This window comes from Magnolia sinica, chromosome 8 (genome assembly GCF_029962835.1).
Source record: "Magnolia sinica isolate HGM2019 chromosome 8, MsV1, whole genome shotgun sequence".
In the NCBI taxonomy this organism is placed as follows: Eukaryota; Viridiplantae; Streptophyta; class Magnoliopsida; order Magnoliales; family Magnoliaceae; genus Magnolia; species Magnolia sinica.
Genome location: NC_080580.1, coordinates 67,692,002 through 67,836,180, shown reverse-complemented (window position 1 = coordinate 67,836,180; position 144,179 = coordinate 67,692,002). Strand labels below are relative to the sequence as shown.

The following is a 144,179-nucleotide window of genomic DNA, read 5'->3' as shown; positions in this document are numbered from 1 at the left end:
AGTAGATAACTGAATCTTTGGTTGTGTCAAGTTTAGACTTCAATATACACTCAAAGAACTCAATGTTTAGAATTATTCTTATTATAGGATTAATGCTTAGAACGTGATTGAGATATTTACAAAGTGCTATGGTTTAGGATAAGATAGTACTCAAGATTAATGTATTTTATATTTTTATAATTTGGATTGTGTTTAGAACCGCTTGAACTTATGCAAATCATTCTTTTGTTTTCGAAATATCTTTTACATGTTTTGCTCGAGACTAGAAAAATGTTGGTTGTGGTATGTGTTAAGACTTAAATATTATATATCTAACCTTTCAATTACATTAGTTTTCTTGGCATTTAAGTGTTGATTCGATTTAATTATATATGTTTTTGTCATGTGAGGAGATTCAGAAGTCTAAGATGAATATGCACTTAAAATGATGAATTTAGAGCTTAAAAGAAGATAATAAATAATTAGAGATTTGGAAGTCATTAATAAAAAATTCACATGCCAAAGATCCAAGGAAACAAAGTAAGGAATGAAATGAATCGAAGATTTGAAGTGAAGAAACAAAGGAAATGGAATGATGAAAATTCAGGGCTAGAACAATAATATTTTAAAATTTAAAGGCCAGAAAAACATAGTCTTGAAAAATTACAGAAACAAACTTCGATGCCATCGAGGACAATTTTGATGCCATCGAAGCCACTTCGATCCCATTATAAAAATCAATGAAAATTCAATTTTCTTACTAGCATATTCATGCACCCTTCGATTCCATCAGAGGATTGTTTGATGTCATCGAGTGTGCCATCGAAGACGTGGTAACACCGTAAATTCAAAGTCAGTTTGTAAACTTTTCTGAGGCAGTGCAAAAGATTGAGTTTAAAACTATTTAAAGGAATCTCTAAACTATTCCAAATCATCTTTTAGGGTTTGAAAAGGAAAAGAAGGCATAGGTGGAGTGCTAATAACGTTCTTCCACTTCGATTTCTTCATGGATTCCGTAGATCTTATAATTTTTTCTTAGTTTTTGAGTTAACTATGACTAGCTAATCTCTTAACTAAGCCTAAGGGATGAAGCTTGTAATTGTTCTTAATATTTATTTTACTTTGATTCAAGTTACTCGATTTGAATGTTGAACAATTCGTCGATGTTTGGTTTGAATGAAGATTTATTCCTAGTTTATTTTGATCAATTGTCGACTCCGGGAACATTAGATGCTTAGGAAAGCTAAGAATAGTTTCTTATCTCTCTTACAATGGATTGATCTGTAAAATCCATTGATCTATCATTGACTCCGGGCATGGTAGATACTTTGAATTCACCACGATCAATATGTTGATGATTTATGTGGGAACCAATTCAATGAAGTTCAAATCCGTTTTGACACATGAATGATGGTTTAACCGAATTATCTTTCAATTTGATAGGATAGGACTTCGATTCCAATTGAGATATACATTGAATCAATAAATTAAATATTGAGATTGATATGAGTGGATTCCTAGATCCTTAATATTTTATTTGTTTGTTTTAAAATTCTTTCCTAAATCACTAGATTAAAAACCTAAACCAACACATTAGACTTATATTAGCTCTAAACTGTGTTCCCCGTTCCCTTTGGATTCGACCTCGATCTCATCGAGTTATTACTACATCACAACCCTGCACTTGGGGTTAATGAACAAAAATCCATCAGTGGTAATCCAATTATAGGTAATCAGATTACATAAGATGTTTGGATGGGTGTATTTGCTTCTAATCAAATTGCACGTTATAATTCGATTACAACTTTTAGTTGTAATTTGTAATTTGAAACATGATAAAATGTCATGTTTCATATTACAGGTAAAGGGATTTTAGTAATGGTTCTATTTTTTGTAAAATTCCAATGAGAGGAGAGTTGTTGATCATCTTACAATAGCTATGCAAGGATCCAAAACGAAAAAAAAAAATGAAGAAAAAGAACAGCCACAAGTGGGCCACACTATAGGAGATAGTGGAGATTGAACACCCACAAGTGATGGATGGGGTGCTTTTTATCACGAACAATGTAGTGAGCCCCACAGGGCTTTGTGTTGCAGGAACTCAACTTAGGACAATATAGCCTCATAGAGGTTTGCTAATTCCCCAGTGTGTGGAGACTTATATACTACCCATCTCAATGTTAGAGCATGTGCTAATATGGAACACATGAGCAAGATATGAACCTTCCATCCAGTTTAAAACAAATGCTTAAATCTTATGTTTGAACAACTGCCACAACCACACGCGTTAGATTTAAACAAATTAGTCCAATTGTCATGTGGGTCACATTTACTAAACAATTTTTTACTCGACCAACTCTTTCTGACATTATGGCCCACCTACTAAATGGGCTATATTTTGTTTTGGGGTGAGAAGATATACATGATCAGGCCCACCTGGGGAACAACTTTGATATCACACGTGTCAGCAGGTTGGCAGATGAGATGAAGTCCTTATGGTATTCCTTATAGGCATTTGTGGGCTTAGTAAAGTTAGGTAGACAAGGAAGGGGAATAAAAAAAGGCCCAAAGCTCCGTCCCTGTTTATTTCTACATGCTTGTAACAGTAAATTTGAGTTAATACATGCCACGTGTACATTTCTGAACATCTATAGACCATGTGTCATAACTTACCGATATTTAATCATATTCGACCGAGTTCTATTTTCAGCCAATCAGAGTTGATTACATGTGATCTGTCATTGTACAATGGTTGCAGGATCTTCTGCAGATATGTACGGTTGTATCTCGAGAAATGGAGCCACGGCGTATTAATTGCATTGAAATGATCGAGATGTATGCGACCGAGTTCAGATGACCAAGTAACGGATGATAAATGATCAAATTCGCATGACTGTCAAATAAGTGGTTGAAGAATGATTCAAAGAAGCAGAACGTGAGAAGTGTCTAAAAGCAGAGTAATGTATAAACTGTCACGTGGCTCACGCCCCAAACTCGAAAATTGAGTCACAAAATTCTCGATCACCGAATCTGGCGCCGACAGCCTCCGTAGTACCCCATTCTCAGCCCCCAACACCCATATACCAGGCTCCGATCCTAAGATCCAACAAGGAGAATTTTTTTTAGCATGAGTTTATTCTGTAACTAGCATAACCATAAGCATAACCCACGAACAATAACCAAGGCACCATCACAAAATCCACTATGATAAAAAACTTTAAGGTACAATGCGTATAAAGGGAAATACAATGATAATAATAACGAAAACTCCTGAAACTCGATTGTACGCTCCTGCTCCTGCTAAGCTACGGCTGCATCCTGATGTCACCTGCACGCATCATGTAAATGCTATATTGTAAATCTAGCACCCAGAGTTGTCAAATTTTATTGTGCCAAATTATTTAGAATTTGTATCATGTGTTGATGAGATGAATAGATCAACTTCGTGCATTTTAAAGTTGTCCACTTCTACGTATTCAAGTTGAAGAGCATTGTCGAAGTTCAAAACTCAAGCTTAAGTACAAGTACAAGTTCAAGGCTTAAGTTCAAGTTTAATCTTCAAGTTCAGTACCTTAAAAAACTCAAGAACTCAAGCCCTTGTTCAAGCTCAAGTTTAAGAATTTGAAGACAAGCTTCAAGTATTTCAAGTGAATGAGTTAGCAGAGCGAACGATGTTTCAATTGTTCAAACTCACAAACAAGGTACAGATGACCCTAGATTGACCATGGGATGAGTCATATTTATTGCATATTTTATGTGGGTCATTTCATAAGTTTATACGTCATTTTCTCGACTAGTCCTAGTCTTTGTTCGACTAGTCCAAGCTCTGGCTCGATCAGTCCATGAGTTTTCTTGACCAGTCCAAGATTAGTTGTAAATTTTTGAAATTTTCTATCGGACTATCGACCAGTACTGGAGACTGCTCGACCAGTCGAGTGAACAATGCTCAACCAGTCGTGCAGGCTCGACTCAAAGTCCAGCAAGGTTTTTTTGTCCCACTTGACCAGTCGAGTGCATTGCTCGACCAATTGAGCAAGCTACTCGACTAGTCGAGTAAAGATCTTATCTTATCGTGACAAAAATTTTGAAAATTGGTTGGTCCTTCGACCAGTCGAACTGACCCTTAGACCAGTTGAGTGAATAGTATTTTTACCTATAAATAGAGGACGAATTTCAGATTTTTCATTCATTCCAAGTTAAATCAAGCCATCACTCTGAGAGATAAGTTCCTGCATTTGTTAAGCTATATTATGCTCATTTTAGATTCATTTTAATAACTTTTGTTATTTGATTTTGTGATCTCTATTCAACTCTATTTCATTAAAGTAGGGAATTGTGATTTACCCTCTTTTGAGATCAAAATCAAATCAAGCTAACCCAGATTGATTTAATTTAAAATTAATTTAGACCTAAAACCCTTTCACTTGTGAGACTGGACATTGAACATCTTCGCCTACATCGAATTGGTTCTACCGGACTTCATCAAAAGAAGAATCTTCAGATAAGTACAATTTAATTTTCTACAGTTTGTGGTTTATGAGATTCAGCCAGGAAAAACTCATTGTGGAGTTTTTGGAATTGTATAAGCTCATTTGAAAGACACAATTGTGAAGGTGTTAAGGTGAACCTTGAAAAACCTTATTTCATAGTGAAAGCCAATATCCCGTGGGTGTGGATAATGGGAGTGAAGTAGTTGTGTGGATGTTTGCTAATAGTTGGTGTACACATAAATGAACCATTATAATTCCTGGAGTTGTGGTGGATGATAGTATTTGTTTATGTGTGTGAATATTGTAATTTACTTTATGCACTTGTAGTGAATAGGGTAATTTCCTTTTATGCACTTGTGGTAAATGTTGTAATAACTTAATTTATGTCCTTTGCCTCTTTCTAAGTTTGAGTTTTTGATACTTAAAAACATTCTAGTAAGGTTGTCCTACCATAAGCCTTTGGTTTTTGGTGTAAGCTTGTCCTAAGAACTCAGTTTGTATCAACCTCTCAATACTTGTGCATTTGAGGTTACTCTTTACTTGTGCTATCAATTCTTGTATATCTTTGTAATTCCACATTTATTTTTTAATTTGGCATAGTCCTATTCACCCCCCTCCCTCCTCTCCCTCCTCTAGGATTTTAAGCTCGACCTTTTCACATCAATCATGCATAAGCTTATAGAAAGCTTAGAGGATGGTGAAAGTATATGCGCAAGGTAGTAAAATAAGAATATAGTATCAGAGTAATACGGAAACATGTTGATAAGTCCATGAATGCAGTTAGCTGTACCAAGGCTATGTGATGCAAGGCATGAATGTTATCGGCCATTCTAGTGCTATGCGTTGTAAGGCCTACATAGCCAGGGTCATATGCGAGATGCAACTCAAGCATACTAGTCCTCCTTGGGGACCACATATCAGTACAACTCATCCCTGGAATATGTATATCACCAAGGTCTAGTACACTCCACACTGACTACCGCCTCCCTAGCCGCACAACCAAGTACGTGAAAGAGACCTCACTACCCACCTATCAATATCTGCCCGGCTCGTCAGTAGCGGACTTACTTGCGAGCTGGTCAAACTTAGCCTAGCTTAATGCCCCCTCACTCAGGCGGATAAAGCCACACCATCTTCCCGACAATGATACAGTGGGAGACGCGACCTACTGGTATACCGCATTCGTACGCTTATATATCTACTCGGTCTCGATGTTGGAGCATCTTTTGGTACCATCAGGTTTAGGGACTTTCACCCAGGGACATCCTTCACGCCCCATGTAAAGAGAAGATTTTTGGTGTCCAAACCTGCCATCCACGATATGCCTATGGAGGCTATGGCCTTGACGTCGCTAGGGCGTACAACAATCACAACATACAATACAAGATGCATGAGTCATACAATCCAATCATGCATCAATCTTACGCATACCGGGCGCTTATGTGGGACAACTCCGCCTATCAGGGGGTCCCATAAATAACCTACCCAATGGCATATGTAGTGGTCAACCACATCTCATATCAAGCATGTAGATGATGCATATGAGCATGTATCATGATGCTATGCTGTCACATACTCGTAATCGGCATCGATAACCGGCCTAAATACAAGGCGAGGTCCATAGATGAACAGCCGATCTAAACCATAATATAAAGATCGGCCCTCGGTTGTGGATATACCAAATCCGATAGCATAGATCCATCCGTCGACGGCGAGGATGAACTTTCCTCTTATCAAGGTTCAGCCTAGGTGCCCTACCTACAATCCTGAGGATCCGAAACTGGCTTCCTTCACCATACTATCATGTGGCCTGCTAGATGCCCTAGGGGGCCCAAATGAGTCCTAGACGGACTCCAAGATCAAAACAATCCTACTGGCAATCAATGTAGGCCCAGCATTTTGAGTTAACCCAAGAAGAATAGATGGATCATGCAATATTAATGGGGCCCAATGATTAGGATTAAGCCATTTAGAGAATGATGAGAATGCGCTGAACAAGGCCTACGGGAAGGTCACAATGTGGACATTTAACCATCATTGCCCATCAATGTGGACATTTTACCAATATTTCTCCCAAGGAGTGGCCCACATAGAGCCCAAAACATATGGTGGGGCCCATGGCCTCACACAAAGGCCTGATATACTTCACAATGGGCCTCACATAAGGAATTGATATACTTTGACAATGGGCCTCACACATGGGCCTAATATACATCACAATGGGCCTCACAAAATGGGTCACTAATACATCACAATGGGCCACATCTCAAGGGCTTCAATTTCATCACAATGGGCCTCATACCTAGGCCTCAAATACATCTTAATGGGCCTCATCCAATGGGCCTTAAATACATTATATTAGGCCTCACATAAGGGCTTCACATACATCTCATTGGGCCTCAAACAAGGGCCATACATGCATCACATTGGGCCTCACCACATGGGCCACATATACATCAAATTAGGCCTCAAAGCCACATATATATCAAGGTAGGCCCCATGATCTGGACGGTTTGGATATAACACATACATTGTATGGGTCTCACCGTCCATATCTGGATGGTGGATAACATGGATGAACACATGCACCATGATAGGGCCCACCGTCCAGATCATGGTGGGCCACGTCTAAAAAAAATGGATGGATGGCTTTGAATAAAACACATATATTATGGTTGGCCTCAACGTGCAGCCCCTGGACGGACGGTTTGGATAAAGAATACATACAATCAAGGTGGCCTCACACGGTACCGTCCAAAGGTGGACGGTGTAGATATACAATACATACATTAAGGTGGGTCCCACTTCAGAAAACAGATGAACGGCGTGCTATACGACACATCAGTAAGGCAGGGGCCCACACAGTCCAAAACGGACGGGCAGTGTGGATGTAAGCCACATACATCACAATTGGCTCCAAACAGTACCATCCAATGGATGGTGTGGATACAAAATAAATACATCAAGGTGGGTCCCACCCCACACGTACCACATGTGTGGGGTGAGCCCCTCGTCCAAACAGATGGACAGAGTGTATAAAACACATACATCAAAATGGGGTCCATCTGGATGGGCCGTACACATCCAAAACAAACAGATATTCATGGCCTTTCCCTTGGATTTGAATTTATGTAAAACAAAACAACAAGACGGACTAGCCTATGCCCAGAAAATGGACAGCAAGACTATCCCACGTGCTGACAGTCTGGATGTGTTGAGCACATCAGATGGGCCACACACACGATCATCATCATCATCCAAAAGGAGAGAGAGAGAGAGAGAGAGAGAGAGAGAGAGAGAGAGAGAGAGAGACGACAAAGATGGGAGGAGCTCCGCCACTATGAGCTCCTGTATACACATGCATACATTAAGATGGGCCATTAGCTACATCCAAAGGTTCAAGTAAGATCTCCACCATTGATTGGTGGGTCTTACATGATCCTAAGCAAGAAAATCAAGGAAACAATGGAAGATCTATCCTAAACATGGCACCCACCTTCAAATCTTCTTGTCCTTCCACCAATGGCTTCCAATACATTAAGGGAGTAAGGTTCAATGGTTGAGATGAAGTCTTGATGGTTGGATTGAGAGGGTTAGGGAGAGGAAATTGCTGGATTTTTTTAGGAATCCATGGCTCTTGCTAGAGAGAAATGAAGAAGAAAGAGGGAGGAAGAGAGAGATAAGAGGGAGAGAGAGAGAGAGGGGTAATGATGGTGGCTAGCCTCTCTCTGCTAGCTAGGCATGATTTGTTGTTAGATGGCATGGCTCATAGGGAAGAAAAATAATCATTTCTTATAAGATGTAAGAGGTTATGGAGTAGGGTGGTAGAGTGGCTAGGTGTAGGGGTGATGTCATCCTCATAATGACCTAGGGAAATGTGCCATGAGTTAGGTGGGTCCCACAACATGCGGTTCATAGCCACGATCATGTGCGACCCACATCTCATGATCTGGACGTTGGATTGGCGCACGAGATGCGACGTTAGAACCGTGGCGATGGCGCGATCGTAATGGCGCAGGTCTTGGGCTGAGTCGACTCGGGTTTACAGGATATAACTTAGGGTTGCGTGCAAATAAAATTTACAAGTCGCGGGTTGCCGGAATGCGACTGGTGGGACCGCAAGATCCGATGGAACGGAATGGACACTAGGACATGGGCCTAACAGAAATGGTTATCACAACCGTCAGGACATCGGAAGAATCCAGAATGGTTGGATTAAGGCTTATAACTAGAAAAACAAATCAAGCAAAAAATGTTGTGTAATCCCAAACCAATCAAACCAAATCTATCTTTCAATTATCCTTGTCGATTTACACTCCTTAGTATAATCATTTACATTTTTCATCCAGTAAATTACTTTTCTAACGTAACAATTTATCTTCAGCACTTGTCATTTACATTCCATAGTGTAATTCGTAATAATTATTCAGTAGTTGATAATCGTAGTTGTAATTGGAGTTTAAGTTCGTGCGTTGAACCTTATTCGATCATCGAAGGAGCATCCTTTAGAAACTAATAGCAGTCGACTGTAAGGTATTCTCTCTCATTTCACTTTATCTGAACTGAAAAGTCTTTTTTTTAGAGAAGGCAAAAGAGTGACCCATCATTAGAGGACAAACATCACCCTCTGACTATCGCCTAATCTATTTACACGTTGAGTGAGTGGCTAAATAGACGACCGATCTTCTCAGACTCGGTCATACCTTGTGTCTGCCTACTTTGGTGCTCGGGGTCATTGTTGTTCGGTTTAAATTGGAGCCGTAATCCCAATTCTGGCATGCCATTCTAGGAGAGACTCATATCCTAGACCTGCCCTTCCCATTTTTTCTTATACCTCGACTACCTTGGCGGTGTCTTGGTGTTCGTTTCGATAGTTTAGGAGTTGGCACTCGGAGGGAGTGAAAATGTGATTAGATTTGAGAGGGGAGACGCATGCACATGATTTACTGCCTGGAATCATAAACTTTGACACAAGCTATCTCTCTCTGGGCCCCAAGCATCAATGATTGGGCCATTGGGCTCTCCTGGATAGGCTGATTCCATGGGCAAATTTTGTTTAGGGTCCGTTAGAATGGAAAGTACCTTATACCTAAGGATGTACTTGATTCTCTGGTGGAGGGTCGATAGGATGGCACCAACTTTATCTATCCAAAGTCATCAGAGGATGAGGTTGAATGATGAAGGGATGTTTAGGTTCTGGAAGGATATGGTGGAGGTATAAGAGTTGATCTGAAGTTCGATGTCTATTTTAATAAAAAAATAGTTTTGGAATATTTACATTCTAAGAATAGACAAACTTGAGTAGAAGAACATTCATTGGCACTTTACCAATTTGAGTTCTTATTACATTTCTTACATTGTCATTGATTCTAAAATAAGGATTAAATAATGATTGAAAAGAATAATTTTGGCAGCATTTCGTTCCATGTTGAAGATCCATTGAAATGATAGTGTTGACCAAGTTTTAAGCTCTTTCTATATACTCGCAAAAGATATTGTCTGCAACTTAGGAATATGCTCAAAAAATCTTTTTTTTTTCTATCTTCCAAAGTAGTTGTGCAGCTGTGCTAGACTGATAAGTTGTGTGGTCATGTAACTTATCTACGAATCCTCTGTTCGATAAGATCTTTTGATTACTCCAAGTTCTTTAGAAGTAAGTGTCAAATGAGAAGACATGAGGGATATTTATAAGCATTCACAATACGAAGTCCAACTTCCACGCAATCTACTCAATTTGTGCAAGGTTGATTTTGATGCTTTCTTGGTCAAATTGCGTGGTCACACAACTTATTTAAGTTATGCGGTCACGCAACAACAATTACTCCCATATGCTCAACTTCCTCTATTTATTCAAATTGTACGTGCATGCTTTCTTGAATGCTTCCCTTTCATGTGCTTGCGCAACTTACGTGTATTAATGAATTTTTGACTCCAACAAATGCCCCCTTGATCTCCTTTGGTTTCTTTCTGGTGGATGGAACTGAAGGTTGATCAATCTTTCTTTAACTAAAATTCTCAAAGAGTATGAGTGGCACGACTTCGAAATATTGCGTGATGTGAGTTGTACAACCTCTCAACTTATTCCTGCCTACACCTATAAAAGCTAGACTTTTACTTTCTTTTCTCACTTTACTCTCTCTCGGATCACTCTCACTCCGCTCTCACTCACTCAGTTGTGTGATCACGTAACTTTTTGACTTTGCGCAACTTATTTTACTCCGCAACTTATATTTGCTTCGGTAAAAAAATACTTTCAAGTACTTGAACTATGCAATTTTTCTCATTTTCTCCTTTAACAGAAATACATACAAAAAATAACTCCATCAACTCCTGAAGGATCTCTAACTCCATCTCATTAGACAAGGAGTCAAACTCAACATCCTAGTGGGGCCTCTCACCCTACTCAATCTCCTTCGTCTGTGGAATGTCATTCTAAAAAAAAATGAAGACTAGCAACCACCCATCTCTTTTCAAAATAGTAGCATCACCAGAGATAGATTTTTCTAATCGTATCTTAAGACTAATAAGTCCTATTAATATGGCTATTATCATTGGCAAAATTAAAAGACTTCTCAAAAGAGGTCCCGAATCTGTCTGGGAGGAATGGTTAACAAGTACTGCGAATATTCGCACCAACAGTACTAGATTACCAAATGGAGAGACTTCCCTCCACCTACTCTTCCACAAAAGAGAAGCAACAGAGTGAAAGTGATCAACTCTAAGAGAAAATCAAAGAGTTTAACAAGCAACACTTACAGAATTCTTACTGATAGTGTCAAGGTGTCTCAAAGTTTAATTAAGTTCAGCTGTCCCTATAGGGATGAGATGGTTGCGATCTCGCTAACTCTCTGTCACCACCATTCCATCCTTTAGAGTGAACCCATGAATACAATAGTTCATAACAGAATTATTTTCCAAGCTCATTGGATTATGAAAAAGTATGGCATTCTAGAAGGTTCTTTAGTTGAATGTGGATGTAGGCAGCGAGCCAGAAAATTTTCTCCAAAGTGCTTCCTGATGCTGAGCTATAACCTCACGAACTCTTCCCGACTCATTACTTTGAGACTCTTCAGTTGAGGTTCCATTTGCATGACACCCCCACGCTTTGAGAAAATGATGAGTTTTGTACTCATGGCTTCCTTATGCCACGTGCATATTATAGCGCTTTGGCAAGACCATCAGCAAGAGACACTTAGACACATTAATCAAGATTGGTCTGCTAGATGCTATTGAAGTCACTTCCAACATTTTTTTTCAAAGACGTCAATGTCTTCAAAGAATTTCTGAACTACTAGTACCCCACTACCAACTCTTTCCATCTCCCAATCGGTGAAGTCGGTATCACCCATTGGGACTTATATAGAATGACTAGTCTCTTAATCACCGGTCATTTCTTTGATGAATATATGCCTACTAATGAAGAGTTTGCCTACTTCTCTTCTGTCAACCAAATTCCTCAAATATTAAAGACTATCATAGAACTTTTCCAAGAAATGGCTAAATTTCCAGATGTTAAGAAGATAACTAATCCGACTTAGCTTGCTCATTTTACCCATTATCTTCTCAACCCTTATACATTTTATTCTTTTTTTCACAATATCTCCGGCAGTACCAACAAATATTTGGAGAGTGTTATGTAGAAGATTAAACATTCATGTAACTTTTCCAAATCATTTGAGTTGGCAACGTTCTTGATCTACTGGTTAAGCTTTGTAATTCTTCTGAGTTCTAAATGGGCAGGCGCCATGAGACCGACTCTCTTTGTAGTCGCTTGAGCCATGGCGAATGGAGGAAGTATTCTTTGGCTCCTCTAGTACTTTGCTCTCTTTACGAAGCTACTGGGGATACCACAACTCATTGTAAACGTCCCACTATCGAAGCTTCCTCTGTGTACACAACATGGCATTACTTTGCCGGTTCACTCAAGGTATATTTTCCTTGGATTTACATAGAATCAAAAAAATCCTATATTAACCCTGACCACCTTCCTTTATGACACTATCAACAAAGGAAAATGATAAAGAAGACATATGATTGGATTTTGGACAAGATAAGGGGTTTGGAATCTATCTCATTCCATCAATTCTCGATTATGGACTATATGGAGGACAAAGAAGTAGTGGATGAAAATTATCTAACACCAGTCGAACTTCATTTCTTCATCTTTATCCGACCGTGTAGTCTACCTTTAAGAGAGAGCAACAAATTTGGAGTGAACCCTACTATATGAGCAGATTCGCACGCCAATTCGGATTCGATCAAGCGATACCAGAGACTTGTGAAGAAGTAACTAGAATCAAACAGAGTTACAGGATCGGCCCTTATAAGTGGGCCTTTATATGGAAGCAATTTCTTACAATACGCATAGGGCCCACTTCATATTACTGGGTTACGATCATTCTGTTAAAGTTTCATATGATTGGATGCGATAGTGGGTTCATCAATACTATTTGGTGCGTCATGGTTACTCAGTGAATCACTCCATTTGGATCCCTCCACCCAGGTTTAGGAATTATAGACTTGATCAAGGCATTGGCTATACATTAGAGAGGGACCATGCCCCCACCCAAGATCATACTTGTATCAAAAAATCTGTGGAAGAGCCCATCCATTAGCTTAAATCTATTAATACATTAGAAGGCCAGATAGCCTATGGGGTTCCCTTAGACAGATGAATGCTTGAAGATCGACCTCCAACCGAAGTGACGCTCAGTCTGCAAGGGGGAGGTAATGAACCAGCTTCGCATGCATCGACTGCCAAGTTCAATACACCTAGTAGAGAAATACCATCTGAATAGGCAAAAATCAGACCTGAGTCTCTGTAACGTCTCGGAAAAATCCGTACAAAGACCAGAGTATCACCTCAGGCAGAAATCACTCAAGACCAAATCCTTTAGAAATTAGACGAGAATTAGCTAGTGCTACGCTAGAGTACCTGTAAAATTAGCACTACCCACTTTATATATGATCTGTAAGACTCAAGACGTGTAGAATCATTGGCGCTGCATTATCCTGAAATCTATGATCAATCTCTAAACCCGGTTGCTCTTGGGAGCACCTTGAGACTCCGTATCGGACCTGGACCGCACGTTGAAAGTCTGATTACTGCGAAACCATATGGTTAGGACCGCATTCCTGGACTTGACAACCACCTCAGAAATTAAGTCCTAACGGTACCCAGAAACGCACAACTTGAGCCCGGAGCGAAGTGTGTGAGAAACACGAATACCTTTAGAAAGTGAATTGAAACTTAAGTGAATTGAGTCGTTCGCTTGCAGGCCAAATCTAAGGATTCAGACTATCAGAATCTAACATGTCAGTACACTTGTGGCCCTGATCGAGTATCGGTGACCGTTGAACTAAAACTGGTCCGCCACGATCGATCTGTAAATCCGATCGGACCAAAAATTTAACTCAACTTAGATCCAATATCAGGGAGCTTAAGTCTAACAGCATGCAGAAAAGGAGCCTCTAGAAGTGCTCCGTTGGTTCGGAATAGATGAGTTTTGGCTATAACCTAAGTATATCATGGCCATGGGGCCATTGAGCTCATGTTTGAGCCTATATAAGGGTCTTAAACCCTCTCTCTCATTCCATACGAATTTGAAAAACCCTAAGAGAGAGAAGAGAGAAAAGAGAAGGAAAGAGAGAGAAAGTGAGAGAGAGAGTCGGCGTTTTTTCCTGGGATTCAATCCCACCGCTCCACGTGCTTAACCACCATTCCTGTATCGCTATTCTGGTGATTCTGATTCCGTTCTTAGGTAAGTAAACCTAACCCTAATCTATTTTAGGGTTTCCAATAGTGTAAGTGATGAAATAGCTAACCTATTTCATGTTATAGGTTGTTGTGGTGCCGTAGACAAAGACTTAGCTTTTAAACTGAGTTCGTTACGAGTCTACCGGCGAAAGGTGCGGACTATAAATGTTTAGGTTATGGTTTTCAAGGCTTTCAATGTCAGTTAATGATTTATGACTGACTTGAATGCTGTCATATGCTTAGATACGATGTTTCCCACACTTTACACATATATATGAACTATGTTGAATATAGTGAAATCCATGTGTTTGTTGATATGTTCGAATGAATATGGAATTATGATTCGTGCTTGCCATGATTATTGATTGTAAATGCATGATCGTTGTATACGGGGCATCTCCTTTGTGAAAGGATTTGCTATAATATGTGTTTTAACTAAGTTATTACATGTATGTAATATGTGTAGTCTAAGTGTTTGATAAAATGCCTCAATGAGGAAATACTTGTTGAAATGCATGTAATGAGGGTGTTGAGATAGGATTCTCAATTCCCTTAACTATGGCTATAGTTTCCTTTATGTGACCTATATCGCTACTACGTGCTTTATGGTTGAAATGCCTATGTATGCTAACATGTACCCTATGTGTTTGTTGAAATGCCCATGTGAGATCTGTATTTGATTTCAGTTGCCACATGCTGTTTTGGCTTACTATATGTGAATGCTATTGTTTGGAATGTGATTGGGGCTACGAGGTAGTCCAGGCAATCGGTAATGGTTTACGATAGGTGGTCGTACTACTTAGCCACGACAGACACGCCCGATGAATCCGAGTCGTACGCTGCTAGTCGACAGTGGTTAGGCCACGCGGAGTGCTTACGCGCTCCATGTCGATCGGCTCAACGTATGCTCGTACTAGTCGAGCTTGTCAAGTAACCCGATTGACCTGATGTATGTTCACCATGTATGGACGCTATTGCTTGAACCTAAGATACCAAACTCGCCAGTGAAAACTCCGTCAACCTTAGTACCTCGATTCGCTAAGACTCATGAGCCGGACATGGTGGTATGAGGCACCGTGGTCGTGCTATCGGTTTACGCTGGGGTGACGAGCCTCCCCGCAGTGACCAATGAGCAACACCTCCTCATGAGCTGAATAAGGTGGTATGGGACACTATATTCGAGTAGTCGGCCTACACTGATTAGGTGACGAGCCCTTTATAATGACCTCGAGTATACTCTGAGACTGCGTTGAGGCAATGAGCCTTTCTGTAGTAACCAGAGCATAAACTATGCCTACACCGATCAGGTGACGAGCCCTTTATAGTGACCTAAAATCACAATATCGTATGAGATTTACTAGGACTGACGACTCTAGAATGGATATTATTCGAGAAATGATACAAGAGAGGTACCTTAGCTTCTCAATCCTACTATATGAAAAGGTCTAATAAGAACTCGATAATCATGTTCATGCACCGCATTGCATGTGCCTTTGGCGTTAGAATTGAGCACTGTAGAAGGGATGTATGCCGCGCCTGTGAAATGAAGTTCGCAGAGGGAGTGTAGGCGAGGGCATACATCATTAATACATATCATTCTTACATTAATCAGAGTACTTGGGAATGCTTGTTGTATTGCTTTATCATTACTGCTTGACTGAATTGATAACATGTTAACATTTGCTTTATAGCTTCACTGAGTTGATCACTCACTCCCACGTTCTGGGACGGTGTTGTATACACCAATCAGATTTTGTCTTAGCTGTAGGTGGTGGCAATGCCTACGAGGCGAAACCAGACTTCGAGGATGACGAGGAGGCATTCTCTTGCATGCAGTTATCGGGCAAGTTCATGTGAGCCGTGTCCTGATCGCCGGGGGCTACAGGGACATTGGCTAGATGCCCTTACATTGTTATTCTGTATTTTGGAGCACACATGTATATTCATTCTGTACATTTTAGGAGTATACATGTATATATTTGACCTGGTAATATAATCACACTTCGGAGACCTACTACAGTTCATATATCTTATACATGTATTACAATCTTTTGCTTACAAAACTCACTTGTCTCTGGAGTATGATATTCTGTTTTGGTATAATCCCATTCATACTTAATACACTAATAGGGACAACATCTAATCATCATTATCTATGTTGCATAAGTGATGTATTGGAACTCGGGAGTTGGGCCTATGCTGGACCCCGAATTTTCAAGGCATTATAAGTTGGTATCGGAGCATGAGTTGGATTAAACTGGACTCGAGTTATGGTCACACGATGCACACTGACGTAGTCTGACTTAGGAGGGTGCGATATAACATAGAAATGATCGTAGGATTTCCAGTTTCGCCGACGATGAAATTGACCCTTAGAATTGGGGCCTGTACGCACCCGTGATCACTTAAGGCGATCCCAGACCACTTCTAAACTGTCAATCAATGGGTTTAGACGAAGATCTAACCCATTCCAACCTCAAACGACCCAAGAAACGCAAATATACACGAGTGGGAACCCGAAATGGAGTCGGGGGCTAAACGGGGCAATCGGGGGGATCCAAAGTGGACCCTGCATGTATTTGGCACCCGGGGGGGGGGGATGGCATCACCCAGGGGGCGAGCCATCGCCGGTTAGTCCAGGGACCGGTGATGGCATCGCTGGATCAGCGAGCCCTCGCCGCCCGGACGGACCGGCACAGGCCGGGTGGGCCGACGCGTGTGGGCTACTGTGTGGCCCACCAAATTGAGTAGAAATGAGTTTTTCCATTTCATTTGCTCCCCTCCCTCATTTGACACACCTCCAAGCTCTCCTTTCTCCCCAAAACCTCCATTTCCCTTCTCAAATCTCCCCTTCATTCTCCCATTTCTTTATTTTCCTTCCAGACTTACACCCCTCCACCATTTTTATCAACACCCACCTCCTATCTCTCTCATTTTCTTCGATTTGACTGCACAAACCTTCCATTTAGGAGTCATATATCTTCAAGTCCTACAACCCATCTTATTCCCCATTGTTATCTCACTCAAATGGCCCTTTTTGAGCTTGTGGTGGCCATGTTTTCACTTTCCACACTTCTTTCCCTCATGGGGAAGAAGAGGGCTCACATAGATGAAGCCGGGCCTAGTTGCCCCACTCGTTCAAGGAGACCGAGAGGCGCTACCGCAAGTACAAGCATCGATTGAGAGATAAGGACCAAGCGGGATCTCGATCCCGAGGCTCCCATTGACAGGGCTCTACTGGCATAGCTATCTCATGGAAGATTTCATGGCCGTAGGGTCTTTTTTGAAGCACACGCAGATGAGAAGCTCTTTGGGGAATATCTGTTGATGGACCGCCTGGTCGAGGCCGGGTGGGGTCCCGTATTTGAGGGTAAGACAAAGGTCAATGTAAACACTGTCCGAGCCTTCTACGCGCACATTCGGGAGCCAACGTTAGAGCCTTTGCAGTTCAAATTTCTTGTGGGAAGGCGACATCTCACAGTCAATGCTGGCTTGATAGCCCGACTTATGGGAGTGCCACTTGGTGAGGTCCATGCTAGCGAGAAGAATATTCAGAGTGCACGTGAAAGATATCGCCACACGCGATTCCTTTGTGGCCAACTGGCCCACTGGAATTCAAACAATAGTCTCTTAGCATCCAATATGACCGACGACTTCCTCCTGCTCCACCACATTTTCACATACGTGTATCCCAGGTGGAACAATCACAGCGACTGCACACGCCTGATGATAGACTTTCTATACAGCTAGGCAGGGAGAGAAGTTGTGCGTGCCTACGTATGTGCTACTACAGATAGTGCAGACTGTGCGCTCTTCCAGGACGTCCATTTCGCTCCCCTTCGGTCGACTTATATGCAAGCTTGCGCGTGAATTTGCCTATAGACTTGGCGCAGAACTCCCTGTGCCAATCCATTTCATCAACGACACCACTCTCAACAACATAGGATTGGGCCACGTCAGCGTCAAGCCCGACTCGACGAGAGTGAGGATGAGATGGAGAGCAAAGAGGAAGAGAGTGATGAGGAAGACAGAGATGAGGTAGAAGAAGTGCAGGCCGAGGAAGAAGAGGAAGCCCAGGACACTGATGAGGGATCTCCTCCTACTGCTACGCGAGAGCGTGACAGTGATTGGGCTGCCAGGGAGGCCCTCTTGGCTCAACTGGAAGAGGGCCAAGTTGCCCTGCGATAGGAGATCACGCAGATCCGATCCAAGGTTGAAGAGATCGAGGCCTTCATGAAATAGAAATTCAAGAAGGTGTCTCGCATCTTGAGGTCCATCCTGTGCTATGTACAGGACAAGAGTGCACCTCCACCATCGCCAGATTCTGACAACTAGTCCTGCACGTAGTCGTCCTTTTAGTTGCTTTGTGTGTTTCTTTCTTTATTTCTATGTATAACCTTGTTAGGCTTAGTACTATGGTCAAATAGTTAGCATGTTTTAAGTGTTTGGAGCCTTTTATATTAGCTCACATGCATCTTCCGTCATGATCCATGTAATACTGCATCTCATGTATTGTGACAATTTTGGTAAATAAAATACATGAGGTTTCCTTAAGTTGTGCGTGAATGCTGTGTTCGAGTTTGTGACTATGCTGAATCTGACTTGGGTTGCACCTTATGTTGTATATAGGGAATGCCACCTAAGGCCGCACAGACTGCGGCACGTCACACTCCTGCCGACTCGATTGATGGGGCTCCTCCCCTAAGCAATAGTCAGACGGACCCTAGTTTGGGCCCTACTCATGACACTATGCCGGATTCTCAGCCGGCCACTGGCCCCACTAATGGGCCGACGCCTGCGGGAGCAGAACCGTGCGTCCACCTCGGTGCCCAACATGCCTCAGGCGCTCCTATTGATAGGTTGGAGCAGATGATGTTATTGATGCAGCAGCAGCAGCTCTTGGCCACCCTGGGGGGTTTCTTTGCTTAGAGCATGAGTGCAGCTCCGCCTGCTCCATTTGTGCCCATTGCTGGGAATGCAGGTGCAGCGGCCAGTTTGAGCGATTCCAATGCTTGCGCCCTCCTACTTTTGCACGTATTCACCGGCCCGAGGAGGCCGAGTATTGACTTGACCGCATCTCTAAGATGCTAAAGCCGCTGCACTGCACTGAGGTAGAGCAGGTTAAGCTAGTCACCTTCATGTTTGAGAAGGAGGCCAGCTTATGGTGAGATAATATTCTCCGTACTATTGTGGTCGGATATGTATGGACGTGGGTAGCCTTTGAGACCCGCTTCCACGAGAAGTACTATCCCCTCACTTATCGCCACGAGAAGGAGAGTGAGTTCCTTCACCTTCGACAGGGAGGGATGACAGTGGCGGAGTATGAGAACAGATTCACGGAGCTGGGCAGGTACGCTTCGTTGATATTGGCCGATGAGCCGATGCGCATGCGGTGATTTTCTGAGGGTCTGCGACCCGAGATCTGCTCGAAGATGTGCTGTGCTAGCATACCCAGCTATGCTAAGCTAGTGAGCATGTCTATTCGAGCGGAGCAGGACGGGGACAGACAGTCCTGTATGCGAGCACCTATGGCTCCTAGGCCGCGACCGGATCTTTCGAGCAGACCGTTTCTCGGTAAGAGGCCGCGTGCAGATTCACCACCCAGGCTTATGGCTCCTCTAGCCCCGACGAGGTAATCAGACGTGTGGTGTACCTACTGTAAGAGGTCAGGCCATACAGAGACAAATTGCTTCTCCAGGATGAGGGACAACAAATTCTCACTGCCTCAGAGGATCAACTGCCCGATGCCTCAGGCTATCTCCGCTCCACCTCTACGGACAGCACCTACACGCCCCTCCTTCTGACTGTCGACACCTCATTTTAGTCTACCTCAATGGCCTATGATGCCATAGCCGAACCGTTCACGGCAGGCTCGAGTGCACTCACTTATAGCTGAGGCCTCCTAGGCATCATATGTAGCACCTGTGGCTTTCGAAGTCACGGCACAAATTCAAGGTACGCCTGTCTTTTTATTGGTGGACACCGGGTCCACTGTTTCGATCATATCATGCACCGCAGTCAAGCGGCTGAGATTGGTTACTACTCTTACGAGGGGAGTGAGGATCCTCACCGCTACTGGGACCTCATCGGATGTTACCAAGATGTGTGAGGCATGTTCATTAGATTTGGGTAGCAGGACAATGCATGTCAACCTAATCGTCGCCCCGCTATGGCACTACGATGTTATCCTCGTTATGGATTGGCTCACTGAGATGAGGGCAGAGATAGATTGCGAGACCAGGGTCGTGACAGCCTACGGACCTGAGGGCACGGTCTTTACTTTTCCAGTGCAGGTCAGTTGGCCCTGTCGTGTTGGTTGTTACGCTACCTTACTAGAGCATGTTGATGGGCCAATGTTAGGGAACATGCCAATAGTCCTGGAGTTTGAGGACGTGTTCAGGACGATACCTAGACTACCTCCTCTGCGCGAGATTGACTTTACTATCGACCTGGCGCCCGGTGCGACACCCATTTTGCTACCCACGTATCGCATGCCTCTGTGTGAGATGGAGGAGTTGAGAAAATAGATTGATGATCTATTAGATGCGGGCTTCATACGACCCAGTGTGTCTCCTTGGGGAGCACCTGTGTTGTTTGTAAAGAAGAAGGACAGTTCACTGCGACTATGTATTGACTATCGCATGTTGAACCAGGTAACGGTGAAGAACAAGTATCCTTTACCCAGGATAGATGATATATTTGATCAGTTGAAGGGGGCATGATACTTCTCGAAGATCGATCTGTAGTCAGGGTATCATCAGTTGCACGTTAAGGATGAGGACGTGCAGAAGACGGCTTTCAGAACCAGTTTTGGGCACTATGAGTTTCTCGTAATGTCGTTCGGTCTTACGAACACACCGGCCGTGTTCATGGATTTGATGAACAGGGTGTTTCAGCCGTTTCTGTTCCGATTCGTCATTGTGTTTATTGATGACATTCCGATATACTCTAAGAGTCGGGAGGAGCACGAGGAACACCTGTGAGCAGTCTTGGGTACTCTGAAGAAGAACCAGTTGTTCGCACAGTACAATAAGTGCGACTTCTTAAAAGAAGAAGTCAAGTTCCGGGGACATGTGGTGCCCAAGGAAGGGATATCAGTTGACCTCGCTAAGGTAGCCGCGGTCCAGGACTGGGAGCAGCCTGGTTCGGTTACTGAGGTGAGGAGCTTTCTTGGTCTGGCAGGGTACTATCATCGATTTATTAGGGACTTCTCCAAGATTGCTAGACCGCTATCTTAGTTGACACGGAAGGATCTGAAGTTTGCCTGGAATGAGAAGGCGGAAGCAGCTTTTCAGGAGCTGAAGGATAAGCTAACGTCCGCCCCTGTGCTAGTATTGCTAGAGTAAGGGATTAAGTATACTATATACACCGACGCGTCTCGCGTTGGTCTATGCTGTGTTCTTATGCAGAAGGACAGGGTGATTACTTACACCTCGAGATAGTTGAGAAAATATGAGGAGAACTACCCTACACATGACCTAGAGTTAGCGGTCATCATCTTTGCACTGAAGCTCTGGAGACATTACCTCTACGGAGAGGAGTTTGAGCTCTTTTGTGACCACAAGAGCCTTAGGTACATATTCACTTAGAGGGACTTGAATATGAGGCAGCGACGGTGGATGGAAACCTTGAAGGACTTTAAGTTCGAGGTCTCCTACCATCCTGGCAAGGCCAACCTTATGGCAGATGCGTTGAGCCGCAAGAAGACCATAGAGTTTGCGGCTCTGCTGATGGTGGTAGAATAGGGTATGGTAGAGTTCGTGCAAGACTTCGAGCAGAAGCTCACTCTGGAGGAGCCATTTGAGAGCATCGCGTATGTTCGTGTGCGATCACTTATTGATGATAGGATCATTGAGGCCCAGAAGGACGATGGGTGATTGTTGAACTTCAAGAGCAGGCTAGCGATGATGAGGACGTCGAGTGGAGCGTTAGTACGGATGGAGGCTTACATTATCGTGGCCGCCTATGCGTCCCAAATCTTCCTAACTTGAGGAAGGAAGTCCTCGAGGCTGCTCACGATTCAAGGATGACAATGTATCCTGGCAGTACGAAGATGTACCATGACATGAAGAGGTCGTACTGGTGGGACAACATGAAGGCCCACATAACAGAGTACGTGTCCTGTTGTCTCACCTGCCAGCAGGTCAAGGCTGAACACTGTCGACCTCCTGGACTGCTTCAGCCCATGCCCATAGCTGAATGGAAGTGGGATTTCATCTTTATAGATTTTATATCAGGGCTACCGAAGACGAAGAAGGGGCATGACTTCATATGGGTAATCGTGGACCGGTTAATGAAATCGGCTCATTTCCTCCCTATCAGAGTTTTGAACTCAACAGACGAGTTAGCCAGGTTGTACATCAAGAAGATTGTACGTCTGCATGGAGTTCCTCTGGAGATCATGTCGGACTGAGACACGCGATTTACATCTATCTTCTGGAATCGTATCCAAGAAGTGATGGGTGTAAAACTGAAGTTCAGTACCGCGTTCCACCCACAGACTGACGGACAGACAGAACGGGTAAATCAGGTGTTGAAAGATATGTTGCAAGCTTGTGTACTTGATTTTAAGGACAGTTGGGACGATTGTCTTCCTTATGCAGAGTTCGAGTATAACAACAATTTCCAGGCGAGTATTGGCATGGCTCCCTATGAGGCCTTGTATGGGCGTCCCTGTCAGGCGCCGTATTGCTGGGCAGAGGTTGGTGAGAAGAGCCTGATTGGCCCAGAGTTAGTTCAGGCGACCTCAGAGAAGATCGACAGTATCAAGCATCGACTCCTGGTAGCACGGAGCAGACAGAAGAGCTACGCCGATACGAGGCGGCGACAGTTAGAGTTTGAGGTCGGGGATCATGTATTTCTGAAAGTTTCCCCCATGAAGGGAGTTCTTCGGTTTGGGAAGAAGGGGAAGCTCACGCCACGATTTATTAGCCCATTCCAGGTACTAGATCGAGTGGGGGTGGTAACATACCGCCTTGCTTTGCCCACACCACTCGTAGGCGTGCACAATGTATTTCATGTGTCCATGCTGAAGAAATACGTTCCTGATCCTTCCCACATTATCAAGTGGGAGCAAGTACAGTTGAGTGAGGATGCTACATATGTACTGCGATCAACGCGTATCTTAGACAGGAAGGAGCAGGTGTTGCGCAGTAAGGTTATTCCGCTGGTGAAGGTATTATGGACGCATCACACTGAGGAAGAGGCTACTTGGGAAACTGAAGCTGATGTCCGCAAGAACTACTCTCAGATTCTCGAGGAGTACGAGAATGTACTAATTTCGAGGATAAAATTTTTCTTTAAGGAGGGTAGATTATAACGTCTTGAAAAAATCCGTACAAAGACCCGAGTATCCCCTCAGGTAGAAATCACTTAGGACCAAATCCTTTAGAAATTAGATGAGAATTAGCTAGTGCTACACTAGAGTACCTGTAAAATTAGCACTACCCACTTTATATATGATCTGCAAGACTCAAGACGTGCAGAATCATTGGCGCTGCATTACCCTGAAATCTAGGATCAATCTCTAAACCCGGTTGCTCTCGGGAGCACCTTGAGACTCCATATCGGACCTGGACCGCGCGTCGAAAGTCCGATTACTGCGAAACCATACGGGTAGGACCGCATTCATGGACTTGACAATCACCTCAGAAATTAAGTCCTAACGGTACCTAGAAATGCACATCTTGAGCCGGAGTGAAGTGTGTGAGAAACATGAATACTTTTAGAAAGTGAACTGAAACTTAAGTGAATTGAGTCGTTCACTTGCAAGCCAAATCTAAGGATTCAGACCGTCAGAATCTGATCTAATTACACCCTCGGATCAGGAAAAGTTTTCAACACATGTCAGTACACTTGTGGCCCTGATCGAGTATCGGTGACCGTTGAACTGAAACTGGTCCGCCACGGTCGATCTGTAAACCCGATCGGACTAAAAACTTAACTCAACCTAGATCCAATATCAAGGAACTTAAGTCCGACCGCACGCAGAAAAGGGGCTTCCAGAAGTGCTCCGTTGAGCCGAAACAGATGGGTTTTGGCTATAACCTAAGTATACATGGCCCTGGGGCCATTGAGCTCACGTTTGAACCTATATAAGGGTCTTAAACCCTCTCTCTCTCTCATTCCTTATGAATTTGGAAAACCCTAAGAGAGAGAAGAGAGAAAAGAGAAGGAAAGAGAGAGAAAGTAAGAGAGTCAGCGTTTCTTCCGGAGATTCTTTCCTTGGATTTACGAAGAATCAGAAAAATCCTATATTAACCCTGACCACCTTCCTTTATGACACTATCAACAAAGGAAAATGTATAAGTGATGAAATAGTTAACCTATTTCATGTTATAGGTTGTTGTGGTGCCGTAGACAAAGACTTAGCTTTTAAACTGAGTTCGTTAGGAGTCTACCGGTGAAAGGTGCAGACTATAAATGTTTAGGTTATGGTTTTCAAGGCTTTCAATGTCAGTTAATGATTTATGACTGATTGAATGCTGTCATATGCTTAGATACGATGTTTCCCACACTTTACACGTATATATGAACTATGTTGAATATAGTGAAATCCATGTGTTTGTTGATATGTTCGAATGAATATGGAATTATGATTCGTGCTTGTCATGATTATTGATTGTAAATGGATGATCGTTGTATACGGGGTATCTCCTCTGTGAAAGTATTTGCTATAATATGTGTTTTAACTAAGTTATTACATGTATGTAATATGTGTAGTCTAAGTGTTTGATAAAATGCCTCAATGAGGAAATACTTGTTGAAATGCATGTAATGAGGGTGTTGAGATAGCATTCTCAATTCCCTTAACTACGGCTATAGTTTCCTTTATGTGACTTATATCGCTACTACGTGTTTTATGGTTGAAATGCCTATGTATGCTAACATGTACCCTATGTGTTTGTTGAAATGCCCATGTGAGATCTGTATTTGATTTCAGTTGCCACATGTTATTTTGGCTTACTATATGTGAATGTTATTGTTTGGAGTGTGATTGGGGCTACGAGGTACTTCAGGCAATGGGTAATGGCTTACGATAGGTGGTCGTACCACTTAGCCACGACAAACACGTCCGATGAATCTGAGTCATACGCTGCTAGTCGACAGTGGTTAGGCCACGCAGAGTGTTTACGCGCTCCATGTCGATCGGCTCGATGTATGCTCGTACAAGTCGAGCTTGTCAAGCAACCCGATTGACTCGATGTATGTTCACCATGTATGGACGCTACTGCTTGAACCTAAGGTACCAAACTCACCAGTGGAAACCCCGTTGACCTTGGTACCTCGATCCGCTAAGACTTATGAGCCGAACATGGTGGTATGGGACACCGTGGTTGAGCTGTCGGCCTACGTTAGGGCGACGAGCCTCCTCATAGTGACCAGTGAGCAACACCACCTCATGAGCCGAATACGGTAGTATGGGACACTGTATTCGAGTTGTCGGCCTAAACTGATCAGGTGACGAGCCCTTTGTAGTGACCTCAAGCATAATTTGAGACTGCGTTGAGGCGACGAGCCTTTCCATAGCAACTAGAGTATAAACTAGGCCTACACTGATCAGGTGATGAGCCCTTTGTAGTGACCGAGAACCGCAACTTCGTATGAGATTTATTAGGACTGACGACCCTAGAATGGATCATTGTTTGGGAATTGATATAAGGGAGGTACCTTAGCTTCTCAATCCTACTATATGAAAAGGTCTAATAAGAACTCGGTAATCATGTTCATGCACCGCATTGCATGTGCCTTTAGCATTGGAGTTGAGCATTGTGGAAGGGATGCATGCCGCGACCGTGAGATGAAGTTCGTAGAGGGAGTGCAGGGGAGGGCATACATCATTAATACATAACATCCTTGCATTAATCAGAGTACTTAGGAATGCTTGTTGTATTGTCTTATCATTACTGCTTGACTAAATTGATAACATGTTAACCTTTGCTTTATAGCTCCATTGAGTTGATCACTCACTCCCACGTTCTGGGACGATGTTGTGCACACCAACCAGACTCTATCTTAGCTGTAGGTGGTGGCGATGCCTATGAGGCGGAGCCAGACTTCGAGGATGATGAGGAGGCATTCTCCTACATGTAATTATCGGGCGGGTTCATGTGAGCTGTGTCCTGATCGCCAGGCTACAGGGACACTGACTAGATGCCCTTACACTGTTATTCTGTATTTTGGAGCACACATGTATATTCATTTTGTACATTTTGGGAGTATACATGTATATATTTAACCTGGTAACATGATCACACTTCGGAGACCTACTACAGTTCATGTGTCTTATACATGTATTACAGTCTTCCGCTTGCAAAACTCACTTGTCTTTTGGTATAATCTCATTCATATTTAATGCACTAATACGGACAACATTTAATCATCATTATATATGTTGCATAATTGATGTGTTGGAACTCGGGAGTTGGGCCTATGCTCGACCCCCGATTTTCAGGGCGTTACAGTCTCTGACTATGTCTCCTGCTATGAGATCCATTAGGAAGAGCTTTTCATCGCCTACTATTCGCTCTCGAATGCCGACTCCTCCACTTAAGCAAGGCGGAGAAAGTGTTCTTCCAAGCCTTTCAAAATTAGGAGCACATGTGGTTTGTGCTAGTTCATCAAGCAATGGTAAACAAGTCATAGTAGAGGAACTCGTTTCAAAAGATAATTTTGATGGAAATGAGGATGCTGAGTCAACATACAATAGTAACTCTACTGAAGGGAACAACTCCTTAGAGGATGGTGACACGAACGAGGACATGGAGGTCAATATTGATGATTTTGACAATGAAGACATTGGAGTAGCCATTGAAAATCTTTAAGACGCAGCGGCTCCAATTAGCAAGACGAACACTCCTATGGAAGAAGAACTATTGGACTATGGGGAATTTAGCTACTCACTAGTAGCCATTATTACCATGTCTTTTAGTGTTAATTACGCCCCATTGCCCCATGAAAAATCATCAATACTTCCCTATGTCTATTCCTTCTGTTAATCCTTAAACGCCTCCAACAATCATGAATGTTTCTTCATTGTGGGAGGCAGAACTTTCTGTGCCGGTGCAGAACATGGCAGAGGCTTTAATCTCTTTAAATAAACCTCTTTCAACTCCACACAATGTGGAGGTTGATCAAGACATACCAATCTTTCCCATGGCTACGAATGTGGACAAAGCTAATGTAGAGCATGCCTTAGTTGATGATACTATTACTATGTGATCCAATGTTCCACTTACAACTACATGGCAAGCTATCATTACACCGAAGCCTGTTGCCATAACAACTCCAACTACTTTAGATTCGAGTACTATGGTGAGAGAACCATCTTTTATTGTCACTCCTTCAATGGTAGTCCCTAAGTCACTGATTGCCCTTGTCATTGCTACTTCCTATGCTCATTTCGTCATTCTAGCAACATGTATGATTTTGGACTCTCAATATTCCATTCTCTTCTTCTCTTTTTAGAGAATTATCTTACTTTCACTTATCTCATGTTGCATTCTCTACTTTTTCTCATAGTTACACCAGTTTTGAACTTTTCTGCCGGCTCAAATTCAACAACGACAGTATTAAACATTCTTTCTCTGGAGAAGATTCTTCCATACAAGCTCATCTTGATCAAGAATGCCTTCTCAACCATTTCTTGTATATTTCAAGACCCCGAGCAGTGGCCCCTTCTCTGCGATGTGTTGACAATCTTGGATAATTCTGTAAAGCTTGCCAAAATCAACATTTCAGGGCTTCATAATTCTTTGGTTCAGTTATGTGCTTCTCTCCAGTAGCTAGAGTTTGCTCGTAATTATAGTCATTGCATTGGAAATATTGCATCACTAGAAAGAACTATTGCTTCTCTATAAAGAGATATTTAAGAATTTTACTGTTATCTCCGAGTATAAAAGAGAGTGCAATTTCCTTCAAGGTCAAGCAAAGGCTTCTAAACAGACTTTGACTACTATCAATGAGTAGATTACCAATCTTTATAGCTGTACACGAACTGAGTTAGTACGGTTAACTCGCTCGACTCAACTCGAAAAGGCTCGTTTTGACTTAGTTCGAAACTGAGTTCGAGCCAAGTCGAGCATATTTTTGGAGCTCGAAAAAATTTCGAGCCGAGTTAGAGCTTGGATGAGCTCAAATCAACTCAAATCAAACCATAACTCGAATCGAACTCAGATCGAACTAGTTTGGTGACTCAGTTATTTTGATATTGATGTTGCTCACCAAGTGTTTGATAAAATGACTCAACGAAGTGTTGCTTCGGGTGGATACATTCTTCGTGGGATCAGCCGGTGGCGAGGAAGGTATGGATATGAAACAAATCACTACAAAAAAAAAAACATTACATGATAAAACTACCCTTGGATCTTGATTTTAATGTTGCCTACTGAGTGTTTGATGAAATACCTGTAAACTACTGCCGTTGTTTTGCAAACCGTGAGAAATGGAAGGTGCATTTCATGTGTTTGAGAAAATGTCGCACATGCTTAAACTTAACTCAAACTAGCCCGAGTTATTGATCAAATCAAGCCGAGTTCAAGCTAGGGTCAACTAGTGGTCGAGCCGAGTCAAGCTATACCAAGCTTGACTCGGTTTGACTCGTGTACAACTCTACAAGTCTTGAAGCCTAGAAGCAGGCAAAAGAATTAAAGCTAAGTAAGATCAGGGCAAATAGTGCTAAGAATGTTAGCATAGTTGAGCTTGGGGAATTAAAGCTTTTAAAGAAAAAGACCATCATTGTTTCTTTAGAGCAGGAGTCACGAGCACTTCAGATCAAGCCAGACTTATCATTAAGGCCGAGCTTCATATTGCTGCAACTCAAGTCCAATTTAATTAAGATTTGCATAATTACATGTCAGCTCTGGGCATTTCAGAGTGATTGTAATACAATGATAATTTCATCATATCCACTATATAATCTTTGAGTACAATGCTAGAAAGGGAAATACAAAATATAACCAAGAACTCAAAAGATCGGGCTTATAATTTGGGCTCAATGTTGTTGATATGCCCTAACATCACCTGCATCGTAAATAAATGCACGTAAGTCTCTTACGAAGCTCAGTAGAGTGTGTGTGTGCATGCATGCACAATACATATGACAAGAATGCAGATATCAGAGTACGTGGAAAATGATGGAGGGCTAAGCTACCAAGTCCATGAATGTTGTTAGCCATACCATGGCTATGTAATGCAAGACCTATGTGGCCAGTGTCATATGCTAGAGATGTAACACAAACATGTCAATCCTCAACCAGTCCACGTATCAGAACAGTTCATAATCGAAAACATCACCGGGGTTTAGTACACTCCAATACTGGTTGCTTCTCATCACGCGCATGATCAAGTGAGTGGAAAAGAACTCAAAATCCTCTTTGTCAGTGGTATGCCAATGCCCACCCAACTCGTCGATAGTGGACCCATTTCACGGGCTACTCAGATCCACATTGAGCACACGGGTCGGTTCGGTCCGGTTCTGGGGTGAAATCGGAACCGAACCGTTCCTAACGGTTGTAAGATATTTAGAACCGGAACCGGACCGTTAGAACCCTAGAACCAAACCGGAACCGGACCGTTAAAACTGGTTCGGTTCTAGATTGGTTCCACAGTTTTGGGCTTTTTATAATCCAGCCCAATTGCATGTTTTATTTTATAATTTAGCCCAAGTCCATTCATGTTGTGATCCATTTGATGAATAGTTTAGATATTATATAAGGTATGCAAAAATACATTTATGAAAACAATCAAACGGTGTATTGTAAACCATAAATCATGAGTCAAATATGGAAACAATCAAAGGGTTCCTGGTTCGGTTCCTAGTTCGGTTCTACGGTTCGGTTCCTCGATTTGGATCCACGGTTCAGTTCTACGGATCGGTTCACAGTTCGGTTCGGTTCTACATACCCCCGAACCAAGAACCAAACCGATGTAATCGGTTCTTTGATTTTTGGAACTGGAACCAGAACCGGTGCACTCTAGAACCGGACCAAATCGGACCGCTTGGTTGGTTCCGGTCCAGTTCCACGGTTCTACTGGTTCGATGTGTTCCCCTACTTATAACCCCCTACACCTGGGTAGATAAGGTTACAGCTCTTTCCAACCAACCTCGACATAGTGTGAGATAAGGCCTACTGGTATTTGGCACTCGAGCGCTTATGTTATCCACTTGGTCTTGATGTTGGAGCATCCTACTTGTACCACAGGGTTTACGAACTTTCACTTAAGGATATTCATAACGCCCTAGTGCTAAAACATATTTCCACTATCAACTCATGCACCAAACCTGTGCATACTGTGCGGTCCTGTGACGCAATCATATATCGTATGGGCCCCCCTAAGTATATTAAGCTAAAAGATATATGATATGAACAATCGTCATTCACAACAGGCATACAAATGATGCATATGAGCATATAAATAGACATAATATTCATTATACTAAGCATGTTATGAGTGTGTCCTATCAGGCTAAGTATATTATCATGTTACCGGGCATATTATCTGATAATCAGCCTTAGTCGGCATCGCATATACAAAGAGTGCGACCCGAACGACAAGCCCCACTAGAAATATAGACGTCTATGTAGTGTCGTCAATATTAAACTGGTCCCGTACACACCCGTACATAAAAATGATCCCAACATAGTGATGTAAGGCATGGATAAAATACGTACATCAAGGTGGGTCCCACTTGGGACGGGCTGGTTAAAACATATACACTACCACCGCTGGCCCCACCTCTAGGTTGAATAATAGAAATGTTTTTACGTAAGCCTTGAGAAGGTTTTAATGGTAGGCACTAAATGGAGATAATTTGGTTCACCCAAAATATGGCCCACGCCCCCTGCCAAGAAGGATGGTAGGGTATCCAACACATCCATCAAGGCGAGACCCAAATGTGGGTTCCACAGATAGTTACAGTAGGCCTGAGGAAAGTTTAATGGTGGACGTCCTTCGTCTCAACAGGCAATACGCCCCACCTGAAGCTCAAATCAGCTTCACTATTTCGGCTCAGGTGCTAATATAATATGAAAAAGAAAAGGATGAACGGTGTAGATTATCATACACATCAAGGTGGGTCCCACGAAGTGGCCCCCTGCTGGTCAGCGTGCCTTGGCACGCTGCCATGCAACGAGTTCCCAAGTGGTGGCCTTTGGAAGGTTTCCAAAATGGAGATCAGTGTCGTCCGGCGCGGACTACTGAAGTGACGTCACCAAGCTCTGTGGACCCCACCATGATGCATGTGTTGTATCCATACCGTCCAACCATTTGTAGAGATGCATTACAAAGAGAATGAGATAGATCTAAATTTCAAGTGGACCCACCACAGAAAACTGTGGGAGCCGTCACACCCACCGTTGAAACATTTATAGGGCCCACAGTGATGTATTTTTAAGATCCATCCTATTCATAAGTTAACATAGAGATAGATGAAGTGAAAACAAATATCAGCTTCATCGAAAACTACTGTGGCCCCTAAGAAGTTTTGAACGGTATGTCACTGTCCCTACTATTTTCTATAGGGGTCCAATTGAACTTTAGATCTATCTTATTCTCTTTGTAATGTCATAAAAATATCTCTAAAAATGGTTGGACGGTATGGATACAACACATGCATCATAGTGGGGTCCACAGAGCTTGGTGGCGTTACTTCAGTGGCGATTTCGCTAATGACCTTGTCAGTATCCAATCCGCGCCCATTGTCGTCACTGTTTCCTGCGGCCACCTGCGACCTGGATGAGCCTCATGCTTAAAATGGTCCGAAAAATCGGATGGGCGGTGTGGATGGCACATAAATATCAAGGTGGGTCCCACGAGTGGCCCCCATCCAACACCCAAGAAGGGCTTCCGCCCTCTCTGGACGTCGGGCAACAACGTCCAGAGACATCACGGTGGGCTTTAAAATGTTTCGACAGTAGGCGTTGTTTCCTGCAGTACGGCCCACCTAAGATTTGGATCTACTTCATCTTTCCATCCATGGCCTAAAATACTCTGTAGAAACATATGGACGGTTTGGATTACACACATGCATCATGGTGGCCCCATGAGTGGAGACCCCACTCCCACGACCATGCATGGACGCTGACGCTGGGAGGGGTCTCCAGTTCCACTGCTCCTTGCAGTGTGTTCCACTTGAAATCCAGATTATTTTCATTTTTGGGCTCAACGCCTAAAATGATCTGATGAATCAGATGGAAGGCGTGGATGAGACATAAATCATTGTAGGACGTACAAGTGGGGACCAAGTCCTTGGCCATCAAGGGCAGCACCCACTGGACGTGGGCTTCATAATTTTTTTTTTTCATATTTTTAGTATATTTCCAGTGAGTGAGGCCCACATGAGGACGATCTACTCCGTCTATCAGATTCCCCAGATCATTTCAGGCCTAATAAGTGCTATATTGGACACGTTTGGACGTTTAGAATCATCACAGTGGGTCTTAGAAGGTTTCCCCAGTAGGCATCATGGTCGCTACTGTTTTCTACAGTGTGGCCCACCAGAGATCTGGATCGGCTTCATTTTTGGGCCATGGCCGAAAATAAGTTGGAAAAATAGAGATAGCATGGATGAAACATATTCAACCTGGTGGGACCCACGAGTGGAGGCCCCACTCTTCCTCTATCTTGGTGGCGTCTGGACGACAGCGTCTCTAACGCCAAGAACGTCCAGCGTCTGGACCGGTCTACGTATATTATTTTTTGTTTGTTTTTTTTTTCTCCCGCCTTGTGGGGTTCATATAGAGCTGGGCATATCTAACCTGATCCAGTGGATCCGACCAGATCTGACCCGATCCGAATCGAACCGACGGCCTGGATCGGTGCGGTTCGAGTAGGGCCAAGCTGATTCGACCGTTCATCGGATCGAGTTCGGATTAATGCCAATTCGGACCGATCTGATCCAGAATCCGATCCGATTAGATCCGATCCAATCCGGTCATATAGTATGAAGTTAAAATAGAGCCATTGATTATTTGCATCTTTAACTGTTGAGAAATAAAGGGCTGAGGTTAAAATAGAGCCATTGGATGTTTGCATCATTGGTACTACTTTTTCTGATGGTATGGTCCACTTGAGCTTTGGATATGTATAAATTTTGGGTTCAACCCCTAAAATGATTTGGAAAAATGAATGGACGGTGTGGATCAACCACATGCATTCATGGTGGGCCTGCGTGCATTCAAGCTCTATCACACGCCAACTATACTGGCGTGTGTAGCTGGAAAAACTTCAAATTGATAGCTTGTATCACATGCAAGATATTTTTGTCGACGAGTGATAGGTTGAGTAGCCAGCAAGACTACCTATTGAAGTGACGTCACCAGGTTCTGTGGGACCCACCATGATGTATGTGTTGTATCTACACCGTCCATCAATTTGTAGAGATAATTTTAGGCCATGAGACAAAGAATGAGTTAGATTTAGATTTGGAGTAGACCCCACCACAGAAAATAGTGGGAAGAGTGACTCGTACAGTTGAAACCTTCCTAAGGTCCACTATGATGTTTATCTGAGATCCAACATGTTCACAAGTTAAGACAAACATGAAAGAAGGGAAAACACAAATTTCAGTTTGATTGAAAGCTTTTGTGGGCCTTAGAAAATTTTAATGGTGGGTGTCACTCTCTCCACTGTTTTCTGTGGTGGGGGTCCATTTGAGCTTTGGATCTGACTCATTCTTTGGCTCCTGCCCTAAATTGACATTTCCAAAAGAATGGACGGTGCAGATACAACACATATATCATAGCGGGTCCCAAGAAGTTGGTCACGTTACTTTAGTAAGGAGCCTAGCTACTCAACCTGTCAGCAGCTAATTCGTGTCCCACGCAAGCTACACATCCATGACAAGCTGTTGTATATGTGTGTCGCTCGAAGACGAGCGCGTACGCGCCTCAAGCTCTGAGTTGTACGAGCGGCTTAAATGAGATCAAAGTTACATCGCCCACCATAACGTTTATTTTCCATCTAATCTGTTACTAATGTTAAAAGTAGATGGATGAAGTGGAAAAACAAATTTCATGTTGATCTGAAACTTCTGTGATCTGAAAAAAGGTTTCAATGGTAAATGATCAATCCCCCACTATTTTTTGCAGTGTGGTCCAACTGATCTTTAGATCTGACTTATTTTTCGGCTCAAGTCTTAAGACAAGCTCTCCAAATGGATGGACGGTTTGGATATAACACATACCTCATAGTTTGACCTAAAGAACTTGCTGACGTCGATACACCACTAGCCCATCCGCTTCAATCATCCTCTTCTCTCTTTCGATCTGAACGATTCCCAACCCAGTCCGATTTGATTTTCCTGGCCGAGTCGGATTCAGTTCGGGTCAGGCTATCCATGCATCGGATCGGATCGGGTCAAATGACCTGAACTCGATCCCAGATCGGATCGAGTTCGAATTAGGCAATGTAGAATCCGGTTTGGGTCGAGTTGGACCCAATGCGACCCGACTTGGTCCGATGCCCAGCTCTAGGTCCATACATGGACGATTCACTCCATCTATCAATTTGGCCATATACTAGTGGGCCCCAGGACTCTTGATTGAAGCCGATATGTTGTTTTTCCTTCATTTAGATCCATGTGGTCTCATGAACAAGTTGCGTGGCAATTAAATGACACGGTGGACCGTCATACTAACTGTGACAGCGTGGCCCACTTGTGACCCTACTGCAGTCCAACAAAAAAAGGAAAGAAGTGAATAAGAAAGGGAGAGAAGAAATGGAGATGGGATCTAGGTGGGCCCGCCACTATGGGGTCCACCATATGAATTTAACCACATCAACTATATAACAGGTGGATCTCACCGTTGTGGGCCGACAAAAGAAAGAAAACCAATTAAAATGGGAGGCTTCATCCTCCATTGCACTCACGGTGACGATGGAAGGTTGGATCAGTGATTGGACGGCCCACCAACCTTCCCTACTTCTCCCTAAGCTTCATCTCTCCAATTCCCTCTCAATCTCTCTTTCTTCACTAAACTTCCTTCCTTTCTCTCTCTCTCTCTTTATCTTTTTCTAATCTCTCCCTCTAATCTCTATAATCTCACTTACTCTTTCTCCAATCTCTCTTTTCTTCTTACTCCCTCTCGTTAGGAAAGGTGGTGGAAATGAGAGAGGTTTGGGAATTTGTGGTAGAATTTTTTGGATAGGGAGATAAATAGGAAAAGATGGAGAGGTAGAATGGGGAGAGGGAAAGAGAGATGTGAGAGGCTTAGCATAGACAAGGGTATGGGCTTCTTTTACTAATGAGGAGAGAGAGGTGATGGGTTGATTGATTGATTGGACAACCTAGGAGCCCGCGCCACGTGTATGTTGTGTAGCTTACCTCGAGTTGCATCAAAAACTGCAACTTCTAATCTGAGTATTGCAATGGAGCGTGCCGCGGGGCGTTGGAATCGCAACGCTCACGCAGTCGCTAGGATACAACTCTCAGGGTGTTATGGTACTAAAATAGGGTAGCGATCAAAACTCATCAATCTGGCCCACCAAAAATATGTCGGTGCCGAAATCGAAATGTACAGAAGGTCTCACGGGGTTATAGGTCTTACACGTTTGCTACCAGATAGTAAGGCGCCGAGAATGAATGTTGAATTTCAAATTTTTGGCACCACTTTTCCATATTCATAATATTGAAAGGAGTACCATTATTAGTAATAATTTTATTCGGGATTCCATGTCGGTATATGATTGCATGACAAATAAAATTTATGGTATCTTTTTCTTTGACGTTTTGCAAAGCAACAACTTCTGTCTATTTGAAAAAGCAATCTGTTGCTGCTAAGATATACTGCTTTCTTGCGAAGATGGCAGGTTAATTGGGTCGATGACATCAAATACCTAAGTTGCAAAGGGCCATGAAGCCACCGACTGATGTAAGTCTTCAGGTGGTACATGTCATGTATTTGGCACTCATGACATCATTTAGCAAAAGCTATTACATCTTTAAACATAGAGGGTTAATAATTTACCATGTGATGTATATGGTGAAACGAATTTCAACTGGCCCGATAGGCTCTGCATTCTCCCGAATAGTCTTCTTGTAGCATATAATTAGCCTCTTTTGTATCCTAATGTTGAGTGTCAAATATTGCATATTTTCCTTTATTTATATCTTGGTTTTATGAACATGATACTACTTAAAGGTATATTTTATATATGTTTGTATTATAAGGTGAATCTGAGAGCTTAGATTGAAAAGAATGCTAAAAGCGTGGATTTAATGCTCAAGAATCATTAGGTCAAAGTTTGGATCTTAGAAGACTAAGAATGAAGAATTCACATGCCAAAGATCCAAAGAAACCAAATACGAAAGCTGAAGAAAGGACTCGAAAGATTGTAGAATCTATAGCAAAAAACAGATAGGTTCAGTCCGATCGAACCCATGTTCGGTCCAAACATGCACAAAACAGTTCAACAAGAAACGAAGGATTTCAGAAGCTAAGTCGGTTCAACTGATGGATAATTCGGTCAGACCGAATGGAGGATTCAGTGTGACCGAAAGTGCACAAAAAGCTCCAGTGTTGAGAGGAGTTAATTCGGTTCAACCGACGACTTAAGTTTGGTTCGACCGAAATCGGGCAACCGCTGAAACAAAATCCTTTCCAAATTTAGACTCAACTTCATATTCGACTTCGGTCCGACCGAAGAGTAATGCGGAAAAGTTGCAGACTGCGTAATTCAAGTTGGTTTGCGGAAAAGTTGCAGACTGCGTAATTCAAGTTGGTGTGCGGAAAAGTTGCAGACTGCGTAATTCAAGTCGATTTGTGGAAATTCCAACTCGGTGTGTAAGGTGGAACTTCACAATTATAAATAGTAGTCCCTAGGACATTCCTAAGGATCATCTAAGGTTTAAGAAGTGGAGTACAAGGATGGAGAGCCGCCGCTAAGAGTTTTTCTTCTTCTTCCTTAGTTGTTTTTATGTTTTATTTAAGAGTTCTTAGTTCAATCATGTCTGTGGTTGGCTAAATCTCTTAGATAGGGCTAAGAGGTAAAGCTTGTACCATGATTGTGATGCTTATTTTGCTTTGATTCATGTTTATGTTGAACTTCATTGATTTCTAATTGATTTTAAGGAATATTTTCAGTTTTCAATAGTTTATTGTGACTCAAGTTACAGTAGAGCCTGCGATAGCTTTGAGTATCTTCTTTTCTTATTTGAGATTGTGGGATTGGTAAATCTTGTTGTTCACCATCATCTCCAGGGCATGGTTGGGTGATGGAGTCCCTTCCATTCTCCACAATCCTCTTCCATTGAGGCTAGATTAATGAGAAGTTCAGATATTTGATCATCCCTCTTTCCAATTGGATAAGATAGAACTCTGATTCCACTTGGATTTCTTGAATCAAGTAAGGTAGCATCCCAATAGCTACAAGTGGATCCTTGGCACCCTAGTTCCCACCTTTAAATTTATAAGTTTTAATTACCTTATTCAAAATCACTCTCTCAAATATTTCAAATTTAGTTTTATATCTTCTTCTAGTTCTATTTCTAGTTACTTAAAAAAAAACGTATGAGTTTAGTCCCTGTGGATTCGACCTCGATCTTACCGAGATTATTACTACATCGCGACCCTACACTTGGGGTTGTGAACACCTAACATCATAACAATATCTCATTATAAGATCTTTTATATAACATCTCATTGTGCACCATAAACCTTTTTCATATATGCTTAATTTACATCTTCAACGATGATTCTTCTGGTAATACTCCATATTTCAAATAATTTATGAACGGTTATTACTAGTCGTCATTTATGATTTACAGGCATAATACCGCTATTCTATAATAGTCTTCACTGGTGAGTTCGGGCGGCAGAAGAAATCTCCATTCTTCTATTACTACTTGAAGATGACTTTGAAAAGGGCAAGAGATCACCACAACTAAACTAGTTAATGCATCAAATTTTATATTTTCTTACCCGGGTATATGTTTAACGTTAATGTTACGAAAACTTTCCAACAACTGTCTAACACGCCAACAATAATGTAACAGTTCCAACTTTCGTATCTCAAACTCAGCACTTAATTGGTTTATTACCAACTTTGAATATCTGAAGACGTGTATAACCTATATTTTCATTTCTTGGGCGATTTCTAGTCCAATGATAAGGGCATTATATTCGGCTTCATTATTTTGTATATGTGGTACCCAACCTGAAAGAATAGGGCAACAAATAGCTATAAGGAGTAATAAAAATTATGCCAGCATTTACACATGCTATTGGAGTGGCACCATCAAAATGCATTTACCATGGCTTAGTCGATTCGACTATTAATACTTGCTCGTTAGGTAGTTCGTCCAATATTTCTTCATAATCAAGGGTTGGATGTGCAGCTAAGAAAACTACAACCACTTGTCCTTTTACTATTTTTGAATACACATACGTTATCGTGAACTCTGAGAGGAGTAACATCCATTTAGCCAATCTTCCTGATAGCATCGTCCGTGTCATCAAATATTTTATTGGATCGGCTCGTGATATTAGGGTTATATCATGAGATAAAAAATAACTTCGTAACTTTTACATTACAAATATTAAGGCTAAGCATATTTTCTCAATGCATGAATAATTATGTTCTGTCTCCACTAATATTTGATTTAGGTAATAAAGAGTAATATCTCTTCCCTGCTCATTCTGCTAGGCCAAAAGAGCTCCCAGTGAACTTTCACAGGCTGCAATATACAAAATCAAGGATCTACCCTTCACATGCGTTGTCAGTACCAGGGGTTGTCTCAATAAGCTTCTATTAAAGTCGAATGCCTTTTAACATGCTTCATCTCATTCAAACTTCACCACTTTTTTCATGAGGCGGACAAACGGCTGACATCTCCCTGCTAAGTTTGATAAGAAGCGCCATATATAGGCTAATTTTCTTTGTAAGCTTTTCAGTTCTTATATTGTTTTTTTATAGTGGCATCTTCTGGATTGCTTTAATTTTTCCTAGGTCGACTTATATTCCCCGATGTATGAGTATATAATTATATTCAGAATACCCATCCATAAAAGACATTATTGCATATTTCGTCATATTATCAATCAATGATTCCATGAAAGTAATAGAAAATCATCTTTCGAGCACACCTCATTGAGATCTCTGAAGTCGATGCATACTCTAATCTGCCTATTTTTCTTCTTAATCGAGACTATGTTAGATATCCATTTAGGATATTTCATCTCTCTGATGAAACCTACCTTGATCAACTTATTTATTTCATCCTCGATTCTTGGAACCAACTTAGGATGGAAGTAGCATTGGGCTTACTTGACTGGCCTTTTCTCCTTAGAGATATTACGACAATGCATTGTCACAACCAGTTCTAAACTGGACATTTCTAAATAAGTCCACATGAATCCGCCTTTGTTTTCTTTCAACAATTTGACATATAGAATCAGATAAACTAGTACTCACATAAGCATTTCAAGACTCTTCATGTGTTCCCAAATTTACTTCCTTTAATTCATCGATGGTATGCTACCACCCATCTTCTATTTGTGCAGGTGCTATCCTAAGATGATTTATTTCCTCCTCTTTGTCCTTGTCTTGGCTTGCTTCTCAGAGTTAACTGCTTGAAACATGCCAATCACATTTACCTGTGCCATCATAGAAGATGCTTCCATCCCATAATATTTATTATGTCATTTTTCGTGAACAGCCAGTAGGACTAATATACCCTTACCATTATTCAACCTTATCAGCTTATCATAATAAAACCCCATTGCTTGCATAATTTTCTGAGTTTTTGAACTATACAATTAATAATATATATAATATTAGATAGAGTCATATGGGTACTTTGTTATTGGTGTTGAGAGAGAGATAGAGAGGAGCTTAGGCGCGACGGGTTGAGTAAGAAAGTGAAAGGGTAAGAAAGGGACAGACGGGTAAGATAGGGTTTAACTTTTAATATATATATATATATATATATATATATATATATATATAAAAGTCGAGTTGAGTTGAGATCCATTATAATCGAACTCGGCCTATTTTCAAAATGAGTCATGTCATACGAAGCTTTGCTGGCCTTGAGTCGCTGTTCAAGTCAAGTCGAGCCAAGCTGAGTGAGCTTTTCGAACTAGCTTGGCTCGTATAAAACCCAAATTATAAGGCCACTTCAGTTATTTTCAAATTAAAGGCACGTGACTGATCCCCCTTCTCTCTCCCATCTCTCTCTTCCTCTCTTGATGCCTCACATCATGTGCCATGGGTGCAGATTAAGTGAGGTAGGGGTACGCGCGAGCTCAGTGGGTGAGGCCCTTGCTGTGGCCCCACCTCTTTATATGTATTTTATACCCTCGCCATTCGTCTGTTTTTCCAACTCATTTTAGGACATGGTCAAAAAAAAAAAGAAAAAAAAAAAAGCACCTCCAAATCTCAAGTAGACTACAGTGTAAGTTTGAATTCCCACCGTTAAAAACTTCCATCCACAAAACTTTTGCATCTAAGCTGTCATTTGTGTTTTCCTTTCATCCAGGTCCATGTGACATTATCAACGGTTAGATGGAAAATAAACATTACATTGGGTCCTAGGAAGTTTTTAACGGCGGCTGTTCAATCACCACTTTCTAGTGGTGTGGTCCACATAAGATTCAGAAATGAGTTAGAAAAACGGATGGATGGAGTTGATATATGACACATTGTCAAGGTGGGCCACGGTAAGGGTAACACCCACTAAAGTATTACCCGGGTAACACCTAATCCGGCCCCCCGTCTCCCTCCCATAACTCTCCCTTCCTCCGTCCACGTGCGTTGTACCCCTTGTTTCCGTCCACGCGCGTTGTACCCCTTGTTTCTTATATAGGCAGCTAAAATGGTTAGGTTGTCCTGATCAACGGATCTCTCGTAATCATGCCATGCTTAGAAAATTGACAGTTAGAAGAAAATCAACGGGCACTCATGTTCAATGCACGCGTGTGGCCCACCTTACAAGTAGACTTGCAGGACGCGGTTTGGTTGGTGACCCCAACACCAGGCAGCTGGTGTCAAAGCTCAACCGGCCCCACCATCATATATTTGTTTTATCCAAGCCGTCTATCCATTTTGTGAGTTCATTTTAGGACATGACGCTCTTTGGATCTGCCTCATTTTAAGGCCCGTGCCCTAAAATGAGCTGGAAAAATGGATTGACGGAGTGGATAATACACATGTATCATGGTGGGGCCCACTAAGATTTGACATCAGCTAGCTGGCTGATGTTAGGGTCACCAGCCAAACCGCGTCCAGACCAGCGTATTTCCTGCAATGCACAAAAATGTGGAGGATCTTAATGCTCGGGCCCAGGGATTGTCTTGTATGGACTTCCAGCTCGAGTAAGTAGGCCCGTTTGCTTAATGATCCAAGACGTTAACATTATAGACCTCTCCCTAAGTGGTCCATATACCAAAAATCTCCCAGATAGAGCAATCTACACCTTCCAATCAGTGTCCAAGAAAGAAAATACAGGGATGGATCTCATTCAATTAATAAAAGGTCAAACATTCTACTAAGATCTTCCACTCTGGTGGAATTTTGGTGCATGGGCTCATAAAGTGAGTTCCATCACGTCAACGTCTTGGATCGCGAAACAATGGCCCCCACATGTTCAAATAGGGGTTTGGGACAAGGTAAATGGGTAGAGAGTCAGGCTCAAGTTGGAAAATGTGACTTCTTTAAATAAATGGGTCAGGCTTGGGTTGAACCTAGGGCTGTCGACAGGCCAGGCCGGCCCCTGGGTAGGCCTCAGTCTGGATTTTGAACTATTTCGGGCTGGCCGTTGGGCCGGATCTATTCAAAATTCTGATTTTTTTTAAGGCCTGAGCCCGGCCTTTTGACACCCCTAGTTGAACCTTACCAAACCCAAAACATGCTGCCTATTTAGCTTATCAATAGGTTGACCAGATGATCCACCCTGGCCCAGCCCAAACTCAAAAAGAAAAGGAAATTTTAAGGAAATTTTCTCTAAATTCCAAATTTACCAAAAGATTCATTCATGAATCAAAATACCTAGATAGTAATTATTGAGAAGGGAAATTACCAAAGTACTTTCATATATTGTTTATTCTTTTGAAAGTAATAAAGTTATAAAAATTAAAAAATTTTAAAAAAATGGGGCCCACATGGTATGTGTATGACATTCAGCTTGTTAATCATATGTGCCCAACCATAACCATCACACAAACAAAAATAAAAATCTTTCTGATTGAATCACCGGATGGGTTGCACGTGCATTTTGATGTTGTTAAGTGGTTTATATTATTTTTCTTATAGTGTGGCTCATCTTTTATTTAGATTGATCAAATTTTTTGTTCTTCCAAAAATGCATAGCAGATTATATTTATTGGATGAGTTGGATATCATAAAAATATCACATGGGCTCTATAATTCTCTAATTTATGACTTTCTAGTAGACAAAAGAGTGCATATGGGGTATTATGATAATTTCAACACTTAAAAATCATTTCACTGCTTCTATTTTTTCGGTTAGCTTGTTAGTAGACCCAATGTCAGTTCACACTTCACTGTTAGCTACCCCTACTAGGGAATCGATACCAAGACCTTAGTGTTGAAACGAGGTATCTTTCACTTGGCCTACCACTTGAGCTATGGATCAGGGTGTATTTCACTGGCATTTCAATTTGTAGAGGCATTATTTGGTAAAATTATAATTTGTAAGAATTTTTTTCATAAAAATTTCTAACACAAGATGACTCTACATTTCATTATGGAGTATCCATAGGTGCGTCCTATATACCCGTGTTGGTCATAATTTAAACAGGGTACTAAGATTCATGGTCCACAACTTTTCCTAATCAATGGTTCGTAGTGTCTAATTTCAAGTTATCAAATGACTCACTCCTCAACTAAACGATATCTATATAAGTTTAAGGTAACACAAACTCTAAAGTGTAGTAGGATGTTCAGATGGGACCCATGGTCATCATGATCTATAACTAAGATCAGTATTGTCTCATCCACTTGCCCAATGGATTAGGGTTCATATTGATTTTTTTAAGATACATATTCCAACTTTGGGCATCACTTGGAGAGAGGAAAAGAAACAATATTTCTCCATCTTCTTATGTCTTCTCCTTGACATGTGTGGTATGTTGGCTCACCTTGTGGATAATGTTCGTCTTTCTTGGCCCCTACCAAAGGTATATACGACCTCATTTATTAACTCTTTTCATTTGCAATAGATTGGATAAAGACTTCTGTTAAATGATCCGCGTCAACAACAATGACGTGGAGAAATCATCATAGTAAGTGTGATTGTGTTGAGGTAAAATCTGAACCATCCTTTAGGTTTATAATTTTAGAAGTCTAGGCTTATTGTAATGGGCTCCTAAAATTAAGATTAACTAATACTGATTCTTTTAAGCATTTTCTTTTCGTTGTGTTTTCGATGTTAAAATTCAACCGTTTGCGTATTGTAAGAATAATTACCTATAAGCAACGAATTGATTCCAATTCAATTGTTGTGTGAATATTTTAATCCCATAGGTGACTCATGTTTCCTTATTACTCTATGTCATTTGCCAAGGTTGCTATGAGATGACACCAACATTATTTTGGTGTGCATTTATGGATTCGATTAAGTCAGAAGCACGTTGGGAAAGTGGTTGAATTAAGATTGGGCCATTTAGATGAATTAGAGGAAGATCGTAGATCACATGATGGTGATGATGTGTATGAGACTTATATATTGTGTCAAATTGAATAAACGGTCAGATATTATTGCAAGCAATTTTTAAAAATATTTATATATTATGATATTATTTTTAATGAGCTTTAATTAATCAAATGTGCAAAGATAAAATCCATTCGACCTGAAAAGTAGATAAGTGTGCATTACAATCAAAGCATTAAGATTTATGCGAGTGCACGTGGATTGAGTTTGATTATATCGAAGGTCTTGGATAAGCGATTGGATATTAGAACGAGTTATTTATAGCTCACTTGTGGATTTTATGTTATGTCATTCCTTTGGGAAGATTATAATATTAAAGGTCTTATATTAGATCTACTTGATTGAAGGGTATAGATTGGGTTTCCTTATTAGGAGTGAGCATGATAATTTAGTACCATTCATTACCACTTTAATATAAGAAATATTAGAGTTTATCTTTAATTAGGATTTCTCTAAGATAGAGTTATATAAAAAGAGTAATAAGACTTTATTGGTGTTGTGTGTCTTGAAAAGCCAATGTGTTGATTTTAACCATAAAATTAATGATCTTGAATGGAGTTTTATAAAAAGGGTAATGAGGCTTCATGCATTATGATACAATTAAGATCCATATAATCTAAATAGAGGACTCACTAGTCACCTGTGAACATTCTTATGGCTAAGATTTGGTAGATTGAACCATCCATTAAATTCTTTTTAATTGAGCTTGATAGTCAGAAGGTTGAAACAATTTTATGAATGTTTTCAATCGTTGATATTATGTTTCAAGTATTCAAATGTTTTAATCACGTTTGATGATATTCCAGCGATTGAGATCTTACAGTCCATCACTTGATTTGCATGGGAATTGGATCAATGGTGGCTAACCATGATAAGTGGAAGGATTGAGTCAATTTAGGTCATATGATTTAATAAGATTATAGACTTTAAATGTATTAGGGTATACTAAAATATAGGGTAGCGGTGCACCATATGACTATAGTTTTATACTATTGGATAACTGTTTCTGTCTGAAATAGTACAAAAGTAACTGTCATAGGACAAAGAGTTATTAACATCTCTTCATGAAGAACTCCATGACCCTTCAATTGCTATAAATCTTGGATATTATTATTTAGAAGATATATTCTTCATTCTTAAAATAATATTATCTTCTGTGCAAGTACTTTCGATTTTACCTCTTACTAAGTTTTTTTCTCAACGTCTTAAAGGCATATCGATGTCTAATCTAGAGATTCTTTTAACACTTAAATGTATAAATTTTTATATTGAAATTCGGATTGAGAGTTTATTGTATTCTGAAGATAATTTGCAGATTTTCTACGTTTGTACTTGCTGAAACTACTAGAAAAAGGATAGCAAATCTGTCTTGAGATATTGACTATTCAAGTCAAGCCTTGAACTCGATAGATCTGATCGTCTTATTATCTTTTTCCTCTATTCTCCATTGTGTACAAGATTCTTTATTTCTAACATGTCATTATGGAATCCTAATTTTCTTATTTTGATTTTTATATTAAAAAAAATTCATAATATCTATCCAATGATCTTTATAGCTAACACATTAAATTTGGACCATTGAAAAGTTATAATTTTTTATTTTGTTTCGAAAACGTTAATAGGATTAGGTTAGATTAACTTCTCTTTCTACTCTTAAGCTCTACTCCTAAAGAAATACCTCCTTCCATAATTTTTAGTCCACTAAATTTAGAAATTTCTAGTATGTAAAGTGTTATCTTCCCAACCATAGTTAACAATTAATATTTTTGATGGGCTTTCTTTCATCCTATGCACTAAATAAGATAATCATGGTTACACATTTGGCATAATTTCATTCTTCAAACTTTTAAATTAGAGTATTTTTTTTATGCCTTCGCTTTTCATTTTATACCATGGTTCCCCGATAGTAGTCTGTTTAGCACATAAAATTTTCTTGATTACAATTTTTGTATAATCTAAAACTAACATCTAGATTAAATAAAATAAAATAAAATAAAAAGAGTTGTTCTATTTTCAATGTTTTATAAGTTGTAACCTACCTTAAATCTAAATTATTCTATTTTCAATGTTTTATTACTTGTTTAGCCAACTTACCTTAAATCTCAATTTCTTAAATTTTCAGCACAGTACATGTTTGGTATGTTTAACTAAAAATTATAATTTAGTAATTCTAATTTATTGTTGAGAATCATGGCAACCATGGATGGCAGCACATTCAACCCAAGGATTCTAATATACCAAAAAAAAAAAGAAAAAAAGAAGAAGATCGTCCATCCCTCTTAGGTCAATTGATTATCCCGATGAACTAATAATTCCCATCACGGCAATGAAAATGAATGGTCCATGTTTATTTCCATCCATCATGTGGTACCCACCTTCGAATCATGATCCTAACCCTTCAATCAATGGATATGAAGCGGTGAAATCACATAATAGAGAAAGCCTGATTACTGATCTAAACGATCCGTCAGTTGGGCCCACCTTTGATTAAAAAATTCCTCTTAATAGGTCACAAGGATAGATGATCTAACCATCCAATCAATGAATAGGAAATAAATTATCCATATTTATTATACTATAAAGGTCCAATAAATGATCTAGACTGTCCATCACATGGGGCCCACCTTTAATTGTCAATACCGCTAAAACCCTTTTTGACCAAATTACCCTAACAATCCAATCAATGGCTAGAAAAATGGACAGTCCATATTAAATAATATAGAGGTTTGATCATTGATCTAGAACGTCCAACTTGTGGGTCTACCCTTTGGTTGCCTGTCCTTTGCAATCGCTTTATGATGATCCAAATCATCTTATTAATGGCTAGGAAATTGGACGGTCCAAATTGAAGATCCAAACATTGATCTGAACCATCTATCAGGTGGACCCAACCTATTATTTCCATCCCCGTTAGAATTCACTGGATGATGATAACCATCCGATCCATGTAGATGAAAAATGTACAATCCATATTAATTATAAAAGAAAGGAATAATGACTAAACACCCCCTTTACTTTGCCTGGGATCCATCCGCACCCTCGTTTTTTTTATATTTCTTCCTTAGTGCCCCTCCGTCCAATAAGGCGTTAAGACCATAAATTTCTATGTAATTTCCATGATGTGGATGCAATTACACGATGATAGCCGTTCAATTTTGCAATTGGAATTTGCCTCACTCATTATTTAATTTTGACCATCTATCTGATAGCCATCAAACGATTGGTTAGGATTGCTTGATCACCGTGGTTTTTTAGATATATGCCCCATCCACAATGTGTCCCACAATCTGGAGGGTCTGGATAACCTTACATCAGTGCCACGTATGAAAAGGATAAGCCACAACTACTACTAAATGATGGCTAAACATTATAGGAATGTTGCCCTTATTTTCATGTGACTAGATGCGGACAATGCTAGGTGGGACCCACCATGATGTTCATGAGAAATCGACACCATCCATCTGTTGTGAGAGCTCATTTTAGGACATGATACAAAAAATGAGGTGGATCAAAAACTCAAGTGGGCCACACGAGAGAGAAAACTGAGGAAAAAATTTCCTACCATTGAAACCAACCTTAGATGTTTATATGCCATCCAAACCTTTTATAAGGACATTCCCAGATAAAGTAAAAACACCAAAAGCTTAGCCTGATATATGTTGTACTATAATTTTTACCATTTTTTGAAAAATTCAATTGGAAATGACACATGTTATAGCAAGATATAGCATGTTAAAGATATTCAAGGATGCTTGGAATGTTTTTTACCAAATTACAGCTGATATTATGACAAGACAACAACCAATTAAAAAGAATTCAAAAACAAACCAACCAGCCAAGATTCATTCGGAAGGTTGACAGAGCGACCAAATGGAATGCAGTCGAGTTAGTAAGGAGGCCTAAGGCAGTTACTAGTACAGGTAGCATGGTAGTTTCTAGAAAGTTTTGTAGTGCTAAAACGATTACATTAACCATCAAAATGTGGAAAACATCCAGAAGGTCAATAGTGCTGAAACAGTTATAACAATCGTAAGAACATAAAAAATATCCACATGGCCAAGTTAAGAATATAAATGGTAAAGGAAGTTAGTAAAAACAAATCGTCTCAAACCAACCCAATCAAACCAAATTTATCTTTCAATTATCCTGTTAGTTATCTGTTATTTACATTCATTAGTGTAATCATTTACGTTTTGTCAATCATTTTCATGTCGTGGGTTAATCCTTTACTTTTAAGTGCTATTTACATTCTTTAGTGTAATCCGTAGTGGTAATCAAGTAACTATTAACTTTACTTGTAATTCGAGTTTATGCTCATATACTGGATTCAGTTTAAGTATCAATCATAGTTCTCCATTTAGGAAGGTTTTTTACAACTATTCTACATGATTGTAAGAATTCATTTATTGTTGTTCTTTTATCTATATCAAAGAGTCCTTTCATGCAGAAGGTAATAGTGACTTACTCGTCTTAGAATACTGTATGATTGGTTAAATAGGCGACCGATCTTATTCAATATTGGTAACATACTTTGCATCTGCCTATCTTGGCGCTTGGGGTCGTAATTGTTTAGTTTGAATTGAGTCGCACGTTCAATTCTAACACGCATTTATCATGTGACCGAAACTATAAATTGAACCACAACAATATGAAACTTTGTGGCCATACAAATGTTTCAAATAGTGATCACTGAATCCCAATTGTGCCCACTTAAGTTTTGGATCCACCTCATTTTTGGATGCATGTCCTAAAATGAGCTCTCAAATTAGATGGACTGTGTGGATTTCTCACAAACATCACAGTGGGCCCTACCTAGAGTCCAAAAGATGCCTTGGAGTAGGAGTCATGTTTCAATGATTCAAGCCATTGATAGGACGAGATCAACAACTAGCAGTGGTTGCCTCAAAATTCTTCATGATCATAAGATCCTAAATCGGCATACAAAGCAATGGTAATGGAGATGGTCCTTATTCAATGGATAAGATCAAAGATGCTGAAATATTTCAACCCAAAAGTTTTTTTTTTTTTTCCTCAGCATCCGCACTAAACTTGAGGCCCATCCTTTGATCGGTTTCGATCATTGATGCATCACCTTGAGTCTAGAAGATATAGCCAGGTCCTGTAACAATGCAATCACGTATTGTATTAAACCTCTTACAACGAAAAACGCAGGTCTTCCGACCTTTTTTTAAATAGAAATCATGTAAAGAGGCCCACCTAATTCAAGACTTAGGTGGGCCATAACAGAAGAAAAGGTGTAAAATAATGCCTAAAACCTCTAAATTCATGCGGTGTGGCCCGCACGAGTCTTGGAATGTCCTGATTTTAAGGTCGTCCCTTCATCCTCGCAGGGAGCATCAAATGCATAGATTGGATCGCATGTACACACACACAGGGCAGGGTGGAACCCACACAATTTGGACAATCATAATGGTGAGTGTCCATATCTCAACAATTCCCATGGTATAGCCCACCTGAGTTTTAAATCCACCTGATTTTCAGACCATAGCTCAACCGCACAGTGGCAAACCTGATGAACAGGTGGATGTCATCCACATGAAGTCTTTCATCCATGTCAAGCAAAAGTCATGGTCTTTACCTATGCAAGTTTTCACAAACACTTTGGAAATGCAACTGTGCATCGAGAAAGATGTCTTCAAACTAACAAAAATGGGAGAGAGAATAGTAGAGACCTAAATTACATTAGATGTATTAGGAGCGATAACCAAAAGGTAATAATAAAGGACAATAAGATTAGTGAAAGGTAGATACATTAGATGTATTAAGAGCGATAACCAAAGGGTAATAATAAAGGACAATAAGATTAGTAAAAGATAGAGAAGCTATTTTTGTAACTAGTTAAATAACTACAGCTCTGAGAACATAGGGATAGAAGGGACCATAAATCATGTCACATCGGAGACGATAGATAATTTTATAAGACTATAATATCTAAAGCGAAAGAAGCTTTGAGAAAGATGAAAACAACAAAGGCCCTTTGACAAGATATTATCAGTAGCAATTTGTAAATGTATGGGAGACACTAGGTTATTTTGGTTGACAAATACGTTCAACAATATCGTAAGACGGAAGAAAATACCAGAAGAATGAAAGAAGAATATCATTGTTCCTATTTATAAAAATAAAAGACCACGGCATGAGACAAGTGTATTAGAAAAAAATTGGTTTCATACTTGGAAAGTCAACCACTAAAGCTATTTTCCTACTTAGAAAATTCATGGAGAAACATAGCAAGAGGAATGATCTCCACATGGTCTTTATATACATAAAAGAAGGCAAATAATAGGGTCCCTAGGGAGTTATCTGGTGGAGTTTCAAGAGGATATGTGGACATGATTAAGGATATGTATAGGGGAGTAGTAACAAATGTATGGACCATTGGTGGAGAGAAGTGAGTTTCCAATTATTGTAGGCTTGCACCAGGGGTTAGCATTGAGCCTATACATTTTCACATTAATATGGATGAGTTAACAAGGCATTCACATGAAGAGATCCCATGGTGTATGTTTTTTGCAGATGACATAGTTTTGATTGACACGATGGAGGGCGTAAAGTAGTAAATTAGATTTATGGATGGGTGGTTTAGATTTTAAAGGATTTAAAAATAGTCCGACTAAAATAGAGTATACTGAGTGCAATTTTAGTAACAATAGGAGTAAAAATGAGGAATTAGTTAAGATTGCTAACTAAGAAGTTTCCCAAAATGACCATTTTCGATATATTGGGGTCAAAAATTCATGAGAGGAGAAAGAATGCGAAGGATGTTTCCTGTAGAATTCAACTTGGGTGGAAGAAATTGAGATATGCCTCCAGGGTTTTGATGTGATCATTGTGTACCGCTTAAACTGAAAGGGAAATTTTATAGGATAGCTATAAGACCAGCTATGTTTTGTGGGATAGAATGTTGGGCAATTAAGGAACAACATGTTCATAGGATGAGTGTAGCTGCAATGAGAATGTTGAGATGGTTGATGGAAGGATTGGAATTAGACATGAATGCATTCTAGGGAACTTCGAAGTAGCACCAATAGGTAATGCAAGGGTAGACTTAGATGGTTTGGTCATGTGCAACGTAGGACAAGAACTGAGTTGGTTCTGAGTGAGTTGGTACCAGTTGAAGGCTTTGAAAGGACAAGGGAAGGCACAAGAGGACAGGGATGGAGGTAGTAAAAAAAGACTTGACGCCCTATGGTTTAACTGAAGGTATGGCCCAAGACAGAGTGGACTGATAGAGAAGGATTTATGTAGGCAGCTCCAATTAACTGGGATAAGGCTTCGATGATGATGATGCATGTGATGCAAGCCAAAATAAATCAACAAGCATCAGAATAACGAAAAAAAAAATAATGTACAACCTTAGTTATCAGGCATTCAAATACTGTACATTCTGTAGACCCGTGTGAGATCAGGCCCTTCATTTAATAGTCTCTAGCATGAATGGGTCCTATCTGGAAAATCACACAGGTCTGGTGATCCTACCTGCTGATTAGACAACTCGTGATAATTCAGAATTGGCAACTAGGGAAACATCCAACCAACATTCAGACATTCAACAGCCAGAAACCCTCCAACGAATTGATAGGATCATCAGAAGGTGTGACTTTTTGGCTTATGCCCCATCAAAAGTAGGGTATAATAGGGGAACATTCATCTGATAACTTACACCAGCGATCAACATCAGATACTTTCTCATGAAGAGGACTTCACTGCAACAACCCCACTAATCACATGCGAGCATTTACATAAAAGATGCACACACACACACATGCATGCTCATTGAACAAAGTGGGGGGAACCCAATTGATGGTCAGACCCAATGCCTACATGTACCAATCAAAATGGGTTCATTTCACACCTTCATCTCACACACACATGTGAGGTTGGCATTCCTTACTGTAGAAAACCTCTCACTAATAAGCATTGGTCAGGTGTCCCAGTCTTTCTCTAATACCAGAAGAAGGCGACGTTAGGTGAGACATCCTCACATCTACTGTTTTGCAAGGAATAAACCAAATAGGGGTTCCTTTAATAAAGTTATTATCTCATAGTAAAAAAAATAAAATAGGGGTGCAACTCGGGTGGTTTGGACTCGGGTTGAAGAGGGTCAACTTGAGCCCAACCCAACCTCAAGAGGACCCAACACAAATTCCAACCTGAGTTGCTCGACCCAAAGCCCTTGACACCCAACTTGATATGAACCGACCCAAATACATGTGATTGTTCCCAACTCGACCTAACATGACCCAAATTTGCTCAATCCGAATCCAATCTAAGGATCTTGACAACTTGATCCAACCTGACCCAAACTCAAATTTGGTCAATTGAGCTTTGGATTTGACCCAAACCCAAGTTGCAGACCTAAAACCAAAGATAGAAGTGCCTAAAGATGGATCATTATTACTCAATAGAGTTCCCTCTTTCTGGTATCCAAGTCATTCAGGAGCAATGTTTTAAATAGCTTATGTTGTGTAGTGTAGCTTAGCCTTAATGCCACGTAGCTCATGAAAATAATTTAAGTGTCATGTAGCCTACGCTATATATTAATTCACATATGCTACAAGCTACATAGCCTATGCTCCACGGTACATAGCTTACACTACAAGTCATTTTCACTTTAAAAAAAAATCAATTAATGTTTTCAATGATTTGCTACATTCTTTTTTCAATAAAAATTAGACAATCATTTTAGCGATTCTATTAAAATAATAGAAGTACTAGTATTAAACCAATTATGTTGCTCTTCTTTATCTTTATAGTTAATCTTTGCCATATTTTCCTATTATTCTAGGTTGTGTTTGGTTTCACCAGATATCATGAAATTTCATGATATTTGGTGCAACCAAGTGCAACCTTAATTCAAAATGTAGAAGTAGCATGTGGCTTACATTACACGCTATATAGCTTACACCTCGTGCTTTAGAGAAGTGAACGCAATGCTACACACTATTCGCTATTTAAAACACTACTCCAGAGTACTACAAAAGGGTTCTTGGCTACGGTGTTCAGTTTGGTCTACAGATATCATTCTCACTAATGATTCTAGATGCTGCAGATATCTATGATAAACTCACAGGATAAAAACATCCCCGAGATGGTCAACTTGTCACATTAGCAAATGCAAATATCAACATGATGGGGTAAAGAAAATTAATTATGCTCTCTAGACCAATAGCCACCCAAGCATCGTTGCTCTAGTCATTCGGATTCAAAGAAAAGGCAACAAAACAAATAAACAAAACAAAAAAAAAAAAAAGAAGGATAACAAATAACAAATAACAAATAACAAAAAGAAAAAGGAAAAAAATCCCAAAGATATAGCAGTACAGATCCCGGGGGGAAAAAAAAAGGGCTCAACACAACCTGAGATTAGAGGTTACCCGCCCATTGCTGCTCCCACTTGGAGTCAAACAACATGGTAGTTTTCAGTGATCAGCTGTGTTCTTTGAGCAAACTTGGGAGGTGGGCCACCTCTTAGTGGCAAGACCCCAAGAACCTGCACAGAGATACATCCATCAGACCTTGACTGAGCCTAATGATAAGCAAATTGTATAATGCCAGAAGATCATAGGAGAGACTCATCATAAAATTGGATTATAATTAAGGTTTTATAATTTGTAAGATCAAATCAAACCTATCCCAACATTCCACAATCAAATTTTAGTCAATTTACAGCGTTCGACGGCATTTCCCAGTCAAACTCCACCTTTGATAGGATTGATTGGCAAAATAGGATTCATAAAGTTAACCCCCAGATAGTTGGGACAAGGCTATGATGATGATATGATGATTGGTGCCTGTGTGCAAGTGTGTATATCGCCCTAAACTCCACCAGGTGTGATGTGTCAGCCACCAATGCATTGTGTGTGACATCTGAACCATACAAAAGATGGATCACCAGCTGTGAAAATCAGATTGATCCATTCATTGGTGGACCACACCTGTATGTTGACTCGGAGCACCAATCGCTTGTCCATTTATCTGTTTGTGTGACACCCTAAACTCCACCTAGTTAAATGTGCCAACCAGTCCCTGGCCCGGATAACATAGGGTTGATCTCAGGCAGGCAGCCAGTCATAGAACTGCTCAGAAATCATGAGAACTGTCCCATTCTGTGAAACATGATCCAGAAAGCCAATTGCCAACCCCAAAGAGTTGGGGTAAAGGCTATACTTATAAGGATATATAACCTTGAATAAAGTAGAGTTACATATATCTCAGGCTCTCACCCTTAATATGTGGGGGTGGGGGCATTACTACGGCAGCACTAATACTACAGTGTTGCCTTTTTGTGAGGCCTTTGGGTTTTGTTTGATTGTAATTGGGAGGTAAATTCAGTGTGGTTGGTAATGGTGATTTTTCACATTCAGTCCGTTTGTAATTGTTTCTTTCATCTTTTGAGGCCTTTACCTTTCTTAATAAATTAAATTTATCTTTTCAAAACACACGCGTGCGCGCGTGCGCGCACACACAGAGAGTACCATACGAGGTACAGCAGTGCACACTTTAGCATTATTGTAGGGTGTTACAATAGTACAACCCTTCTATAGGGGAAAAAAAATCCTAGATTTATTTAGAAAAAAGCCCTTGGTGACTAACAAGAACTATCTAAAACAATATTGTAAGTAGAGTTGTACATGAACAGAGTTAGCTCGGTTAACTTGCTCAACTCGACTCGAAAAAGCTCGATTTGACTCAGTTCGAAACTGAGTTCGAGCTGAGTCGAGCTGATTTTTGGAGCTTGAAAAAATTTCAAGCCGAGTTCAAGCTCGGCTGAGCTCTAATCGACTCGGATCGAACCGGTTCGTTGACTCAGTTATTTTGATATTGATGTTGCTCACTAGGTGTTTGATGAAATAACTCAACCAAGTGTTGTTTTGGGTGCATACATTCTACGTGGGATTGGCTGGTGGCGAGAAAGGTATGGATATGAAACAAATCACTACCAAAAGAAAAACATTACATGATAAAACTACCTTTGGATCTTGATTTTGATGCTGCCTATTAAGTGTTTGATGAAATACCTGTAAACTGTTGTTGCTGTTTTGCATACTGTGAGAAATTGAAGGTGCACTCCATGTGTTTGAGAAAATGCTGCACTGGCTCGAACTCAGCTCGAACTGGCCTGAGCTGCTGACCGAACTAAGCCGAGATGGTCAGTCGGCTCGAGGACCAAGCCGAGTTGAGTTCAAGCTGGGGTCAGCTCGTGGCCGAGCCGAGTTGAGTTGTGCCAATCTCGACTCGGTTCAACTCATGTACAGCTCTAATTGTAAGCACAAAAGTGAATGAAAATAAATCCTTTTTAAAGATTTAAGGGCATGTGTAGGACACATGGAGCTCACTGAGTGGGTGGCCAAACCTACAACTAGGGTCTTTGGGACCCATATCTTCATTGTGTGCTTCTTTTGATCATCTCAGCTTGCATTAATGGTGGATACACAATTCATAACAATAAACAAACAATCATTTATAAAAACCATTATCCGGTGTGTACTAGACATTTCACTTTTGGAATTTAACTAAACAGTATATGTCATATGTGCATTTCCAAAGTAAAATGATCATCAACCACTTAAAGAAATCAAACCCCAAGCAGCCAAAACTTGAAAGATGACAACTTTATTTAAACAGAAAATTTTAGAAAGCAGGGAAGCCCCAAAACGAGTGACTCTCTTGTCACACCATCTCTAGCAAGGTTAATGGCTATCTCATCAGCCTCCATTGGAACACAAGGAGAGCTCAGCCACCAAGCAAGTGATCAAAGCATTAATTTATAGAGAACTGCTCCAGTGCTCTCAAAGAACCATAAGTTATAGTGCTCCTAGTTGCATTGGTTTACTTGGACAGTGCAATCGATTGATTTGTAGCATATATCAAGTCTAGAACACATTTCATGGACTGCCACACAAAAATGACACTGGTCAGATGATCTAACCCATCCTCGATTTCACCTTATTTTCTAGAACCATCCCTTTTCCAAGCCATTTATGGAAGGAGTATGATTGGCTTTAGGATCAAAAGAACTCCATTATGGGCCCTAACAACCAGATGGATCAAATTGTTCATTAGACCTTTTTTTTTGTGTAAACAATCAAGACCATCCATATTAAAGTCCATTGATCGAATGGTTATTTTTTGCAATATAATCCATGAAATGTGTGTTGGAACTAATGAACAGTCTGGATCAATGGATTAGACTAAGTACCCCAATGTAGCATGGTAACTTATAGTGATCTGCGAGCACTGGAGCATTTCTCTAATTTATAAATATTGCGGAAAGTAAAAATATTTTACCAATTTCATAGAAGAAGAAAAAGTTACCAAGACAAACTTACCACAGCCATGAGACTTCTAAAATATCCATGTCAAGAAATGCTAAAAACAGAAACAAAGAGAATAAAACTGCCAAATGCTGTGACTTGAAGCCCAGGCACAAACCTTTATGTCGCTGAATGTGTTTGCAGCAGTAAATCCAACATTGATGGGGAAAAAGACAGAAGAATCTGCTGGAGGAACAACAAACTCCATCGATCCACTGCAAAGGGTTCAACCACAGAATTTCAAGGTTTCCATGTGCTTTAACTTAGCTAGATTTAAATATATATTTTTTTTTAAATAATAATAATAATAATAACAATAATAATAAAAAGAAAGAAAGAAAGAAAGAAAAGAGGAACCAAAAAAAAAAAAAAAGCTGCAAAAGATCATATACATTTTAAATTAACCATTCTCTGACCTGCGATTCGAGTTTTCAATGAGAAGAATGGACCACTCCAAGACAGAACCCCTCGGGTCATACCTGCAAGAAGCACGTGCATGAATGTTGATTGAATAACCAGTGCATAACAGCAAAGAACAAGTTAAGCAGCATTTGGTACACAGGTGAATTGCATGGTCAAAACCCAAGATATTGCAAATTGAAGGAATTGAACTTGAATTAGAAGGATAAAAAAATGTACCACCTTTAGCAATCATATCCTCCAATTATATGCCACAAAATTGATACATGTTAATGGACTATGGGGTAATCCCAATAGCCTTCTTGTCTAAAACTAGAATTCACTTGAGATCGTGTGTGTGTGTGTGTGTGTGTGTGTGTGTGTGTGTGTGTGTGAGAGAGAGAGAGAGAGAGACCATTGTTGTTCATAAGAAAAATTAAAACTTCCATTCAATCACCAAAATCCTTGCGTAGCTCCATACACATGGTCAGTGTAGTTATAGGCACCAGGCACACCTACCCCTGTAGCACCCTATCCATGCCTATGCACACACTTGGAGATTCCAAGCACAGTTTTTAAATAATTTATATAATAATATTAATATTTAATTATTTATAGATGTAAGTAGTTTTTCTAAATAATCAAAGTTTTAATATCATTCAATTCCTCTTATCGCCCAAAGCTCCATATTCTCGATTTTCCCAAATCCTAACCCTCAAGTGATGTGGAGATCTGATGGAGCTATGTGCTTCATTACACGTACTAAGTGTCCTCTCTAAGATCAAGGCATTGTGTTGCCTCAAGACAAGGTTGCTTTGTATGACCTCCTTAATTTACTTTTCCAGATACCCTATCGCGAACAGCAACTCAACCTGGTGTGGGGAATTTGATTTCCACATCTTTTCTGGCAATCTCCTTAATTTTCAAATCGATGATCTTTCATTTACTGACTTGGACTAGGGAAGCCATTCGGGGTTTGACGACCAGCTTAGATGGAAGTGATGTGATGGATGATGATGGTGTAAACGATGGAGAAGCAAGATAGATGAACAGGTTCCTGCATCAATCACATTGGGTGTGACTCTGCTTCGATACTAATTGATGCAGCCTGTTCGGGTTGTTGTGGTGACATGTATAGATGGTCAGAAAGATATGGATATGCAAGAAAAATTGGTGTGATAAATGGTCCTTGAACATCCTTCCATTTGATAGATACATAAGGACCTCATGCTGGCCCGCTCTAATTGATCAATCTCGATAGTTGATCTATTGCGCTGATTGGCTTTCTTTTCTGCAGCATGATCCATGCTGTCCAAAAGGGTGACAACATCCTCAATATTGACCAGAGTTACCTTTCGTGCTATTTTGCACTGCAACAGTTGCCCCGTTATCCAATTATCCATTCAACTTGTCATAGAATCCATCTTGTCCATTATTTTCTATAGCATCTTCACCACCATATTGTTCTGATTTTTGCCCGCCATCTTAGGACTGAAAGAAGTCCTGCTATTTGTTGGCTTAAAAAATAATACCAGATCAGTGTGAAGAATAGGCTGGGGTTGAGACAGATCTTTTAGGGTTGTCTGGGTTCAAGAGAGATGGGATGAGTCTGCAGGGTTTCTAGTTGAATAGGGACCAATTTGACAGTTGTTGGACAGTTTCATGGTCAGGATCAATGGTTGGAGGTGAAGCAATTTTGGGACAGTTTCTGGTCAGTTTACGGGCTCAGTTAAGAGCTGAATGCAGACAGACTTTGGGTCAGTTTTCTGGACAGGGACTGGTCTGAGTTAAGGACTGGAAGTGGACAGATTCAGGATAGTTTTCTGGACAGGCTTGAGAACTTTTTCTTGACATGATAAGGACAAATTTGGTGCAGTTTGAATGGGTTGGGTTATGGCTAGAAGTAAACAGACTGGTTAATTTGGGACAGATTACTGTTTGGGAAACTGATTAGAAGCTCGTTCAGGGTGATAGTTGGCTAAATTTTGGTTAGGGTTTAGGAAAAGGTATGATGTTTGAGTTGTGGGGTGGAATTAGGGATGAGATATAACCTGTGGTAACGAGTTTAATAGGTTTAGGGGCTACAGTGGTGTCTATATGATGTGAAAGGTTGTTATGGAAGAAAGGGCCAAAGTTTGTGCTTAGACACACTCCTAATGGTGTCCTCTTATAGGTATTGGGATGTGTTTTTAGGGTTTAGGGATGGATGCAAGGATTAAATATGAAGTTGTGCAGTCTACGATGCAACTGCTTTAACGATTCAGGTTTTGAGTTTCTGGCTGTGCAAGGCTTACAAGTTATAAGGTAATGTTGGGGGTTGGTGATGGTATACAGTTGATATTTGCATTGAAACTAGGGGCTGTAATTGAAAAGTTAGGGTAGAATTGGAGTACAGTTGGGCAAGGAAAGGAGCTATCAGAGCTTTTTACAGCATTCAATATCAGGAAGAAGGCAATGAAGGAAATTGAAGATAGTCTAGTCCAAAACCCAACGTTAAAGCAATTGACAAAGGTCTCGCTATTATAAGATTAGGACATGGGCTGTGGTGCATGTAAAGGGTGATTTATGGCTAGGGTTTTCAGTCTTAGGTTGTATATCGGGTCTAGGGCTTGGATTTGGGTGTTGTAATTGGGGATTGGATGAAGATTTTGATTATGGTTGACGTTTATATGGGTTTGCAAATGCTTGGTCGGGAAATTTGCATATATTGGGTTGAAGCTGCGTAAAGGAAGTGGAACAGGGTTTAGACTTAGGTTTAGGATTTAGGTTTTGTTAGAAATTGGGTGTAAATTTACGGTATGGTTGGGGAATTTGAGATTAGGTTTAGGTTAGGGTTAACTGGGTGAATTTGGGATAAATGGGTTATGGATTGAGTAAATATTGGAAAAATTGGAATTGGGGCTTAGGGTTAGGGTTTAGGGATAATTGGGAATAAAGTTGAGGAATAAAGGGAAAAACGGATGAAGAAATAAAAATAAAAAATAAAAACTAGCGGTTGTAACTTGCTCCAATACCAAAATTGATGTAGAAAATTGAACGAATTGAACTTCAATGAAAGTGAGTACACACCACCTTTAGGAATCAGATCCACAAATTGCATGCCATAGGATTGATATCTAGAGAAATTAATGGACAGTGGGATAATCCCAACCGCCTTCTAGTCTAAAACTAGAATTTAACCTATAGAGAGACATTCATAAGGAAAACAAACGTATAGCCTAGTCGAGACTCTCATTCATAATCTTTCATTCAATCATCAAAATCATTGCATAGTTCTGTATGTATGGCCTAATTGTGGCCTCCAATACAATTTCAAAGAAGCTTCTTTAATAAACCCAATATCATTTCCTACTGATCCACCAATTTTGCTAAATTTTATATGAATTAACATAATGAGTGAAAGAGAAGAGTACTAAACATAGGAAACTAGAGTCTGCTAAAAATACCAATATAAACAACTATATGGGGGCTCTTAGGCTTGTACAGTTGTAAAAAGCCTTTTCCCTCTTATACATATACGATCTGTGACTGGTTGGAACTGAGGCCCCCATAGTGCAATCAATTGTCAATATCTGATAGGATATATGGGTTCCACAGTCTGATCAATTGTCAATATCTGAGATGTTCCTGAACTTCCATCAGCTCAATCTGGACCCTTGATGTGAACCAGATTTTCAATCTGGAAAATTGAACGAGCCTCATCCCAGTGAGCCAATCTAGACCCTTATTAGACAATCAGATGGTTTGGATGCACAAATCTAATTTAATCAGGGGGAAATGAGAGAATTAATGAGATTGCCTTAGCTAGTAGACATAACAAATAGCCCACAAGAGCCAAATCACAGTTACAATTCTTTCAAGCTTTACATGAAACTAGCCTAATTGCAATTTAAAGCCTAAATCCTATATACGAATGGCAAGGAAACAATAATTTTGTCACTACAGCCATAGACTAAATTATAGCAATTCATCTCATCAGCGCATCCAAAACACCCTTACAATCCAAAACTTTGAATTAGTAGACCATCCTGTCATGGCATCTTGATTGGTTTGTTTTTCTTTATCTTTACTTCAATTTTGGTAAGAGAAATTCGCTCAAGCAAATCAAGACCATTTCATAGAAAGGTAAAAAAGGTCATAACAATGAAAAAAAAAAAGTGCCCCCAAAGCCATTTCACAGACCATCCTGCCATGGCATATTGACTGGTTCATGTTTCTTTAATTTTCTTCAACAGTAAGTATGCTCAAGCAAATCAAGACCATTTCACAGAAAAATCTTTAAGGTCGTAACACTGCAAAAAGGGCACCCATGGATTGTAACTTAACCTGCGTAAATAAAGCTATATTTCCTCTTGATAAGACGATTCTTTACCTTTTATATTTGGGTTTATAACAATGGCTGAGGCTATCAACAAGCACTTGAATCCATAGGTACCCAAGGTACCGGACTCAATTTAAACAGATCAGGATTCATAAATTAGATCTATTTAATAATAAGGTTTGGTTCAAGTCCATTGGTTTAGGCCCGACTAATAATCAGGCTCGTTCGTGTGTCTAATGGGGTACCCACCAGCTAACTCAAATCTAAATAGATCTGGATCTCGCTTGTCCTCCTTTGAGCTCCACCTCCTCCGAAACCCCCAGGCACCACATGCCCTCGTCATCTCCATCGACATTGCTCCTCCCCTCATTGTTAAACCCAACCTTCACCTGAACCCCCCTCCTTCCAAGCTTTTGAAATCAAACCCTAAGACATGATTATATACCCAACGTGTAACCGAATCTAATTGTATTCAGGTCCAGTACCTCATATATGGTACTAGAACCCCAACCTAACAAGGACCCAGACCCAACAAGCTTAGTCCATTATGGGTATGGATACACCAGTGCCAGACCTGTTGACAACCGTAACAATAACAGGCATAATGACTGCTTAACAAGAATACAAATTACAGTATATAGCTGTTATCTTTGTTGCTTTCAAACTAAAAAATCTTTTAGCTGAAAAGTAGCATAACTTGTATTTTGAAACAAGATAAATGAGAGTGACTTATAACCATATGGCTCAAAGTTCAATGTATTAAATCAGTTCATCAAAGTCCAAGAACTTAATTCTAAGCAATAATCCTGATAATTTCCTATAAATAAAAGAAAACCCAATGATGCATTGAAAATTACGGATTACAGAATCAAAGCCAGACAGCCTACGTTCATGATCTTAGTATTCAGCACATAAAGAAATACCAGTAATACATGCCCAAGCTAGACAGTCATCAGATAACCGAAAGATAAAACCATTAGGCTTCATTTGGACAATGCAACTTTTAGAATCTTTAGAAACCGTCATCTGGACAATGCATCTTTAGAATCCTGTGGACAATGCATCTTTAGACACCATTTTGTTGCATCATCTTTCACTTGTAGTTCTCACAGAATATCCCACAAATTCAAGCCAGCTGAGATATACCAAAGAGCAGAAAGGTTGTTCTTCTCAAGATTTTCTGTGGAAACCAACAAGATAAAGCTGATTCGGTTCCACAAGACAAGCACGAATCTTATTATCTGTCAGGATTTCTATAAATATATTGTCAAATGATCATCATTTGGAACCCTATTCCCTTGTTGAAATTTTCCCTGGCTTTAGTATAATTTACTATTATTAAGAAAGAAAGATGCAATGCCAAATAAAGCCTTGAAATAATTTTGGCTTGTTACCCAAACCACATAAATCACCACTCCAGTTTGCAGCAGACTTTAACAGCAGAAGCCATGCAGGTCTAATCATATACAAGAAGGATGAGAGAGAGAGAGAGAGAGAGAGAGAGAGAGATTGCATTGGAAGCACACACCTCCATTCCCCATCAACCTGACGGACATTCGGTGCCTCTCTAAGTGCGGGCAATGGTACTGTGATCACAACATTTTGTAGGTCAAACATCGATGAAGCTTCATATTCCATGCTGACATAAGTTTCACCTCCAGAAACCGAGGGCCAGCAGTTGACTGCAAATGCATACAATATTGTTAAACAGCGAATATAAAGGAATGTTATTTCCACCTCCATAGGGGTATTTTGGGTGCTTCTAAGTTCTAACCATCTCGAGGTGACCAAGTTACCCTTGTGGTTGAAACTACCAACCTTGGGGGTGAAATATCATTTCTCAATATAGATAAGGACAGAATATTTGTGAAGGAAAACTGTATCAAGAAATCAAACCCACTGGTCAGCGGCACAAGAGATTCATCCATGCTCTGCATTCTCCACTTCAGAAGACCAACTCCTGCTGCATCACCAGTTTGGCCAGTGGGAAAAGGCCTGTTAGGATCCTTCAGCCCAAGAATATTTTCATTTGAAAATAACTCTTTGTTGATGTTGGGGTGAGTTTTGAAGAGGACACCAGAATTCGAAACAGTTTCAATCTGAGAAGAAGGCACAATGACAGTGATAATACAGTAAGAGAAATGCTAGTAAATCTGCATGTTTTTCAGCAGCAAGGTTATAAAACATGTTATAGAATGTGGATGTGAGCTGTTATATGGCCCATTGTTAGGCCCATCTAGATTTAGGTGGGCATTTTTGCTTTTGTTATTGATAGCATTCTTGTAAATATTGAAAACTATGTTAAAAAGACTCGAGAGAGGTGCGGACGTCTGAACCCTAATCCACATTCAGCTTCTCTCATTCTCTCTACTTTCTTCTCTTTCCTCCTTTCTCAATCCATCCACATGGTATCAGAGCTAAATTGAATCGGGCATCGATCTCTTCTTTCTTTTTTAACATTTCTTCTCTTTTCTTTTTTTTCCTTATATTGTTTGAGGTGAAAATCTAAGTTTGTCGGGGGCTGATCTACTCAAATCTCTCCCAACCACCATGTGGTGAGCCATTAATTGTCCTGTGAATGTCTATGTGACCCAATTTCATATAGATCCATCCAGTGTTTTAAATATCAACAATACCAGCCGATACATCCCACGATATATCTTGTATCCCACCTGTGAGATACGAAACACACAAGTAGTGCCGATATATTTCACATGTTCGATCCGGTGAGCATTTTCAATTTTTGATCCTTTTTTTGTTGAAATTATGTTAAATCAGTGTCAAATTGTTACAAATCCATTGGTTCTTCATGTTTTGCATGAAAAATCATGGAGTTAGAGCTTTGATTTTGATATCCATTGGTTCTTCATGTTCACCACGTTTTTTTCAAAATTTTCCTTCAACTAGCTGTCAATTGAGACTAATTTCGAAGTATTCAATGAAATGATCAATACATACACTCTAATTTCGAAATTTGAGTGTAAGTGATCCAATTTGGGAAATTTTGAAAAAAAAAAAAAATCGAAAATTTCCCAATTTTTCTGAAATTGCTTGCAATGTTGCACTCTAAACATGAAATCAAGCATGTATGAGGGCTGATCTACTGATTTGTTAAGTCTTTGTCAATTTTTGAAAAATAAATATCATTTTTAATTAAAAAGATTTTTTTTAAAAAAATTCAAAATTTCCCTTTAACCAGCTATCAATTGAGACTAATTTCGAAATATTTGGGAGTGTTTGATGAAATGATCATCAGATATACTCTAAATGTTATGCATTCAATTTGAATATAGTTGCATTAGTTCAATCAAACAACGCATACCTTAGGACCCTCTACAAAGGAAACCTATCATATGCACTTCTTTTTTGAGATGCTATGATTTAAAAGTGTGTATTGAGGTCATGTTTAACAATCCCTGAAGTTTCATTGAAAAATTCAACCATTTCCCCAATGTTTCACCATGTTTCCCAAAAAGTGCGATAAATTCCTCTATACAAACAATATATCCTGCACAATAACCGATACATATCTATATCCCAAGGGTGCGATACATAACGCAATACCGATATTTCGAACATTTCATCCATCGTGATGGACAAAAATGGGCATTGTGTGTTTATGGCCATATTTGCAATCAGATTTGAGTTCAAAAATATGTGTCGAAGTTGAGCATTGCAAGAGCTAAAGAATCAATGTACATGTGAAGGTATTGAAACAAGAAGTTCCATCAAGTGATCGTGTTCTCTCTCTCTCTCTCTCTCTCTCTCTCTCTCTCTCTCTCTCTCTCTCTCTCTCTCTCTCTCTCTCTCTCTATATATATATATATATATATATATATATATATATATATCGTAACGAGAGATTGGGAGGGGAGTTAAAGGCCCAACTTTAATTTTCCTTTTTCTGTACATGTGAAAAAGAAGTCTCTCTCTAATCATGAGGTCGAGCGCATAGTACCTTTTCCCATATATATATATATATATATATATGCCTAAAAGATGATTCATTTTATCAATTATAAGCATGTTCAAAAAAGTTATTAGTTATCATTTATCAAAAGCCAATCCACATATATAAGCCAAATCAAATAATTATCACAACTTTCAAAGCAAACCACTTTAATTAATAATGTCTAATTGAAACCATAAGTCACAATTATGAAAAGAAATAAAAATCCCATAGGTTAAAAGTATCAAGTACAATACAAGTGTCACATTCCTCAACATTAGAAACAAAGAAAACGTGAAAAAAATAATAATAATAAAATAAAATAGTAAAAGAATACATTGTAGCTTACACTACGAACGCTACACGCTACGTAGCTGTAGCGAACGCTCTATTTGGGATGCTACGTAGTGCTACAGCCACGCTACCGCTACGCTACGGCCGCTATTTGAAACACTGATATATATATATATATATATATATATATATATATATATATATATATATATATATATATAAAAACTTTCTAAATGCTTTTTAAAGTTATTCGTTCCTCTTTGGGCATTTGATTTCTCCTTAATCAATGGATGTCAAGAATGAGGGGAACCAAAAATTGTCACCGATGTCTGGACGTTGACTGTCTAGCAGCGACCAAAGGCGGGAAGCCTTTTTGGGCGTGACAAGGGCCCATCATGATGTATATGTTTCATCCATTCCGCCATCTACTTTGCCATATCATTTTAGGCATTGGGCCCAAAAACGAAGCCTATTCACATCTCAAGTGGGCCACACCTTAAGGTGCAAGGGGCTAGGAAGCCCCAGCATCACAGAAGTTTCTTGCATTGGCAGTTAGGGGATGGGTTCCCACTCGTGGGACCCACCCTGATGTATTTATTAGATCCACACCTCCCATATATTTTCCCAAGTCATTTTGACCGTCGAGCCCAAAACGCAGGCTGATCCAACCATCAGATGGACCACACCAGAGGCGACGGTGGGGTTGGGAGCACCCCCTCACGTCAACCATGCAAACGTGGGGTGGGGGAGTCCCAATCGTGAACCCCCACTTTGATGTTATGTTTAATCCACATTGTCCACCTGTTTCTCCAAATCATTTTAGGCCATAGGCCGAAATATGAGGTAGAACATATTTCTAAGTGGGCCGCATGGAGGGAAACAATTCCTGACTGTTGAAGCCTTCGAAGGCCCACCTTGGGGTCCCTGTTCGTCCAAATCAACCCAACTCAGGACCTATTATTTAGACCCCGTTTGAGTTGGTCAAGACAGTGGACGAAGTAAATCATATATATGGGGCCCTCTTTGATGGTGGAAACAAATAATAATGATAATAATAATAATAATAATAATAATAAAGGAGCCAAGCACGTTGATGCCATGCTGGGCGGAAACCATGCTAACCAAATATGGGTCTCACACCTGGGACCCATCCTAATGTCTTTGTGCAATCTGCGTCGTTCATCTGTTTCTCCAGGTCATTTTAGACCATGGGCCGGAAAATAAGATAGACCTGACTTTTGAGTGGGCCGTTCTGAGGGGAACAAATGCCCAGCTGTTGAAACCTTCCAAGGGTCATCGTGAGCTCCATGTTCGTCCAAACCAGTCCCAGTCAGAGCCCATTGGACTCCTCTCGAGCTGGCCCATCCGGTGGACGGATCGAATCGTCCAAATGGGGCCCACCGCAATGGTGGAATTCAAAAAATATATATAATTAAATAAAAAACCAAACGGCCAACAACAGTTGGCACTGTTGCCAGCGTCCAGAGGGTGGGCAGACGCCCACCAAGGAGTGGAGTGGGGGCTCACTTGTGGGACCCACCATAGTGCATGTATTTGATCTATCTATTTTTGCCAAATCATTTTATGCTAGGAGCCCAAAAATCTAGCCAATCCAGAACTCAGGTGGGTCATGCCACAGGAAACGAGGGAAATGATGTCTCTGATGTTTATTTCCCAACCCACCAAGAGCTGTGGGGCCCATTTTAGGGTCCCGCCTGGAGGGATGTGTTGGCTACCCTACCGTCCATCTTGGTAGGGGTGTGGGGCTTGGATTTGAGTGGGCCACATCGTGAAAATAGAGGTGATTGAGTGGCTGCCATTGGAAATCTTCCTAGGCTCACTATAATGTTTAATTGTTATCCAACCTGATTGAGGGGCCGCCATGATTCCACCTTGATATATATGTTTTATCCAAACCGTACATCTGTTTTGTTGCCTCCTTTACGTGTGCAGGCCCAAGTATGGGGCCGATTCTAGTCTCAAGTGCGCCATGCCACAGACCTTTACATTTCTAGTGGGGCCTATCGTTCGGGTTCCACTCTCTGTATATGACGTGCCACTTAAGGCCGATTATCACATGATGTTTGATAACATGTTAGTGTACTTGGCTTGATAGGACACACTGATAAGATGCTTAGTGTAATGATATCATGCCCAGTTACATGCCCATACGCATCATTTGTATGCATGTTGTGGATGATGATTGTTCAATACATATGCCCTTCGGCTTAAGACACTTAGGGGACCTTATATGAGATAGGGTCGCCTCGCGTGATCGCGCAGTATGCGCAAGTTTGGTGCATGACTTGGATGGTATAACTCATGCATTTCGCATCTCGTATGTCACGATCACTTTATACCCTAGCAACATCAAGGTTGTGGCCTCCACAAGCATATCATGGATGGTCGGATTGGATACCGAAAATATATGTTCTAGGATTAGGGTGATATGGATGTCTTTAGGTGAAAGTCCCTAAACCCTTGTGGTACCAGTAGGATGCTTCAACGTCGAGACCAAGTGACTAACATGAGCGCCCGAGTGCTAAATACCAGTAGGCCGCCTCTCCTACTATGTCGTGGTCGGTTGAAAAAGGGGTGTGACCTTATCTGCCAGAGGGTTAGGAATTGTAAGCTAGGTTGAGTTCGACCAGCTCGTAAAAGGGTACGCTATCAGCGAGCCGGGTGGGCATTGGCATACAACTGACGAGGCGGATAGTGAGATCTATTCCACTCACTTGGTCCTACACGCGATGGGGCGGCAGCTAGTGTTGGAGTGTACTAGACGCCAGTGATGTTTCCAGATAAGAACTGTACTGATATGCGGACTAGTTGAGGATTGGCATGTTTTGCGTTGCATCCGTAGCATATGACATTCGGCCACGTAGGCCGTGCATTGCCTAGCCTTGGTATGGCTAACAACATTCATGGACTATGTATCGCACCCTTGAGATACAGATACGTATCGGTTATCGCACAGGATATATCGTTTGTATCACATAGTTTATCGCACTTTTTGGGAAACATGGGGAAACATTGGGAAAATGGTTGAATTTTTTAATGGAACTTTGGGGATTGTTAAAAAGGCCCTTAATACACACTTTTAAATCATAACATCTCAAAAAAAAGATGCACATAATAAATTTCCTTTGTATAGGGTCCTAAGTTATGCGGTGTTTAACTGAACTAATGCAACTATATTTAAATTGGATGCATGATATTTATAAATATATCATAGTCATGTATGAAAACACAACCAATTCATTAAAAAGCAAAATAAGAACTTACGAAGTAAAATTTGATAAATATACATATCAATGATGGGGACTAGTTGTGGTCTAGATCCACATAGAGTTGCGTGGTGGCTCGTAATCATCATCTCCATCTCGACGGGGCTGGGCATAGTACTATTGCTCCACAATTCGACAATATTGTGCCCAAGTCATAGTAGAGTGGTACCAGTTAAGATACTCCCTTACATAACGCTGGTACTCATCCTCTCCGAACTGAATCAATACGCCCATTCGTGGGTCCTGCGTAATCGTCACAGTCTGTAACTAATATGGATCTGGGAAGGGCACATATGAAGATCCTTGGTATCCATACTGCTGCTCATATCCTTGCCCATATGCAGATGTGAACTCCTGACCAGGGTTGAAAAATGATGTGCCGTAACTGCTAGAGTCACTTGTCACATGTCCACTAGGTCCATATCTGTGCCCATACTGTGGCACAGAACTTGAGCTACTCTCCTGTGTTTGTGATCCAGATTCATGTTGTGGCATGTAACTCAAGCTCCCCTCCCTCGTCCGTGATCCAAATCTAGAGCCACCTCGCCTGCCACAAATGCTTGTGTCCCTCATGCATTTTGCCAGCAGCTCCTCAAAATCTGAAGGTTTATGAGTCTTCTTTTTCTGCAGTAGCTTTTGACGCGTATGTCTGATTGTAAACAAGACAGGTCATGGTTCCCCTGGACGAGAACTATGGTCAGGGTCCTGTGTGGAACGATCGAAATTCTCCTCCCCGGTGAAAGGGCTAAGAGGCCTCTTATCCTGATTCCCACCCCCGTCGCCACCATCCCCGTCGCCATCATCATTCTCATCATCATCATCCTTACTATCATTAGAGTCATCGTCACCCTTATCGCCGCCATCATCATCACCGGACTCATTCCCCACATCACTCTCTGACTCAGTCTCGGTGTCAGATAATGTTTCCCCGCCACGTGTCCCGCGTGATAGTGACTGCCGCGGGCTGCCCTCCGGACTCCTCGTTAATGGGTCGAATGCTTCATCAGGAGACCTCTGCTGCTCCACATGTTTGTCAACATTAATCCCTTGTGTCTCTGCTTCTGCCGCAATATGTGGCTCTGGTCGCCCATCCGAGGTATCTAAGTCATCCGACCTAACCCACTGGTAAACTACGTCATCCTCCGCATCCTCAGCATATGCATGCTGTCCTTCCGTCATCAGGTCCAGTGGGTCTTCCTGTGCTTTTCTTCTTCTTTCCGAGCGGAGCAACCTCTCTCGTAACTTCATATTGTAGTGACAATACACTAGCTTCTGAAGCCTCTCATACCCTATTCTATTACGTTTATTTGTATGTATGAGAGAGAATGTACTCCAATTCCTTTCACAGGGTGACGAGGACACCGTCTGTGCAAGCACACGGACAGCCAGTCGTTGTAAAACCTCACAGTCAGTCCCATACATGGACCACCATTCGCCTGCATATCATAAGATTCTTTCATTATCCTAGATTTTTCAAAATAATATAAAAGTTAAGTTTACTACAGTGACTCACATGGCATCATGGTGTTCCTTGACTTCACTGCAGGGTGACACCCAAACATCCCAACTGCGTCGCGGAATTTAACAATCTGTTGATGGTGTATAGCAACTAGAATAAGTGTTTAATGATTGAGATGAAGATAAGGATAATGTAAGTGCGGAACATATTTACCTCACTACCAAAGGTGCCTTTCCCTGGACAGTCGGGGAATAAGTGATCGTACACCTCATGCACAGCCCTTTTTAATGAATTATCATCGAAGAGGTTCCGGCTATAGTGGTATTTGGGATTTAGGAAATATGCTGAAAACCAATATATACACATCAATACAACTCTCATTTATTATTGCATATGGGAAAAAAAATCCATATAGGTACTTACCGGCCTGATGTAGTGGGTGAGAAAGTGTCCTTTCCCAACGATCGTCTATTATTGCATGCACCCACTTATATGCATTGGGAGCTTTAACCATGATAGCCTCTTTCATCAGCTGTATAGACGGATACAACGACCCCATCGACGGATTTGTCTCATTATCCACCATCCTCAACACCACATAAATAGGCTCTATAATACCCACAACACCACGCACTTTATCCCAAAATGAATTTCCCAGCACCAACTCTTCAATTCTATAGGTTACTTTTGTTAACCTCTTTTTCCATTCTACATAATCATGAGAGGCGAAAAGCTCTCGTAACCCCTGTTTGTGTTTAAGAAGGCTACTTAAGGCAATATAATTTGTGGCAAACCGCGTCGCCTCGGGGCGCACTATATCCCCACCACACCTTTCGCGCATTGCGGCTAATAACCAGGTGTGGTTGTATACGAAGTTTGTGATAAGCCGTGCATCAGTAATTACAGTTTTCACCGATGGCCTATCCCCGATCGCCTCCAGCATGAGATCGATGCAATGGGCTGCGCAGGGGGTCCAATACATATGATACTTGCTCTGAATATCCTTCCCCGCCTTAACAAATGCACTCCCATTATCCGTAACAAACTGCACAATATTTCTCCTCCCAACATCTTGCATGACGTTGTGCATTAGTTTGTAAATGTAGTTAAAATCCTTGATCTTACTACTCGCATCTATACTCTTTAGGAACACCGCCCGTCCCCTGGAATAGACCATAAAATTTATAATCGACATCTTCGTCGGTCCGGTCCAACCGTCACACATGACGGTGCAGCCATACATCTCCCATGACTGCCGATACGAATCAACGTATGTTTTCATTTCTGCATGTTCATCATCCAAGTATTTTCCCATGATCTGGGCGGGTGTGGGAGGCTGCACACCCTCACCCCCACGCTGCACTTCACTTATCATATTTTTAAAGTGCGGGCTTGCTGCGGCATTTGCGGGGATTTGATCGTATATAAAAAATTTTGCTATAAATTTTCCAACTTTTTTCCTCACATCCCCTCCACTAAACATCTCTTTTATTTTCTTTTGTGTCCCTCCTGCCTCTTTGTACATCATCGGATCTGAAGGTAGATCCGGTACCCGCATGCTGCTACTCCTGCCCATGCCCCATATTCCTCCCCGCCTACTACCCTCCCCTGATCCACCCTTAACACTCTCCCTTGCTCCACTCCCCCCTGCTCCACTCCCTCCTGCTCCACTCCCCCCACCACGCTCATGGATAGACCCCTCAAATCTAGGCCTACTTGTGTCCCATCTCCTATCCTGATCCCTCTCCCACTGATCCCGTATGGACTCTTGAATTGCATGTCTGTATTCGGGATCATCATCATTATCGAGATCCACTACATCATCCTCACCTGCATATGGTGGCCGCCCCAATTCCTCCCTAATCTCCCTCTCCCGTGCATGTCGTTCATCTTTTGTCTTCACATTTTTTTTCAATATGGTCCTCATCTGTTCTCGCACATCCTGTGGGCACTTCGGGCAATCCACAACATTGCGATACCCTCCCGCTAAATGCTCCTTTAAGCGGGTTACCCCACCACTCCTCGATACATGACCACACAAATTACATATACTCCCGAATCGATTATCGGGAATGGGCCGACCGTACGTCCACCCTATATCAGGTTGCCTACCTCCTCTTCCTCCCGACATATTTTATCTGTAAAATAGTATTATATTAGTACTTGTTAGGGCCCACCTTGGGGCATGTGCTGGATATCCATGACACTCATCCATTTTGTTAGATTATTTTAAGGAATAGTCCATAGAGCACCATCCACATGTACATGGCATTGGACGCTTAGATTTGCCCGATTGGTGTGATTTTTACATGGTTCTCCATGACATGTATTGTGCATCTAATGGACGGTACAGATCAATAGATTGGACTATTCAAGTATCATGGTGCAACTAGAAGTACTTGGTGCGTCACTTGAGCAATCTAGCTACACGACCCGTCAGTGCGCGAGGAGACGGATTGGCTATGAAATCAAAGCATGATATAGACGCCGGTTCCATGATTCTCTCTTTTCTTGTGAACCTTTTCAAACGTAAATATTAAAAAAATACGAACAATCACATACAGCAGCTGTATTAGAAGTTCAGGTACTGCTACTCTTTTCCTGCCAACATATCACGTGTGTAGAATATTCATTCTTTTCATGAATTGGCCACGACATGATGACCACGTGATATGAAAATCAGACCAATCATCTCATTGAGTGGGCCACACCAGTACATGATTCATATTGCAACTGCAATTCATTTTTCCAACGTGTCCTACTCGAGGAGTGGATCGTACTGATTTTGCATAAAATGAGTTCAACGTTGTGTGATCTACGTTGTAGACAGATTAGATAATCTATAGATAAGATCTGTTTGTGAATATAAATGGATGTATCAATATTTCTGGTACAGTCGCTGTATCTGATTATTTCTCATTTAAATAGGCAGAAAAATAGGGGATGGCGAATAGGGTTTCCGACGCTTTGCAGAATGAAGATTTGTTTTGAAGAGAAAATCTTTCATACTCTGGCAGAGTGTTGTTAATGATACTCACGCGCTTATCAATCACTTACAAATTGTATACGTGGCAGACTAGTAAGTCAAAATAAACTGTCCAGATCACGGGACCCTCTTTTAGATGTGTTCTGGACCAAAATTTCTGATTTTTTTTTTTCATCTGACAATCGGACGGTTTAAATGAAAATCCAAACCGGTCATATTTAAAAACACAAGGATCGATTTAAGTTGGACTGGTGAAACCAATCTGATTTCGGTGTTGTAAGTCAGGAACAGCGAGTTCCACAATTTAGGGGCTTAATTTGATCTGATGCATGTAATGTGTATAATTATAAAGTTTCTGTGTATCAAGCCTAGTTCTCTGCCAGAGTATCCAATAACTCCCCTCGTTTGAATGAGTTTTGTGGTCAGCAGGAGCACTCGAAAATTTGGATGAAGGAAAACATAAATATTACCTTGATCCAAAACTTCTGTGGCCCTCAAGAGGTTTGCAGCTCAAGTGGACCATTAAACATGAATGAAGAGAAACCACAAACATCAGCTTGATCCAAAACTTCTTTGGCCTCCAAAAAAGTTTCAATTGTAGATGTTCAATCAAACTGTTTCCTGTGGTGTGGTCCACTTGAGATTTTAATTTGCTTCGTTTTTGGTATCAAGCACTAAAATTATCTGTTAACATGGATTAACGGAGTGGATAAAATAAATAAATAACAGTGGACCCCACACAGTTTACTCAGTACGCAAACCATCTCCATTGGCTACTCCCCCTGACACCGGCCTCATGGCTGGTGGACGGTGCTTTGTGGGCCCCACCATAATGTATTTGTTTCATCCATTCCGTTCATCCATTTCTATGGATCATTTTAGGGATTGATACAATAAATCATAAGATGTAAATTGAAGGTGGACCACACAAAAGGAAAACAATAATGATTGGATATCCACCATTAAAATCCTCCTAAGGCCCACTGTACTGTTTATTTGACATCCAATCTGTTGATTGGGTCCTAAAGACCCAGATGAAGGGAAAAAATAAATATCAGGTTGTTCCAAAGCTTTTATGGCTCCCACAATGTTTTTAATGGTCAACGTTCATTCAACACTGTTTCCTGTAATGTGGCCCACTTGAGTCGTGGATATGGTTTAATTTAGGGCTCAACGCCTAAAATGATCAGTAAAAACGGATGGACGGCGTGGATAAAACACGTGTAATCACGGTGGGCCCAACAGAGTTTACTCAGTAAGATAATAGCGTACTGAGTACGCAACCCAGGAATGCCCGTCAGTGACGGGGGCATGATAGCCAAGTTACGTGGGTCCCACCATGATGTATTTTTTAGATCTGCACCGTCTATACATTTGAAGAGATCATTTTATAGCATGAGCTAAAAAATGGCTCAGATCCAGAGCTCGAGTGGACCCCACCATAGAAATCAGTGGAGAAATGTTTCAACGGTGGAAAGCATTTACCCCATCTGACGGGGAAGCGGATTGCGTACTGAGTAACTCAGTATGCTAAGCGTACGGAGTAAACTCTGTGGGATCCACTGTGATTTATCTATTTGATCCACACCGTTCATCCATTTTAAAAGTTAATTTCAGTTCATATACCAAAAAAAAAAAAATTATATCTAAATATCAATAGACCACACCACAGGAAAGAGTGTGAAATGAGTGTCTACCATTGAAAATTTCTAGGGGCCACCGAAGTTTTGGATCAAGCTGATATTTTTTATTTCACTTCATCCAAGTCTTTTTTATCTTATGAACATGGTGGATGAGAAATAAATATCACTTTGGGCACTAGAAATATTTCAACGGTCGAAATCACTATTCCCACTGTTTCCAGTGGTATGGTTCACATAAGCTTTGTATATGCCTCAATTTTAGGCTCAACGGATAAAATTAAGTGAAAAAACGTATGGACGGATTGGATAAACTGCACACATTCAAGGTGGACCACAACTGAGTTTACTCAGTACAATAAAAGCGTACTGAGTAACTAGTATGCAATCCTATTTCCATCCGCTGAAGCGGATTGGGCACTGTGTACGGAGTAAACTCTGTGGGGTCCACTGTCATTCATACATTTTATCAAATCCGTCCATCCATTTTATCATATAATTTCATGTCTTTTGAAAGAAAAATTAATCATATCCAAAGCTCAAGTGGACCACACCACCTGAAACAGTTTGAATTGGAGTCTACCGTTGAAAAGTTCTTGGGGGCCCACAGAAGTTTTAGATCAAGATGATATTTGTTTTTTCCATTCATCCATGTCTTTGTGATATTATGAACGGTTTGGATGACAAATAAACATCATTGGGGGCCTTATAAATATTTCAACGGTGGAAATCAATACTTCCACTGTTTCCTTTGGTATGGTCTACTTGAGATTTTGATATATTTTATTTTTGGGCCCCACCCATAAAATGATCTGGAAAAACGGATGGACGGCATGGATGAACTAAATGCTTAACAACGGGGCCTACAGAGTGTAGTCAGTACGATAAGAGCGTACGTTACTCAGTACACAACCCGATTTCCCCATCCGCCCTCTTTTCATCTTCCCTCTTCATTTTCACCTCCATGCCGCCATCAACGCAGTCCGATTCGTCCCCTCAAATCTCGGCCCGAAACGGTGAGTCGATCCGGCCTGATTCCTCGCCGGAATCTCCGAGAAAAAGGGAAGATGAAGAAAATGGGAAGAAAAGGCACTTACCTGTCGAATGGCTCACCTCCGATCACCGCTACAACAGGTACCCTTCGATTTCTTTCTCTTTTTTTTCTAATTCAATTTTTTTTTTTGATTTTCCATTGCGCGGATCCGACTTTTATGGTGTGTGTGGGTGGTTAGCTACAGTGGGACTCGTGAGTCCCCTGCAATCTACCTGTGACTGTCCGTGCGTTGATGTCCGACAATAATGGAGAGGAAATGGCGCGATATTGTCGATATATCGTGCGATATCGCCGATAATATCGGCCGATATCTGGATTTGGGATTTTTTGGTATCTTCCGGAGGTTATCGCGAGTATATCGTCTCGCAGTGGTGCGATACCGATAATATCGGCCGATATATCGGCCGATAGTATCGATATTTCGAACACTGGTCTTAACCACAAAAAGACTACGAGGAATTATTTGGTACTTCAGCAGAATGTGATGGCTGATACGATGCTCTGAAATTGCTAATGTGGACGTGGCATACATGAGGACATCACGTCACGTACGCCCTTACGTACGTATCAGAGGAGGAAGCGGGCCCTGCCGATTTCCCTGTAGCTAGGCGAGTACCTGTGATCGTGCTGAAGACCCCATGTGCATGTGCGAGCATTTGGAAGACCCCACAATGGGAAGATGCACATGGGCTACTTTATGGAGTGATCCAGACCGTTGGATCGAAGGGACGCGACAATCTGGCCATTGATTGTTGATCGTCCACATCAGTTTTAGACTTTATCATATTTTAGAATTTAGTTTTTGATTATTTTATATTTGGACACATTAGAGTGTTTTAGTTGATTTTATTTAGATTAGGGGGTCGTTTGGCACCATGGATTTGGGGGGATTTGAGGGGATTTCAAATCCCCTGGGTTGTTTGGCACCATAAAGTAACTGGGGGTTTCAAATCCCCTCAGTCAGAGGATTTGAAATCCAAGGTGAGACCTTGGATTACATCTAAAATCATTCTCATAGTTGCATGTGAAACATGCGTATCACTAGACTATTAATCTATTGGACACGTGGCCCACTAATGATATCCTAAAATAATTAGATTATCAATTGCATCACTATAATTACTTTAATATGATGATCAGCACCGTCCAAACATTATCCATATAAATCAACGGTTAAAAATCATTGGTTAGTCACTCAGACATGATCTTGTGCTTGTAGCCCATTCGAGACTTGGAATTACATCATTTTTGGTAAAGTATATATTTTAGCGGGCTTATTACAACCATTGTGTCTAATGTTACGTAAGTTCACTAATTAAAGATATTAAAGTTGATTTAGTAATCAAATTCAAACCCCTGCAAATATACTATGACTAGCTACTTTTGGATTAAATTTTTTTGTCATTTTTTAAACTTCTTGGATCTATAAAAGAGGAGGGTGTGTGACCTCTCCCTCATTGAATTTCGTGATTTTTTTTTTCTTTCAAAGGAGAAAAGCTCTTACTTTCTTCTCTCATCTTCATGCGATTTGAAGATACTTCCATGCGATTTGGAAGGAAGATTGGTGCGAGGCTAATCTTCATCTACAGAGATGCAAGGTCTCCATCTATCCCCACACCGTCTTCTCTTTTCTTCTCCATCCAGGTATTTTCTTCAGATTCTTAATTCTCCCATCTCAAATCTTCGTCTTCTCCCAAACCCAACTTTTCCATACCCATCCACAATCGAAACCCTATCCCTAAACCTAAAATTCTCAATTTTCCTACTTTCCCAAATTACCCAAACCCTAATTTTCACCCTATGTTATATTAAGTTTCTTATTTTGAAATAGACTATATCCCATGCTAATTGAATATCCCTACATTCATTAGATCCTAGTTTCTTTTTATTTAATGATCTTGAGTTACGATGTTGGTAGCTTAGGCTAGGATTATGCATCGTTTTCTTTTGATTTTCATGATATTTGTGATTATTATAGCGATGTTTGTGTTTTTTTTGTTAAATATCTTAATTCAGCTATTTGATCTCACATGTTATTTACTTCATACATCGGTCCTGCATCACACACGCAATCTACTAAGCTTCGTAGGAAGCTTATGCGTGTTTGTTTACGTTGCAGGTGATGCTAGGGCATATCAACAGCATTGAGCCCGGAGCATGAGCCTGTTCTTTTGAGTTTTGATTACATCTCGTATTTCTTTTCCAGCATTGTACTCAATGATTATATTAGGGATATGTGGTGATGATGTTTTGTGACTTGGGTACACTTGTGGTTATACTCCTTTACAAAAAAAAAAAAAAAATCACCCTGAAAATCCTCCTTGTAGGATGTCAGGATCAGAACCTAGCGTATGGGAGCTGGGAGCTGAGAATGGGGTACTACGGAGGCTGTAGGCATCGGATTTGGCGATTAGGAATTTTGTGAACCTGCTTCCTGAGTTTGGGGAGTGACAGTAGACATATACTCTCACCCATTATCAGAGTGGAGGATTTTGATAGAGCATTAAAACTGAGTAAGCACTTCATTATAAAATACCATAAACATATCAAACACTTCACTTGTATATTTCAATAAGTAAACCCAAGTCATCCGAAAATAGTCATCAATAAAGGTAACAAGAGAACGGGGGCAAGGCTCCAAACATCTAAATGGACAAGTTCAAAAGGTTGAGATTTCTTCCTAGATGAACTAGGAGGAAAAGTGGCACGATGGTGCTTAGACAGTTCGCAAATGTCACAACACAGAGTTTTAAAACAAGACATAGATGGGAACAAAAGGCTCAATATAGCTAAAGATGGATGCCCTAAACGGCAATGCCATCATGATGCGGACTCGCAATCAGGGGAAAGATTACTGGAAGCTACAACAAGTGTATCATTAAGGAGGTAAATGCCTCCTCGCTCATGGCCCCCACAAATCACCATCTTTGTCTAAAGGTCCTAAAAAACACAATGAGAGGGAAAGAAAATCACAAAACAATTCAAGGTTTTAGTGAGAGAAACGACGGACAATAAATTAAGTGGAAAACAAGGTACATGTAAAACTGAGGACAAGGATAAGGTGGGAGGGAGAGAAATTGATGTAGGATACATGTGTGGATGTCATGTTTCACAGGAATTATTCAAAGGACGATTCAAAGCATACATGTTATGGGCGAAGCCCACTAAACAATAATTTCAGCAGAATAGTTCACCAAACAGTAATTTCAGCAAGCAAAAATGCAGGTCATTTCATTAGAAATCATCCCCACATGCACGCATTCATATAAAGTTTAAATCGCAGGATGTCAAGGTTGTTAGAACAACCCCTTAGCACAGAATATCAACAAAATACTCATGGGCAGATTCATACACACATAGAATTTACCATACTCATTCACCACATAAACTATGTTTAGAGGAGATGAAGATCACGTGGGATATGGGGTGGGATAAATCTGTAATTTGGGAATTGAGGGTTGTGGGAGAAAATTGGGAGAGGGTCTAGGGTAGGTTTTATATGGGAGGTAGGAACATAGGGTGTCGAGGTTTTAGGCGTAATGGATTGAAGGATTTAGGCTAGATAGGATCAAAGAAGTGTTTTTAAAGGAGAAAAAGGAAAAGGAAAGATCATACTTTGCAGAAGATAAACACGTGAGCGAGTCGCATGCCCACAAAAAGATGGAATCTCACCACCTTGCTCCAAGTCTCATGGAGGGTTCTTCCAAGTCGCGTGGAAGAAAGAAAGGCTTCTCTTTAGAAAACAAAAGTGTACTCTTCATTCCCCTAGAGTTGGACGTTTCCCCCCCTAAAATAGGGTTTATACATTAAAAGTAAAATGACCGACATGCCCCTTTTAAAATCTAGCAAATTAGGGGCCCACTAAGAAATCCAAACCAACCAAAATGTATAGAAAAATAACAAAACATAAATGGACACTAAAAACTGAAAAAGGACTTGATCACATCCTGGACCACCATGTGATCAGACGCGATCCAACAGTCGGATCTCTACCAAAACTCTCAAAAACTATCTTAGCACTCCAAATAATGCAGCCCATGTGCATCCTCCCAGTTTGAGGCCTTCATTATGCACATCCTATGCACATAGGGTCTTCAAAGTGGCCCACGAGCCAGCCCCAAGTAGTGATCACCCAAATAAAGTGCGGGCTGGGTTGGGCTAGGCCTAGGGGCTCTCCTACGGTGACGCTAGTACACTCTGATGTCCGCATCAGAAATGGACCCAACTCCTAAGACAGGAGTTCGATTTCCATTGGCAACAGTAACAAACCGAGACTGGCAAGGAGAAGAGTAAGAAGAAAAGAGTTGAGACTTACTAGTCATGTAAGATGATGCCCCAGAGTCGATGACCCATGAGGTAGGGGACAAAGACGCAATGAGAGCAGTACCTGACTGAGCGGAAATTGCATGGGAAGGCTCAGGAATATCACGAACATGAAATTGCATCAAGGCATCATAGGCGGCCCGAGAATTAACAAGAGAATCCCTAGGAGATGTCATCTCAACAACAAAGGAAGAAGACTGTCCCTTGGTAGTATTTGTAGCAATAAAAGAGGCGACGACATAAGGAGGACGGCCATGCAGCTGCCAACATTAATCAACGGTGTGATCAGTTCCACAGCGATGAGAGCATGAGCGGGAACTATCACGACCTTGCCCACGTCCTCCGCAATCACGAGGGAAACGACCACCACGACCATGGTCGCCATCTCGACCCCTACCACTTGATCCAAAGTCACGCACTGAACTAGGAGATGTTACTTAAGATCCATGAAGAGCAGGAAGGCGATTCACAGCAACATGAGCCGAGCGCTCTGGAGGTATAAGAGAATAAGAGAGGAAAGCGCAGAAGTCAAACCCTACTAACAAATGGCATAGACGGTCGTCAACGATGGGAGAGGATCCATCACAACCTGACTCCGAACACTGTGATAGTCAAAGTTTAGGTCGGCAAAGAACTACTTGATGCGAGTGTCGTCGCGCTGCTTCCAAGCATGTTCGTAATCGTCTTTACACTTCGAGGGAAGAGGCTAATAGATATCAAGTTCATCCCACATGCCCCGTAAGGTCGAATAATAATCCTTCAACGTTCTGAACTCTTGTTGAAACCGGCCAATATCTAAAATAGGTTGGAACACTCTTAAGAAGTTGAGTCTCAGAGAACATATCATGAAGAGTGTCTCAAATGCTCTTAGCCATAGATAGAAACATAACATAGTTATTCACAAAAGGCTCCATACTGTTCAACAACCAAGCGATAACTTGATAATTTTCATTTGCCCACGTCATGAAACTGGCATCCGAAGCACTTGGAGGGTCATCCAATATGTAAGGTAACTTCTCACGGGCTCCCAAGAATACTTTGACAGATTGAGCCCATTGAAGACAGTTATTGCCATTCAGCTTAACTAACGACATCACCAGAGGACAGGATTCAAAAGACACGATAGAGGAAGATGAAGCCCCTTTGTCTTCCATAGATTACGCAAAACAGAAACTCGCAAGAAGAGAGGAAAAATGGCCCACACACAGACCAAAAGAGGAAGATGGCAGCTAGAAGCCACAAGGCAGCCAACCACGTTTTTTGGGTAAAACATCACTCAAAGACGATTTTTTCTTAGAAAATCCTCTATGGAAAGATTGAGGGAGGTATTTCAACCATTCATGATGGGGGGATTTGAAAAAAAAGCTTACCGATTGAGAGAAATCGAGAAAATGGAGGATTTGGGCCTATCTTCCGAAAAACCCTATTTTAGGAAAAACTCAAGGAAAGAGGGATCAAACAAATCCCAAAAAATCACCAAAAGTCTTCTCACATCATGTTATCCTAGAATCCAAAAGAAATCTCTTCAAACAACGCCGTACATCTGTACGCTGCTGACATCAGCAATATATTGTTCACAGAAACAAGGTTTGACATCGGAAATCCGCTCTAATACCAAGTAGGAGATTAAAAGAAAGAAATAATGGTGAAGGAAAGAGAAGAAGAGTAGAAGAGAAGAGAAAGAGAGAGAGTTTGGGAGAATGAGCATTGTGTGTCACTTGCCCTAACACCAACACTCTTATTACAATAAAGGTATAGAGTTCTGTAAGAACATGTAGGATGGTGCACATGCACTAATACAATAAGCAAACAATAAACATACACACATGCCAAATGCTAATATATATATAAACCAACAATCTTATTACAATAAAAGTATGAGTTCTGCAAGAACATGAATGATGGTGCACATGCACTAATACAATAAGCAAACAATAAACATACACACACATGCCAAATGCTAATATATATAATCTCTATAGTTACTATATATAAGGACACTTAAAGACACCTTTAAGTCAACAATGCATGGTAAGCTTTCCTGGGCATGCTCTTCCAAGTTTGCCCAATACATTTCTTCCAAGTAGAAAGACGACGGTTATATTCATACATACATAATGTATGTCTGTGTGTGTATCACCCAAACAAATTTGTGATGAAGTACGCGCACACAAACACACACATGGAGAGAGAGAGAGAGAGAGAGAGAGAGAGAGAGAGAGAGAGAGAGAACCTGAACTTGGATTAGCGCATCTTCCTGGTTTAGAATTTGGAGCGAAAGGGTGCCTTGAACATCAAAATTGCTAACTCCGCCATCTCGCTTGAGTGTCACATTAAGCCTCTCTTCAGCAGTCAATGTGATGGGATCAGTTAGTGGAAGTGTAACGGATGACCTTGGCTGAGAAGCAGTTGGTTGCACATCCTCCGAAATCAATTCGCCTTCCGCTTTCAAAGATTCCAAGAATTGGTTCGTTTTTTGTGTCTTGCCGAGTTTCATGCCAAGACCTTTTGGAGGAGCATTGGCCGATGCAGATGGACGACCTGATGATACAAACAAGTCTTAGAACAATTCCCAAAGCCAAAATCATAAATAAGCAAGCAGTCCAATAGGTCAAACCATTTGGTTGCAAATTAATTAATGCGATACATTACTTTCCCTTCAAGAGCCATAATTTTTTTTCCGTCTTCCAAAAGAAATAATAATAATGTCATACATTTCTCCTCGAGAGCTGATTGAAACACACTAGATTCTTTTAAATGATAGAACTTCCTAAAAATTATCATGTGGGAATAAGAATGGGCATGATAAGTATGTTAAAAGTTTTTCCTACATGCCAACTTTCACGAAACACATAATTGCTCCACAATGACAACTTTACAATGGTGTGTAGTGGCATCATCGCACATAGAGAAGTAGTTTTTCATAGTGTTGACAAACGGCACAAATTTTTTTAGTAAATTGGAACTGTATGCAGTTATGACTATGATGGTGGCGGTGATGATGATGATTGTAATCGGAGCAAAAATAGTGAGTGAACTAGAACAAAGACTCTCAAAATAGTAGGTCTCACATTAAGTGAAAGTGTGAATTGGAGCAAAGACTCCAAATATAATAGGTCTCAAGCAACAAGAAATGGTGTGCATGTGTGTTGAGAGATATCATGAATTGTATTGAAAGCAAAGAGAGTACAAAGAAGGGCGATGATAAGCAACCATCATCCCCAAAACAGTAATGCAACATTCCAGAAATAATCGAAAAACTTGAAAGAACAACAAGGGGAGGGCTTATGGGACTTGGCCCACTCGGACACATTCAGCTTGACTATTCTGAAAACCTCTGCAGGATCACCTGACCAACTGCAAAAAGTTATCTTGTTACACTCAGCACAATCGACCAAAAGCCCACAGGAAAGCCTCCACGGTTTTTCCTTTAGGTACTTGATTGGCATCGTGTGAAACTAGAAAAAAATTGGTCTAATTGAATTAGGCATAACCCTGCAACATTGAAGGAGATCATAGAACCTCCCTAAATGACCTGTGCAAAATTGTAATGCAAGAATAAATGGTCCACCAATTCTGCATCCTGAAGGCACAGGATGCATAAATCAGCCAAATCATATGCCCTCCCCTACTATTATCAATGGTTAGCACGTTCTTCTTTACCACCAAACGTCAGAACAAAATGACCATAGGTGGACCTTCATAGGACCAAATGCACCCTTTGGATCCTGATCCCTCGGGAAAGCAGGGCTATACAAAGCCAAGAAAAGGATTTGAATGAGAGAACTTCCTGACCTTTTCATTTTCTATGCCCAACCATCCTTTTCACCTAGAGGTCTCAACTAATGAAGAAGAAGCAATCACACCATTTCTTCCAACTACTCACTTAAATTCTTGTAAATGGTGCAGCCACACAAGTTGATTGGCCAAGATGGAAACCATTGAGAGATGAGAACCTCTCTCACAAAAACAACCCAACATACTCCCACTCATTTTGAGGCTACACAAAGGGGCCAATGACTATCCAGCATCCTCCCGCCCACTCACTTTCAGATTTTGTTCATTTTGACATGTTCCTGAGAAATGCACTCACTTTGTAACTTTTCTTCATTGCATTCTTTTAATTAATTGTCAATTGTGAAGGTAAGTGCATTTATAATTGTCCTTGTAAATGAAGCCTAGCCAAATTTCAATTCAAATAATTAAGTAGAGAAACCGAAATTCCCCAAAAAAAAAATTATTATTCATAAAAATATAATTTCCAAGAACAATTAGCAAGCTCCCGATTCTCTATAGATCTGATTTTAAACAAGTTTGTGGAGGAGAAAACATCATATTCACCTCCACTGGCAGATCAAGACTTGATCCATAGTTATATAGAAATGAAAATTTCAGTTCTAGTTCCACAAAAGATCTAGAGGATTTTTTATTTTTTGAATGGAGTATTTTGTTGAAAAGACCAAAAAAAAGGAAAATAACAAGCAACAACAGAAAACTCTAAAACAAAAGGCCTAGCTCCAAAACAACAACGCACAGCCCCTAGGGGGTGCAACATATTGAGCAGTTAAGGAACAAGCAGTTGAGGAACAATATGTTCATATGATGAGCGTAGCTGAAATGAGGATGTTGAGATGGATAAGTGGCAAGACAAGGATGGAATTGAATGCACTCAAGGGAACTTACGAGTAGCATCGATAGGTAATAAAATGAGGGCAAGTAAACCTAGATGATTTGGTCATGTGCAACGAAGACCAAGATCTGAGCCGGTTAGGAGTGAGTTGGTGCAAGTTGAAGACTATAAAACAACAAGAGGGGAAAAGGCCCAAAAGGATGTGCATTGTCAGACTCAGTAACCGGACTAACAAGGAACCCGATGGCCGGTTCTGGCCGCAACAGCCTCCGTAGTACCCCATTCTCGGCTCCTGAGATAGGTTCTGATCCTGGGATCCTACAAGGAGGATTTCCATAACAATATAATCATTCCAATACGAGAATACCCAAGATTACAGCAAATACATCTGAGAATAACAAGGGGCACACATCACAAAATCCACTAAGAATTTGAACTTTCACAAGCTTACATCAGGTCCGAAAGGACATATATAAGATAATGGGAAAAGAGAGAAAGGTCAGCAACAATGGAGTCCTCAACTCAACTCTACTCCACGTTCTGCTGCTACGACGCCTGCCTAGAGTCTCCTACATGCATCAATCGTGCATAAGCTTATAGAAGCTTAGAGGATGGTGAAAGTGTGTGACAAAGGTGCACAGAAGAATAGCAGGATGTACAAGGAAAGAAACGTAGTCAATGAGAATATCACTAGCCTTACCAAGACTTATCATGAATACGATGCAATGAGTACTGGACGCCATACCAAGGCAATGCATGAAGGGGCTTACACAGCCAATGCTAATGCGATGCAAGTAATGTCAGTGCTCATATCCAAACCACATATCAAGTACATTTCCAATCATAAGGAAATCATCGGGGTCCATTACACTGCTGAATGACTGCCGCTCTACAGACCCCGCACAGTCAAACGAGTGTAAGAGACCTCACTACCCGCCTGTGGACAGCCAATCACCAACGAGGCCTGAAGGTAGCGGACTCATTTACGAACTGGTCAGACTCAGCCTAGCAACGCCTCCTCACACCAGGCAGGTAAGGCCACACCCCTATCCAACCGACTACATGACAGTGAGAGTCGCGGCCTAACGGTTTAAGGCCCTCATGCGCTCATAGTTTCCACTCGGTCACGGCGTCGGAGCAGATCCTTGGTACCATGGAAGTTTTGGGAATTTCACCCATGGGCATCCTATGCACCCGGTATGCTCAAGTAATATTTTCGGTGTCCACTCATACGGCCATCCACGAATATCCCTGTGGAGGCGAGGCCCTGATGAAGCAAGGGCGGTATCATCATGAAATGCTATGCCAATGCATGAGTCACACACACAGATCATGCACTAGCTGCAGGCACACAATGTGCATAAGGGGAGAAACTCCATCCCTTAATGACCACCACACAATGTAATCAATTCATACAGATGATGCATATGGGTCACAAGAATGTAAGTGTGCTTCCTGTAGAATATAGAATCCTCCATCCTAAGGAGGGTCAAGGTCTAAGCACATAGACAGGTGTCTTAAGGAGAAGAAAAATCCTCTAGTGGGGGCCCAGTACTTTGGGATGACCCATAAGCTAAGAGAGAGTCATGATCTTAAAAAGGAACGGTCCTAGCCAGGCCCAAGGTGGACCTTCAACCACCTATAAGGGCCTCTATGGGCCTACCTTAGAGCCACCAAGGAGGACATCCAACCTCAACTGGGTCCCAAAAAGTTAGCCCATTACGCATATAATGTAAGGTCTAAGGCCTAAGTAATGTATGGTCTAATGGGCCATACTCCAAGCCCAATCTCATAGACCATATAGTAGGCCCTCAAGTGAGGTTTGGGCCCAACCATAAGGGTCATAAACCCATATGTTGTGGTGGGCTTCATGGGCAGCCTGGTAGTTCATTTACATGGGCAATTCTCACATTTAACACAAGTGAGTTGAGCCTCACTGTTTAGCCCAAGTATAGGGTCAATTTTAATGGGCAGCCAAGGGCCCAACTTCTTACATATTCTTGCCCCTAAGCCCATCACAATAGATGGGAGAGTATAGGCCCAAGATCAATGGGCCTATCCAAAAGGACTTAGTCCACAAGGCCTAATTACCAACACAAAAGGGCGGCCATGCATATATATAATATCACATAATGGGCCTTGAGGAAATAGCCCAAAAACAAAAGCCATTCAATTCATGCTTTATGGTGGACTTAGAGGGCAGCCCATAAACCCAAGAATACACATGGGCAGGGCCTAAACCGATAGTGTGGGCCTTGCCATATCAGCCCAAAGACTTGGCAAGACCCTCCACAATATGCATCAATGTGGGCCTTGCAAGTCAGCCCATAATTGAGTACGAGCATCAAGGCCCATAATACATGATCAGCTTATAGACAGCCCATTGGGCTCACATTTCAATAAGGTCATCCCTTGCACAATGTTGGGCTCAAGGAAGAGGTTTACAGTCCATTGGGCCTATAAAACTACTTAAAACTGGTTACGGTTAGCTTACAATATCACCACAAAGGTGGGCCTTAAGGGGTACTAATTAAGCCCAAAAATGTCTAAGGAAAGAAGGCAAGAGTGTGTGCAACACTCCCTTAAATCTGGTGGGCCACGACAGCTCCAAAAGAAATCAACCATGCAGCAATTTTGGGCCCCTTGCTGGAATTCCAGCCCACCTATTTCCTGGGCCTGCCGGAGTCCAGAAATTTATTTAATCTAGATGGGTTATTAACCCATGGTGATCCACACATATCATAGTGGGCCACATCAGATAAGAAGGGAGATATACAACACTTACTTCAAGTGGGCCATGCCGTTGGAATGCAGGCCCAACAACCCAAGGTAGGGGCGTCCCATGGGGGTTAGTCCTACGGGCCTAGGTATTTGGCCCAAAACTGATCCAAATTGCAGGCCACACCACGGTCGGTACAGGGGCCCGATGGCCCAGAAAATTTGCAGGGTGGTCCTTCCATGGGTGGGTCACACCTCCACAAAATTTTGCGATTTTTGAATAACTAGAAGTATTTTAATTAATTTATACAAATCAGTGTGTCCAGAAAATCAGACTGACTTGGACGTCCCAACGTTGTGGGCCAGTCCAGCCCTTGCCACGGTGTGCACAGGGGTCCATTGACTCCAACAATTTGTAGGTGGGTCCTACCATGGGTGGACCACCTCCCTGTAAATTTTCATAATTCTTGGATACCCAGAACTATTTTAATTAAATTCGGAATTACAGACTGTCCAGAAATTCTACTAAGTGCAGAATTTTGGATAGACCATGATTGAGCACCCAATGGGGTGGGCCTTGGATGTCCAAAAATTGGGGAAATTAAATTTAAACCTTTTCTCATATACATAATACAAGGTGGGGTCCACAAAAGTCGCCCACCTAATGAGAAACTATTTTATAATTTTACATTTCCAAATTGCAACCTTGCTGGAATTACAGCAGAAATTTCAGCAAGTACCCATATTGGCCCACACTTTTGGGGACCCAAATGAGGTCAATTAGAGCTGGAATTTGGCATGCTTATAGGTGGGATACCCATCTTCAAAAATCATATTTCACTTGATATACAATTCCTCACCAAAGCCCCAAATCTTAGCCCCAAGTTGGCCCAAAATCTGTTCAGACAGATTTGGACGGCAACCTGCACTTGAAAGAAATTGAATATAAACATCATAGAAGAAGGGATTTAACTCTCAAAAATCATGTTGTGGACCACCCCAGTGGGCCCCCACAAATATCCAGACCTTCCTCATCATCAAAAACCCCTTGCATGTGCCCCATTTAGGTGGATTTGGGGCCACATGTCTAAGGATGGACCACCATGGACGTCCAACCTCCATGGATGGTCTGGATTTTTGGTTGGTCCACAAGGTGGGCCACACATACATGATCAGAATGCTAACATCGGAAAAATGAAGGATCGGCCATGGGGGTAGGGCCCCGCCACTAATGGGCCCTCCCAAGATTCAATCACACCCATATAATTACCTTGATTACAAATACAACCATAAAACTATCACATGCATGGTTTATATATACAATAGATGGTTGAGATGCCATCCCAACATGATCTCTAAGGTCTAGATGACCTTGAGATGGAGATGATCATGAAATACATTATCATGGGGTCCATGCAGAATGGCCTCATCATGTATCATGACATGCATATAGGATGGGCCCAAGGGCCACATCCATGGGGTCAAATGGGATCCCCACCATGGATTGGTGGATCCCATATGATCCACACAAGAAGAAATATGAAGATTAAAGTGGAAAATAAATCAGCAAGATTAATAGTCACCCACTTGCAAATCAAGCCTCCAAACTCCTACACCATGAAGGTCTTGAGCCTAGGAAGAAGTTTTAATGATGGAGATCTACTTTTAATGGAGGAATTGGGAGTATTTTGAAGATTAGGGGGCTGGAGAAGAGAGAGAGAAGGAACTAGAGGTTTTACAAATGGAAGAGGAAATGAGAGAATGAGAAGAAAGAGATGAGAGAGAGAGGATTTCTAGGGAGGTAATGATTATGTTGTAAGAAAGCAAATGATGGCCTATGGTAACAATAACAAAGTTGCTATACTTAGACTAGGTTTGGGTGGTGTCAATTCCATACAATTGTGTAGTGTGTGTGGGTGGTATGCATGAGAAGTTGTGACATGGAAGTTGTCCATATGCTTTTTTGTACAAAAAGTGGGTCATATGATGAAATGCTCATAACTTTTGATCTATAAGTCGGATGAACGCACAAGACGCGTCGTTGGAACAGCAACGATGATACGAACGAGATGGCATAGGTCTAGGGTCGATCCGAGTCGGGTCTACGTGGCCGGACCTAAGGATGACTGCAAACACAATCCAAGGGTCACGGGTCATCGGAATTTGACCGAAATGAAATGCATACTCATACACACACATGCACATGCAAGAACTCGGGTCGAGTCTTACAATCATAAACGGGTCTCAATTTGTTTGGACATGGGAGGAGTTCGTGGTCCGTTTTGACCAGAAGTTCTTCCCTGAGCACGTTCAGATCCAGCGGGCTATCAAGTTTGAGACCCTAGTACAGGGAGATTTGACCGTATCTCAGATGAGTCCCGTTTCTTGGCCTTGTCTAGATTTTCTCCTCATCTCACCAACGATGAGAAGATAAGGGCCTATCGTTTTGTGACCGGTTTACGTCCTGCCCTTCGCAGCCGTGTAGTAGGGCATTGCTTGGAGACGTTTGACCAGGTCGTACATCAGGCACTAGTTTATGAGGACTGGGCTATGACCCAGAGGTCGAGAGAGCAGAGTTCCGGTGGAGACCGAAAGAGGAGAGCACCAGCCAGCAGTTCCAGGCAGCACCGTCAGCAGAGATGGAGGGGCAGATCAGGGTTTCGGCAGCCTGGGGTTCAGACAGTAGCTTCATCATCATCTTCAGCACCGCCAACCGCTTCATCTTCCAGCCCCTTTTTCGGTGTATGCTTCGATTGTCGACAGGTTGGGCATCGAAGGCGTGAGTGCCCTCTCCCCATTCAGCAGCAGCGGCCATCGCAGTTGCCCCCTCGTCCTCCTCAGCAGCGGTAGTAGAGAACATAACTTCCACTCGCCGCTCCTAGGGCTCCTCCTCAGCAGCAGAGGCAGCTAGGCAGACCTCCTCAGCAGAGACAGTAACAGCAGAGGCAGCTAGGCAGACCTCCTCAGCAGAGACAGTAACAGCAGAGACAGCAGCAGCCGCAGCACCAGCAGAGGGAATATCTGTATGTCCGGTCCTTGGGTCTAGTGTGTATAGCAGCCCAGCAGGCTCAGACTCAGGACCCTCAGTCTTCCGGTTTACTTCCCCTACCAGCTCAGGGCCACTTTTATTCTGCGCAGCAAGCGCCAGGCCAGGACCCGCAGTCATCGACCGGTGGAGTCGTTGAGGGTATCCTTCTTGTTTCTGCTTACGTCGCTCATATTTTGTTTAATTCTAGCGCTTCCCATTCTTTTGTGGCCGAGCAGTTTTGTTGATCGACCGGTATTTCGTCGAAGGTCGTGTTTGAGGCATTGGCTGTTTCGACTCCCATGGGGAAGTCGGTCGTGCTGACCCGTCGTTGTCCTTCTTGCCCGGTGTTAGTGGGTGAGATGTTTCTTCCCGCCGATCTGTTCGTGATGCCGATATCGGGAGTATGGACTGGCTTACGGAGTATGGTGCTGTCTTGAACTGTGCTGCGAGGACAGCTACATTTCACATTCCAGGCTTGCTAGTATTCCAGTTCGTCGTCGAGCCCAGAGGAGAGCCGTTATCTAGTTTCTTGGCTTCTATCATTGAGGATTCTGTGGCAGAGAGTATTGAGCAGCTGCCAGTTGTTTGTGAGTACCCGGATGTGTTTCAAGAGATTCCGGGTTTGCCGCCGCGTCGTCAGGTAGAGTTACAGATTGATTTGGTGCCCAGTACCGCGCCTATCTCGAAGGCCCCCTACCGGATGGCACCGTTGGAGTTGAGGGAACTGCAGGAGTAGTTGGATGAGCTCCGGAAGTTAGGTTACATTCGTCCCAGCAGTTCGCCTTGGGGAGCCCCGGTGTTGTTTGTCAAGAAGAAGGATGGTTCGTTGCGGCTCTGTGGACTATCGTGAGCTCAACAGAGTCACCATCATGAACCGATACTCGCTTCCCTGTATTAATGATCTGTTCGATCAGTTGTAAGGTGCACAGTATTTTTCCAAGATAGACTTGCGCTCCAGTTACAATCAGATTTGGGTCCGAAAGGAGGACATTCCGAAGACGGCTTTCGGGACACGCTATGGTCACTTTGAGTTTCTAGTCATGTCGTTCGGACTGACCAACGCACCCGTCGTATTCATGCAGCTGATGAACGAGGTTTTCTGGCCGTTCCTCGATCAGTTCGTGGTGGTATTCATTGATGATATTCTTGTATAATCGATGACTCGGGAAGACCATGCTGAGCACCTACAGATTGTGCTTGAGACCCTCCGTGCCCACTAACTGTATGCGAAGCTGGAGAAGCATGAGTTTTGGCAGGAGGAGATGAAGTTCCTCGGTCACGTGGTGACTAGGGAAGGTGTCGCTGTGGACCCCTCGAAGGTTGATGCAGTGCGTCAGTAGGGCCAACCCACGAACGAGTCCGAGATCTGTAGCTTCCTTGGTCTAGCGGGATATTACCGACGGTTTATCGAGGGTTTCTCCTGTATTGCTGCACCGCTGACCCGGTTGACGCAGAAGGGCGTCTGGAGTGACGCCTGCGAGGAGGCATTCACAGAGTTGAAAGACCGCCTCACATCCGCTCCTGTTCTCACCCTTCCTGATGGGGGCGAGGGTTTTGTTGTTTTCACCGATGCCTCCAGTGTCGGCTAGGGTGCTATACTGATGCAGCACGGGAATCCAGTGGCGTATGCCTCGCGCCAGCGCAAGGTCCATGAGCTGAACTATCCCACCCATGATTTGGAGCTTGCAGCAATTGTCTTCGCACTGAAGGTGTCGAGGCATTATCTATATGGGGTCAGGTTTGAGCTATTCTCGGATCATAAGAGCTTGAAGTATCTATTTTCGCAGTCCGAGTTGAACCTGCGTCAGAGGCGATGGATGGAGTTGTTGAAGGACTATGATTTTGATCTTCAGTACCACCCGGGCAAGGCGAACGTGGTGGCGGACGCGCTCAGCCGTCAGCCACGAGGCCTGGTGGCACATATGATGGTTCGACAGTGGCAGATGCTCGAGGATGTTTCAGAGTATGACTTTGAGTTCGGTCTGCAGTCTTCCATTGTTCAGCTTTCGAGCTTGTCGATTCAACCCTCTTTGGTGGCTAGGGTGATCGAGGCTCAGCAGACGGATGAGTCACTTCAGGAGTACCGAGTAGAGGCCGGCTCCGTGGAGCAGTCAGACTGGCAGATTGGTTCCGATGGTGGATTACGCTTCAGAGGTCGATTGTGTCCCGGACGTGCCAGAGTTGTGTCGTGATCCGATGACCGAGGCACACCGATCGAGACTTACTATTCACCCGGGCTCCACGAAGATGTATTGTGATATGAGGTGGCAGTATTTTTGGCAGGGGATGAGGCACCAGATTGCTAGTTTTGTGGCCGAGTGTGACACATGCCAGCGTGTCAAGGCCGATCATCAGAGACCCCCTGGTCCCTTGCAGCCGTTGAGCGTTCCAAAGTGGAAGTGGGAGCACGTATCGATGAACTTCATCGCAGGGTTGCCGAGGACTCAGCGCGGTCACGATACCATTTGAGTTATCGTCAATCGTCTGACGAAGTCTGCTCATTTCATTCCAGTACGTGCTTCCTGGTCTATGGACCTGCTGGCGAGGATATTTATTGAAGAGATACTAAGACTGCACGGCATCCCAGTTTCAATCGTTTCAGACCGAGACTCCAGATTTATGTCTCAGTTTTGGAGGAGTTTTCAGCAGGCGTTGGGGGTCACTTTGCATCTTAGCACCACTTATCATCCGCAGAAGGATGGGCAGACCGAAAGGGTCAACCAAATCCTTGAAGATATGCTCAGGGCTTGTGTGATCGACTTTGCGAGCAGTTGAGATGAACATATGCGCATCGCCGAGTTCGCGTACAATAACAGTTATCAGGCGACTATCGGCATGGCTCTTTTTGAGGGACTTTACGGCAAACCGTGCAGATCTCCTAGTTGTTGGATTGAGGTTGGAGAGCGTCATCTCTTAGGTCTCGAGCTTGTGCTGCAGACGTCGGAGGCTATTAATGTTATCAGGCAGAGGATGCGCACAGCTCAGAGCCGGCAGAAGAGTTTTGCAGATAGTCGACGTCAACCCCTCGAGTTCGCAATCGGGGACATGGTATATCTCAAGGTCTCGCCTATGAAGGGCGTGGTTCGCTTTGGTGTGAAGGGCAAGCTTACCCCGAGATTCATTGGACCTTTTGAGATTACCAAGCGCGTAGGCGCTGTAGCCTATAGGCTTGCCTTACTTCCTGAGTTGTCCGCGATCCACAACATGTTCCATGTTTCTATGTTGCGGAAATGTGGGTCGGACACTATTCTCGTGATTGATTGGCAGCCACTCGAGGTCCGTGAGGATGCTTCCTACATTGAGCAGCCGATTCGTATTCTTGATCAGAAAGAGCAGGTCCTCAGGACCAAGGTCATTCCTTTGGTGAAGGTGCAATGGGGTCATCATTCGGAGGCCGAGGCGTCTTGGGAATGCGAGGCCGAGATTAGAAAGCGTTATCCCCATTTATTCGATGATTGATTGCATGTACTTCTTGCATTGCCTTCTCTTGTGTTGATGATTGAGATATATATACATAATGATGTTTATACATTTTGTTGTTCTGATTTTTTAATTTCAAGGACGAAATTTCTTTGTTGGTGGGGAGGATTGTAAGACTCGACCCGAGTTCCTACATGTGCATGTGTGTGTATGAGTATGCATTTCATTTCTTGTGGTCCCACGGTCCTACCGGTCGAATTCCAATGACCCACGACCCTCGAATAGTGTTTGTGGTCATCCTTGGGTCCGGTCACGTAGACCCGACTCGGATCGACCCTAGACCCATGCCATCTCGTTCGTATCATCGTTGCGGTTCCAACGACGCGTCTTGTGCGTTCATCCGACTTATAGATCAAAAGTTATGAGCATTTCATCATGTGGCCCACTTTTTGTACAAAAAAAAACATATGAACCACTTCCATGGCACAACTTCTCATGCACACCACCCACACACACTATACAATTGCATGGAATTGACACCACCCAAACCTAGTTTAAGTATAGCAACTTTGTTATTGTCACCATAAGCCATCATTTGCTTTCTTACAACATAATAATTACCTCCCTAGAAATCCTCTCTCTCTCACTCTCTTTCTTCTCATTCTCTCATTTCCTCTTCCATTTACAAAACCTCCAGCTCCTTCTCCCTCTCTTCTCCAGCCCCCTAATCCTCAAAATACTCTCAATCCCTCCATTAAAAGTAGATCTCCACCATTAAAACTTCTTCCTAGGCTCAAGACCTTCATGGTGTAGGAGTTTGGAGGCTTGATTTGCAAGTGGGTGACTATTAATCTTGTTGATTTATTTTCCACTTTTAATTTCATATTTCTTCTTGTGTGGATTATATGGGACCCACCAATCCATGGTGAGGATCCCATTTGACCCCATGGATGTGGCCCTTGAGCCCATCCTACATGCATGTCATGATACATGATGGAGCCATTCTCCATGGACCCCATCATAATGTATTTCATGATCATCTCCATCTCAAGGTCATCTAGACCTTAGAGATCATGTTGGGATGGCATCTCAACCATCTATTGTATATATAAACCATGCATGTGATAGTTTTATGGTTGCATGTGTAATCAAGGTAATTGTACGGGTGTGATTGAATCTTGGGAGGGCCCATTAGTGGCGGGGCCCTACCCCCATGGCTGATCCTTCATTTTTCTAATGTTAGCATTCTGATCATGCATGTGTAGCCCACCTTGTGGACCAACCAAAAATCCAGACCATCCATGAAGGTTGGACGTCCATGGTGGTCCATCCTTAGACATGTGGCCCCAAATCCACCTAAATGGGGCACATGCAAGGGGTTTTTGATGATGAGGAAGGTCTGGATATTTGTGGGGCCCACTGGGGTGGTCCACAACATGATTTTTGGGAGTTAAATCCCTTCTTATATGATGTTTATATTCAATTTCTTTCAAGTGCAGGTTGCTGTCCAAATCTGTCTGAACAGATTTTGGGCCAACTTGGGGCTAAGATTTGGAGCTTTTGGTGAGAAATTGTATATCAAGTGAAATATGATTTTTGAAGATGGGTATCCCACATATAAGCATGCCAAATTCCAGCCCTAATTGACCTCATTTGGGTCCCCAAAAGGGTGGGCCAATATGGGTACTTGCTGAAATTTCTCCTATAATTCCAGCAAGGTTGCAATTTGGAAATGTAAAATTATAAAATAGTTTCTGATCAGGTGGGCCACTTTTGTAGACCCCATCTTGTACTACATATATGAGAGAAGGTTTAAATTTAATTTCCCCAATTTTTGAACATCCAGGGCCCACCCCATTGGGTGCTCAATCATGGTCTATCCAAAATTCTGCACTTAGCAGAATTTCTGGACAGTCTGTAATTTTGAATTTAATTAAAATAGTTCTAGGTATCCAAAAATTATGAAAATTTACAAGGAGGTGGTCCACCCATGGTAGGACCCACCTACAAATTTTTGAAGCCAATGGACCCCTGTGCACACCGTGGCAAGGGCTGGACTGGCCCACAATGTTGGGACGTCCAGGTCAGTCCGATTTTCTGGACAAACTGATTTCTATAAATTAATTAAAATACTTCTAGTTATTCAAAAATTGCAAAATTTTGTGGAGGTGTGACCCACCCATGGAAGGACCACCTTGCAAATTTTCAGGGCCATCAGGCCCCTATACCGACCGTGGTGTGGCCTGCAATTTGGATCAGTTTTGGGCCAAATACTCAGGCCCGTAGGACTAACCCTCATGGGACGCCCCTACCTTGGGTTGTTGGGCCTGCATTCCAATGGCATGGCCCACTTGAAGTGTTGTATATCCCCCTTCTTATCTGGTGGGGCCCACTACGATGTGTGGATCACCATGGGTTCATAACCCATCTAGATTAAATAAATTTCTGGACTCCAGCAGGCCCAGGAAATAGGTGGGCTGGAATTCCAGCAAGGGGCCCAAAATTGCTGTATGGTTGATTTCTTTTGGAGCTGTTGTAGCCCACCAGATTTAAGGGAGTGTTGCACACACTCTTGCCTTCTTTCCTTAGACATTTTTGGGCTTAATTAGTGCCCCTTAAGGCCCACCTTTGTGGTGATATTGTAAGTTAACCTTAACCAGATTTTTAAGTAGTTTTATAGGCCCAATGGACTGTAAACCTCTTCCTTGAGCCCAACATTGTGCAAGGGATGACCTTATTGAAATGTGAGCTCAATGGGCTATCTATAAGCTGATCATGTATTATGGGCCTTGATGCCCCTCATGAAGTACTCAATTATAGGCTGACTTGCAAGGCCCACATTGATGCATATTGTCGAGGGTCTTACCAAGTCTTTGGGCTGATATGGCAAGGCCCACACTGTCGGTTTAGGCCCTGCCCATGTGTATTCTTGGGTTTATGGGCTGCCCTCTAAGTCCACCATAAAGCATGAATTGAATGGCTTTTGTTTTTGGGCTATTTCCTCAAGGCCCATTATGTGATATTATATATATACATATATATATATATATATATATATATATATATATATATATATATATATATATATTATATATATGCATGGCCGCCCTTTTGTGTTGGTAATTAGGCCTTGTGGACTAAGTCCTTTTGGATAGGCCCATTGATCTTGGGTCTATACTCTCTCATCTATTGTGATGGGCTTAGGGGCAAGAATATGCAAGAAGTTGGGCCCTTGGCTGCCCATTAAAATTGACCCTATACTTGGGCTAAAAAGTGAGGCTCAACTCACTTGTGTTAAATGTGAGAATTGCCCATGTAAATGAACTACCGGGCTGCCTATGAAGCCCACTATAACATATGGGTTTATGACCCTTATAGTTGGGCCCAAACCTCACTTGAGGGCCCACTATATGGTCCATGAGATTAGGCTTGGAGTATGGCCCATTAGACCATACATTACTTAGGCCTTAGACCTTACATTATATGCGTAGTGGGCTACCTTTTGGGACCCAGTTGAGGTTGGATGTCCTCCTTGGTGGCCCTAAGGTAGGCCCATAGAGGCCCTTATAGGTGGTTGAAGGTCCACCTTGGGCCTGGCTAGGACCGTTCCTTTTTAAGATCATGACTCTCTCTTAGCTTGTGGGTCATCCCAAAGTACTGGGCCCCCACTAGAGGATTTTTCTTCTCCTTAGGACACCTGTCTATGTGCTTAGACCTTGACCCTCCTTAGGACGGAGGATTCCATTTTCCACAGGAAGCACACTTACATTCTTGTGACCCATATGCATCATCTGTATGAATTGATTGCATTGTGTGGTGGTCATTGAGGGATGGAGTTTCTCCCCTTATGCACATTGTGTGCCTGCAGCTAGTGCATGATCTGTGTGTGTGACTCATGCATTGGCATAACATTTCATGATGATACTACCCTTGCTTCATCAGGGCCTCGCCTCCACAGGGATATTCGTGGATGGCCGTATGAGTGGACACTGGAAATATTACTTGAGCATACTGGGTGCATAGGATGCCCATGGGTGAAATTCCCAAAACTTCCATGGTACCAAGGATCTGCTCCAACGCCGTGACCGAGTGAAAACTATGAGCACACGAGGGCCTTAAACCGTTAGGCCGCGACTCCCACTGTCGTGTAGTCGGTTGGATAGGAGTGTGGCCTTACCTGCCTGGTGTGAGGAGGCGTTGCTAGGCTGAGTCTGACCAGCTCGTAAATGGGTCCGCTACCTTCAGGCCTTGTTGGTGATTGGCTGTCCACAGGCGGGTAGTGAGGTCTCTTACACTCGTTTGAATATGCGGGGTCTGTAGAGCGGCAGTCATTCAGCAGTGTAATGGACCCCGGTGATTTCCTTATGATTGGAAATGTACTTGATATGTGGTTTGGATATGAGCACTGGCATTACTTGCATCGCATTAGCATTGGCTATGTAAGCCCCTTCATGCATTGCCTTGGTATGGCGTCCAGTACTCATTGCATCGTATTCATGATAAGCCTTGGTAAGGCTAGTGATATTCTCATTGAGCACGTTTCTTTCCTTGTACATCCTGCTATTCTTCTGTGCACCTTTGTCACACACTTTCACCACCCTCTAAGCTTCTATAAGCTTATGCACGATTGATGCGTGCAGGAGACTCTAGGCAGGCGTCGTAGCAGCAGAGCGTGGAGTAGAGTTGAGTTGAGGACTCCAGTGTTGCTGACCTTTCTCTCTTTTCCCATTATCTTATGTATGTCCTTTCGGACCTGATGTAAGCTTGTGAAAGTTCAAATTCTTAGTGGATTTTGTGATGTGTGCCCCTTGTTATTCTCAGATGTACTTGTTGTAATCTTGGGTATTCTCGTATTGGAATGATTATACTGCTATGGAAATCCTCCTTGTAGGATCCCAGGATAGGAACCTGTCTCAGGAGCCGAGAATGGAGTACTACGGAGGCTGTTGCGGCCAGAACCGGCCATCGGGTTCTTTGTGAGTCTGGTTACCGAGTCTGGGGCGTGACAGCATGAAGCTAGTAAGAAAAGACTTATGACCACTGGTCCAACTGAAGTTAGAGCCCTCAATATGGTGAAATGGCATAAAATGATTCACGTAACCAACCCCAATTAGTTGGGATAACGCTTAGATGGAGATGATGAGCCCCTAGGGGTGCAACTTCGGCAAATCAGGTTCGGTTGAGGGTCACAACCCACACCCAACCCAAACTAAAGAGTCGGCCCAAGGCCCAACCTGAGGGAAGGGTTATGTTGGACTATATTGGGTTCAGTTGGGATAATCATTAATACCTACACCCAATGTTTTAAATATCGACGATATCAGTTGATATATCCCACGATATATCTTGTATCCCACCTGTGCGATACGAAATGCACAGGTAGTGCTGATATATCCCACTCATTCAATCTAATGAGCATTTTCAATTTTCGATACATGTTTTTGTTGTAAATCATGTTAAACCAGTGTCAAATGGTTACAAATCTATAATTCTTCATGTTTTCCATGAAAAATCATGGATTTGGAACTTTGATTTCGAGATTTGTGGGAGATGGGTCAAGTTGCGAAAAATTGAGAAAAATCAAAATTTCTCAATTTCTCACAAATTAATTGCAATCTTTGTATCCAAACACAAAATTAAACATGTATGTAACCTGCTCTAGTGATTCTTCTTTTGCTTTTGAATGTATTGCCTGTGTTTCCATACATGTTTTCTTACATTTATAAATTATCTAAACAGACTTTGAATGTACTTGCATTAGTTCGGTTGGAAAGCACATATATTAGGACCCCATATAAAGGAAACCCCTACTGTGTGTGTGTGTTTTTTTTTTTTTTTTTTTGCAATGTTTTAATTTCTAAGTGTGTATTGATGTCTTTTTCAACAATCCCTAAAGTTACATTGAAAAATTCAACCAATTTCCCAATGTTCCCATGTTTCCCAACAACAGCGACACATTACGCGATACAACCGACATATCCCATGCGATAACCAATATTTATCCGTATCCCAGGGGTGAGATACTTTAGTGATAACAATATTTAAAACATTTCCTGCAACTAGTAAAATACCACAAAATTAAACATCTAACCATCAAACAACAACACTAAAGTAATATATGTAACTAACCAAACAACACTAGCAAGATGGTAGCTGCAATCACTACGTATAAACAAATAAAATAGAAGAAATAGATATTAAAAAATAATAATAAAAAAAAATAAAAAAAACTCACTAATGTTTAACGAGATCATTCAAAAGGAATCATAGACGACTCCGATCATGAACCCTATATGGCATAGAGTCCACAGCATTGACAGTTCCAATCATGAACGCTATTTAACATGCAGGCCATGACTTTATGTTCATATCATGTATACAATATATTAGTCATACTTGGGTTCATAATTCATGAGTAGATTGAGAAGGATGTTGCTCTAGTCATATTAGTCATACTTAGGTTCTAGGTGGATGAAGTGGAGATGTGCCTTTGGAGTTTTATGTGATCACCCCATACCAATCTAACTGAAGGTGAAATTTCATATGATAGATATAACTCTCTAGTCATGCTTTATGGGACAGAATGTTGGGCAGTTCCAAGATGTGCATGACAGAAATGAGGATGTTGAGATGGATGAGTGGAAAGTTGAGGAAGGATGGAAGTAGAAATGAATGCATTTGAAGGAATTTAAGAGTAGCACCAATAGGCAATAAGATGAGGGAAAGTAGACTTAAATAGTTCAAGTTGAAGGCTCTGCCCAAAAGGACGTGAGCAGAGGTAGTAAGAAAAGACTTGATGAACTATATAGTTTAACTGAGGATATAGTCCTTTAATAAAGTAGAACATGGAACATGGTTTCATGTAAGCAACCCCAATTAGTTGGAATAAGACTTACGTGATGAGGATATCAATCATAACTCATGTATATGTACTATAGTCTACATATAAGGTTGGGTCCAGGTTGACCTCAGGTTACCAAACGCCTCAAACCAAGTCCAACCTAACCTCAGGTCAGGTTGGGTCGGGTTAAGGATTTTCTATCTGAGACCAGCACAACCCGACCTAAAGTTTGGATTAGGCCAAGGTTCAGGTTGAAGCATCCCAAGTTGCAGCCCTAACAACCCTGAGGTCCCTCCAATACCGGTAATCTCACATCTAGAAACACCTTTGCTAAAATTCGCTAAAAGGTCCATTTGTGTAACATCCCAGATGTTTTTCCTTAAGTTCATGCTCGGAATGTTGGTATGCATGAGTATTTTCCCTTATTTAACAAGATTTTTAACTCATTTCGTGTATAACTAATTATCTGTAGATATTTCGATAGGGTTTCTTTTGTAAGAATTGCTTAGAAACATGCCTAGAATCATATAGAACCATTAGATTTCCTAAAAGTTGCATATCAAAAATATTTAGGATAATGCCCTCGGAAAAAAAAAAAATCAAAATTTTCCAATTTCTCGCAAATCGTTTGCAATATTTGTGTTCAAACATCACATTAAAAATGTTTGTAACCTAATCCAGTGATTTTCTTTTGCTTTCGAATGTCTTGCTTGTGTTTCCACACGTTTTCTTACATTTATAAAATATATGAATAGACTTTGAATATACTTCCATCAATTTAGTTAGACAACGCATGATTAGGAACCCATACAAAGAAAACATATTATGTGCACTTGTCTTTTGTAATGTTTTGATTCGTAGGTGTGTATTGATGTCTTTTTTAACAATCACTGAAATTTCGTTGAAAAATTCGACCGATCTCCAATGTTTCCCCATGTTTCTAACAACAGCGATACATTAGGCAATACAACCGATATATCCCATGCGATAACTGATACATATTTGTATCCCAAGGGTGCGATATGTAACACGATACCGATATTTCGAACACTGATTTCTACCATCCTCACACCCAACCACTCTACGCCTAAAACTCTTTTCTTCGGCCCTCTCACGTCCCTTGCCCAATGAAGAAGAGAAGAATAGAAGAAGAGAGAGAAGAGAGAAGGAGAGAGAGAGAGAGAGAAAGGACGCCCACCACATCAAACCGTCCATCATAGTGGACCTCCCACCTCATCCCTTGTCTTGTTTGTGATCATCATCATCATCATCCTAGCATCATCTAGATCATCCAATAGCCAAGGTGAGGATCCCTACTAGATTTTCCCCAATACTAGCTTAACCTTCAAGTAGTTGTAGGTTGTTTCCAATTGTTGATTGATTGATTGTTTTGATTCAAATCCCTAATGCTAAATCTCTGATTTGTGATGAATTAATGTCGTGAATCATGTGTTGAGTGATTAATTACACGAATGGATGTGTTTGGCTTAGAAATTGAACAAGGATAGGTTAGGAATTCAAACTATATGTACTTGGGTTCATGTCTAATGATCGTATGGTGTTCGAAACCACATAGTTTACATACTTGTCGTGATCAAATGTTGTGAATGGTGTCAATTGTGATTGTAATACATGTGGGGATGTGAAACTCAGCGAGTCAACTCGTTATGTTGAGTTAACCCGCCGAGTCAACTCGGTTCGCCAACCAAACTAGTTCAATATGAACCCCATACTATGTAATTTTGATGGATCTAACTTGGAACGTGTATGTGCTATTTATTGATGTTTATCATGAGTTTGATGTATTGCTATGTTGTTGAAATTTTCGAAGTGCCATATGTTTGAGTACACGTGAACATGTGAACATGAATTTGGGATTGTTTTTGTGAGATACACACACTATGCTATGTTATGAGGTTTATCATTAAGAAACTATATGAGACTAAGACTGAGACTGAGACTTGAGATATTTATGTGGTGAATTATATGATGAGACATGTTTTGAGAATGCAACATCCCAAGGAGCCTCACTTCCACATGTAAAAGTTATGATAAATTGTCAGTCCATGTGTGGACGATTGTGTTGAATTGTGGGTCCATGTGTGGACGATTATGTTAAATTGTGGGTCCATGTGTGGACGATTGTGTTACATTGTGGGTCCATGCGTGGACGTTTGTGTTGAATTGTGAGTCCATGTGTGAACAACTGTATTATATTGTGGGACCATGAATTGGCGGTGGATGTGGTGGTAACATGGAGTATGTGTGCATTGTTGAATTGATTGGATGTAAAACCAAATTAACTAAAGGTTGGATTTAAAACCATGCATTCACTAGGATCCGACTTGGTGGATCAACCCCTCTTGGTTGTTACAATGGTGGAAGCGTGGTAATCCCCAATTCCCTAGAAAGAGTGGGAGTCCTATTTCTAGTTGAGGAAAGCGTGGGAATGCTTGTTTCTCTAGTTGTACACTATCTAATGAAAGTGTGGGGATCCCGTTTCATTAGTTGGGTTTGGGAGCTTGTGAGAGTGGTGGGTTCACCATCTCACTAGTGGGCTTGGAACCTCTGGTGGCTAAGCGATTAGCGAAAGCGTGAGAATTCATGTTTCTGGCGAAAGTATGGGGATCCTGTTTTGGGGAAAGCGTGGGCATCCCTGTTTCATTTAGTCAGGTACTTCCATCAGAGCATGCATATCATGCATTGCATTAACAAGATGATATATGGATGTTTTGGATGAATTATACACATGTTGGTTATGTGATTGTTGTGAGTTAATCTTGGAGGGACTCCTTCATTGAGTTGAACCTAAGAAACTCATTCCTCTTGCGGAAAAACGTAGGCTCTGCAAGTGACGATCCCATAGAAGAGCTCTAGGGAGAGCAGTACATTGGATCATGGCAACAGATGGCAAACGATGAAGGTGAGGCGGCTCAGCCATGACGTCATTTATTTTCTGTTTTCCTTTAGTGGTAGTTTATTTAAATTCAATTTGTAATAAGTACCTTCATTGGAGGACAGAACTTGGATTTTATTTTCGTGTTTGATTGGGATTTGGTGAATAGAACTTAGAATAGTTATTTAAAATGGAATGAGATTTATTTTCCGATCATTTATGCCATGATTAGCATGAAAATATGAATTATAATGATTGTAAGGAATATGCAGAGTATTTATACTTTGACATATTCAAGTTAACACCCGGGAACTCGACTGCTCGTGTTGTCCACGAGAATTAGAATTTTAGGTCATTATAGTTTGTGCGTTGGATGAACCATGCACACGGGACAGCTTTACCTTTCAAGTAGTGCTCAAGTCAACAAGTTCTTCCATCACATTAGCTACATCCCAAGGAAATCTTCCACCTTCTAGCCATCTAATCACGACCCTTGAATCTCTTTCAACAGTGATGCGCCTAGCCTGAATTAACACTGCCAACTTTAGCTTGAACCTAACTGCTAACCTTTCAGAGAAGTTTGTTGATGCTCTTTTAACTTCTCAGTTAGTGGAATGAAGAAGATTCATTTGTTGATGCTCTTTTAATTCACACCATCAGATCTTTCAGTGTAGGATCTATAATGGGAAGACTGACCACCTCATGAATAAGGGAAACTCTATGTTCCATGTGTCATTCTCTGTTTAACATCAGATACTTAGTCGCTCACCAGTAAAAACCATTTGAGCTTAATACGACCAGTGTATTCAGTATCTTGCGATATCAATGATATATCCCACAATATATCGGTTATCCAAACTAGGCGATATGAAACCCAGCTTTAATAACTATTTTTCATGGTATCATGCAATATATTGCACGAGATTGTAATATCGTGCAATATACCCACACTCCCCCTTTATAATTTTTAATGTATCATGCGATATATTGATACCGAATGCAATATCAAAAGGAATAAAAGGAAATCGATGTGTTTTGTGTAAAAAAATCCTCAAATTTTCACAAACACACACACACACAAAAAAAAGGCTTCTTCATACCACATCGTAAGGTGATTTTGACCAATCCACTCTAATTTGCTGGAAGAAAATCCTCAAAATTTCTACAAATTCGCAATCGAAGGCTTCTTAGGGTTGGATTCTCAAATGTGCATAATTTTTTAGTTTTCATTCTCTTTTTTCATTTTTATATGTCGCAAATAGTGTTAAATGATAAGAAATCCATGATTCTTCATGTTTTGTATTAAAAAATTAAGGATTTGGAGCTTTGATTTTGAGAGTTGGGGGAGATGGCTGAGTTGCGGAAAATTGGGGGGAAATCGAAATTTCCCCAATTGTTCCCAAATCGGTTGCAATCTTAGTGTCCAAAGATGAAATCAAACATGTATACAACCTAATATACACATTCTTGGAAAGTTGGGGATTTTTCAGGGAAAAATATAATTTTTAAATTAAAAATTGTTTTTAAAAAAATTAATTCCACAGGTATATTTCTAGTTTTCTACTTCTTTTGCTTTTGAATGTAATCCTTATGTTTTCATACATGCCTTCTTACATTTATAAATTTTATGAATTGACTTTGAATCTAGTTGCATCAATTTAGTTGGACAACGCATAGATTAGGACCTTATACAAGGAAAACCTATTATGTGCACTCGTTTTTTGTGATTTTTTTATTTCTAAGTGTGTATTGGTGCCTTTTTTAACAATCCTTGAAGTTTCATCGAAAAATTCAACTAATTCCCCAATGTTTCCCCATGTTTCCCAACGATAGCAATAAATTACGCAATACAACCAATATATCCCGTGTGATAACTAATATGTATCTGTATCCTAAGGGTGTGATTAGTGTTCAAATTGTCGGTGAGAAATCGATAATATTAGTGTCGCCAAGCTGGTGAAATCGAAACCCACTAATATTGAATCTCTACTGGAAAATTGGTGAGATTTTGCCAATTTTTTTCAATTTTTAATAAAATAGCGAAACTGTCGACAGATTATCGATTGCAAAATCAACCAGATACTAGCATAAATGCTGAAAAATCCAAAAAAAAAAAAAGAGTAGAACATACCCTTTTTTCCCCTTCCCTGTGATTTGATTGCAGATCGACAGCTTGGTCTTCAAAAGTTAAGAAATAAACCCAAAGTCTTCTATTAGAAGAACGAATTTGAAGGATTTTGGCGAGATTTTCTTAATCTTGTTGGGATTTTCCATAGAAAATTCTTCCATTGGCACTTTCCCGGAAAAAAAAAAAAAAAATGGCGTTGAAGATGGTTTCGAACAGGATTTTAGGGTTTAACGAGGAAAGGGTTTTCTGTTTTCTTTTGTTTACAAAGGGTTTTTTAAAAAATCGGGTTATCTTCCCTTTTTTTAATACGAACGCAACTTATGTTGCAAGATGCGACGACTCTGTGGGGCCCACCTTAATATATGTGCTCTATATCTACACCGTCCATTCATTTTGACATGTCATTTTAGGGCATAGGCTGAAAAACAAAGCATGTCTAGATCTCAAGTGGACCACATCACAAGAAATAATGGTCATTAAACACCCACCATTAAAAACTTCCTAGGGCCCACCTTAATGTTTATTTCCCATCCAAGTTGTTCATATGGTCACACTGACCTCGATGAAGGGAAAACAAAAATATTAGCTTAATCCAAAAATAGTGGCCCACAAAAAGTTGTTAATGGTCACTGACCATTGTTTCTTATGGTATGGTAATTGGTTCATCAGAGAGTTGGATTTGCTTAATTTTAGGGCTCATGCCCTAAAATGAGCAGAATAAACGGATGGACGGCATAGATATATAACACATACATTGAGATAGGCCCACGGCCAAGTGTCATTCCACCCGCATTGTTTTGTTGGCATAGGACGGAAGCCCAAAAGTTTTGCAGGAGAAGTCGGGAACTTCTTGCGACGGAGCTAGGTGGGGATTGTGGGGCCCACCACGATGTTCGTTAGAAATCCACCCCATCCATCTATTTAGCCATATCATGTTAGGACTTGGGCTAAAAAATAAGCAGATCCAAAACTCAAATGGGCCGAATGATAGGAAAAAAAAGTGGGTAGGGAAATGCCTATCATTGAAACCTCCCTGGGCTCCGCCGTGATGTTTATATGCCATAAATACCATTCATAAGGTCATTACTACTGGGATAAACTAAAAATAAAAATTATTCGCCTGATGGCCCAGATCCAAAACTTCTATGGCCCCACAAATGTTTCAACAGTGGACATTGAATTCTCATTGTTTCATGTCATGTGGCCCACTTAAGTTTTGGATTTGCCTCATTTTTAAGCCCATGTCCTAAAATGATATGGAAAAACAAATGAATGGGGTGGATTTGGCACAAGCATGATGGTGGGCCCCACCTAGCTTCTTGACTTCTCATGAGGAAGTTCATGCAAAAGGCTCTCGCTGGGCAATCTGCATACTCCACGTCCGATGCGACGAGTGTAACTTGGCTACTACCCAAAAACCATTGATGTCAATGAGACTGTGACCGTAGGTCCCATTTGTATATCCATGCTATCCATCTATTTTGCCAGCTTACTTTGGGGCATGGTCTCAAAACTGAAGCAAATACCAATTTCAAGTGGACCACACTACAGTAAACAGTGATTGCCAACCATTACACACCTTTTGTGGGCCACAAAAGTTTTAGATCAATCTGATTTTTTTCTCCTTTCATCCAGGTCTGTGTCCTTATCAACAGGTTGGATGGTCCATAAACATTACAATGGACCCTATGAAGTTGTTAATAGTGGGCATTCAATGACCATTGTTTCTTGTGGTGTGGTCCACCTGAAATTTGTATATGCTTCATTTTTGGGATCATGCCCTAAAATAAGCTGGCAAAACAGATGGACGGTATGGACATACAAGGCATACATCAAGGTGAGCCCTAAGGTCAATGTCCCACCCGCATCGTTGGTCCTGGGGTCGCAGGGATTAATGCATGCATTGTATATCTATGTTAACCATCTCTATACAATTTCCTATATCATTTTATGGCATGGACTCAAAAATGAAACAGATCCAAATCTCAGGAGGACCACACCATCTTATGGCAGCACATATTTTTAGGCCCCGGTAAATGAAAATTTACTATGCATATGTTCTTTTTGTAATTTTTTTAATTTCTAAATATATAAATGTGTATCTAAGCATCTCTTTAAGTTTCATTGAAAAATTCCACCATTTTCTCATGTTTCCCCCTGTTTTCCCCACATTTCTAGTTATCGACACTAGCGATATTGTTTCTTCATCTCCAGCTAGCGAAACTTGTAGCGATACCGACAACTCAAACACTAGGTGCGATACATTACGCGATGATGATATAGAAAACATTGAATATAGGCAGTGTTGTTCGGTGATCCCTAATAAAGATATTTCCTCTAACATCTATTCAAGCTGTCAATTACAAACCATTGCAAACTTGCATTTTCCATTATAGAATAAAAGAGTAGGCTCTCCTTTTCCTTTCCTTTTTTTCTTTTTTTCTTATATATTCTGACTTATGGGCCCTCCCACCATACCATGGATTGTTATTGTTATTATGCTACTTTTGGTGATGCTTTTAGTAGTTCTACATGGTGGATACCATGTGTACGAATTAGACTCCCTTCTACACTTTTTTCAGTTCAAAGCGCGATTGAAGAAAATGTTTCCAATCAAAACATCAAATTTTCACAATGATAATGGATAGGGTGGTTGAACAGTACCCAAATCCATGGATACCCTGAAGGATATGATCCAACTTAATCAAGTCTAGGTCTGGGTTTCGGGCACAATCAATAATTGGGTCAGATTCAGGTCTGATGATTCTGATTGAACTGGAATCAGGTGAGGAAGTCGGGTACCCAACAAGAAATCGGGTGAGACATATTCTGGTTTGGATATGAACCCGAACCAAACATGGATCCTGAAAACCTTAAAGATGACTGCTTCTTTTTTTTTTTTAATTCCACCATTCATTCTCCATTTCATAAGTATGGCTATCTTATGCAGCCTTCTCAAACTGTTTAAAATGCTAAAAGCCAAGGGTAACTCCTATGGATTACTTAATGAGAAAAGCATAAAAGAAATCCTACGATTCATACAAGAAATTTCCTAAAATAAAATATAAAAAATAATTCCTAAAAATCAGACAGCAAAGTGTCCTTGTGTATTCTAACTCCTAAAACACCAATTGTGTCACCTTATCCAAACTGCATGCACCCTCTACAGTTGAGCAAAACTCCAAACATGGATATCAAATGGTACATTTAACCTCTAAATACCACTGCATTGATGCCAAACATCAATATTCTATCAAATTTCCATGCTTACCAATGATAGAGGCCATTATACACGCTGTGTGAAGGGAAAATATTGTACAGTGATGTATACATCTTATGCACAGTAACTGATGGGACCAGTTCAATATGAGAATCATCTATGACTGAAAGAGGGGGAGGTGTGGAAAGAGTAGTACTGTCTCATAAAGTCAAATAAGGTACATTTTCAAACAATGTAACATCCTTTTTTCCATTTATAGGACAACAACATTTATACGCCTTTTGAGAGATTGAATGCCCTAAGAACAAACATTTCATTGACTGTGGTCCAAGTTTTATTCGAGATGGTCCGGGAATGTGGTCAAAGCAAGTGCACCCAAACACCTTTGATGGGAGAATAAATGGAGACGCATGGGGTGCAAGACTTGTAATTGGCATTTACCTTTTTGAATATTAGCAGAAGCTTGATTGATTATATGGGTGGCAGGAAGAATGGCTTCATCCCAATATGCTCTTGGTACTGATATGCCTATCAATAAAGACCAGGTGACCTCCAGTAAGTGGCGATTTTTACGCTTAGTCATGCCGTTTTGTTGTGATGTATATGGGCAGGAGGAGTGAAATTTTATACTATATTCTATGAAGCACCTCTGTAACTCATTGTGTAAGTATTCTCGAGCATTGTCAGATCAAAAGACTTTAATTTTAGTATCATATTGGGTCGAAACTATTTGATGAAATAGTTTTGCAATCAATGGAACTTCATCACAACTTTTTAACAGAAAAGCCCATGTATATCCTAAGAAAACGGTCAATGAACGATAGGAAATATTCAAAACCAAATATAGAGACAAGCTGAGCAAGTCTCCACATGTTTGAATACATAAGTTGAAATGGACATAACGTCTGTTTATTATATAAAGGAAAGGTAATCTACGATGTTTGGACAACTGTAAATGATGTAGACAGGTGTGCCAGAGAGTCACTCGATTTTAATGATAAATGATGTTTGGACAATTGTAAATGAGTTGAAATGGACACAGCATCTTTTTATTATATAATGCATTGTAAATTGTCACATTTATTGAACTTTCCAAGAAACGACCGAGACAAGGATTTTAATGATAAATGATGTAGATAGGTGTGCCAGAGAGTCACTCGATTTTTAATCCCCACATTGGACGAAGAAACATGAGCAAAACTGGATCTTTCTTGATTAAGAAGATAGAGCCCTCGATTTTCACAACCACCACCAATTGTCTTGCTAGATCATAGATGACACATTGTGATTGGCAGTGTTTTAAATAACTACGCTATGTAGCATATGGCTTACGCTACGTAGCTCATGAAAATAACTTTAAGTTGCATGTAGCCCACGCTATACACTACATGCTACGTAGCTTAAACTACAAGCTATTTTCACTAAAACATAAATTAATTTATGTTTTCAATGATTTATTATGATTCTTACCTTTTTTCTAATTTTTAATAAAAATTAGTTTATCTCTTTAGCGATCTTAATATTAGTAACAGTATTGGGTAGCACCATATATCGTGAAATTTCATTATTAATCAGTCTAATTTGGTACAAAATATCATGAAATTTCATTATTTGATGCAACTAAGTGCATCAAAAATCTAAAAATAGTGTGCTACACAGTACCTTATGCCTCACACTTCATAGGGTTAAATGTTGTCACTATTCAAAACAGTGGTGATGGGTAAAACATAACACAACAATTCCATTGTTTGGTTAGGGGCAATTGCAAAGAGTAAATTAGATGAAAACGAGGGAATATGAACTACATACGAGATGGATAAGAAATCAGAAGGTGGAAAGTTCCATGTCCTAGAGCTTTAGAAAGAGAGCCATCAACCAATCCAATATTTCTAGAAATAGGGGAGTAGGAAATATATCCATTGGTCATACCGGCCGTGTGGTCAAATGTCCCTGAATTAACGATCCAGGATGTCTAAGAAACGTGATTTGTAGATGCATAAGTACTTGACTACACTGCATGGTTAGCAGTGGAAAGAGAGACTTAAAAAGCAGCCACTTGTTGCAACTCATTAATAGTTTTATTCCTTGAGTCACCATCATTATTGGTAGAAGACTCTTCAATAGTGCTCACATTGGCACAAGGCTTTGATCGAAGGTCTTTGGATGAAAATTAAGATGAAGTATCCAATGGTGATCTTTTGAATGTCATCTTTTTCCACAACATGTACATCAGATCTTATCTCTGTCCATGTTTCCACATTCAATTCTTTACCCTTTTAATGAATTTAGATTTTGTTATCAAGGCCGACTATTCCGGAAGGATAAAGCGAGAAGCACTGCATGTCTAGCTTCAGCATGTATGTAGTTTACATACGGATTCTAAGCTAGAGATTCTCTCCCAAGAATATGTATCCATTATGGTTCGAAGTCCGAATGGAGGGCGGGAAAAAACTTAAAAGATTCAGAATTGTCTCATTTGATTTTTCAAATTTTGGAAGTGTAGAATAGTCATTTGACATATCTAGTTCATCTCATCTTTTATTCAAGTTAACAAAGCACTCCACTATTCCATCACCCTGTTAGAGATTGTTGATCTTGATGTAAAGTTGGTAGAGGTCGACTAATTCTTCCTATTCAGAGTACATTTTGGTTACTTCACCCCAGGCATCTTTCAATCTTTAAGAGAAATAAACCATGACTAATTTTAGGTTGCATGAAATTAAATAACCACCACATCACAAGCTAATTTTCACTTTCTCATTCATCATAATTCATAGGTGGGATCATCAGGCTTGGGTTGTTTCTTGGTTCTCTTATAATGTATCTCGACCTTTTTCGAGCACCTATATACATTCGGATTGCTTGGGACCATTCCAGATTATTTATGAACGCCAACAAGAGACAAACTTCCAAGTTCCAACAACAACCAGCCTTTGCAAGTCACTCCCTAATTCATGTCTTGGAAAATTTTTTGGCACAAAGTTTCGCATAGCTTTGCTTCTTATCATCCACGATAGTTCTCCATGAGCCAAGGTTTGGGGATCTTGTACTCTCATGTCAAAGTGTTCTTCTTAAGTGCGGTAGCTAACAAGATTCTTCTCTTGAACAACTTGTAACAAAGGGGCATTTCCCTCCCCAACATGGGCTTCAACCTTCATGTGTTGGCAGGAAGAGGAACTGGTTGATTATATGATGCATTTGGGATTATACATGAGTAATCAGACACTGCAATTAGGTCACCAAAGCTGGTCAATTAAAGGTCAGGCCATAGAACACATTTATTAGGCTTGGTAAGGCTCTTCCGATGGTTCTGATCACAGGTCAGTTATAGTTCCAGACCATTAAACTGGCCTGATTGCTGATATGGAACATTTGAAGTGTGTGGATTGACTCAATCAAGGATTGGACAAGATTAAGGGTCGCATGACATATGGATGTATGTACATATGCATCCCAAACCATATCAAGCATTTATTTCGGCTGTTGCAAGCTTTAGAACCACCACTACCACCACCATCGTCGTCATCAATTTTTTTTTGAACAGTGAAATTTCTTTAACTACTCAACATACAGCCCATTTATATACAACAGGACCAAGGGCAGCCTTCTGATAGGCCTCCTTAAAGAGCTCTTCCCGCATTTAGACAACCCTCTGTTTCATTCATTTTACAAACCTTAAACGGGGGAACCTCCGAAGCTCAAGCTATGATATACCCCTCGATCCTATGGAATATACAAAGGCTACATGCCACAGTGCGGTCCTTTTTTGTTGAAGGCAATCCCCTTTCAAGCTAGGAGTATCGATGCAGCGTATCCAGCATGACCCACATAATTCCAAAAATATCAAAGACTCATTCCAACTTCTAACAGTGATGTTGAAATGGTGAACAGATGGTTTATCATCTCCTCATCCCTCACTATGCTTTTTTTTTTGTGTGTGTGTGTGTGTGTGTGTGTGATGATGATCCTCCTTTTCTGAAGCTGGTATATTGTGAACATTCTTTCTTTAGCAACTAGCCAACTTAAAACCACTACTTTCAGTACACCCAGGAATTGCCATATTTGAGCTTCCAATTTTGGCCTATCCCCCCACCCCTTTTCAATACCCCGTAGACGGATTTGACCGACAAAGATCCATTTCTATCGAAGTTCCAATGCCACTTTTCTCTTTCGTACTGGACTTAGAGAACACCATTGTGTCTTTTCCTTTAATCCTAAGATTTCTTTTTTTCTCATCCAATAATGTTGAGCGAAACAAAGTTTGTATTTTTATTAGTGAGTTAATGGAAATATATATATTCAATAGTTGGAGTTTGTTCAGTGCATCAAACTAACATGCAGTATACAGGTTGATGCATTAAAGAAAATGATGGTGAAATTGAAAAAGATCATAAAATTTGTAATCTAACAGAGAGTTCAGTGATAAAAATAATAATAATAACAATAATAAATTGATTCCATGGTTTTAAGGTGTGAGTTAATTAATGATGATGAAATAGAGGGAAAAATGCTAGTTAAGTAATAAACTGAAAATAATACTAAAAACAATAAAAATGCAATCAATGAATTAGATTACAAAATAAGAACAATGAATTAGATTGCAACAAAATGAAGGTAATCAATAAATCGAAACGACTAAAAAGGTGTATGCTGAATCTGACCAAGGACAAAATTAACAAGTAATTAAGTTTGAATACAGTAGATTAAACTCCTAATTAACAATCAAATCAGCAATAACAAAATCCAAATTTCTTCCAGTTAATAGTCATGGGCATTAAAAATCAAATAAAAATGAATCAGATTGTGAATAAGATAAAATGGAAATCAATAAATCAGACTACCAACTTGGAGTAATGAAACATCAATGAGATTCTCGCCATCATTAGTAGAAATCAATGAATTGGATTATAAACAGAAAATAGTAAAAATAAACAAATAGTTTTGCTGGATTTGAGGTAACAGAAAATATAATCATTGAATTGAATTACTAACTAGAGTTCAAACAAAGAAGGCAAATCTTAAATTGACAATGGACGTAATAGATGAATCCTTTCCCAAATAAAAGAGGCAACAATCAAGTCCAAACAGATTAAATCAGATTCAAATCCTAAATTAGGAAATCTTCAGCAGATTAGTTAAATATAAAACTACGAGTATGTTAAAAGTCTGTGTAATAAATGTAAGTGAACTCAATTTATATAAGCAATTAAGTTTGGACCTAACAAATTAAAAGTGTGCAATTGAATTCAAATAAAGAAAATCAATTATTGAATATGAATCTAATGGATTAAAAAATTTAACTTGATTAAGGATCAATTTCTAAATTTTAATTAAAGAAAATGAGCAACTTTAACTTCAAAAGTTTTCCTAGATGCACCAAATCAAAATTTGGTTGTTTTTCAGGAGTTGCTTTGCAAGCATTTTCTACACTTTGGACGGTGCCGACCGTTGAACCGTCAAGAGATGAATGTGTGGGAGCAAAAGCCCGTGGTGTGTGGGGTTGTATTGGAGTGTAAGAAAAGTATTTAAAAAAATAAAAATAAAAAAATAAAAAATAAAAAAGGACAAGTAACTAAAAAATAGAAAGATAAGGAAATTTTGATTTTGGAAATTTATTGTAGATGTTTCTGAGAGAGATTGTTCATGACAATGAGGGAGGGTTTCTTCTATTTTTAAAAAGAAAAGTAAGGATTTTGTAGTCATTTAGGGTGACTGTTCATGATTCCTAACTTGGTTGACTTTTCTGAATGGGGAAGAATAGGGCATGAGTAGAGAGAATTCCAAAGGGGACGTGAGGGAATCAATGGATGTGGCAAATTCAATTACATATTTTTAATATGTCAGAAAGATTAGTTTAGGACTCCATACAAAGGAAACTTATTATGTCACTTTTTTTTGTATTTTCTTTATTTCTAAGTGTGTAATGATGTCTTTTTTAACATCCCCTGAAGTTCCATTGAAAATTTTGGCCAATTTCACAATGTTTCCCAGAAACACGAAACACTACGTGATACATCCGATATTTCCCATGCGATAACTGATATGTTTCTGTATCACATCGATACCGATACTGGAAACATTGATCATCGGGTACAAAGAACAAGGTAAAAAGCAGTTTCCAGGGATCTATCTTGTCTTACCATGAAATGACCAGAAAATGTGCATGTCGCCAGTAGCCACATGTGCTAATAACTAAGCAATGGTACACCAAAATGGATCTGAGAGTTCCAAAGCCTGGTATCATGGCTATACTAACAATTATTACAGATTTGACATTGTGAAATAGAATACTTAGTGGCTTACCTCAACTATTCATATAAATTAAAACACCAATATTGCCCAAAACCAAAAGCCACCAACCAAGTAATGGGTATATCAGACATTTTATGGAATAACAAGTATTTCAGCAGTAATCATGACTGTCTGCATGATTTCTACATTGACGATGCCATCTACTTCAAATTTAGTATAATGAACTTCAATTATTTCATCATTAATGAAAGGTGCTGTTAGGGAAGTAATGCACTCTATGATGCACAAACCTTTGGGCTTGATAGAAAAGGATTCAACTTCAGTGCCCAATCCAGAACCAGAACCACTTCCAAAACCGCCTCCTCCACCAGATATACTCATATCACTAAGGCTACTTTCAATTCTTCCTGAACCCATTGAGTGCATAGACATAAAACCTCCTTTATCACCTCTATTCCTATCAATCTGCTGGAAAAAAATAAAATAAAATTTAACTGCATAAGAATATGATCCGAAACTAAGAACACAAAATAAAACCAGCAAAGAACAAGATATAGGAGCAAGGAAATGAGGTAAAACACCAAGCCATATAAGAATGCCTAAGCTTCATGATGTGGAATGAAAAAACACCTTGCTTTTGTCAATCTCACTGGCTTTGCGCTTCATGACATCCTTGGTTTCATTGATCTTGCTCTGCATTAGCAGCTTATGCAGCTTTTCTTCTTGACTTTCCATCTCGCAATATTGTTTAACCTGTGCAACATTTACATTTTCTTTGTGCCCAAGAGAGATGACTTCGTCAAAAGCAAAAATCAGCTCAAAGGCCGTCTGGCAAATACCCTCCTCATCTAGAGAGGGAGAATACTCAGGTACCTGAATCAAGTTAAAGCTCAACTAAATGTCCCAATATGCTATAAATACACACTTATAGCAAGCTTCTACATATGGAGAATATGGTGGACACCTTGGAAATATTTTGGAATAGAAAGGAATCCCAAAAATCACAAGTGATGGCTAAAATAACCCTAAACTTTTCAAACAGAAAAAATAGTACAGATGTGCTATAATTGATATAATCCATGCAACTAAGTTCTAAAAAGAAAAGGAAAATATATATATATATATATATATACATGCATGTCTCCAATTTCATTCAATAATAACTGCTTTCATTCTTGTAAACCACACTCTATCTACTAGATAATTAGGCAGCGTGAAACTTCAGCATAAATCTTAATAATTACACATTATTCAGATGCTCTATTCAAGAAAATAGGATGCACACATATGCACTCATGCACCAGCGTACATATGTACAGATGTATATATGAACGTGTGTGCGCAAATGTATACGACACCCTCCATTTAAAAACACGATTGATAATTTCACGAACCAATACACAAAGGATACGAGTTTGGACAGAATACTCAAGGTGTCCAAGTCTTCAAGTATGTTGCTCTGCTTGTTGGTTACAAGCAGCAAATATAGAGCTTCTATCGGCTGGTAGACATAACGGACATTTTCAGTCTCAACGTATGTGTGTTGTTTTCCTATGCCAACCAACTTGGGAAATGCTGCAAGCAATCCTTCTATCCTTATACGAGACATATCCACAAACTGCCTCGAGACTAGTGCTGCAATGAAGTAGAGGAACCGAATTTAACTCAAATGATGTCACCAATAACAATGAACTGTATAAGCAAACATCCAGGTAGGTCTAGTGGGTAGCCTTCACATTTATGTAGTATTCATAATCAGAAATAATCACCAGCTACAATCTGGATTGAGAATAGAGAATCAACGGTTCAAAAAAAGTTAAGCGAAAAAATAAGATCTTTTAATTTCTAAGCAACTGTCCATTTGGGTTTTTTAATTGATCCTATGTTTGTATAACTAAAACTACAAGTAGCTTCAGAAGAAAGGTATTAAATAAAATCAATTCAATCAGAAAGGTCAACTAAATGCTTCAACACTACAAAGCCAAACGTATGTTCTCGTTAAATAGTCATTCCTTGTTTGACATGATTGTCTGAAATAATCATTTTGTCATCTACCAAAAAAAAAAAGTGAAAGCAACTTCATTTCGATGAATTATACAGCGCATTCTGTCAACCCTTTTACAATTAGCATACAAGAATACCGAGAAAACTATCTTATTCCTGTAGATGATCCATTCTTAAAAAAGCAATGTCATAAAACACAGAACAGAACTAGACCTGCTCCTTGTCAGAGGTTGGTGACAAAACAGTCCAACCCATGACTTCTACTGGAGTAAAAATATAAAATGGTAATTTATTATACAACAAAATTATCAATACTAACTGCTTAGGATCATGGTTTCTGAAGTAAGAGATCACTATTCAACTCTACCAAGCTAAAAAGACTTTTATATTCAAATTTTAAAAAGAAAGCAGTTGACCAGTTGACCCAACCTGTCCAATACCTAACCAGTACACAGGGTCATCTGAACTGGAGAGTTCGGACAGTCCAAACAGTTTATTAGCAAAATAGGCCTGTAGGTGACCTGACATTTTATTCCACCTACTTCCAAACAAGTCAAACCAGCCAATCAGGTCCGGGTTTTAAAACACATGAAAAGAAAGAAAGCTACTTAAATAGCAATGAAACTGCAGATAGCATAAGGTCCAAGAGACCATGTACCTCCAATGTAAACTCATCATTTACATTCAAATTGTAAGTGATAGTGTGATGTGATAAAGAAAGAAGCCCATATGTATGCAATAAGCAGGTCTAATGTATATAAAGTGATAGTGTGATGTGATAATGAAAGAAACCCGTTCGTATGTTTTTTTTTTGTGGCAGAAAACTGACCTTTACCAGACTTGCTAATGATAGAAGCGGCAAGAACCACCTAATTCACAAATAAAACAGAATCAATACTGTAAGGGGAAAACAACCAAAACTTTTTTCTCATTCAATATTAAAGAAAATAAGTAACTACAAAGAAGACCGGAGGCTAACTAGTGCGACGATTGATGAATGGCGACTTTGCCATCTGGCATACCAATTTAATAGATAGAGAAAATGATTGGATGTTTGTCCAATCCATTAAACATTATGTATGGGAATAGCATGATTATAATGCAGGGACAAGACTGTTTGGTCAGACAAAAATTGTAGACAGAATGGTCTGCTTCAATTACTTTTCCCAATAATTTCTGCCACAATTGAAATAAAAAATAAAAAAATCCACTGATGGTCTGGAACAGGCCCAGATGATGAGTATTTCCGTCCAAACCGGAACAGACCAATATGGTGCAAGTCATACTGATGCCAGTTTTCTTCACCTGGTGAGTCGCAATCCGAAACCCACTATTTAAATCCAAGCTGGGAATTGATGTTGGTCCAAAAAGGCTTTTATTTTCCTTCGTACAAGGCAAATTTTGGTGAAATTCCAACACTGGGTAAAATTAGTTGTGTCATCAGGTAACAAGCATCGTCCGAAATAAGGACGTATCACCCAATACAGAACAATACACATATATCGGCCCGAAATGGGGCAATCTGACCCAGTTTTGGTTCATGATTGGACAGTACACCAAAACCGATATTCAGTCCTTGGTCACAAGTAACTAGAGGGACATTCAACACCAAAAGGCAACAATTCTATAAGCTGAACAAAAGATATCTGACTTTTTATTTGGATATTTTGAGAGATGGAACTCGATTGAATATAGCTTACTTACAGATTACTAAAAAATAAAGCATATGACTCAACACACCTGATCTGAAGATCAAAGGCACACCCAAACTGTGGAAAGAAATGAGGAAAGAATAAATGGGTTGAGGCTTTTACCATTGTGAATGCTTCTGAATTGTGAGAGATCCGAACGTATGAGACTGATTGATACAGATATTCAACAACAACTCACTTCTCAATCAATTGAGCACCTAGAAAGAATAAAGTAAATTTAGTAAGCAATTGAGATACTTAAATTTGTTAGTACCCATAGAGATAATTAAATAGCTTAGGGACTCCCTCGAGGCCTATCATTTGGTGATCCAAACAGTTGATCTGATGGACCCCACCCCAAAAGGTATCTGGCATGGAAGACCCCAGCCATCCAATCTTTGACCTTTCTTCTGTTGACACGGATTGATGCTTCTGTTTCCTCACTAGGCTCTCTATTTGTAGGCCACAGGTTGAATGGTTAAGATTACCAGGCAGGTTTGTGGATCATGGTCCACCATCAGATCAAAGGCCTGGATCACCAAATTGCTAGAGTATCCTTGGCTGAGAATCATGAGCATTGAGTTCCTCCAGGTGCGGCCCACAGTTCGGTGATCCAGGCAGTAGATCTGATGATCCCTAAAGGTCATCCATACAGCTAGATCCCAGCCATCTTTCATCTTTACCAATTGAATGTATATTGTTGCCTCAACCATCTAATTCCGGGCCCATCAAATGAATCGCCTGGATCAACAAAATGTGGGCTCCATTTGTAGTCATTCAGAGCTTGACGACACATGTTCCTCTTGCATTGAATTGAAGGAATTATTCAAAATTAAAATAAAAACGAGGAAAATTTTAGATTATTACAGATTACTGCAACGATATGCAGAGAAAGAGATCTGTCATTTTCTGCTTGCGAATGCAAGTACAGATCGAACGAATCGGAATCTGTTTCGGATCTAGAATTTAGAAAACGCAGGTTTAAAAACCCAAACGCATTGCTGATAATTCAGGAACATTTGAAAATCCAATAAAAGAAAAAAACAGAAAATCGATTCCGAGATGAAATTACAGAGAAAGATATAGAAGAGAGAGATTTACCGATCTCTGAGATAGAAATGAGGAAATAAGAAGTGCAGATCTGAACTGAAAACCTTTTATTCAGACTTCTGAAAAAGTCCTGTTTGGATGGGGGATTTATGAAAACTATATTTCCCGAAAACCAAGTTTCCGAGTTTTGAGAAATCTCGGTTATGCATAGTTGGGTTTTTGATGGAGTGTGTTTGGATGTCCTGGACAGAATAGCGACTGTTTGGGTCAGATCATGCAGTGGACTTGGACGCGGTTTTGCATGCCTGGCTGGTGTCAAATATCTGTGGGCCCCACCATGATGTATGTGTTTAATCCATGCCGTCCATCAATTTTTCCATCTCATTTTAGTTATGGAACCAAAAATGAGGTAAATTTAAATCTCCTGTGAAGCACACCACAGGAAATAGTGATGATTGAACTCGCACTGTTAAAAACTTCCAAAGGCTTACTTTAATGTTTACCTGCTATCCAACCAGTTTAGATCACATATGAAAGGAAACGAAGAATATGAGCTTGATCCAAAACGTGGGTGGCCCACCAAGAAGTTTTCAGCAGCAAGCGTTCAATCCCCACTGTTTTTGTGTGGTGTGGTCCACATGAGATTTAAATCTATCTCGTTTTCAATTTCATGTTCTAAAATGAGCAGGAAAAATAGATGAACGGAGATGATAAAAAAGAGCTTTTACACTGCATAGGCGGTTGGTGTTGGGTCACCCAGCTTAGCGGACGCGGATTTCCTGCCAAAGCCTCTCCAAGTTACCGCGCAAGATGCTGGGTCGGCCCACCTCGATGTTTTTAAGAAATCTACCCATTTATCCGTTTTTAGAACTTAATTTAGCACGTAAGACCAAAAATTAAATGTATCCAGCACTCAAATGGGTCACATGAGAGGAAACAGTGGGAATTCAATAAGAACCGTTGAAGCATTCTCATAACTTTTATATCAAGCTATATTTTTTTTGTGTTTCCACTTTAGGAATGGCTTTATAAACAGTTTGGATGGCATATAAATATCAAGGACGGGCGGAGCCTTAGAAAGGTTTCAGCGGTAGAAATTTCTTTTCCCAATTTTCCTCTCTGACCCACTTGAGTTTTGTAATCATCTAATTTTTGGTTGGACGTACTAAATTGTGTTGTCAAAATAGACGAACAGAATGGATTTCTCACGTAAATTGCAGTGGGACCCACCCACCATCCTTGTGCAGTAACTTAGCCTTTCCCAGGAAACCCGCGTCCCAGCGAAGCGGCATCCGGATGTGGGGTGACGCGGATCTCCTGCCAAATACTTTCGTAAGAACTTCTCGAGACGGGAATTTAAGTGGGACGCACGTGATGTTAATGAGAAACTCGTTGTCCATTTATTTTGTTAGATCATATTATAACAGGAATAAAAATATAATTTAAATCCAAAACTCAAGTAAGCCCTTTATATCAAAAGGTGGGCATGAAAATGTCTAATGTTGAAGCCTCCTGGGTCCAGAGAGATGTTTATATATCATCTATATTGTCCATTGTTGTAGAAAATAATGTCATTTTTAATGAAATGAACCGAAAACATAATACTGGCATCATCCAGGACTTTTGTGCCCACAAATATTTCAACCATAGACATTCAATTCTCACCGTTTCATTGAGTTTTGGATTTAAGTCATTTTTTTATGCCATGTCTTAATATAATCTGGAAAAAAGAATAGACATATTAGATTTCTTAATAACATCAGTGGGCCCACATAGTTTGTATGACCAAAGTTTTAGTGTGAAATGCTCTCAGAAGTACAAGCCGCAAATGCAATTTTCAAGGGGACCACACATTGGGATTAAATGCTGGCCGTCAAAATTTTCTTAAAAGCTGCAAAAGTTTTGAATCAAGCTGATATTTTTGTTTTACCACCATTTATGTCTACATGACCTTACGGATAGGTTATATAGAAAGTAAACATCAAGGTTTCAACGTTGGGCAGTGGGTGTCATTATCACTGATTCTTCCTGTGGTGTGGTCCACTTAAGCCTTGGATCTACTTCATATCGTGGCTTGTACCCTAAAATTGGGAAACGGATTGGCTACTCCCCCTGCCACCAGCCAATGGCTGGTGGTTGGTGCTCTGTGGGCCCCACCATGATGTATGTGTTTCATCAATGCCATCAATCTATTTTTCTAGATCATTTTATGGTATTATACAAAAAATGAGGTCTATTCCAATCTCAAGTGAACCACAATATAGGAAACAGTGTTGAATGAATGTCAACCATTAAAAACTTTTTGGGGCCCATAAAAGTATTGGATCAAGCTGATATTTGTTTTTTCCCTTCATCTGGGTCTTTATGATCTAATCAACAGATTGGATGTAAAATAAATAGTACAGTGGGCCTTAGTAGGATTTAAATGATGGATATCCAATCACTATTATTTTCCTGTGGTGTGGTCCACATGAGACTTAAATCCCTCTCATTTTTGGAATAGAGCCCTAAAATCATCTTTAAAAATGGATGAACGGAATAGATGAAATACATACATCATGGTGGGGCCCATAGATCACCAACCACCAGCCACGGGGCTGGTGTCAGGGGGAGTATCCAATCCGTTCCCCTAAAATTGTAGGGCAAAATGGATGGACTGCGGTGGGTTAATACCCAATCTGGTCTAAGAGTGACCCCTCGAGTATGTGCTGATCGGTGGTAGAAAAGCTCTCTGGGCCCATCATGATGTATTGGTTTTATTCAAGTAGTTCATCTATTTTTTTCAGCCTATTTTAGGGCATGATTTTAAAAATTAGGCATACAAGAAACAGTGGTGATTGAATACCCACCATTGAAACCTTCTTAGAGCCCACTGTAATGCTTATTTGCCATCCAACCTTTTAATTTGGTCACAAAGGCCTAGATAAACATGAACATCAGCTTGATGCAGAACTTTTAGAGCTCGCTTGAAGTTTTTAATGGTAGGCCTTCAATCATCATCTTTGGATTTGTCTATTTTTTTTGGCTCATGTCTAGAAATGAGCGAGAAAAAGGATGAACGACCTTAATAAAACACATATATCATAGTGGGCTCACCGAACCTTTCCATCACCCCTCGGGATGCGATTTAGCTGTGAACCCAGAGCCAGCCAGTTGGGTGCAACCCCGACCGTGGGGCCCAACTAGATTTCTACATAGTAACTCCATGCAATCTATTCATTTTTTTCCAACTCATTTTAGGTCATGCGCTCAAAAATAAGGTAGATCCAAATCTCAAATGGACCACAACACAGAAAAAAGTGGTGATTGAACACCCACTGTTGAAATATTCCTAGGGCCCACTGTAATGTTTATTTGTCATCCAACCTGTTGATAAGGTAACAAAGACCTGGATGAAGGGAAATCACAAATAGCAGCTTGATCTAAAATTTTCATGGCCCCAAGAAGTTTTTAATGGTAGGAATTTAATCCCCAATGTGTGGTCCACCTGAGACAACTGCCTCATTTTTTGTACCATGCCCTAAAACTATCTCAAAAAATGGATGGACAGCATGGATATACAATACATGCATTGAGGTGGACTCGACGGTCAGGGTTACACCCACCTGCACGGTCGCAACTAAGCCATGCCCCCTATTCGGATGAATGTAGCAGATATGTCACACGTGTGCTACATTAGCATCTGCTACAAAGCCCTCCACCCATCTGCCACGAACCCATACTCTCCCCATTTCTTATTTATGTCACTCAGGCCTATCAATGGGCCGGGCAAGGCCCAGCGTACAAATGTTTGAATAGGCCCAACCCAAAAACCCAGACCCAACGGTTGAGAATGTGGCCGAACCCCAGCATGTTGACGGCAGCATCCACGGTGTGAATGACTTTGACCCAAGTCGGGCCTGTCCACTCATCAAGCGGACAGATACGAAACAATGTGCAGTTAGTAAGTGATTCCGACGTTCCATGATCACCCACACAAGCGTGCATGTAGACGAGCTGGGCATTTATATGGCTTGAAATGGGCTGGACTGATGGCCCCACCCTAGAAGGCCAGATCTTGGACCCCTACACTCATCCCAAGGAGCAGGCGCAGGCTTAAAATTGAACTGCATGCAGACTGGGCCGCACCTGGGCTGATGATGAATGGCCCATCCCAATCAAGTGAGCCACTGTTTTACAATAAGAAATGGCATGGATTGCGTCCTACCCTAACTCGTTGTGATGTATCTGTTTATCCACACCATTCACCCATTTTCTTATATCATTTTAAGGGATGAGCCCAAAAATAAGTCAAATACAATGCTCAAGGAAGCATGGAGTGTTATTTGTACAAGTGACAAGCTAAGAAACAAAGACTCCAGGAGTTCAATAGTATTGAAGCGGTTATAGCAATCATCAGAATATGAAAAGTATCCTAATAGAGTTAAGACTATAAATAGCAAAGTAATTCAGCAGAAGAATTAATCTCATACTAATTAAATCAAACCAAACTTATCTTTTAATTATCTGTCATTTACGTTCTTTAATATAATCTTGACGTTTTATCTACCATCTACATTACTTAGCATAATCTGTAATAATAATCAAGTAATTGTTAACTTTAGTTGTAATTCAAGTCCATGCTCATACGTTTTCAATTTGAGTATTAAGCAAATTTTTCCATCTAAATATATATTTTATAGTTGTTATTTGTGGCCGACAATAAGAATTTTGTTTTCGTTTTATTTATACTGAACAGAAAAAGTTCTTTTGTACAAAAGACAGACGTGTGAGCCATTTTTCGGAGGACGAACTCTACACTCTGACAATCGTATGATCATCTTAAGAAACACTGTGCAAGTGGCTGAATAGGTGACCGATCTTATTATATCTCGGTTATATACAATCAATTTTCGTTGTATCTATCTATCTTGACACTTGGAGTTGTAGTTGTTTGATTTAAATTAAGCCACACATTCAATTATGGTATACCCTCACTAATCACATGATGGAGATTGAAATACCAGCATTAGTTCTAAATAAAACATGTTAAGAAATTTATTGAATTTTGATCATTTAAATAATTTCCTTAGCCCAAGATTAGGGTTTATGAAACTAGCCCAAAAACCTTTAAGCCCAAACGGCGCTAGTTGCAAAACAATCAGACTGGCTAATTCAGTGGGGTGGGCCACACGTGTGCAAAAACAATGGACAGTTAATACATTGGTGGCTCGTGTGTCATGAGAGAACTGCCTGAATTTTTCAGTTAGTTAGGGGTCAATGAGTTCAGCGGGCACATTGAACATTTAGACCTGTTCCATTTTGGGTGACTCAAGCCTCGAATCAAGCCCTTTTGTTTCTAACGTAGTTCAAGGTGGGCCCATATGATCAGGTTTTTGGATCGTCAAATCAATGGATAGGATCATTCGAATGGCATAACTTTACATTGTGGCTCATGGTGTTTCAAAACTAAGGAAAAGTTTCTTGTGTCTCCCATTACAAAGTAGTAAAAAGGAAGCAGAGGCCGGATCTAGGTAAGGGCAGCAATGGGCCGTGTTGCCTTCCCAACCCAACGAGCTCGACCTGGTTTGGGTCATTCTTGGACTTACTATTTTGGTCCATGGGCCGGCCTCACATGCATGGCCTGATCAATTTTCTGTAGTGTTTATGTTATATCCACTCCGTTCATCCATTTCAGTGGCTCATTTTAGTACATGATTCTGAACATAATGTAAATCCAAGATTCAAGTGGGCCACAACATAGGAAACAGTAGGATGGAAATACCCACAATTAAAACCTTCTTAGGGGCACAGGAGTTGTGGGTCAGGTTGATACCTGTTTTTTCCCTTTATCTTGTTGGTTTTGAATTGGGTTGTACGTATTGTGTATGCATGTGTCCTGGCATGTCCAAGCCAGTAGTAGCTTAACTTGAACTGAACACCTTCTGATCCCATGCACAAAATAGTCGGCTTAGTATTAGATCTATAAAGAGCCCCCTAACTGTTCAACCATTAATTTGCAACGAATCAAATGATTTATAAAAGGGAGGGTTCATCTTTCCAATGATTTTATATATATATATTGGATAAGGAACTTAACTTTCAATTAAGTGTGTGATTATTTTAAACCATTCAATAATATAAGAGTATAATTAGAAATAATGAATTAGTCTGAAAATGGTTAATTAAATGAATAAGTTTTAACTAAACTCAGTTAGAAGAATAAATAATTTAACGGAAAAGAAAAAAGATAACTAATAACAACATGTTTGTAGCGAGACAATCGCTGGAACAATTGTCTATACAGGGTAAGAAGATCATGAGGCATGAACGTTGAATCAACAACTCAGCCGGCTTCATGGCAAGATGATTGTTTTGTTCATCACGAGTTGTGTTTCCTTATGCAAGACAATCGTGGTTCATGGGAATGAGTAGATGTTTATTCATCACATGACTGCTTTGTGGATGGAGAATTGTTTTAGCAACTGCCCGTTCATTTGAATGATTGGGTTTCATAGTTAGACACCCAATAATAGGCAAATTGTCGATAGTCTATTTGTCATATGACTAAGTTTCATGGCAAGAGATTCATTGGAAAACTGATCGTTCGTTTGTCACCTAACATGGTGAGCTTTGTGGGCAAGTTAATCATTATTTAGACAATTGACTATTTAGCACTTGAGCACATTACTTTGTAGCGGGAAGGTCGGTGGGGTGACAAATTGTTCGTCGCTTTGGGTCCTCATTTCGTAGTGAGATAGTCATGGGAACGACTATCCATTCGTTGTTTGGACCCCAATTCCATAGGCGAGGTTGTTAGGAGAACCACTTGTTCGTAACTCAATTGAGCTCCATGGCAGGACCATAGTTAAAATGACAACCTATTCGTAATTTGGTCAAACTTCTTAGTGAGATGGTCAAGCAAAATCTCTAGTCATGTGCTAAGCTGGTCCTATTGGCCATCCATTTGAGATTTATAGATCTTTATGTCTAACAACATAGTCACAAACATAGGGTGCCTAACCACCTTATTTTAACCTACTCAATCTATGTTGATTTTGCAACATTGCATTAACTTTATAGTAGATGAGTTAGATTTAAGAATAATTATTATTATAAATGTCGGTGGTCGATGGAGGATGAGCATTGTTGAGCTGAAAAGAGTAGTATTGTATTGCACCGAAGTGGTGTGGCATTCAATATCTACATTCTTTATCGAATTTATAGATGTGTAAGGCGGTTTGTTAGATATATGTATTAGAATCGAGCTTTAAAATGTCCTCCTGTCAATCACATCAATCATGAGGACATCATTTTGATCTTTCATATAATATTGTTGCCATGTATTGGCTTACTAAACATCAGATTTCTCACAATCAAGACAGTTGTAAATACATTTAGGTTGGAATAACCTTATAAGCGGACCCAATAGCATATAAAACATCACGATGGCTTAAGAAGGCTTCAACTATAGGCATTTCCATCCCCATTATTTCTTTTGATATAACTTACTTGAGTTTTGAATCTCCCTCATCTTAGAGCTTATGTCCTAAAATAAGCTGGCAAAATAGATATACATGTGGATATAATGAAAACATTACAATGGACCTACAAAACTACATATTGCAGTGATTTCTATAACCCTGAAAAAGGGTCCAACAATAGTGACGTGAATTACTTCTAACTAAGAGTTATAAAGTTCTAATCACAAGTTACATAAATCTCTTATAACCTTGATGTGACCCAGTGAAAAAGCAAATGTATTTCCTCTGTGCAGGAATGACAAACTTGTCATTTGTTGCAGGTAGACCTTTGGCACGGGATTTATACCTAACAAGCACATTATACACTATCGTTAGGCCATGCTAGGGATTATATGGATTTGTTGCTGACAGATGTCTTTAACCTATCAAGGAGGTTTCGATGACATTGAAGCCAGTTTGATGACATTGAAGCCAGTCGACACCATCGAATTTATTTCGGATTTTCACCCCTACTCGTTGGACATATTTTATCATTTTTCGATGACAACGAAGCTAGTTAAATGTCATCGAAGGTTTTATGTAGATTTTCTGTGGAAACGCAGATTTTGTGATTTTTGTTTCCTATTTCGTTTTGGCTTCTTTCTAAAACTATATAAAGGTTTGTATACGGACTGGGAGGGTATTCAAAGAGGTTCTAAGTATTTCTAAAAAGGTACTAGGGTTTCTAAAAGGGTTTTAGGGTTTCAAGGGGTGGAAAGAAGGTGAGGTTTGAGGATTGCTTAAGCCGGGTAAGTCCTCCATCTTTGTAATTTGTGCTTTCCTAGTGGAATTTTTATCGCTTTATGTCGTGGTTTTTTCTCGTAAGGGTTTTCCACGTTAAATCTTTGTGTTTGCTTGGTGCTCTTGGATTGCTATCCTAGATCTATATCTATGTGATTCCGCAGACCAAATCCCAACAAGTGGTATCAGAGCATTCGTTGGAGTACAAATTTGATTTTGTAAGATTAATAATAATGGGAAACGTCGAGTTTGATATTGAGAAGTACTCAAGCAAAAATAATTTTGAGTTATGGAATATTAAAATGATTAGTCTATTAACCAAGAAAAGCGAGATTAAGGCTCTTGAAGAGCGGAAATTTATTATAAAGGATAAAGTATGGGAAATCTTTGATAGTAATGCTTTAGCCTCCATCTAGTTATGTCTCACAGATGAGGTTCTCTATAATGTTTTGAGGAAGAAGACTGCGGCTAATTTGTGGGCGACGTTAGAGAACATCTATGTCACGCCCCAAACTCGGAAACCGGGCTCACAAAATTTTCGATCGCTGAATTCGGTGCCGACAACCTCCGTAGTACCCCATTCTCGGTTCCCAGCGTGCACGCGCTAGATTCCGATCTTGGGATCCTACAAAGAGGATTTTTAGTATAATTTTTTTTTGTAATAGAGCATAACTACAAGTATAACCAAGTCACAAAACAACATCATCACCACATATCCACTAATATAATCATTCGAGTACAATGCTGAAATGGAAATGCAATATAAAGATATCAAAGAAAACTCCAAAAGCTCCACCACACGCTCCGACCTCAAATTGGTTGCATCCTAACATCACCTACATGCATGTATCGTGCTTAAGCTTACAAAAGCTTAGAGGGTGGTGTAAGTGTGTGTGCAAGATAAGTGCCAAGTATACAATATCAGAGTAATGCAGAAATATGCGGGTACGTCCATGAATGTTATCAGTTATACCAAAGCTATATGATGCAAGGCATGAATGCTATCGGCCATACCAAGGCCATGCGATGCGAGGCCTATGTAGCCAAATGTCATATGCGAGATGCAAAACAAGCATGCCAGTCCTCATCAAGTACACATATCAGTACAGTTACTCTCTGGATATCACCAGGGTCTAATACACTTCACACTGACTGCTTCCTCCCTAGCTACACAGCCAAGCAAGTGGAAGAGACCAAACTATCCGTCTGACTAGTAGTCTGCCAATACCTACCCAGCTCATCGATAGTAGACTCATTTATGAGCTGGTCAAACTCAGCCTAGCTTATAACCCCCTCACTCGGGTGGATAAGGTCACACCCCCTTTCAACCGACCATAACACGGTGGGAGACGTGGTCTACTGGTATTAGGCACTTGGGCACTCATGTATCCACTCGGTTTAGACGTTGGAGTATATCCTGGTACCAAAAAGGTTCTGAAATTTTCACCCAAGGACATCCTAAGTGCCCACAATGCTAGAGCCAATATTTTCGGTATCCGATACGACCATCCACGATGTGCCTGTGGGGGCCACTGCCCTAATGTCGCTAGGGCGTGTAGTGATCATGACACACAATGTGAAATGCATGAGTCACACCGTCAGTCATGTAGTAATCCTGCGCGTACCGCGGGATCATGGGGGGCACTCCATCTTATAAGGAGTCCAATAAATGTCTCAGCCCAACGGCTTATGCTATGATCAAACATTCCTCATATCAAGCATACATATGATGTGTATGGGCATGAATCATGGAGTTATATTAAGCATTTTATAAAATGATGAATTATCCTTATAATGAAGATGGGCCTAGATGGCCTACACACAACAAGTATGGGCCTATCAATGGGCCCTAGGGAGAGTCGTAATGTGGACATTTAACCAACATTATCCTTACAATGTGAATGTCAAACCATCATTGTTCCCAAGGCACGGCCCGCTATAAATACCATTACATAACTCGTGGTAGAATCACACATTGTAATGGACTTATGTACATCCCATTGGGCCTCGACCTATGGGCCTTAGATACATCAAATGGACCTCATAACATGGGCCTCAACAGATAGGCCACAAATACATCCAGATGGGCCTCAATAATGGGCCTTATATATATCAAGGTGGGCCTCAACAACGGGCCACAAATACATCAAGATGGGCCTAATCACATGGGCCTCATGTATATATCAAATGGGCCGCATCAATGGACGGCATGGATATACAACACATTCATCATGGTGCGCCCTACACACTGATGGACGGCGTGTATAAAACACAGACACAATAGGGGGCCCCACCGTCCAGGGGCAAATGGACAGTGTTCATATAGATTACATACATCAAGGTGGGTCCATCCCACACGTGCAGCACGTGTGGGGTGGGTCCCCACATGTCTGCCAGAAGGGTGGGCAATAGGGATAAAATATATATATCATGGTGTTCGACGAGGCGAGGCAGTGTGAATATATAACACATACACCATCTTGGGCCTGACAATACAATCCATGGTGGGATGCCCCAAGTGCATAATCGAATCCGTTCACCATCTTGGCCACCTCGAATGAGGTCAAATAGACTCTGACTATGACTGGTTTGGATGACAAGGGACTCCAAAGAGGGCCCTAGAGTGTTTCAACATATGGGCATTAATACCCTTAGTACGGCCGACTCGAGAGTCATATTTGCCTCAAAATTCGGCACATGGCCTAAAATTATAAGGAGGAGATGGTGGACGGTGTGGATTAAACAAATTCATCATGGTGGGTCCACATGTGGTGGCAGCCTAGTAAGGCTTCCACTCTCACAGTCACTGACAATAATGTCCAGGGACTTACTTTTTTTTTCTTCTTCTCTTTCTTCCTTTATTTTTATTTTATTCTACTATGTGGGGCCCACTAGTGGATAATCCATTCCGTCTATTATATCGACCAGCTCTCTATGGACCAAAGGAGTCTAATAATGGATAGGTCCACCACTTATACACACAACAGTAGGTATTAGAAAGTTCCAACAGTGGGACTTTGTTTCCCTCGGTGGGGTCTACTAAGAACTAAGATTTGTCTCATTTTTCGACTCATAGCCTAAAACTACATGGGGAAGGTGATGGACGGCATGGATGAAACAAATACATCAAGGTGGGGTCCATGGTTGGGACACCTCCACCCCACGTCGGCATGGTTGACGAGAGGGGTGCTCCCACTACCACCATCGGTTGTGGTGTGGTCCACCTGATGGTTAGATCGAGTAGATTTCGGGGCTCCACGGCTAAAATGTGTCAGAAAATGGACATATGGTGTGGATCTAAGAAATACATCAATATAGGTCCCATGAGTGAAATCTCACTCCAAACCTCCCATGCAAAAAGTAAGAAATGACGTGGGTAGCCCAACCCGTTAGCATTTGTGGTATGGCCCACCTAGGAATCGGATTGGCTTCACATTTCAGCTCAACGCCTAAAATGGGTTGGGGAATGAAATGTATGGCGTGGATTGGGTGCATACATCAAGGTGGGGCCTACATGGACAGCCTTTCCCAATAGCTTTGAACCAAAGCTAATATTTGAATTTTTTACCACATAATGTCCAGCGTCCCTGACGCTGGATGCTTTGGGCTCACACGTATATAAGGTGGGCCCTGCTCATGTGGGCCACCAAATGATGGATGGTGTGGATACAACACATATAAAGTGGGCCTCACCAATAGATAACTTGGATAAGATACATGCCTCATGGTGGCGTCCATCCAAGTTGGCCACACAACCACATCATAACACATAAAAACATATGAAAAAGAGAGGGAAAGAGAGATAGAAAGAGAGAGGGACACGTGTGATGGAGGGCTCCGCCACTATGAGCCCTCCCTTGCATTCAATCATATATCAAGTGGGTCCCAATAAATGTGGGCCCATCAAATCAAAGATCAACGGTAGAGATTCCGTCTCTACCAAAATGGAAGGTCTAGATGACCTCTTTCAAACTTAGAAAGTAAACATCATGATGGGGTCCATGGAGAATGGCCCCATCATGGAATGATCATGATAATCAAGGTGGGCCATCGGCCACATCTTAGGGTCCAAAGTGAGATCCATACCATCGATCGGTAGGCCTCACTTGGCCCATTATAAGAACATGAAAACTAGCCTATAGAAGCACCCACCGTTCGATCTTCTTGGTCCGATGGAACGTCGATCTCCTTGTGCTTCACTTTGATGGAAGGTGATGAGAGTTGAATGGCTAGGATGAATGATTTTGGGGGTGTGAAGTGGGCCACATGCATGCACTTTCTCACCTTGGAAGAGCTTGGACATGTATTTTTTTGGTTGCTTGGAAATGTGTTTGTGAAATGAGAGAGAGAGGGTTGTAAGGGAGAGAGAGTGATGGGTGATGGATATGAGGTGAGTGATGGTTGTGAGGTGAGTGATGGGTGAGGTGAGAGATGGGTTGACTTAGTGGTTGCTTAACTTGTGGAGAAAGAAAGTATAGGTGCTCTTATACTTGACATAAGGTGATTGATTGATTGATTGATTGATGAGACATGATGTAGAGATTCTCTTGGGATTGCAAATGCACAGTGTTTTCTTTGAAATAAACGTCGACTCACATCTTCTGACCTGAGTATCGGATCGGTGCGCGAGACGCAGCGTTGGAACCACGGTGATAGTGCGGTCTCAATTGTGCAAGTCTTGGATTAAGCCAACTCAAATCTACAGGATACAACTTAAGGTCATGTGCAAATGTTGATTATATGTCGCAGGTTGCCGGAATTCGACGGGAAGAATCGCGGGAGTCGACAGAACAGTATGGACTAGGATACGAGTCTTATAATCTCCTCTTCAAAGTCCTCCGAAAACCGCCTACACTTAAAGCTACAGTGCTACACTTTCAAGATGGCAGAGGGTGGAGATCTGGAGGCCTACATCAGTAACTTTAATAAATTGATGTGTAAATTACTGAATATGGAGGAATTGGTCAAAGATGAAAAACAGGTATGTATATTATTGAATTCGCTTCCTGCATCGCATGAGTCATTCAAGGACACAATCTGCACCGTAAATAAAACTCTGAGTGTCGACACCGTTATCTCAGCCCTTCAAGGAAAGGTCATAAGAAAGCTAAACGACGACATGAGGATATCTTCCAATGCACTGATTATGAGAGGCAGAGATTCTGAACGAGGTACAGGATCTTAAAGGCCTAGATCCAAATCCAATGGCAATGGCAAAGTAAAATTAAAATGCTGGAACTGTGAGATGTTTGGACACATGAAGAAGGATTGTAAAAATCCTAAAGTGAAGAAAGAAAATTCAGGGGTTTCTTCCAAGGAGGCTAATGTTGTCACATCTAATGAAAAAACAAGTGGTGGTGATGTTCCGTCTGTTTTCATAATTAATCACTTACACGACAATCATAAAGACGAGTAGATACTTGACACAGGAGCATCATATCACATGAGTCCTCATCGGAGTTGGTTTGCTAACTACAATGAATGCAATAGTGGATAGATTTTTATGGGCAATGACAATACCTATAATGTTGTGGATATTGGTACGATGAGCATCAAGATGTTTAATGGGTGAAGCGTACCTTGACTGATGTCAAGCACACTCCTGATATGAAGAAAAGTCTGATTTTCTTTCAGTGCACTCAAGGCTATAGGGTGCAAGTTCACTGGTATTGATGGTGCCCTTAAAATTTCAAAAGGAGCACTTGTGGTTATGAGAGTGCAAAGGAACGGAAACCTTTATAGGTTGATCGGGAGCACTTCATCAGGTGGAGCAACAACAACTGTTGCAGATTCCACGTCTGTACGTATGTGGCGTGCTCGTCTGGGCCACATGAGCGAGCGGGGCATGAAGGTACTATTTGATCGTTGTTTGATTCCAGCTTTTAAAAATTCTGATTTAGATATACGCGAGCATTATATATATGGCAAACAATATAGATTATCTTTTAAAAAACATGTATGTAAGGGAGTGCTTGATTATGTGCACTCTGACGTATGAGGGTCATCGCTAGAGGTTTCCATTAGAGGGTCGTCATGGTTTATTTCATTCATTGACGACTACTCCGGAAAAGTTTGGGTTTAATTCATAAAACGTTAATCTGAAGTTTTCACCATATTCAAACAATTGAAGGCAATTGTGGAAAAACAATCAGGGCGAAAAATAAAGGTTTTAAAGACTAACACTGGTGGAGAATTTACTTTCATTGATTTTAATGAATATTACAATGACGAATGGATCATTAGGCACAACACAGTACACTATACGCCCGAATAAAACGGTGTGGCTAAGCGGATGAATTGGACTCTATTGGAGAGGGTCCGATGCATGTTAAGTAATGCTGCGTTAGGCAAGGACTTATAGATTGAGGCCGTTAACACGGCTTGCTACTTCGTGAACCAATCCCCGTCTGTGGCAATTGAATGTAAAATTTCAGAGGAAGTATGAAGTGATAATAAGCTGAATTACTCAAATTTACGTATATTTGGTTGTGAGGTTTACTCTCATGTACCATTAGTTGAGAGAGATAAGCTAGATTATAGAGCCAAAAAGTATATTTTTATTATATATGGTGTTGGCATGAAAGGTTACAGGTAATTCGACAAGGTCACACGCAAAGTCATCACTAGCCATGACGTCAGATTCAATAAAAGCTTCATATTCCACATGAATGATCAAAAAGAGCAAGAGGAATCAGAAAGGTTGATCGTAGACGTCCAAGTTGACATAGACGATACTCAGGTAAAGACAAATGCACAGACAGAGGTATATGATCAGGTGGAGCAGCCACCTGTGAGAAGAAACCCACCACGTGATCGTAGGTTACCGGCAAGATACAAGGACGACTCTAATATTGCATATGCCCTCATTACAGATAAGGGGGACTAGTTTACTATTCAGGAGGCCCTTAGCCTGATGCAGAAAAGTGGAAGGTGGCTATAAACGATGAGATGGACTCGTTGGACAAAAATCACACATGAGAGTTGGTGGAGCTTTCAGTGGGCCAAAAAGTGATCAGATGGAAGTGGTTATTTAAAAGAAAACAGGATAAATACAAAGTGAGGCTGGTAGCGAAGGGTTATGCTCAGAGAGAAGGAATCAACTTTATAGAGATATTCACATCGGTGGTTAAGTAGGTGTCTATCAGATTCATGTTAGTGCTGGTTGCCCAATACGATCTCGAACTAGAACAAATGGATGTCAAGACTACATTCCTACACAGGGAGTTAGAATAACAGATCTACATGAAGCAATCAGAGGGCTACGAAGTAAAGGGGCAGAGAAAAAGGTTTGCAGGTTAATGAGGTCATTGTACAGCTTGAAACAGTCGCCTAGGCAGTGGTATAAAAATTTGATTCTTTCATGTTAAGTCAGAAATTTACTTGAAGTGAATACGATCACTGTATCTATTACATGACACTGGTTGATGGCAGATTCATTATCCTAGTATTATATGATCACCAGTCATGATATGTTTGAAATCAACGTACTAAAGACTCAGTTATCAGGGACATTCGAGATGAAAGATCTAGGGGCTGCAAAAAGAGTTTTCGGCATAGATATTGATAGAGACAATAATAGGAGCAGACTTTGGTTGTCACAGGCAGAATACCATGAAAAGTTCTTGATCAAGTATGGGATGGACCAGGCAAAGCCAGTGAGCATTCCTAACGCGGCTCACTTCAAGCTTTCCTCAGAGCAATGTCATAAATCAAATGAGGAAAAGCATGTTATGTCTCATGTGCTTTATTCGAATGCGGTTAGCAGTTTAATGTATGTTATGGTCTATACAAGACCAGATATTTCACAGGCAGTTGGTGTTATGAGCAGATACATTGGGAAGTAGTGAAATGACTACTTTGATACATTCGAGGTATAAAAGCACAGGGACAAAGTTAGTACGGTATGTGGATTCAGACTATACAGGCAGTGTGAATTTTAAAAAGTCGACTTCAGGTTACTCGTTTGTACTAGCGGGTGGAGCAATCAGTTGGATGTCGAAGCTTCAGTCTGTGGTGGCTCTTTCCACAACTGAAGTAGAATATATGGCAGTGACGGAAGCGTTTAAAGAAGGTGTTTGGATCAGATGCATGATAAATCAGTTGAGACTTCGGCAGGAGGCCGTGCCGGTTAACTGTGAAAGCAATAGCGCTATCAATTTGGCTAAAAATTTTGTTTGTCACTCACATACTAAACACATTGATGTTTGTCACCATTTTATCTGACAGGTGCTTGATGAAGGAGGCATAACACTGAGAAGATTCATACCAGCTTGAATCCAGTAGACATGCTCACCAAGTGTAAGACCCGTATCCTAGCCTGTACTGTTCCGTAGGCTTCCATGGTCATCCCGATCGAATTCCGGCGACCCGCGATCTATAATTGGTAGTTGCGTGCGACCTTGAGTCATATCACGTATTTTAGAGTCAGCTCAACCGAGACTTGTACCCTAGCGACCGCGCCGTCGCCACGGTTTCGATACCGCATCTCACACGCTGAGGCGATACCTGGCCCAGGAGATGTGGGCCCGCGTTCAGTTTGAGGAAAACGCCGCGCGTTGCAAAACCCAAGAAAAACATGTCAAATTAATCACCTCACATGTCAAGTACATGTCTCATCCTCAAGCAACCCAAAGTCAACTCTCTCTCTCTCTCTCCACCCATCCCTTTTCAAGTACACCTATCACTCACCCATCCCTCTCTCTCTCTCTCTCACAACCTCTCTCTCTCTCTCATCTCTCTCTCATTCTCCTAAGCAACCCTAAGCACCCAACGTCCATGGTTTTCTAAGGAGATGAGAAACTAGTGTGGCCCACTCCCTACCACCCAATCCCACCATCCAAAGATCATCTCAACCGTTAAAATCATTCTCTTAGAGCTCTAGAGGCTATAGGTGGAAGAAGGAAGAGGAGATCAAAGGTGGGTGATCTTAGGTTTTCTACCGATGATTTTTGTGATTTGAGGGCCCACATATAGTGGGACCCATCTTGATGTATGTATTATTCATAGAGGGACCCATAATGGTGGGGTCCCTCCACTACTCACGTCTCTCTATCTCTCTCTCTCTCTTTCCCCCTTTTGTGGCCCACCTTGCTGCTTGATCCACGCCGTACATGTCGTGGGACCCACCTGCATGTGGATTTCATCCACACCTTCCATCCATCTCATGAGACCCACATGAGGTATGTTTTATACCAACTGTCCATCAGTGGGCGCTAACCATGAAGTATGTGTTATATCAACACCACCGTCCATTAGTGGGCCACGTGTGCTTGGGGCCACCTCAACGTATGTGGCTAATGATCCATGTATACGTGACCCCACCTGGATGAATGTATTACATCCACCCGTCCTGCCTTAGAACGTCCCATAGCCTCTGTTGTTGGACTGTATAAAGGGAAAAACAAATATAAGCTTTAATTCAAAAAGCTGGCGGGTCACACTCACATGGACCCTACCTTAATGTATGTATCCAATCCACACTGTCCACCCTTTTTCCCAGCTCATTTTAGGCGTTAAGCCGAAAAATGAAGCCAATCAGAATCTCTAGCGGGCCATAATGTAGAAAATAGTGATATTGACTGTTAAAATCTATTAGGGTCCACTTTGATGTTTCTACACACCAAAATATGTTGAATATTAGGCTCGCTTGGTTTGTTATGAGCCATAGAATCCAATGGATGGAGTGGATCCTCTTGATGTGGGCCCCACCTAGGAAAAACTGCAATAAAATAAAAAATTAATAATTATGCAGCAGGCACCGTCGACGTTAGTAGGCAACGTCTTGCCTCTTAGGACTGTTAGGAAGAATGGGTCCCACCTCAAGTCCCACCATGATACATGTGGGGCATCCACACTGTGCATTTGATGGGTCCCCTTTAGGCATGGGGATATCCCAAAATCAGCCGTACATGAGGCTTAAGTGGTCCACACTATAAAAAGGAGTGGGGTATTGAACGTCTTCCATTTAAACCCTTTTTTTGGGGTCATAGAAGTTTTAGACCAATATGAAATTGGTCTCTTTTTTCAGGTCTTCATGACCTTATGGATAGATTGAACGGAAAATAAATGTTACAGTGGACCCCACGTAGGACCCACCTCCATGCAGCGGATTAGCTGGTGTATAGCAGCTGTATAGCTGCTGTATTGACATCCGCACGTTTTGTGGGTCTGTAACGCACCCTGATGTATGATTTACGTGGTCCAGCAGGTGGGACCACGTGATTTATGTATTGTATCCTCACCGTCCAATCCAACAAAGGATGGGGGACACCATATATGCATTTTATTCCAGCTGTCCATCATCTGGGTGGTGGGACACCACGTGATGTACGGTGGGGCTCACCTTGGCATATGTGTTTTATCTCAGTCGTCCGTTATGTGGACTCCATGATGTGTGTGTTGTATCCATCGTCCATCTGTATGGACCACACTTGATGTGTGAGTTTTATCTGTACCGTCCATTTTGCCAGGGACCCCATCTATATTTGCTACTGTTTTGATATCAGCAAGTTCTATGGTCTGACATGAGGTATGTATTATATCTCAACCGTCCGTGTGAGACCCACTCCACACGTGCTGCACGTGTGGAGGTGGGGCCCACTAGATGTATGCATTGTGTATTTACACCGTCCATTTTAGACGGTACCATGTGGGGCCTACCATTGATGCATGTATTGTATATCTTCGCCGTCCATCCACCTGGCTGGTGCGACCCACCATGACATATGTGTTTCATGCAGACCGTTCATTTGCTGGGCCCACTTGCTGCATGTGCAACGCCCACCTATGATGTATATTTAAGGCCCACCTGCGATGCATAATTGAGGCCCAAGTGATGCGTGTAAGGCCCATGTCATGCGTCCTAGGTGATGTATTTGAGGCCCATGTGATGGGGCCCACCTATTGAGTATTTATGGCTCATGAGTTGTGGCCCATCGTGATGTATTTGAGGCCCATTTATGAAGCCCATAGTGATGTATATGTGGCACAAGTATGAGGCCCATTGTGCTGTGTTTTCAGCCCATTTGATGAGGCCCATTATGGTGTATCTATGGCCCATTTGGTGAGGCCCGATTGATGTATGTGTGGCCCATGTAATGCAGCCCACTTTATGTATAAGCAGCCCAGGCATGAGGCCCAATGTGACGTATATGAGGCTCATTAGTGCGGCCCATTGATGCGGTCCATAGTGATGTGTGTTAGGCTCGTGTGAGCAGCCCATAGTGATATGTATTAGGCCCATGTGATGCGGCCCGACGTGTTGTATACGAGAACCATATGATGAGGCCCAATGTGATGTATTTTCGGTCCATTATGATGTATTTATGGTCTGATGGGGCCCACCAATTATGTATTTGAAGCCCATGGGTTGTGGTTCATTGTGATGTATTCGAGGCCCATAGGCAAAGCCTTATGTGATGTATTTGTGGCCCATATGATGTGGCCCATAGTGATATGTATTAGGTCCATGTGATGCTACCCGTAGTGATGTGTATTAGGTCCTTGTGTGAGGTCATGGGCCACTATATGTTTAGCTCTATGTGGGTCACTCCTTAGGAGCAATGCTTGTTAAATGTCCACATTATTGGGCAATGATGGTTTAATGTCCTCATTGTGACCTTCCCTTAGGCCCTTTGTTAGGCCGATTCTAATTGTCGAAGCCGATTCCGATTGTTAATCCGATTCCTATAGTTAGGTCGATTCCGATTATCGAGGCCGATCCCGATTGTCGAGGACGATTGTCGATGCCAATTTCGATTATCGAGGCCGATTTCGATTGTCGAGGCCGATTCCGATTATCGAGGCTGATCCCGATTGTCAAGGCCAGTTGTCGACACCGATTATGAGTATGTGACAGCATATCATCATGTACATGCCCATACGCATCATCTCCGTGTTTATTATGAGATGTAGTTGACCATTGCATATATTATTAGACAGGTTGTTATGAGACTCCTTGATGGGTGGAGATTGTCTCACATGAGCGTACGGTATGCGCAGGATTGATGCATGACTGGATTCTATGACTCATGCATCTTGCATTGTGATTACTATACGCCTTAGTGACATCAAGGCCGTAGCCTCTATACGCATGTCATGGATGGCTAGATGGGACACCGAAAATATTTAGTTCGAGCATCTGGGCACTTTGGATGTTTGTGGGTGAAAGTTCCTAAACCTCCGTGGCCATGAGATGCCCCAACATTTAGACTAAGTGGATACATGAGCGCCCGAGTGCCAAATACCGGTAGGCCGCATCTCCCGCTATGTCGTGGTCGGTTGGGAGGGGTATGGCCTTATCCGCCTGAGTGAGGGGGCTGTAAGCTAGGCTGAGTTTGATCAGCTCCCAAATGGGTCTGCTATCGACGAGCCGGGTAGGCATTAGTATACTACTGGGATCGGGTAGTGTAACGCCTTGAAAATCGGGGTTCAGCATAAACACGACTCCCGAGTTCCCGAGTGTCACTTATCATTAATTTTATGGTTTTGAGATTAGTCAAATTTAATTACGCAACTTGAAATTACTTGAAAATATAGAACATAACTACAACTAGTCTATTATGAAAAATATGTACTTATATATATATATATATATATATATATATATATATATATATATATATATATATATATATATATATACAGGTCTAAAAGAATATAGATGGGTCACCCAAGGCATTATCCAACAACAATCACAAAAATATCATGTCCAAAAGAATAGGACTGAGTCTGCTACTTAGCAATCCAACGTGTCGACTACTGATCCGATGAGGTCTCACTTATCAGCTGGAAGTAGGAGAACTCGTCCTCCTTCTCGAGGCTCGCATCGCCATGCTCCACGTACCCTGCATCACCTGCATCTGCGGGTGAGTCTGGTTGGTGTTTTAAAACACCGTCCCAGAGTGGGAGTAAGTGATCAACTCAGTGGGTGCTATTAAACTTAAGTTGTAACAGGCATCAGTTATAATATGAATTTAATGAAAAGTAATCGATCATAAAAACCTATCTAATCTTATTAATGCGCATGTATGACAAATGATATGATGCATGCCCTCACCACAATTCTCCCTCGAGCGACTCCATCTAACGATCGCGTATAACCAACACTCTCTCAGAGCGACCTCGACTGTCGAGTCGCCACCATAACTAGTGCGAGCAATGCGGTCGTGTTAGCCGAGTCCTTAGTTAAGTTCATTCATCTAGCAGGTTTGGAAATCTGATACACCTCACGTATCAAATGTCCTAAACTAATTGCGAGGCTAAGACCCCCAATGTGTGAGGCCAAGACCCTGCAATCCTTGATCTCGTCGGGTTCCCCATACCCAACTTCAAGCACACAGGGAGTGCTGAGAGAAAGGGATCACTCGCGGTCACTACGGGGAGGCGCGTCGCCCCAGCGTAGGCTGACAGCTCGAACACAGTGTCCCATTCCACCATGCCCGGCTCACGAGGCTGTGAATCAATTTTTCATTCATTATTGATGGGCTATAACGGTGGTAGGGTGTTCCATATTCCATACATGAGTGAGCAAACATAGTTAACAAATAGGGTTGGATAGTAAATAGGCTAGACCGCACGAGTTAGGCGAGTACGTGACGGACGACATCGAGCAGAAGAGGCCCATGTAGTCGAACTACTCCCGCCCATGTGTACCCGCCCAAATCTATGACTTTAGCCTTGGGTAGCCCTACCAATGGGGCTGTCGTCTCTCCTCGAATTTCCTAACTAACCCAAGGATTTGGGAACAATTCATAACATGTCAACTATCAAGGTTATCGACTAGCATAACAGTATCATGATCACATGCATCTCAACATATGATTCAAATATTCCTAACTAGCAAGGTACATCATCATGAACAAGGTGTATGTGAGTGGTGTGGATTAGGGAGGAAGTTAAGCACTTCCTACACCTCAAGGGATTAATTACACAAGAGTAATAGATTTTACACACTATGAAACAACACATATGAGAAACATCAGTGTAAGAACTCGACTCCTAAATTTTCAGGTATCATGGGTGCCCTAATGGGCTTCATATTTTAATTACATTTGGATGATCTCATAAACAATGAAGGATTTAGCAAGGCATGAAGCAGAAGTACGTCATAAGCAGTATCAATTGCTACTAATTATAAAAATATCCAGACAATGAATCCAAAGTCATCTAAATAGGGAACTAGTCCCACCCATACACGACCCAAAGTGACTAGGGCCCTGGTCTATACCCTGCAATAGCCCGAACTCAACTAAACGGATCCGTCGAAAGTCTGAAAGTAGAGAAGCTCCTCTTCCCTATCCTTGCTCACCTCGCTCGGCTCATCGAGCTTCACCTCACCTACATCTAGAAAAGAGTCTAGTTGGTGTTTTAAAACACCGTCCCAGAGTGGGAGTGAGTGATCAACTCAGTGGGTGCTATTAGTCTTAAGTTGTAACAAGCATCAATTATATTATGAATTTAATGAAAAATAATCATTCATAAACACCTAACTAATCTTATTAATGCGCATGCATGACGGATGATATGATGCATGCCCTCGCCACAACACTCCCTCGAGCGACTCCATCTAACGATCGCGTATGACCAACACTCCCTCAGAGCGACCTCGACTGCCGAGTCGCCAACCTAGCTAATGCGATGCGATGATAATGTTAGCCGAGTTCTTAGTTAAGTCCTTTCATCCAGCAGATTGGGGAATCTGATACACCCCACATATCAATGCCCTGAGCCGGTGGCGAGGCCAAGGCCCCCCAACGTGTGAGGCCGAGACCTCGTGGTCCTTGATCCTATCGGGTTCCCCATCATCGACTTCAAGCACATGGGGAGTGTCGAGAGAAAAGGATCGCTCGCGGTCACTACGAGGAGGCGTGACACCCCAGCGTAGGCCGACAACTCAGACACAGTGTCCCATTCCACCATGCCCGGATCACGAGGCGGTGGACCAGTTTCAATTTGGTTATTGATGGGCTACAATGGTTGTAGGGTGTTCCAGGTTCCATACATATGTGAGCAAATAGGGTTAACAAACAGGGTTGGTCAGACAGTAGACTAGACCACACGAGTCCAGGCAAGTATATGGCGGAACGGCATCGGGTGCAAGCGACCCATGTAATCTAACTACTATCGCCCACACGCACTCGCCCACATCCATGGGTTTAGCTTCAAGGCGGTCCTACTAATGGGACTGCCTTCGCTCTCCTCGTATTCCTAACCAACCCAAGGGTTTGGGTGGTGATTCATAACATGTCAATTATCAATGTATCATCTAGCATAAACAACATCATGTTCTCATACTTCTTAACATTCAATTCCAAATTTCTACTAACAAGTAAAGCTAATAATATCATGAACAAGGTGCGTGTGTGTTGTGTGGGTTGGTGAGGAAGTTAAGCACTTCCTACCTCCCTTAGAACCAAAATGCACAAAAATCAATGAATCATACATGTTATAGGGCACATCATATGAGAAAATCAAACAAGGCATGAGCATGTAATCATCCATACACAAAATCATGTGAGAGGCAAGAACAACATCATATGAGAGCCAAACATACAATTCCATACAATCCCAACAAACATACAATTCCTAGGGTTTCTCTAGATTCTTCAAATATAGCATCCAAGCAATCAAAATCATTAAACTCATACTAAAATTGGTGCTAGGCCACCTAAGAACAATAGTCCGCACCTATGGATCGTTGAAGACTTGAAAAATGACCTAGGAATGAGGAATTTGGGGTCGATCGGCCGGAATGCAAGCATTTGTATGTTAGAATCCATGTCAATCTCTTCTCAATACATGGATTTCAAGAAAAAGGGGTGAGGGGTTTTACCTAGACGACCAACGGATGATTCTTGTGGTTGTGGTGTAGGGATTTCCTTGGAGAAGGGGTAGAGAGTTGCAAGGTTGAGCTTCCTTGGGCCCCACCATCAACAACACCCTCCTTCACTCTCTTCTTCCTCTCTCTTTCTCCTCCTTCTCTTCTCCCCTTTCTCTCTTCTCTCTCTTCTAGGGCAAAATCGTATGGGGAGAGGGGGTGCCCAAATGAGGCCCTTTTATAATGCCAGATTTGGTGAAAATAACCCCAAGTGTTGGGTTTTTACTATACTAG

At 41.0% G+C, this 144,179-nt stretch overlaps 2 protein-coding genes across 9 annotated transcripts; both read right to left on the bottom strand.

The window, feature by feature from the left end:
- Positions 1–48,743: 48,743 nt before the first annotated feature.
- On the bottom strand, positions 48,744–120,030 carry LOC131253390 (coatomer subunit delta-1-like). Of its 8 annotated transcripts, none has more exons than XR_009175138.1 (14): positions 119,877–120,030; positions 118,899–118,993; positions 117,914–117,953; positions 116,492–116,715; positions 115,711–115,953; positions 115,371–115,548; positions 82,181–82,488; positions 62,856–63,054; positions 62,484–62,637; positions 56,652–56,714; positions 56,354–56,450; positions 53,296–53,411; positions 49,174–49,427; positions 48,744–49,016 (listed from the first exon to the last, which is right to left on the bottom strand). XR_009175138.1 is itself a non-coding variant. In XM_058254351.1 (13 exons), the coding sequence occupies exons 2-12, from the start codon at positions 118,899–118,901 to the stop codon at positions 53,322–53,324; spliced, it is 1,599 nt and encodes a 532-aa protein (XP_058110334.1). In that variant the 5' UTR covers positions 118,902–118,993; positions 119,877–120,029; the 3' UTR covers positions 48,744–49,016; positions 53,296–53,321. The 8 variants fall into 8 exon arrangements, 4 of the variants coding, with proteins under 4 accessions (XP_058110334.1, XP_058110333.1, XP_058110332.1 ...); XR_009175135.1 differs by lacking the exon at positions 49,174–49,427 and adding an exon at positions 49,428–49,558 and having other exon boundaries at positions 53,279–53,411; positions 119,877–120,029; XR_009175137.1 differs by lacking the exon at positions 49,174–49,427 and adding an exon at positions 49,497–49,558 and having other exon boundaries at positions 53,279–53,411; positions 119,877–120,029.
- LOC131253391 (nonsense-mediated mRNA decay protein 2-like) lies at positions 68,143–70,269 on the bottom strand. Its single transcript, XM_058254353.1, has 2 exons — positions 69,999–70,269; positions 68,143–69,921 (listed from the first exon to the last, which is right to left on the bottom strand). Exons 1-2 carry the CDS (start codon positions 70,045–70,047, stop codon positions 69,155–69,157), a joined length of 816 nt encoding a protein of 271 aa, XP_058110336.1. The 5' UTR covers positions 70,048–70,269; the 3' UTR covers positions 68,143–69,154.
- Positions 120,031–144,179: the final 24,149 nt, after the last annotated feature.

Bases quoted from the DNA above. Each gene is read 5' to 3' on its own strand.
- LOC131253391 (XM_058254353.1), bottom strand. From the start codon at position 70,047: ATGTTTGGGTGTCACCCTGCAGTGAAGTCAAGGAACACCATGATGCCA. The intron at 69,922-69,998 runs GTGAGTCACTGT...TATGATATGCAG, and splicing joins AAGGAACACCATGATGCCAT to GCGAATGGTGGTCCATGTAT.
- LOC131253390 (XM_058254351.1), bottom strand. The intron at 115,954-116,491 runs GTATCCTTTGTG...AACTTGATTCAG, and splicing joins TGAGTATTCTGTCCAAACTC to GTACCTGAGTATTCTCCCTC. The intron at 53,412-56,353 runs GTTTGTGCCTGG...ATCTCTGTGCAG, and splicing joins ACACATTCAGCGACATAAAG to GTTCTTGGGGTCTTGCCACT.